This window comes from Apus apus, chromosome 4, assembly GCF_020740795.1.
Source record: "Apus apus isolate bApuApu2 chromosome 4, bApuApu2.pri.cur, whole genome shotgun sequence".
In the NCBI taxonomy this organism is placed as follows: domain Eukaryota; kingdom Metazoa; phylum Chordata; class Aves; order Apodiformes; family Apodidae; genus Apus; species Apus apus.
The window spans coordinates 24,255,814-24,367,710 of NC_067285.1; the positions used below are offsets into that span (position 1 = coordinate 24,255,814).

Genomic DNA, 111,897 nt, shown 5'->3' on the forward strand with positions numbered 1-111,897 from the left:
GGAAGCAGAAAAGTTAACATGCAATAATTACCTTCCCAAAGCTTTTAGATAATTCAATGAATGAGGCTGGTCTGTCTGAAGTGTAAACACTGAGGCACAGAATTTTACAATGTGCCTCTAAACTAATGATTCATGGTTTTGCCTATTAGATTTCCTCTGATTTCCAGTGACACTCTTGAAAATAAGTGTCAGACTGGTTAAAGTCTCCATCCAAACAACTGCATTTGCTTGAAATCCTTAATACCACTGGGTCAGAATGTTTGAAACACTTCAACACAAACCAACATCTCACTTCTTTGTCATACAGTTTTGTAACATCTTTGGCATTTATGTATGGGCAAAACCAAAACCAAAACCTACTCCTCTCAAGGTGAGCACTTGAACCTATATGCACCAATTTTAGTCAGAAAATAGAACTTTGTATGAGGACTCAACTACATGAAGTCAAGGAGCACGTTAGCTACATGTAGCTTTTACACACCAGCCAAGTTATAGAAATTGACCTTTATTTAGTAATCAGTTTCTTTAACTTTTTTTTTTCTTTTGATACAAAGTGACATTTTCATTTAGTACAGAAAATCCATGTCAGAACAGTACCTGTCTGTTTCAGTTGTACCACTGGAGTCTACTCTGACCTCAAGCTTTGAAAAACACAAACAAAAATGAGATAAAAAAACAACTGCTGTCCCTCACCATGAGAAGTACTTTGACTAGTAATTCATCCATAGCATTTCCTATTTTTAAATTTTTATATATATATACAGTATTATAATAGTATAGCATAATACTATGTAAAATACTATATATATATTTAAATGCATTATAGTTCAAAATACTCTCACTATATAGTATATAACTATATAAATACTACATAAAGAATTTTGAAGTGTAAAATAGCATCTGTAAAACAGAATTTAAATTTAGGACCAGATCTTTCTTTGAAGAACTGTGCAACAAGAATCCCTTTTTTTAATTAAAAAAGCTGCAAACAGAAGCAAAACTACAGCTGGTGGTGTAAAACTGGAAGCCCTACCTAATGAAATGTTAGGAACAGTGATTGTGAAGCAGTTCTACTCAAATGACATTTTAAAAACCAGTAAAATACAGTACCCAAGAAACATGGCACAAGGGACAGGAGAGACAGGTACAAAATCTTTGTTAGGAACACAGTCAGAAGTGCAAAAAAAACCAAAAAATGGAACTGATACAATGGATTTTGGTACAACAGGTAAATAAGTATTGCAACCAAAACTAAAAGATCACTTACGTGAAAACAGTAACAATATAGTACCTTTCTAAAGGCTTTTAATCAAAGCCCTAAATCTGTGGCTGCTCTTAAATAAAAACAACCTATGTGAATGCTACACACACAAAGTACAAAGCGTAAGAATTACTCTGCAAAATTGCACCAACATAAACTTTCCATATATACAGTATCTAAAAGTGACAGAACACAGCATGCTAGGCCTAGCTTATGACTCTTCCTCACTAGTACTTAACCCAAGCCCAACAACCAAAAATTATTATTTAAGCTTGGATTGTTCTGATATTTTATGATGTTTAAATATTAGATTCATGCATAAAACAAGAAACAATATCTTTGACAGACAAGCATTGACAGGATACAAACAGTGGTCTGCCCTGTAGAGGAGTGTACTTCCTTTTGAGCTTACTCCCAAGACGTACCGATGAAATTCCACGTTACCACCTGGTTGTCAAGTGAACAATGTGCTTAGAAATGGCTGAAACTGCAACTAAGAGTTCACATTGTGCATAAACCATTTTCTCATATTCAGAAATTTCACTCCATTTTGGAGAGTTACCTCTTAAGTGAAAGGACACAGAGTTAAAAAAGGAAAACAAAAAAGACATTCAAGTAAACAGCAACAACCAAATACTTTGAAAAGGTTTTTGTAAACTTGTCATTCTACAGGGTTTTGCAGCATTGTTAAATTCATTTCTCATGGACAAGTACACACAGGTTGCAACCCCTCGTGACAACCTGTCACATGTACACGTACGACATAAGAGACAAGCTCAGTGAAGTGATCTACCCCTTTCCACGTGCCTCACTGGCTCCTTGTGTGTTCAGTGTTATCCTTCCCCTTCATGAAACAGAAATCACTTATAAATATCTTTACAGACAGGGATGCACAGAGTCCATTGGACAGAAAGTTAGTTGGTTATTTACATCTGCAAAATAGTTTTACAGCGAAATAAATCTACAGGGGGCCAGCTGGGATCCACAGGACTTTGTTTTGCTCTTGATCGACAGTTGTCATAATCTGAGTGCAAATGCTTGAAAGGGCTCCTCCCTGGACAATGCCTGGAGAAGAAGAAAACCCCCCCACAAATGAGATTGGAACTAACAGTTATGACTAATTACAAAGAGCAATCTGGCATTTTTCTGCAAAGCATTTATCCACAGATCAGAATTAATCTACCCAATTCAGCATTTGCCAAGTGCATGACTCTATTAAAACAAGAAAAAGAATAAACAGAGCAAAGAGGTCAAGCATACAATATACAGTTTCTTCTGCTAGCTCTTAAAACAGCCCAGGGAAGTCACAGAACTGATGGCTATAATCAACTAAGACAACTGTTTTCTTAGAGGCTGTCATGTACTATTTTCAGAGGCATCAGGTGGCAAAGTTTAAGTCTAAAGATGGTCAGAACCTGCTATAATAAACCTTCTCTGTTCCGCATGTGGTCTTAAGAGTGTTATATTTATGTGGTAATATACATAGAGACTATAGCTGTAGCAACTAGACACTATTTACAAATATTAGCAGTACATTATGAGGCAGCTCACAGATCACTGAACTAAATAAAACAGCAGTGGTTGCTACTACAATTTTTATTGTCAACTACATTTCAGGATTCAGGGAACAAAAGGGCAACAGCAAGTAACTCCTTGAAAATCAATTCAAGAGATAAATGAGCTCCTTGCATTCTACTCTTGCTAAACATAACAGTCATAAAAAGTAAAATGTCAACATTGACACAGGAGAGGAGAATGTATTAGCTTTAAGACCTAAAAAGTGAGGAACTTTATGACTTGAGAAATATGTTAGCAAAGCCTCTGGCCTCAGCTGCTGCTAATGCTGGATAAATATGGAAAGTCTTACAAGACTTAAGATATAATTTCCATTTTTGAAACGAGAATTTCATCTCATGTAAAACATCACTTGACTGAGCAGCATATACTACAATTAACAATGTCAGGCAAGTCTGGGTACAGAACACAACAAGATCTATGAAAGGTAACAGCAGTGAGGAAGTGATTCAGATTACACACTGTGCTCACAGTTTGGTACAGGTAACAAAGCCAACTTGACAAAGTCATTAGTAAAAAAAAATGTACTACATTAAGTAGTCACGGATCTCAGGTCTGAGACAGTGTGTCATGTGGCTTCACAAGGAAGCTACCACATTCAAAATTTCTATTTACAGGCTTATTTCATGCACAACACTATAATTTCAACAAGCTTAACTGTCAATGCAGTTTGAACACCAGCCCTCACTGACTACTAGCCTCTGGAAACATCAAGGACAGCTGGAGTTTGGCATTGAGAGAGGGAGCCCCTTCTCACATAGCATGTGAGAAGATAGACACAGGACTCAGACTCTTCATTATCAAGGTGAAATTAAAATGCAACAAATGACTTAACAAGAATCAGAAGATAACGTGGCGATACGACTTGGCTGTGTGTGTGTCAAGTTGTGTCAAGGTTTAGTATGTACCACTTAAATGAACACATGTATGGCTGTTACATATCAGGTACCTGCTTTTCTTGAGAATGTCCAGCTTTTCTGAGGATGCACTGAGATAGCACTATACTAAATACATGCCCTCCCTTCCCTTGGACTTGGCAGGTATGCCTCAAGACTTTTCTGTAAGAATCCCATTATTTGGGGGAGGAAAAGCTGGGGTTTGGCTGGTTTAGTGATGCTGTTTTGGTTTATGTTTTTATTTTTACTTTTTGTTGCCATTCACACTAAGATGGTTAAAATTTTATCCCCTCTCTTCTGAATGTATGTGGAAATATACTCTGAAACAAGCAGAGACAGTCTTACAACAAAGTTTTCTTTTTCTGGTACACACAATCAAAGTTTCATGTGATATATTTTATTATGTCAAAAAGGTGTCTGAAGTTGTATTTCATTATTCAAAATTACAATTCATGTTCAAGACACCTCTGACAATTTTTTTCCTTTCTTGAAAGATTTGAAGTATGTCTCATAATTCATTCACTGATTTACACTACAGGGTTTTTTGCTGTTGTTGTTTTGTTTTATTTTTATAACTATAAAAAAATTACATTGCTTACATGGTATAAAACTGACAACAAGGTGTCAAACTGGCTTGACCACACTTCCAGTACTACTGGCTTGTAATAAACCATTTTCATAAAATTATTAGTTCATATGATTCATAACAAGCTAAACCAAAAATCAAGTAAAAGCCTAAGTATTCCAAAAGGGAAGGCAGAATGAAGCAAAGAAAACACAAAAATGAAGGGGGAGGAGGAAGGGCAGCTCTTGGCAGGAACATGGAATCTTGAATTACAGTGTAAATGGTTTACATTGCCCCTGTGTTCCTAGTGAAATGTTGATTAAATACTAACCTGTAAAGTACTTGCTATACTCTTGTTCTATTTTTTGAGCTGTCTCAAACTGTTCTTTGGAATGTTTTTGTGTAACTTTGTCCCTCAGGAAGATTGGGTCTTTTTGCTCTCTGCAAAAGAAAAAAAAGAAAGAAAAAAAGGAAAACCTTTTATAAGAGTATTTTTCAGTATTTTTTTTTAAATGGACTTGAAATTATTACCTTCAGTTGGGTGAAACAGTAATCAATTTGCAACCATAATCCTATGCATAGAGTGCCATCTACTGTGTTTCAGCAGTATCAGCATAGTCTTAGGGATCATTTCAGTGCTAAGAAATGTATTCGCTATCAGACCGAGACAGTATTCCTTTAGTCTCAGAGAATGGGAGGGGGTTGAGGGAGGAAGAAAGAATATAATCTTTCCCACTTATGTGAATTGGATCAACACTACTCCCTACACAAATCTGGGCTCAAGTACTGCTCTTTGAAAGGCTTGAAGTATCAAGCATTGAGCAAAGAGATAATTTTATTTCTATGTCATATATATGACACAGATTTTTTGAGATAACTGTCTTTCTATTATACAAGCAGTTGGAAATGAAATAATAAAAAATATAGAAAAATACAAATAATAATAATCATCATCATCATCATTCCAATCAAGACTTGTAACACTCTCCTCCAAATATGACTTGGGGTCCCCAGTAGAGGATTCTGTTTAAAAGGAAACAGATTTTATAAACAACTAGTGTGGTTATATAGTCAGGTACTGAAACAATTTGAATATAGTTTCTTATAGCAGCGAGAAGCACAATTTTATTTTATAAATAATCATTTAAAAATCACTACTAAACTAAGCTATCACTGTTGTGTAGCATTTCATAAAACGTCAATAGAACCTGTGTTATATCAAAAAGACAGTTCAGCAAAATCTTTGGTGCTTATAACAGGCAGACACCATGTGCCACTACTGCATGTGATTCTGGTGACTGCTAGAAATCCTTCCTTGTCTAGTTCAATTGCTGACACTTACCAAAAAAAGGAAATAGCTGTAATGGTCACCATTCCCTTTCCAAAGGGGCTCCATTGATCATTCAACAGCATGATATTACAATGGTAACATACCACATTGCTTTTATCACTACTTCAAAGTAGTGATACTTAATCTCCTTTATCAAATAGATTTACCAAATTTATTTACAGATCAAGAATGTAAGTGTTCAGCTTTCAAAATGAATAAAGCACAAGTGTAAGATCTCTCAAAAAAAGTTTCTTAATACTTAAGTTGGGAGGTTATATCACTTCTTGCTAAATCAATCTATCAAAATGCATGAAGGTCTGACTCAAAACATTAGGGCAAGGATTGGGGTAACTCTTCTTCCTGGCTATATTTAAACATGAAATTCCCAATTACTGAAAGAGTATGGCCCAAGAAAACCACAGTTTACTACTACACTTCATGGCAAAAGGGGACTGCCCTTGATGTTTTTGCTGGAAAACAAAGGCGGGAAAGCTGAGGTTAGGAATCAGTTGGCACTACATCCATATGCTTGGCCCTACTGAGAAGATGAAGAATAGCTCTTCGTCACAGTCACAACTTAATCCTCAATGGATCTCATCCACATCTGTTGGAACTTACAGTTTAATACAAAGGTGCACAGGAAAGACCCCAGTGCCTTCGAGAGTACATACAGTTTAGTCTACGTTATTTTATTTTTTGAAAGATTCACTTAATCGTCATGCAACTAAAATGAAGTTAAGACCATTTACCTCACAGCAGTTTTTATGAGGATTAATTTCCACATTTTCAAGAGATTTAAGATGACTAGGATGAAAGAAACAGTAAAGATAACAAGCTTATTTTAAGCTAAAACAAACGTCCCTGAACTAGACCCCTCACAGACTTACTTGATTTGTTTAGCATTTTTGTAGCGAATAAAAATTACAATAGGGTAGATATGAACACTGTGGAGCCGTTCGATGGCATGAGGAGCGATGTCAAGCAGACAATGACAATCCTAAGATCAAATGTAAATGCAAAACACTCATTCAGTTAAAGAGAACAAGCACGCATGCAAATCCCCCATTTGTTCCCCTACTTAAATCATAACAACCCAACAGCATTTTAATACACATTGAGCAGTTCGGGGCTACTGAGCAGTTTGCACCCAAAGGATTTATAACAAAAAACAGAAGATGAAAAACTGCAGGAAATTCCATTCATAGTACCAAAAGCATGTATCGATAGAAATAAAAGTATTTGAAGAACTAATGAAAACTCAGATTGAAATATATGAAATAATTTTTTTCCAAATTTACATTTTCATTTACTCTTTCAGAAGTCATAAGCAAACACAAGCATTAAAGTAGCAAGACTTCTGGTTTAACAGAAAACTATAAGCAATATACATATTTTAATTAACATCTGTCTCCAGAATTTTTATGATGTCTATGTTCTATATGACTGCATTAAATGGAATAGCTTAAAAAACCTAAATCCTGGTTTGGGGGAGTAGTGGGGTAGAATCTACAGAACCTAAGAAAATAATTTCTAACTTTATTTAATACTACTGTAAAAGAATACAAACATTCCTATTTGCTACAAAGGGGAACTTATATAAATATTCTTTAATCAGTTACATATCAAAGTGAGGTAGCTTTTATTTCACTCAGCAGCCTGGGGAACAATTCTCTGAATGCATTAAAGGAGCACAAGGCTAAGATAATTTCCATCTCTCCAACGTTGTACAAGTTGCAACACATGGTCATACTAAGATCTACAACATTAAGTGACTCACCTTCTCTGTTATCTCTTTTATTGAAGCTACAGTTGTCACATCAAAATGTCCACTCCTCCGTTTATAATCAATAAACAGACAATCCTTCACACCCCGTTCAATGGCTTGTTGAGAAGCTTTCATAACCTCTGTTTCATAGAATAAGAAGACATCCACTCCCATTAATACTCTTTAGGTACAGAACACAGCTATTGAAACAATACCTGCAAATTCAGATTCTTGGGTTTTTTCCATGTCTGTGCTACCATTTAGTTCACTTATACATACGTTACTATCATATATTCTAAGCAAGAAATAACTGGCTGCATTTCTATACTTACCAAGAGGACATCTGCAGAATTTTCCAGGGGATTCTTTGACCAACATGTCTTTCACAGCATCAAGCAAAGGACCTAGAACAAGGACAGGCCTAGGAGAGGTACAGTCCACTTTCTGTACACGCTGATATGCCAGACTTGCAGAATCTAGACACATAAAAGACTTACTTAGAAATCTATAAATTATTTTCCTGGCATTCCTCTGATAAGCAGAAGCACACTAACATTAATTCTTAAATTAATTCCTTTGCAAAGGCTAAGGGCCTTGATAAGTACAAAAAGCGCTCACTAGCCGTTACTGCGATTTTCTCTACTAAGAGCTTAAAATAGATGTTTTTCTAACTGAACCTGGTACGCATCTCCCACCCACCCTCACCTAAACTTTAAAACCAATCATTAATTTTCTCTCCTAAAAGTGTAAATAAGATATGACACTTGGTTTCTGTGGTTTGGTTTGTTGAGCTCTTTGAAGTAGGTAAGCATTGTAACTGATGTGATTTTTACAGAAAAAAAGAAATAATAAAAAGTGCAGATTTTTGAGTGGTGCCCAGGATATCTGTCTAGACTAAGCAACCTGGATAGATATTAAATAGTTAAAAGGAAGATCAAAACTATGCATCAAAATTAATCTCTCTGCAAGTGAAACATTAATAATGCTAATAGGTCTAGGAATAAACTACAAAAAAACCACCACATACTCAAAATGCATTAAAAAAACGTTATTAAAGAAATACGTGTGATGGGACAGATGATCACCATTTCTATTCAGATCAACCAGAAAGCAACATTATTACTTGTCTCATGCTGCAGCTGTTTAAAAATTAAAGAGAAGGAAAGGCAACTTCCTCCAAAGTATAACGAAGTTACTTGCCATCCAAGAAAGGAATTGAGTCTGTACTGATTGTATCAAGAGCCAGTAAATCCTTTCCATCTTTGGAACCACTGCGCTTATGTTTATGCTTTCTTCTAAAGAATGACCTCCGTGCTGCTGCTGACAATGTCTTAGATGAGCTGTTTTCATCTTTAGCCTCAGACATGCTGTGTCTCCTGTAGAATTCCTGATCCATCCTATAATGAAATAGACTAACTGGTTGGTATTTCAACTTAATTTTTAAATTTTTTTAAACACCACCGCTGCTTCTGGAACACATTGGAAATGGTTGTGACAAGCCTCAGCACAAATATCTTCATTACAGAAAATTAATCAGAAACATACTAACATAAATTAAATAATAAGCAACTGTTAACCTCACAGAATGACAGAGGGTGACCACTCTGACACACAGGGCAAAATTCTCCAAGGCAGAAGCAAGTGTGCACCTACCTTGAACAGAAGTGAAGATTGCATTCTTTCTACAAAACTGCATGTTACACTCATCCTTACAAACAACTTACTAGCAGTCCAAAACAAGGGGTTTATTTTATGCAGTTTTATTTTACATGAGCACAAATACTTTGGCTACATAATATATGTAAACTGCAGTTGGTTTTGCTATCCATCTTCCAGTAACTACTAGCAATGATGCGTATGGCTCTCTATATATGTACTGTACTTTCACACATTCAATGTAGTACTACTGTCCCACTGTCAGGATGAATTTTGATTTATGACATGGAGAGAAAACTATTAGACAAAAAGGAAACTAGAAAACCGATAATCTTAAAACAAAAAAAAAATATTTTAATCACTGAGTGACTACTAATCACTAACGTCATTTCAGTAACAATATTAAAAAATGAGTTTCTGCATATTCCTTTTAACTGCTTTACCAACGTTATGAGACTGTGATGGATACACAGTCTTATAATAATGTTGCTGTCCACAGGTAAATAAAAACACTGATGCTTCCTTAGAATGACTGTGATAACCTTGGATTAAAGGATAATTTTTGTTGTGGTTACTCTCACTTTTGGTATCAAATTTCTAGTCCACTATTTAGTATCATTAAAAACAACCTGATAGAGAAATATATGGATCCTATGTTATTAAATGCCACCCCTAAAATGACACATCTAAGAATTACTATCTTCTAGAAAGTATAGAAGGAAACTAACCTTTTATACCACATCACACTAGTCAGACTTTTAAAGACTAAGATTCTTTCACTGAGATCACTCACATGTATTTACTTGGAATCTGTCCTCTTTCCAGCTTCTGAGCATTCTCATCTAGCTGCCAAGCCATCCAGCAACCAAAGTTTCCCTGTGGTAGCGTGTCATCAACATACAAAATGTCATCCTTCTTAAAGCTTAAATCCTGTTCCACCTCTGCCACACGGTCATAAAGTGCTCTGGAAAGGCAGACAGAAACAGGCTTTGCAACTCTCTCCATCAACTCAAAGGGAAGAACATGCATATTTATTTTAAAAAAAGTTAACAGATTAATGGCATATACTACATTTCAAGAGCACACAAGTTTACAGTGAAATGTGAAGACTTAGTATGCTATAGATTATGCACTCACTGCCACAGACTATAAAATAGTGAACTTTTCATTTTAAAAACATGATAAAACTGATATCTCTCTCATGATGGTCAGCATGTTATCCTAACAGCCATATGCTGCCATTACTAGTCACACTCAAATACCTTATATAGAATCCATCTCCAGGAAGCTCTTTTATCTTATTAAACTCTTCTATTCTGTATTGAGTCTTTATTTTGATGTTTTCTCCAGGCTTCAACATTTCAAGGTAAGCTTCCTCAGCTGTTTTATTTTGCATATCAATGGACCCATACTGCAAAACACAGAAGCCTTTAGGTGTGAAGTTATATCTTTACAGGTAATAGAATGAGGTGAGTTTGAAAAACATGCAAAATTAGTTTGTTTTTCCCACTGGCAGGTTCTATACACAAGGCAATCTTGACACATAACTTTAGTACAGCATGCACCTTAGGGTGGCTAGCAGAAGACTTAGACATGACAGCAGAAAACTAAATACCCCAGTAAGCACAGCCAACATGCACCACGAGAGACAGTTTGCACTTCTTTAAATAGTTTTCAAAATGTAAGCTAAGAATAATACAATTCAAACTGGAAAGATTTTTCAAGAAAGGAAGTGGTATGATGGAAGTTAGAAACACAATTACAAAAGAAAATCTCCATCTGGATACTAGAGGTGTAATTGGAGAATCTCAGTGCTTAGACAGTCTCAATGCCCAGTTCTATCTGAAAAGCTCATAAACACATACGTGTTTATCAACTTAACAGTACTGCCAAGTAGGTAAATAGTCTCATTTCAGATATAGAAAGCAAAGTCAAAGATATAATGCACAGCTTTCCCTAAAAAACGAGAATTTCACAGTGATTAAGATCAATACTGTTCTCTGATTTACAAAATCTTTCATATTCTTGCCTCTCTCCTATGTACAGCAACTGGATTCAGGGCTTCCTATTTCAATAAAGAGAGCAGGTCTTTGTATTTCCAATAAGACACACAACTTCAAATTTGTGGGCACTTAGTGCTCTCAACAGTGGTAGTTCTCCAGGTCCACATCATCCAGCTCTTCTCATGTCACAGTCAAAATGAAGGTTATGCATTCTCACCATTCATACCCTCATTTTGTGGCAGGAACTCATGGTTCATAGAACACCTCCCCCATTGCAAGGTAACATGAATCATCATGCAACTCCTTCTTTATATCATCCTAGACATTTTGTCAGTATGCTGCACACTTAATAGCTTACCTCAAGTATCATGTCACCCAAGACAAGTCCATCAGGTCCTTTTGCTGGGCTATCATCATCTACATCTGAGACAAATATTCCATACAGGTTTCCACCACATATCTGTATCCCAAGATCCACTTGTGATTTTTTAACAACAACAGTTCTAGGTTCAGGCGTCCTTTTGTTTGTATCCACAGGGCCCCTTTTGACAGGGAGAAATAACACATGTACTTGCATTTAAAAACTTGCATTACGTACCATTAGCTACTCATCTGAATAATATATCTTTACAGAATTATTTTAGGTCACCTACAGATATGGTCTTATGAGACAAACATCATATTACTTGAAGACCTTCTTAACTAAATCAATCTTGTAGTAAATATTCTTCACTCCTTGCAGACCTCATCTTTCAGTAACAGTCTGAAAACATGTACTTATATCCTGGAATCCAAATAACCTGTTTGCTGACTTATTTCAAACAAATACAGCATTCACAGAAGAACACTTTTTTTAACATCATTCACATCCACACTGATCATCTTTTTTTCCTTAAGGAAAAAAATTTACTCTTTACCTTAAGGAATTCCGAGGACTTGTAGTTGGTGTGGTTTGTTTGGACGGTGGTGTCATAGTTCCTTCATCCTGTTCACTCACAGTATCAATTACGGAATGATTGTCAGGGGTTGCAGCTCCACTGCCTTGAGGGGTGGAATGATTACTCACAGGTTCTAGGCGAGAACTAAGTTGAGGGGGGGAAGAACAAAAGACTGGAGGTTAGTTTTTTGAAAATGCAAAATATTTTCCACACAGACAATGTTTCTAATTTGGCCATAAATCAAGTATAAAGAAAGGGGAAGAAAAAAATAATAATTCCAAACCAGCATGCCAAATAACACATGTTCATCATAAAGCTCAGTTTTGAAGTGTGATCACGCATGAAAAATGGGATGGGTAATTTCACTAAGTAATATGTCTTCTCAAATCTGTTTTTGGAAGCTTCAAGTACAAAGAAAATTAAAACCGATTTGAAGTACTAGAAAATCATAATCCTAAGAAGTCAACTTCAAGTTTAGTTTGATGTCTCAGAATTACGCCCAGAAGAGAAAGCAAATATTCTAGGGACATCAAGGATTTTTATTTTCTTTTTGACAAGCATGTATTCACACATTACTTTTCTAAGCAATCATACTTCGTAGCAGCACAAATGTGCTGGTGTCTGCAAGCACATTACCTGTACAGAAGTTATTTACTAGCTAGATAACTGCATGGACCAGAGAGTAGTTTTTTCAAAGTCTAGCCAGCCTTACCTTGACCGTGAATGATTGCCAAGCTGATACATATGTGGGTTATACTGAGCCAGAATAGTAATGGTGTCGCACTGCTGTCCAATGATTAGTCGAGCCTGTTGCTCTGTAGCATTTCTCAAATTTATTCCATTAAACTATGGAAAAAATGCACAAACATGGATGTCAAGTTTTCACATGAGAAGTAGCAAAATCATTCCTTCAGTCTCTTAATTAGTTTAATGTCTAAATGTTGACTTACTTCCATTGGGGCAAATAAGAGGGTGGCCATGCAGGGATTCCTACGATTTACTCTTTGGACAGAATCACTGTTAGTTCAAAATATTCAGTAACCTGACTGTGAGTTTAAAAACCTTTTAATTTTGGAAGATATAGGTATTCTGAGTTGTGTTATGATTTGATATCACTGATTAAATAAAAGTTGGTTCAGACCAAAAATTCAGATCTGTGATCCATTCAGGTCCATTGTACTATCATCCACACACTGTGAAACAGAATACGCTTTAACATGCACAGGCATGAACAGGTATAACATTTACAAAGCAGCTCTGCTCTTCACGAAATCCTCCTCCATGTTTATCTAATACTGCAGGCAAAACATGACTGTAGCTAATCTAAAGCCTACATATTTTTTTTAAAATGGGCTATCTGAGGTAAAGATATGGCACAGCAACAGCAGCATGAAGCTCAGTTTAAGTCAGCTGCTTGCATATTTACTCACCTTACCAGAGAGAGTATGGTGTTGGGACTATAGTGTTTTAAGTAACAAAACTAGCTAGCTTCAAATTTCATTGAAAATTCATATATGCAATGTGCATATGATGCAATAAGATGCAATGTAGGTGTACGATCAAAAGACATTACTTCTTCATAAAGCCTGACAAGTCTCAACAATCACAATTACTGGAATACTACAAATACAGTGTAAGTACCCTTTGCTACACAAGCTTTCACAAGATATTCATTTGGGGAAGGCAGTTATGGCTAGAGTCATACAAACTGATTCATTAAGCCATAGGAATAGCAAGCAAACAATTACCTCTAGTAACTGATCACCATATTCAAGGCCAGCTTGATGGGCAATGCTCCCACCTGTTACTTTAGAGACAAATATTCCACCATTTTCTCCGCTCACAATGGAAATCCCTAGTGGTTCAGAACCCTTCTGCACTTTAACATGTCGTGGCTCTTCCATGTAGGGCCTTTTAGAGGAGATAGTTAAAACCGATTTGGACAAAATTGCACTTGAACCATTACAATGTCAAAGCTACATGCAATACTTCGTCTGTCTGAATCGTAACAATAAATTAGATTTAAATAGTTACTTTAAACAAACTTACTGTCAACTGTATTAAATGCATTCCTTTAAAACCATGCAGTACAGTGACAGAAGTAAATGTATACAGGTACATGACTGCTATAAAACATTACGGTAAATATGAATGATAAATAGTATGGTGGCAAAGTTGGTAGGAAAGAAGTTTCCAGATGCATATTATATAAAAGTAATTGAACCACTGTATATAATATGTCATTTACAAACCATATTCCAGAAATATTACAAATACAATGCTGGGAGACTTTATCGCCAGTGAAAATAAACATCATAAATAATAAGGTGGTAAACCAAAGGACAACAATGCACAAATATCAAATTTCATATTTGTACGCAAACATAAATTAGTAATGGAAAGAAAGCATTTGCAAACTCAAGCCATTAAGACAGCAGTTTGCATGGTAGCATTACAATTACCATGCAAATTCTTCTCAGGGCAATTATCCAAACATGTACAATGGCACAAAGTGCATAAACTGCTTGAGAAGGACAACCTTATATCAGGCCAACCTCAAACTCCTTAGTGAGGAGAACCTAGGCCTAGGAGCCACAGGGATTCTCAGAAAAGACCTATTACGGAACAGATATCTGAAAGACGTAGAAAATTTGAGAAGAAAAGAACACTTAGAAAAAGACACACAGTAGTAAGACACTAGTAAGTACAACAAGAGAATGGTTTATATAAAAGAAAAACCTGAGACATTCCCCTTTCCTCCCCCCATAGTTTGGATGCATCCACCTGTGCAAACAGGGCTGATCCCTTCATGATACGTATGAACAGTAGCCTCCTAAAAAGTGCTGGTTCACATTATGATGAATTTAACAAGGTCTACACAACAAAAGGCATCACCAGATATTAACAGCTCAGCTGGTTCTGAATGAAACAGCTTGGGTAGCAAGTGTGGTGTATTTTTCATTTTAATAGAATTATGATACTTTTGACATGCATTAACTTGAAAGTGTTCCTTCCTGACACTGAATTATATCATCTAGACATTCTCTAAATTGTGCCAATGGCTTCACTATTTTAATTGTGCTGTTCACAGAACATATGAGTTAACTGCACTTCACTCACTGCTACTGACATGAGCCAGGCTGAGGAAAGGTATTTTTGGAAAGAGCAGGATTTGGGGCTAGGGGCAGAAGGAAGAAGACAATTTAATAAATCATACTTATTGCCAGAGTCTTTGAAGGCAACTATTTGGTAGCCTTCTGCAAAAGGAACATAGTTTGCCAGCTTATTAAATGCATAAAGGATAGAAAATGGCTGCTAATATGAATGCAGCCCTGAACCCAGCAATCTTAAAAAGTCAACATTGCTGTTAGACATAACACCTTCAGAACTTGTCTGCTGATGTAAAGAAGACAAGGTAAGTTTACTGCCAGCAAATTTAAATGAAGCCCACATTTTTTCTGTATAGCATATCTTAATTAAACTGCGCTAACCCCCAGAAAATTGAAAATCATGAACTTCTCTTTTATTTACTCATGATGAGCATGTAAACCCTGATTTTATATGAAGCTTCTTCATATCACAAAATTTATCAAGGAATATTATCTAATTATATACGAAAATTATATCTTTCTGATCTTTATTTCTTGTTATTTTCTGGCTTTCCATGTACCACATGCATTTTCAAAATTGGTTTTGTTTTGGATTGGAGTAATAAGAAAGAATACAAATTGCATCTTAGAATTCTAGCAAATACAGAATGAAAGATAACTAGTAATGCATGTAGTAGAGAATCAATAATGAAGTAAAACAAAATACTAATCAGCAGTGTTATTAAAATGAAGTGGAATGCACTCTTCTATAGCAGACTGACAGAATCAGTAAATACTTTTTATAAAAAGTCTTAATTGATTATATCTTTAAATTTTCCTTTAAATTAAAACAAACAGAACAAACAAATTATTATTTCCTCCCATCTGTATTATTACTATTTTTATCCGAGGAAAGGCCAAGCGAGTTACTTGTATTTTGTGGGTAACAAAAAGAATTAAGACCAAATAAACATTTCAAATGCTATCTAAGCATGTTCAAAAATTTTCCTGGGATGGACTTAAATTAGCTACTTTCCTAAATTAAGAACTAATTGTGATTGTTATATTTTTTGCTTGCTTTTAAAAACAAAACAAAATTTACAATTATATTGTTTTTAGAAAGACAATTCAGACTATAGTTTTCACATACACACAGCAAGAGCAAAGGGGCTGGAACCTGACTGTAGTTCATTTGTCTGATCAGCATTAACAGAAATTGTTATTTCCCAGAGATCAGAACATGTATCTTGTACTCAGAGATACTAAGTTATAGGAGTGTCAAAACCCTAGCTTTTATGGCTGAATATTATACATCATTTGTCAAATGAAACAGAACAGAAAATCTGACTTCGAATTTGCAAGTGACAATTAGAGGAACGTTTATATGAGAACACAAATTGAGTACACACATAGTACAAAAGTCACACTGAAGCAAGAAAGAATGAAAACTTACAAAGACCTCTTTACATTCCTTTTCAAAGTAACACTGTTCCTTTTATAAAACATACATTCTAGAGTTATTATAACTTACTGATCCTTTAAATGAAACAAAAGTTTCATGTAACATTTTATGAATGACTTTTTATTACTACCAGAAAACTCAGAATACAGAATATCCTTATTACTTTATCATTCACATTTTTTACAGTCAGTCCTTATACAGAAGTAAAGCAATACAAAGGGGTCTTGAAGTCCACAGAGATGTAATCTATTCCAACACATCACAGCTTCTTTACAGTGCCAGAATGGCATTCGGCTGCCTTACTGTAAATAAAAGCCTGATTCAGATTTGTATCTTACTGTTCAATGCTTTGAGTTCATGCGAACTTTTTCATATTCAGTCTAGCCAGATCACGATATGTCCAAGACTGATACCATAGGCAACTTATCCTGAGAATATCCATCATGCGATATAGAGAATTGTTAAAACACAAAACTCATGTTTTTAAAAAAGTTATCATATCAGGTTCAAATTCTGCAAGCAGCTACACATACACTTAATACTGCTAGTAGCAGTCTAGGCACAGCCAAAGGGATCAGTCACAGTAGTAAAATTGCATCTGTACTTATGGAAGTGTTCTTGCACAGTTATGCCCTCAACTTTTCATGTTATCTAGCTAAATTGAATCAAGGCACAGTGGTTACAGCACATATTTTACCATGTTAAGGCATTTGATATTTAGCTATTAGATATTACTAGTTCTTCATTTTATTTAGCTTTCCTGAGCACAAGGAAAGAACAAGAACAAGCCTATCATAAACAAGCATCTGAGGTTCAGCTGAAAAAGTGTATTTCAATTTAGACAGCTCTTACTTGGTGTGACGACTAAGCTAACATGGGAAAAAAAAACCTTTATGAAATTCCTTATTATTTTAGTTTGGTAGAAAAAAAATTAACACAAAGATCTCTTACATACTCTGTAAAGGAAATAAAAGCACCAGTTAACAGGACCTAAGGTGCACTTCTGCACCTACATATTTGTCATTTAAATTAGATGTTCACATTCCTTCCGCCCAATTAAAAAAAAGTACAAAATTTCCTCAGAGATTTTTGTATTCATGTGGGGACCTTACCTATCTTTTCTACGTTCTCCAATAGACACAGGGCTAATGGAAATCCTAGGTAACGTCGAAAGGGAGTTCTGAGACTGACTGCTGGCAAAGGAAGATGTTTCCAAGTTCAGTGGTGACTGTGGAGGAGTTATCAAGCTGGGACTGCTACATTCAGAGTGTGACAAGGAGCCTATGGAAAATCAACATTTGAGTTTTAATATCCTGCATCTGGCATACTTTGGAGATTTACACATAGTGAAAGACATCATGCACATCTGAGACAAGAAAGGTGACCAGCTCTTCACTAGCACTCAACTGTGTAAGGAGACTAGGGAGACAAGGTAACTAACTTCAGACTGTGCAAACTTACTGTCTTCAATGACTTAATGTCACATCTGTCGTACATAGGTGTGTATGCAACTACTGCTGTTCCCAACAAGGAGTGGAGGTTACAGACAAGCTACACCATATGCATGTCTGAAAACATTTTGCAATGCAAAGTTAAATAAAAAAAAAAAAAAACAGGAAAGAATAAGTAAAATAAAAATCTAATACATAAGCTTATTTTAAAATAAAAGTACAGCCCTTTCCTTTGGGTGACAGATACATCATGAAATACCTGAAAACATCAACAAAACCCACAAACACACGGACAGGAAAACTCTGCAGTTTCAAACAAGCTTGAGATGACTGTTTGCATCTCTTCCCTGGTTGTGTCCTCCCTGAGTAATTTACTGAAAAAGTGCTCTGACAGAAACAGTAAGTTTGTTGCCTCTGAAGAAGCTACAGAAAATAAATCTTGAATTACTAATCACAAATTAAAGCCATCTGTAAGAACTGTATCTGCCCCATTAAGAAAACCACTGCAGATGATGCATTAAGGCAACAGAACACTTGAACAATGATGGCAGCACAGTTGCCATTTACTGCCATCAAACTCTGAACTCTACAGCTCTCCAGCACTCCAAATAGTATTTGGATCATATCTCTAAATATTCCCATAACAAGCAATTGTAAGTAGTAAAATATTTTCACTGCATTTCAAAATAAATTTACTGTCAGTAATAGAGTAATATGCAAAATAATATATTTAAATAATAAAAACCAATAATGCTGGTCACCTTTTCAGACATCACTCTAGAAGAAAAATACAACTCTGAGATAGAGAGCAATGCTTACTCTTGCCTTTTGTGTGCACTTTTTCTTCGTGTGCCACATACTAGAGTCAACTAATAGAAAAATCCTTCATTAGAAACTTACATTAGAAAGTTTCTGTTTTTTTACCTTTCTGTGGCAAAAGGCAAATTTGGTAACCTTAACAAAACTGTCAGATTTTGGTGCAATGTGATTTAACAATAGCAAAGGCTTTGGACTGTTAATACTGAAAATAGTACAAGTATTATTACTTATTAAATAATTCACCTCTGTCAGAGCCCACCATGGACCTTGGATATCTTGGTGTTAAAGGGATCTTAATTCGTTCTGTTCTGTATTGCAAGTTACTTGAAGAACCTATTTTTACAACAAGAAAACATTACAATGACTAAAGTAAAAGCAACTACGCATTGAACAAAAAAGTAAATTTAGATTCTACTTCTTCCATGAAGAAAAATGGCCTCTGAATTTATGCACAAGCCTTAATGATTACCTTCATATATATTGTGTATATCATATTTCTAGCAAATTGTGTCAATTACACAGTCAGTATAAACAAAGCACAATGCAGCTATACAGCACATAGTGTTCAACCTTGTATGAAAAATATTCTGAATATTTTTCAACCAAATGGAACTTAACTTGAAGGCTGAGCAAGAATCTAAAATCTCTGTTTACTAAGAATCCATGGGACTGATGTGATGAGTACACTATTTTTTGACACTGGTTCCAAACTGTTATGCCATTTTTTTAATGTTGTTACAAAGCTGCCATGTTCTATTCAGATACAACTACCAATCATTGATGGAACACAGGAAAATAAACACACACAAAAAAGTTACTCAAAATGTAAATTTTTAAAAACTGTTAAATGCTAAAATGTCGTTGCTACAAAGCATGCATTTGCTTTGGTATTGACCAGGGCAGGCATCTTGTCAGTGAAGTAAACATAAGTGTAACTTATCTTTCAACAATACAATTTACATTAGGCCATTAGTCACCCTTGATTTTTTGTTCTGGAGACTCTCTCCTTTCCACCTCAATGAATCTCAAAAATATTTCCACTGGGCACTTTCAAACAGTAACAAGCATAGACAAGAGACTAACACATACACAGCAATTTAAAGAGACTAAAAAGAATTAATTAAACACAGCTACTTCCAGGGAATACCTTTAGTCATAAAAGCACAAAAATATGGAACAAAAAGAAACACAGGAAGCCTTAAGACTTTGCTAGCTATGACAATCCTATAATGCACATACTTAAGGAATTTTCCATTTGTTCTTTGTCACTAACACACTGGAGTCCCAAAGGAAGTAATTCAGAAAAGCTAGTTACCAAGTCTTGCACTGGATGGCAATGAATTGGAGCCGTGAGATGCTCTTGTACGTGAATTTTCAGAGTAGTCATTGGAGTGTTTATGACTTAGATCCAAACTCAGGCGACCTTGATGCTGGGAACTACATAAAAAGGAGAATAGGCCAACAGTTAGAACTGGGCAAGGCACCTCAGCTAATAGCAAATGGGCCAACAAAAAATTTCGGTTTACTGAATAAAATGTATGCTCCTCTCCTTCAGACTTCCCAATTAGCCCATCATTTTATCAATTGAGAGAAGTCAGAGGAAAATAGCCTAAAAAAAAAAAAGGGAAGGTTTCATTTTTTTTGTTAAGGACAAGAAGAAGCATTAGGTATTAGTTAATTAAAAAAATACATTTCTTTGTCCATATCAGCCAGTGGAGCAGAGGGAAACCTAGTCCATCAGTTACTGAAAGATATGAAAGCAACTGGCTCATCACTTCTACACAATAATGGTATTGAGAACCCTAGGTCAAAATAACACACTTAACAGCAGTACATTTCACTCTGCACTGTATAAAACAACTACCAGAAGCAAATTCACACTAATGAAAACAAAGATTTAAGGAGATACAAATTTCAAAACACCTGGGATGCAGATGCTGATGGCATATTTGGCTGGCAACTGATGGGCAATTGCTGGTGTGAACCCTATGGCTCCAGGCAGTGTAGATTGGATTTCTCATTACAGCAGTTACTGCAGGGCAAGGTGCTAAGCTTCTTGGAACAGTTCCTGCTTAAGATGATAAAAACACATTATTACCAACATTATTAGTACATATGCAACATCGTTTAAATATATTTACATGATTATATAATTGTATATTATTACATTTGCATATAGGAGCATGCATCTATAAACACAAAATTATCAGCATACAGACAAATACATTATGCAGCACCATGTGACACCTTTTAAGTAGCACATGCATATTTAAAAACTGGATTATAATTTTGTATGAGTCAGTAATAAAGTGGATTAGATTACCAAAAACTGACGTATATAATTTTAATATGTACCGATAACTAAAAGATTTTACCTGTTTTCAAGTTTTAAACTTTTTTATACAGCAACAGAGATTCTGCATTTCTCTCTGAACAGTCATCTGACAGGAACACAAGTTTTTGTTTGGTACTTGAACTGACTGCAGCTAAGATGACTCTTGTTCCTCTTCTGTTGCCTCAAAGACTTCCACTTCTAGTGTGTCCTATGACTTTAAATTATAGCATTTCAATATTTATTTATGAAACTTATTACTCAAGCTGTTCCTTTAGGTACATACATCCTTCAGTACTCAACCAACTGAGAGCAGCCCAGCAGAGAAGGACCTGGGGATACTTGTGGTTGAAAAACTAGACACAGGCCAGCAATGTGCACTCATAGCCCAGGAAGTATGTTGGGCCACATCAAAAGGAGCATAGCCAGCAGGTTGAGGGAGGCGATTCTCCTCCTCTACTCTGCTCCTGTGAGCTCCACCTGGAGTACAGTGTCCAGCGCTAGAGCCCTCAGCACAGGAAAGCCATGAATCTGTTGGAGTGGGTCCAGAGGAGAGCCACAAAAACAGAGGGCTGGTGCACCTCTCCTGAGACAGGCTGAGAGAGGTGGAATTGTTCGGCCTAGAGAAGAGAAGGCTCTGGGGACACCTTATATTGCAGCCTTATGGTACTTAAAGGGGACTCATAAGAAATATGGGGAGAAACTTTTCAGATGCACTTGTCACAAAAGGACAAAAGCTACTGGTTTTAAACTAAAAGAGGGTAGATTTAGACTAGATATAAGGAAGACATTTTTTACAATGAGGGTGGTCAAACACTGAAACAGGTTGCTCAGAGAGATGGTAGATGCCCCATGCCTGGAAACATTGAAGGTCAGGGCTCTAAACAACCTGATCTAGTTGAAAATGTCCCTCTTCATTTTGGGGGGGTTGGACTAGATGACCTTTAAACGCCCCTTCCAATCCAAACTATTCTAGGATTCTATGATTCAAAGTCTATTTGACTCATTTCCTCTTAAGTCAGTTAGCAGCATAGAAGACAACAGCAAAAACTTGTTCAAATTTTGTTGAATGCAAGTTTGACTTGACTGGGTTATTATGCAAAAGTATCATGATAAAGTAAAGCTTTCCCTCAGAAATTATACTTTTTAAAAATTTTTCTACTATAATTAAAAGAGAAAGAAAAGAGTAAAAGAAATAAAAAACCTCTGCTGGGCAGCTCTCCAGCCACTCCTCCCCAAGCCTGTAGCACTGCCGGGGGTTGCTGTGGCTCAAGTGCATTTGTACCCGACATTTGGCCTTATTGAAACTCACACACCTGGCCTTAGCCCATTGACCAAGCCTGTCTAGATCCCTCTGTAGAGCCTCCCTACCCTCAGGCAGATCGACACTTCCACCCAGCTTAGTGTCATCTGCAAATTCACTAAGGGTGCACTCTATCCCTTCATCTAGATCATTGAAAAAGATGTTAAACAGGACTGGTTCCAGTGTTGAGCCCTGGGAACACCACTTGTGATTGGCTATCAACTGGATTTGACTCCATTGACAACAATTTTTTGAGCCCGGCCATCCAACCAGTTTTTAAACCCAGCAAAGCATATGCCCATCCAAGCCATAAGCAGCCATTTTCTCTAGGAGAATGCTGTGGGAAATGGTGTCAAATGCTGTATTAATGTCAAGATAGACAACATTCACAGCCTTTCCCTCATCCGATATGTGGGTCATCCCATCATAAAAGGAGATCAGGTTTGTCAAACAGGACCTGCCTTTTATATATCCATGCTGACTGTGCCTCATCACCTGGTTATCCTGCATGTGCTGTATAATAGTACTCAGGATGATCTGCTCCATCAGCTTTCCTGGCACCAAAGTCAAACCGACAGGCCTGTAATTTCCCAGATAATCCTTCTGTCCCTTCTTATATATGGGTGTCACATTGGCTGACTTCCAATCTTTTTGTACCTCTCCAGCCAGCCAGAACTGCTGATAAATGATGGAAAGTGGCTCGGTGAGCACCCCCGCCAGCTCTCTCAGCGCCCATGGGTGTATCCCATCTAGCCCCACAGACTTGTGTATATCTGTGGGGTGTGGCAGATGACTGACCATCTCCTCCTGGATTGTGGGGGGGTTTATTCTGCTCCTGTCATTACCTCCTTCATGGTCTCCAGTAAGTATAAAGTCTTCCATTATTTCCGAAACATGCAGGACTTTGGGGGTTTCCAACAAATTGAAGTTAAACTTATAAAAATCAATATGGTCTTTATTTGAAAGCCAAGTTTTGTATCCAGCTACTGAAGGTAGCAACAATAAAGACTGAACAATCCACCTGGCAACAAGTTTACCAGGTTTCTTGACCAGTTCAAAGCAACTAGTGTATGATACCCTAATTGTCTCCTGAAGCACTCCATTTAGTCTGTACCAATTGAAAGCATGCTAACACGAACCTCGATACCAACAACTGTTTGATCAACTGAGACCACACGCTGTTTTCCATTCTATCTGATTATGCTGATTTCTGTGTGAGGTGCTTGTGAGTCTCATCTTCAGTATCTTACTATCTCAAACACACTGGCATTTAACTTGAATTTAGATAAGGATCACAACCAGTTTGGGCACTTAACTTGAGATACTCCAAGGATTTGATTTCCAATATGCAGAACTTAATACGCTGTACTTCCTGGACAGCAGATCTTTCTCCTTGGAACTACTTCAGAAGTACAGCATCTAAAGCTTGGGATGCCTCTATTTACTGTTCACCTTCAAAAATGCTGGAAATCTTACTTGTATCCCTGATGTATAGGCTACATCTTGACCACCACTAATTTATTCAAAATTCCTCTGAACAGAAACTGATTAAACACAAGTCCTGAAGCCAGGAGTTTCTCAGCTTTCTTAATGGTTCTTAAACAAGTTTTACTTCACTATAGTCAAAAAGCTGAGCAGACCACGTTCAGATTACTACAGACCATGGCAATACATTTTGCGAATCATATTTGTTCTGCACTTAACACAACTAATCTCCAATATTGGCTAATGTGGATAAATTATTTGAGGGATTCTTAGAAAGTACCTACAACTTCCAACACTCACCAGCTGACATGCCACCAGCATATAAGGTAGCAGACACAAAGCCATCACTGTGCCTAGCAGACCGTTTTGGTGAATATGGTGCCCATTCCTGCAGCTCTGGAGACAGATGCTCCTCACTAGCCGGGGGATACTTCTGCACCTAAAAAAACCCAGAAATTTAATTACAGGAAGTTGGGGATTCGTAAGAAAAAAAAAAAAAAGTCAAACTTTGTAGGCAGTAAGCAACTAGAAAATTTCTAGTATCTATTCCAGAACATGCTCATCATCACAGGGCTTGTTGCTCTTTTATCTTTCAATGATGATATTCACTTCTACTCTTTCACTTCCTTCATTATCTCTGTATTTTTAGATACATGTGGAGTAATCTCCCTTCAACAGATCAATTCAGGTTTCGGAACCTTCACAACTTCTGTTCTGTACATAGTGAGTAGGCACTGGTGAGTTAAAAAACATGAGAATAACTCCGATACTGACAGTGATGCTTGAGAGCTAAAAGTCCAGGGTTCAGCAGAGTTTACACACTTGAAACATAGAACACAAAACATGAGGCTGATGTAAGAAATAAAAAATAATTTCTGGAAAGGTACTTACAGTTTTTTTACTATACCAGTATTTTAATTAAATAAAGAGTTACTGAGAGCACAAAGACTACAAAATGCAAAGGTACATTCCTAGAACCAACACTTGATCATTATCATGGATGTATTAGGAATTGTACCACCTGCTACTCCAGGATAAAAGTTCTCTAAATTCATCAACTTTGTAAAGGACACAAACTTAACTATGCTTACACATACAACTAAGGAAATTGATACCACCCAGTATGGCTACAAATTCAACTACTCTGCATATTCTATATACATATTTTTTATATTATAACCACTACTGCAGCAATGAATACATACAGACTGGACATGGCTGTTACACAATCTGATGTAGTTGCAGTGCACAAAGATGAGAGAGAAATTTTCAGAGTGAAAGGTGTTCACTATTTGAGGCACAGTATCACTTCTGCTTTCTAGTCAACAACTTTAGAGATACAAAATTCTGCATAGTTTGTCTGAAATTACTGAAGGGAGAAAAATAAAAATCACAGAACCCAGTCCTAATTAACACCAGAAATGGAAATTAACCAATAACCTTAAAAAACAGGAATTATTACTATAATTCTATTACACATTTTTCTTCTTCACCTCAAACCAACATCTGGTATCTGCAATATCACTCGGGCACTATGTAGAAACCAACTGTAATACATCTTTGTCAATACTTTCTGGTCTTTTAAATAGTGAATATCAAAACCACCCCCTCTGTTCCAGCTAACAAATTTCTTACATGTAAGTCACCACCTACATGTGTCCTTGTCGCAGCTGAAAACTATTCACTTACTATAATAATACTACTACAGTTACGACCAGGACACATGCTTATGACCACGCACTACAATGAAACATGGGAGTATCACTGCTAATGGATCAACTTGATAATCTACGTAAAGCAAACACCTCATATTCAAATGTGTTCAGTTCAAAAGATGACATTAAAATAGGTCTTCCTTTTCTTCTGGTGCAATTCTTGGTGAAAAACTGTGACCTTTCTCTTAGCCATACTGCTCTCTTCAGATCTGTTCAGAATAAATCTGCTGATTTCAGCTACAAAATTAAACCCTTACATTTTTCTATCAGTGATAATGCAGAATTTTCTGGACACTTTTATTAAAAGACTTAAAGCTTTCCATAACTATTATTCCCCCAAAATGTTAGAGAATGTGGAAGAAATACAATGGATGAAGGCAAAATAAAGAAAAAAAGTTCCCAGTTTTCTATTACACCAGTATTTTTCCAGAATACAGTTCCAAAGCTTTCACTATTTGCAAGTCAGCTCTGCTGTCTCTATTGCTTCTAAAACTCTGTGGTAAGGCTGGGATTACCCATGCATCAACAAGTATGGGCAAAGAATATGATATTCTAAGCCATTATGGTGTGAAAGAAGAATAACACTTGTTGAAACTTCAGATTTCAGTCGGTGGCAGGGGGCAGAAATTCTATACCTGCCACCTGAGCAAATCTGAGTCAGGGGACCCAAAACCACATTATTGTTTATGCCACCTCTATATTATGTAGTCATCTAAATAGGTTCGTCTTCCTAGACCACATAAAATGTTTCTGCCACTTACTCTGGTAAGACATGACCCACAATCTTCACAGAAGGTTTGTTTATTCTAGCAAATTACATTCTCATTTTCAAATGTGTTAATGAACTATGTCCTCATAAAGATTCTGTCTTTGCAGTGTAGTGTACCTAACACTGGCTACGCCTCTCCAGTTCTTGTATGTAACTTGGTACCCCAAGTCACACTGAAAATATGCTTAAACATTTCTAGTTTTGTGCTTCAACATAGAAAGTTTCTACCTGAAGTGCAGGATTAGGAATGGGCATAGGGGTCATTTTATGTCTCAGTGCAGGAGCCGATTTTGGCCTTGGTCTTTTGATCTCTGGCTCTTCAACTCTTTGAAAGCCAATGTCATCTTCACAGGATTTCCTTGAAGAGAGATGAGTGCAGTCAATGCCCTCTTCCCGATAATAATGCCCGGCATTCCTGCTGCGTCCCTTGAGAGCAGCAGAGTCCTGTTTAAGTGCCAAGGAAACTGGAGCTTGGGCAGTGGCTGGGCTGGTGGGTGGTGATCCAGTTGTTACTGTGGACTCCGATGCAGAGCTTGCCTGCTGTTTATGCTTAAACTTGATAGAGTCACTTCTCTTAGGAGGAGTTGGAGGAGTTGAAGCCACTTCAGCTTTTGATGGCTGAGGTGAATGGCCCGTCACCTGATTAGAGGAAATGTACTCCAGGTTGGGAGGAGTTGGTGGTCTTTTGAAAGTATCAGGATCAAAGATAGATTTCCTTTGTTTCAGCTTTTTGTACACAGTGAACTTCTCTGTTTCTGTTGCTGAGATATTAACTACAACTTTTGGCCAGGTACCACCACTGTGTTTAGTTCCATGTCCTTTGTCAAATGCAGTCTCAACCATCATACAGTCAGCTCCTGTATGTTCATAAGGCAGCCTCCTGTTGTCCAAGTCAACAGCTCCAAAGCCTCTGTCCCCATATGTCTCTGGGTTGAATGAGCTGAGACTGTGTTCTGAGTTACTGTGGCAACCATGCACTGTGTTCCTATGAGAGTCTACACATAATGTGTTACTAGGGAAAGGTTTGTGTTCACAAAATGAACCACTGCCCTGATCACTTTGGTCCTTCTTGCTATCCATGATGTCTGGATTGAAAATGTCAGTCTGTGTTGAACAGTTGAGTTTCAGATTTCTTTTATTTTGGGCTTGTATCTCTGATGCATGAACCCTACAGTTGGATATTTTTTCTGAATCCTTCAGATTTTCAAATATATTTTGACCACTCCAAGACGAACTCTGAGGAAAAACCTAAAACAAAAAAAAAGCCAAGTAATCACCTTCTTATTATAGCTAATTTCTGTTTAGTATGAGGCATGTTCTAGCCTCCTTGAGTTACCTATACCTGAATACACACAAACAAATGTATAGACATGGTTGAGAAAGGCTTAATAAAATCTTGCAGATGCAAAGCACAGACCATATGATACAATGAAGCTAAAAATATTTGCAACATTCTCAGATAAATTCCAGAAGGGAATTCCGCATTATGGCAGAAGCACTGTACTGACTGCAAAGGAACTTTTATTCTACTACTACCTCTGTTAACTGATGCTATTAAGTAATCTTCCATTGCCCGTTTTCCCTCAAGCATTTCATCTAAAACCTCAAGCTCTCTGGAACTGGAATTATCACTCACAAAGCACACGTGACAGGCCCAGCCTAATGGCATTCTAACCTCAAGAAGCAAAACTGAGTAACCTTTTTATAGCAATATGCCTAAAAAATAAAGCCTTGTACTTAATCCTCCTGACAGTCAGAGCTCATTTCTATGAGCAGCTCCTTCCTAACTAAAAGCAAACCTTTCTGTAGTCAGGAGGAAGTTCATCTTTCATGCACAAAACTGCTGCAGCTCTGAAGCAGAAACCAAGACAAAAAATGTAATTGTGCTGGAAGCCATCTCATGTGACCAGCAGATAAATGGGAAAGAACCAAGAACAATAAATAAATCCAATTTACCACCAAATGCCACAAAAGCCTTACTTTGGAAATAACTGATCAATGTACCACCAGCGAAATGCATCCAGGTGGTCTTATTTTTAGCAGATTTTTTTTTTTTTTTTTAAATATATATTCCCTGAACAACTGAAATAATTCTGTATAAGTTCAAGAAAACTGCAATTTTAGCTTCTCCTACTCACCTTCATCAGTGACAGGGTAAGGGAATCCCTACAGTTTCGTAGCAAAGCTTCACATTCAGTAAGCGACTTATTATCTAGTGCAATACCATTGATCTAAACACAAAAAAAACCCAAAACAGATATCCATAAATCAAAGGTAGCAGATGGGGAGCATCTTAAGGTAGCGTCTCTGAGACAGGGAAAACACCAGTTTTATATGTATGCATGTCTGAAGCCTGGTTGAGCTTTTCCTGACAAGCCAAGTGTGAAGAGTAAGACAGTGAGTCTGTCCAAAGTCCTCGTATGAACTAGAAGTGGCAAATAACCTGCACAATATATTAATCACTCAGCCTACAAACACATTAATTTATAGTAAATATTTAGTAGATATACAAAACGGGTTTAATACTGTGAACATGAAAAGTTAATTAGAAAGTTTGGGATCTGAAGGAGTAACATCAATGATAACACTTGAAAATAAACAAAAAAATAAAAAAGAATGCCTTCCTAAGACTTACAGCAATTATTCTGTCTCCCACAGCAAGGGAACCCTCTTTGGCAGCTGGGCTTCCAGGCACAACAGCAGCAACAAATAGTCCATTTTCTAGACTGACCCCACTATCTGAAATACATAAAATAAAAATTAATGTACTCCTATAATTCAAATATAGGGGTTTACATGAAAGTCAGGGAGGGTCTTTTCAGCAGAGAGGGCAGTCATAAGACAATGGGTAATGGTTTTAAGCTGAAAGATGAGATATTTAGGTTAGACATGAGGAAAAAATTCACCATGAGTAAGGTGCTGGAACAGGCTGCCTAAGGAGGTTTTGGAAACCCCCTTCCTGGAGGTGTTTGAGGCTAGGTTGGATGAGGTTTTGTGCAGTCTGGTCTAGTGTGAGGTGTCCCTGCTCAGAGCAGGGAGGTTGGAGCCTTGATGATCTTTTAGGTCCCTTCCAACCTTAACGATTCTATGATTCTATACCTTGCTCAAACAGTATGTCTGTCCTGTCTGCACAAGGAAGAAGTTACAAGAATGTAACTACCAAACCAACTGAATTTCAATTTTTATAAAACCTTTTTAAAGAAATAGGAACACAGTGGAGGAAAACAGAGATATATCCCAAAAGTTAATATAACCATACAAAGCTGAGGTGACTGGTGCACTTAAGAGTCTTGTTTAGACACCCAATAACACTCCAGACAGGCAGCTAACTAGAACTAAGTCTAAAATCAACTTAAAAGAAAAAAAACCACTTAAGAACAAAAAAAAATTCCAACCTGTACTTAAAAAACAAAGTTATCAACATAAACATTCTCAGTTTGCTAAAACCAATTAATAAAAATGGCTAGCTAGTAACAGTTAAAGTGGGATTTAAGCAGAGGCTCAAAAAATGTACCTTTATGTCATGTCATTTTTGGCTGAACAAGCAAATACCACTGGCATACAGACTTTATAGCCATTACCTTTATGTCCGGAAATATTGATGTGAAGAGGTGTTATGACTCGCCCACCTAAGGACTTCCTTCTTCGAACCACCATATTAATGACACCTCCTCCATTTAGAACAGCTTTTATAACTTGCTTTTTATCCTTATTAGTAAGATCTACATCATTTATCTTCAGTAACCAATCATTCACTCTGGCAGATACACAGAAAAAAGTGGGTCAGTGTTGCAAACATTTTGCTGGATGCAGCACATGAATCACATTCATGAAAAGGGATGCAAAAGAGCTGATCTCAACATTCTATTTCTTAATTATCTGGAGTTCTCTGTTCCTGAAAAACATTAAATAGCAGCTAAATGACAAGCAGGACTTCCAGTCTGCACTTCAAAAGTATAGCCTCAAAGGTAAAAGGACATTTCAAATAATGGTGAGTTTTTGCAGGTGAGTCAAATAGCCTTTAATTTCTGCATACACATATGACCAATGATAAAAAAGAACTTTAAAGAAAAGGAAAACCTGAAGACAACTTATACTACACTCAGATTTAATTTATCATGATCAACAAAACACAAGTATCTTCCAAACTTTAATCCTACCTTAATCGACCATCAGCAATGCTTCCTTTGTCTACTTTGGTAACAAAGATTCCACAGTCTCCAGGGAGGTATGGTTCATTCACACCTTCTGCCACATCAAAGCCAAGTGCTTTCAAGTCCATATCGTCCTATTAAATATTATTAAGAAGTGACTCAACTGTCCAGGCAAGGATTGTGCCACTGCCTGTTACCAAGAGGTATTACTGCGTGTTTGTAGTATGCACTTAGATTTATAGGGCACCTGTTTCATGTAAGTTTTTATATTTTGTACCTCAATATATAAGCTTCCAATTCCATTAGTTATCAGGCATCCTTGGGCATTACACCAGATCCTCCTCTCTCATAGATTAAAATGGAAATAATGCAGAAGGCAAATTTCAGTAAGAGGAAGAGAAATGCAGAAGCACATGCAAGAAAGCATGCTCAGCCACATGTAACCTGTATGAAGGTATTATGCTGGATGTGTAATGAGAGAAAAGGACATGCTTCCCAAGAATGGGCATTACCTGGGAAAGAAACAATTGTAAAGATATGAAAACAGTGTTGTGTCTTAGTGATGAACTCAAAAAGATGTCCACTTTGATACGGTTAAAGACCAGAAGTGAACAAGAAGGAAAGCTCTAATACTATGGGATACCATTTCTAAATACAAATTAGAAGCAACGTACTACCAGCCCTGGACCAAAACAGATCATCCTTGATGTGAAAAGTGATAAAAATCTTCAAGAAATCAGTCACTGAACCAAACAGGGAAGTTTTCATTTAGTGTTCGCTTTGGTAAACAGCAAAGTCACTGCAAAAAAACTGGTTACAGTAAATAAACTGGGACCAACTGATCACAAACTGACAGTATTACTTTTTCAGTGTGAAATAGTACACTTAAAAAAATTAGATAACTATTTGAAATCTACTCAACCAACCATCTCAGCATTACTCATTGGAGATGTTACTTGAAATGTAAAATCTAACATGCAAAAATTAAATAGAGCTTATAGCAGGCATGTAAAGCATGGGTCTAGACATGGTCCAGTAACTAATCTCCTTAAAACCAGGACAGCAGAAAGTCTTCAGGGAAGCTAGACATAAAACATGCAAAAATATTAATATTTACCAGAAATTAAATTGAGCTAAACCTGCCAAAAATAGACTAGAATCCTTATGATTCTTCCAAATGTTCAACTTAAGAAAAAAAAATTACAGGGGAGAGCTTGGGGCTGCCATAAAATAAACATCAAGTACAGATCACAGTATCATCGCAGAGCCTCAGAGCTGAAAAGTGATTATTATTTTTCTAAGTTTTAAGCTGAGTGATTATGTAGAACATGAGCTTAAGCAGTCAAGTGAAGTCGAGGCAAAAATAAAAAAGATTTACATTTATTCAATTCTATAATCTCCATCCTGGAATTCGTATGTGGTTAAGTCAGCAAGGATTTCCCCAGTCAAGGTTGGCATAATATTATTACTACAATTTGATAGCATCAAGTATGATCCCTAGGTTTAGGAGAAGGAAACATATATTCAAATGACAGTCTGCACATTTTATCTCAGTGCAAAAATTTAGAACAATTTTGAAGAATAAATAACTGCAAATGAATGGAAAATTTGTCAGGCTACAATGTTGTTTACCACAGATAAAGCATATTCTAGATCTGCTCACTAATTTTCTAGGCAAGGGAAAAGCAAAATTATTAGCCATCAGTTGGAGAAGTGGAGAGGATGGCAATGCACAAAATCTGATGTTAAAAGAGCTCATCAAAAGAGATGAAAAAGCATGGTGAAACAAACTGTTATCCCAGAAAGAATTTACATGCAGTGGTACTAATGGATCAGCATTAGTTCTGAGTTTGTACAGTCTTTTGAATGCATACACTTCAACATATAATAATACTAAATAATATTTTTACTATCCAAAGTGGAATGTCTTAGTGATTCTGTTGGGATGCACTGTCAGAACAGAGACAGATTGCAAGAGCATAAAAAAAGATGACCCCAAATATTGCAGTAAGGTAAAAGGGATTTAATCTGACAGCATTGAATCACAAACTTTGTCATTCAAGAATGAGAAAAAAATCCGGTATGTTATAACTGAAACACAATCTGGAAGACCACCTGTGTGTTCAATGTGGTCAAAAAAAACTTCTATTAGCCAACAGTGTGATGTGCCAGCCAAAAATTTACATACAAAGCAGTGAAATAAAAATTCCAGACCACAAAGAGGAAAAATAAAATTAAATTGAGAAGGGACCACCAGAATAAAAAGAGGATGCAGAGGTTATCTGGAAAGCTAAACAAAAGAACTTTATTTAATATGCCAAAATGGAAAAGTGATTTGACTTCCTCTAAGGATAAGCAAGGGAGATTAGCATCTCCTTTCATCTCAGATTTTTAAGCTGAAGGGCAATGTTGCCCTAGATACCTTTAATACTTTCAAATTTCTAATCATCAAATCTGAGCAAAAGTAGGATAAATAACTTCATGCAAAAGCTAAATTATTTTATGCATAGATTATAAGCAATGTTGCCTGTAGGACTAGAGGATGAATGACTAACTTTAAGAACACTAAATTTTTAGCTTACAAGATTTTTGTATAGAACATGGACCTGTAGAATCAGACAGAGGAACCACTATTATTTGATTCATATGAAGAAGAATATAGAGCTTGTATGTAACAGATCAGTTTTGTCAACTACTTTAATCTAAGTGTTACCAAACTTACTGCATATGATTGTGGTTCCTAACACAACAATAAAAAAATAAAAATAAACAAAACCCAAAGACCAGATTTGAGTTATTTTTAATCATATCTAGTATCAATATGTTATAACTTACTTCAAAACTATACAATAGATCAGACAATACAGTTTATGTTTTTTACTTACTCTGTCTTTTTCAAATTCTACCACTTCTGTTTCCCATTCCAGAGAATCTGTGTCTATAGCTGAGTCATGGGAACTATGAGCCATCAATTGACGGAATCTGGCTTCCTTTTCCAACTGATTCTCCATCTTCTCCCTAGGCAAATAAAATAATTACTTATAGACACAGACTCCTTTTACGTAAACCGATACATAATTTTTTCATCATGAGATACCTTATATTTTGTTCTCTAAACCAACAATCCAGGCTGTGCCAGAAATTTGCCCCAGGCTTCCATCTTTCTAATATTCTGTGGCTGCTATTGAATTGACTTTCCTTTTCTATATATTGTCCTAACACAGTCTTTTTTTTTTTTTTTTCCATTATTTTTACATTATTGAAGAGCACAAGTAGGTTTCTAACAACTCTCAAAATGCACTTACTTTACCCTCAGAATCCAATATTGCTTAAGCACGTTCTCCACAGTCCAAAGCTTAGAATACGTTTTTCATTAATAAGACAAAAAGGTTAAGATAGTGAGACTTGAAATCTGGCCCATCAAAATATTTTCCATGATAAAAATATAGGTAGTGTTTCCACATACAATATCATGAATGCTTGCTGCCTCACAGCTATAGTGACATATGATTCACTTGAGAACACAGCTAACAACACCTAATGAAGCTAACAAAATTTCTATCACAAACTGCCATGCAGTTTTAGCATTTCTCTAACATACTTCAGTTCTTTCAGTTCACGCACAGCGTCGTTTTTCTGCTTTCTCATGTCATCCAGATTGCGAAGAGCTTCAGCCAAGTCACTCACAGCCCGGTCTCTCTCCCTCCTTAAGTTGTCACACAAAGTCCTTCAAAAGCAAATAAGTTTAGCTACTCAAAACTCTTAAGTAACAAAGTAGTCTTACTATATCGTATATTTAATGCCAAACTTAGAAAAGCAGTTTCAAAAGATCTCTCTTTTTTAAAAAAGGTCATAAAAGGAAGAGAAAAATTATATATGCTAGGTCTTATGGAAAAGCTTGTCAAGATAACCATCTCCTTTTATCTATTTTCTTTAAACCAGCAGAAAAAAACTCTGATTGAAGTGTTTTACCTTTGTTCCTTACACGTTTAGGAGAAAATACATTGGGTGTTTTTTGTGAAATGTGCCCACAGGTAAATAATTATTTGCAGGACGATAGCTATAGCAGAATTAGATGTCACGTTTAAAAGATTGCATACTTTTTTGTTCTTACGTAGCAGCACTGTTAGGCTCTGTGCTATCTACTAAAGACACATTATGGGTATGAAAGCACAGACAAAGCACAGGATCTTGTATGGTCCCCTCAATTTAAACAAAAAAATTCAAAACCGCCCTGTGATTTTTTTCATCTGCTAATGCAGAAAAAGTTCCAACAAAAGTTGAAGAAAGTGGTAGCAAAACCCAGCAACTCCCAGAATTGCATCAACTGCATATACGTGTTACAAAGATCACTCATGTACCATCCAGCATTTGTTTACCGTATACTTTCCCTTTCTGCAACAATCTTATCCCGCTCTTGAAAAGCCCAATCTCTCCTACACTTGGCCACTTCTGCTTCCTGGACAGCTTCCTTTAGTTCTTGTGACATTGCCTCATATTGTTTCCGAAGCATTTCAATTTCTTTGTTTGCTCTTTCTATGTCTAGGGTAGCAGAATCTTGTATCTAGGAATTAAGAAACATAGGTAAGTATTTTATGCACCGTTTTTAGGTAAGTATGCACAAAGTTTTCACTACATGTATGTATTAAATTCTTATGTTTCCATGAAACATGTTCATTTATCTTAATGGCAAAAAATGTAATCAATTCAGTGGCACACAGATTTGTTCAAAAACAATCTACATGACTTAAAGTCCAGACTTCAAAATAACATCAGTGAACATTTTGAATTACAGAAATTATATTCCTTGCTTCTATCTTGTCCTGCTCAGCAGACAGAAAAAAATCCTTCAAGGATATTCAGAAATCAGATACACTATTATAAGAAGTTACAACACAGATTTCTTACATTAGTATCTGAGACAACCAAATGTACACATTCACAACACAGATTCATGCACACAGGGCTCTAAACTTTTTCCCTAAAGCAGAGAAATGAAATTTCACAGTTGTTTATTTTTTTTTTTTACTTCTTCTTGGTTTAGACAAGAACTACTTTCTTCTTAAATTAACTTGTTCCTCTAAAATTCTCTATTTTGAACAAGAGAGATGGTGAAGTAGTAAGACAAATACACAGAGGATACAACAAGCCTGCAGCACAATAAACACAAAGAAACTACAATGATACAGCCCAGCACAAACTCTGAAGGCCATGGGCTTGCAAACAGATGTGTGGTTAATTTCAAGATTATAAATACATCTAATCAATCTGACTAGCCTTGTCATTTGATTAAACTTTGGTGGAATGTTTTTAAGACCTGAATGCATGTAGATAAAAGAGAGACTACTAAGTCATAATTAATACATTTTAAAGGCTCTTTTATTCTCTAAATGAGTTATAATCATATTAAAAAAAAAAAAAGCACTGAACCTTAAATGGTAGTTTTATCTTCTCATCCCAACATTAAAAAATAAAAATTGCCACAAATAAGACCAAAAAGAAGCTATGAAGAGCCATGTCTGGATTTTTGACACTCTGTTTCATTTCTAAGGATCACTTTCTTCTCTTCCAGTCCACTGGCAGGAAGAAGATAATTAAAAAACCTACTCAGATCAACAAGCTGATGTTTATATTTGAAATGTCAATTCCAATTTGTAATCTGACAAAGGTGAGCATCTGAACAGGTCCATTGCTAAGTCACAGCAAAGTTCACACAAGCTTACTCAGCTAACCTTGAGAAAAGCAAGTTTACAAAATCCCACTGGTTTGGCCATAAAGAACCAAACACAATGAAAAATTTATTTCCCATACTACTGAAAACATAGTATATTTGCTTCCCCACACACTCATCTGGGATTGGCACATCAGTATGACAGGCAAGACTAAACACTTTTTTCCTACTGGTAAAGAGTTGATACTCAATAAAAATTATCAGCTTAGTGAAAACTACCCAAAATATCTAGTTTCATAGTAAATTATTTTGTATGCCTTAGATATTTCAGGAGCATAACAGTTGTGATTGTATTAATTGTCTTACTACATTACATGTAAGCATGTACAGTTTTATGTGGATTGATGTTCATACAAGACGAGCATCAGTGTGCAGAACTGTAAGAACTTGACTAGGCAGAGAAACAAACTGTTCAACTAGCATACTTATCTAAGAACGTGTACCAATTAGAAAATTTACAATTATACTTCAATTAACTTCCATAAAGAAGTATAAGAAATAGCTAACATCCTGAGCAAGTCACAGGCACAAACAACACACGTTATAGCTTGCAACATGTCTACCAGCAGGTAGTAAATTTCTTAGCCACCTGCTGGATCACAGTATTTTATTTGCCATTTATGTTTACAAACAGAAATGTAACATGAAGCATGACTGCATTTCTTTCAAACAAGTATTTCTTGAAGAACATACATGCAGTTATATTTAGGATTTCATAGTGACTCAGAAGACGCCCAGTGTGCACAGACCTTAAACTAATCTCTTGAAACTTACTAACCCTTTGAAGCTAAAAAATAAAAGAAGTCATCTGTCAAGACTTGCAATACCTGACGAGCTTGATAATATTCTCTTAGTAAATGGTCTCTCTGGATGATAGCTTCTGTTCTCTCTTTCCTGGCAACATCTCTTTCTTCCTTCACTGTCTCTATATCTTTGCAAGCTTGGTCAAGTTCCTTCTGGGCCTCAGCTTTGTCCTTCACTTCATGACAGTATTTTTCCAGCAACTCATTCCTCTCACAAATTGCTCGATCTCTTTCCACGAGAGCTGAGTTTAGCTCCTGAAACAAGATCCATTGTTTGTTGTAGGTTAAGTACAGAAGGAAATAGTTCATCTTTCCAACTGGATACACATTTGACACCTTAAAAGCCTAGAGAATTTACCACTAATGTTCTGAAAAATGGGAGCAGAACAAACTGTGCTCAGATTACATACAAGTAAGAACTAGCAAAGAGTATTAAACATAGTATTACAGATATCACACCATCATATTAGCACAGTGCTATGTCAAAAGTAAGCAAGAATCTGGAAAACACTCAAAGTTTTGAGGTACCAAAAGGACTTAAGGTTATTAACAAGATGTCATGGGTTTTTAAAAAGGCTTCAAATATGGAAAAGGGTAAGAATACATTGCAAGTATTTTTAAGGAAATGCCTTGATTTTAAAGGACTGAAATAATTTAGACAGCCCTGCTACCTAAGTATCATATAGTTTCCTCATAAGATTTAAAGGAACATTAAAGTCATATGCCAGTAAGATACTAATGTGCAAAACTACAGAATGTTAAAAGACAAGACTACAGTATGCTGTAAAGCAGAATGAGTTACATTTTATTAAATGTGGCATTTAACTGCATCATAATAAAAAGATAGTAAAATGTAGCTCTAAAATAGTCTTTAATTTTAAAATTTTAGGTATTCAAGCAGTTGAAATTACATGCTCCAGCTCTCTAAAAGCATTCAGCCAGTGGCTACAAAGAAGGCCTTCTACATACAGGCACTCCTTGCTGAAAACCATTGATATTTTGATCTCAAAAAGATTACCAGACAGCTGACATCTGAAAAGCAAAAGAAGGAAAGCATTCAAGTACTTAAGGACAGAAAAACGCCGCATCATAAGCCAACTTCTATTCTGTTTTCCTCTACAGTTTGCAAGGAATAAGATCAAGTACATAAAGCATGTATGACAATTGCATTTTGCTGTACTAACAACTGTTTTTGAGACATGGTATCTAACTAAAGCTAGACAGGCTGTTAAAACAGTTCCACACTGGTATTAAAACAGGTATTTTTGCTGTACAGTAACAGATGAGCACTAGAATGACTCAATCTGTGCATTTTAAACATATCAGTGAATCACAATTACCAAAGCACTCAAGTTTCTTCAACATCTATAAGAGCTCAGTACCTTTGAAAAGAGAAATCCTAGACCAGTCTGGTGGTGCAAACCAGTTTTAGTACTGCAAGCAATGATTTGTACAGTTTAACTATAGTCTGTATAAAATATTCATCCAAATATATAAAACTTACACCAAAGTATTAAGCCTTTCGCAGCATAGAGCAGAGGTGAAATCCATTAAGTATCAAGGTTGAGGGAAAGGCCCCAGAAAGCCCTTCGTTAAAGAGGAATTTACAGTACTTTAAGGTGACTGGAAAAAATACACCCTGTCAGAGTTTATTCCAGCATGCTCGATATAAACTGTCCTAGTAAGAGCAGGCATTGCCTCCAGTGGTCAGTAGCAGAATTTCACCTCTGTCTTCTTCCTGTGACATTCTCACGAAATTACAACATGAGATCACTGGACAATGTGCCATTTGACACTGATTAGAACAGCTTCTGTTTGGAAACATTAGCATGATTTGGTTCAAGAATTATTCTGAATTTGTCAAGAACTCTTATGTTTGAAGGAAGTTCTTGCATCTGATAATGGCACAATAACTTCATACAGGAAATACAACAGTTCTATTTAACAGAGGGGAAAACTGACTACCACTGAGATGAAACAACACTGTAAGTATTTGCTGGAGCAGATAATTATGCCAAACAAAACCACCACTGGGCAAGTAGACAGGGAAATCTATAGCATCTAATCCCTGGCTTTGAGTAGCCAAATTTATGAGAACTTAATCCAAATCTGTGGTTGGTGCAAAAAACTGAGATTTCTTCCATCATCTAAAAATGCTAGACAATTATTACATTTTGGATGTAAATTAACTCATTATGTTTGGGCCTGTGCGACCAATAAAGCTTAAGCATTTAACTTAGGAAATTGACTGACTAACCTCATCAGTAACTGCTCATAATATAATGCCTGTTCAACCTCAAACTTAGCCATTTCAGTTGCTTTTGAATTTGAGACACAAAAGGTACACTAGCAAACATAAGGTTCATAGAAGAAACTACATATGAAACAACTTCAACGAATTCAGTCCTGGTTCAATCAGCCAATGATACTGTGTAGCAGGGCACATGAAGCTGCTATACATCACAAGGAGAGCAAAGAACATTAGGTTATATTTTCGCAAGCACCGGACCAACTATTGACTGACAGGATAATCCCACTTACCTAGGGGCATTTTTCAGGATACTATTTAAATGGAATGTATCCCTTGATCAGTAAATTTTCTCAACCTTTCAAACATTTGCTTACCAGAACTAGAAAATCCCTTACGCACTGAATGTGACAAGCCAATACTATGTGATGCAGAAACATACCTGCTCACACGCAGAAGAGACATGGCTAAAGGAAAGGAAAACAAGAACAAAAAGAAAATTCACAGTACTTCTATTTTAGACCTTTCAGTACATTATAGAAGCAGTTATTTCTGCTTTCTGTTGGGCCAGTTATAGGGATAAAGAAAAACGCATGACTGTGCCCTGCCAGCATCTCACTCACCAGTCCTAGGCTCCTTCCTGTTCTTATTCAAATGCTACTTCAAGTCACCTAGGTAGGAGGGAACAGCCATGTACTTAAAATTTTAATTTCCTGCCCATTAAAGCACTTTGGCAAATTACTCACAGTGCCACAATGACAGATAAAAGAAATTGGATCAGAATAACTAATTGTGGCTACTTCCATCAGTCTTCCTTACCAGCTACCCTGATTCCACCAAAACCAACAACAGACATTTCTATCGGCTTTAATGGCTTGACGGAAGTAGAACAGGTATGAAACGTACTAAAAACTCACTCACTGCAGAAGCTAAATTACTGAGATGGCAGTTATGCAGGGTTGAAAACCACAAGTTAGTTATTTTTAAAAGCTCTGAAACCAGATGTCACAATCCACATTTTGTCCCTCAGCAATGTTGTGGTTTAAAAAAAGCTCCACACCTTAACTTTTCATAAAAGGCATTTTGTTCAGATGTAATGTTGTGAAAAAAAATGAGATTTATAGGCAATGCAATATATTTGCTTGTATTTATGTCATGCTAAATTAAGTATTTGTAAACCAAATGGTCAAGTCAATGAGTGTCAGCTGAAATGAAACTGAGCACTAAATTGGAAATTTTAACAGGACCATTACAACATGGTTGTGATATAAGCATGTCAAGAACATATTGCTGAAAAATACAATACACTTTGAGGCATGCCTGAGTTCTAGTGAAAAATCTTCTAAATATCCTCTTTAACTTAAAGGCAGAAGGAGAGCAAATGAGTAAGAACATGCATGTCAGCACAGGCTTTGCATAAATTATTTGAGACTACTTTATCATGTACAGTCTTAAGTTATAGTAGATAGTATCCAATGAGTGGTTCCTGCAGAGGTTAGAAGTTAAAAACAATGAATATTTAGAACTATATTGTTACAGATGGCATTACTTGAAAAAAGATAAACACAGTAAAGGAAGGATATTTGAACAGCAGATCAGAATTAAGTCAAGGTAATAGCGAATTTCAATTGTCAGGTACCCTACATGCAATCTTAATAATTTGACAGTAAAAAGGACTGCTATGCAATTCTGTGTGATTCTATGAAAACACCAGCACAGAATTTCTTTTTCGCAATGCATTCCTATTTTCCATTAATCACTCACGCATTTCTGATTCTAGCATTGAACAATGAATATTCATTTCCTTTACCCATCAAAACAATAGGTTAGTACCTGTCTTAAAGCTTCCATCTCTTCACTAGCCACTCGCTTCTCAGAAGAAGTGTTCTTTAGTTTGGACTCTGCAAGCTCCAGCTCTGTTTGAAGCTTATCCACCTCTTTAATTACTTGATCTCTCTCGCTCATTATGAGGCGGTATTCATTGAAAACTGAATCCCTTTCTTCCTTGTATTTTTCTGCATCCTTTGCTGCTTTCAGCTGCATTGTTTTGAACCGTGTCACCTCCGACTGTAATCGCTCCATCTCTCTCTGCAACTCTTTGTTCTGTGCTGTGGCACTGCTTAGTTCCTGCTGTACTGATTCATATCTAAAACCAAGCAGAAATGTCAGTAAGATACCTATTCCTCATTTTCCATTTCCATACATTAAGGATTTGGCTGCGCAACCAAATGTATGCATTAGCAAAACAAAACTGCAAAGGATATCTTAGACAATGTACTTTCAGAGCTGCAAAATAAAAGTTAAACTAATTACTGCTTTAAGAATATTAGTGAACCTTTGGGAATATTAGAGAACCTCTTCAGGGATCTGAAATGAAACTTGTTAGAAGTAGTTCAGAATTAATTTAATTCTTACAAGTTAATTTCTATCAAATTATTCTAAAGGCATTACAAAACATTGCCATTATTTCATACTACAAGTTTAACTTTATTTGTTACACTGAGATCTGCTCATCTTAGGTGATAATTCATTCTCCCAATACACACTCCCAGGCATGTGGGAAGAAGAGAAACAAATGCAGAATTGGAAAAAACAAAAAAAACTTCCACATGCCCAGATATGCCACAAGGTTGTCAATGAGCAATCTAGAGGATAAAAAAGTGGGCTTACAGTAAAAATGCAGGCAATGGAGTTAAAATAAAGTAATTCAAACATTACTGTTTGTTTTCATCAGTAGAAGATCCAGTAAAACTGAAACACAAAGTATCTTAAATAGTCAAAAGTAGCTTTTTTTTTTTTAAATGTAAAACAGACAAAACTATATGCACTTCATCACTGCAACTTACACACGTATTGCACAATCAAAAACAGGACATGAATATTTTGAAGCAGTAACTTGTGCTTATATTGACAAAGCATTCTAAAAAGTGGAAATATAATTCCACAGAAAAGTTCACAACTAGGTTTGAAAAGGAGCTTCTCCTGAGAGCAGGGTTTTACCATTATTTCCTAGCATGTTTTTTCCAAAACTCTCAGGCCAATGCCATTGACGAAAACACCGCACCTAACATGACGAACTTTCAGGTTTATCCAAATTTTAGGTGCCCACAAACCTCTGGCAGACTTGGTTCTCTCTCACACACACATCTCACACCATTTAAAAATGCAATTTTTTGTCCAATCCAGCATATTGCCTGACCTTTCCCAAGAGAGCTGTAAACCCAATTTCAAGTATTTCCTTGAAAACCTCAGTGTATTCAAAGCATTGCCATAGTGTTACTGGGGCAACTGCCAGTAATTTCAAAACCATCACCCTGCTCCTTTTGGGAAATTCTTCAATTTTAGAGATCATCAGGCTAGCAGTACAGAAGACCTAACATTACAATCTGGATTTCTTTGGTCTTTTCAGAACTTTGAGCATTAATATAGTATAGGAGAAGTACCAGGATATATTAAAAATCTACAATGAAGACTATGAAAAACAACCTCACTGTCATGTGAGAACTTACAGTATATTTGAAAACTATTTGGAGGTCAAATCAAGGACAACAGAGGGAAGATATAGAAGCAAGGAAAAGATTTAAGGCAATATTTGCCAAACAAAACAAAACAAAGTCATGAGTAAGGCAGGAAAAAAAAACAAACAACAAACCCCCCCAAAAAACCACACATCAAAAAAACACCAAAGAAAAAACACCAAAACCCAACCAAACCATGATAAGCATACTAGCATGGGGAACTGATCACAAAGGAAAGTCTCTACTGTAGGGGAGCATTCATATTAAATAGCAATAAAAACCTACATAAAAACCTGAAAGAAAAGTTCCAGCTGAAACACTACAGTCCTGCTTGACCTTGTATTGCTTCCTAAGGAGAAAATACAGGCAGCTGGATACATTTTCACAGATGTCCTCTGTAGACAATGCTAATTTCCTTCACTTCCAGGAATCCCTGGCAGTCTAAGCTACATAACATATTCTCTTATTAATCATACTCTCCTATAACTATGTACATGCTATTCATATGTACGTTATTATCTGCACTCAATCTCATCTTTTGAAATATAAAAATCTATGAATGTGGAATCAACTTTTTTTGGCATTAGTCTGTGGGAGTTGTGTATTATCCCTAACTCATGTCAGTGAAAACATTCTCAACATGCCTATAGAAACTCTTTGGAGTCCTTATGTATATTAGCCTTATTCCTACCCCATAGGGGTATCTGTGCTGGCTTAGTATCAAGGAAGAGCAGAGAGACCTGAAGTGTGGTGTGACAGTGTCTGTGCCCTTCTGTTTTGGCACTTGCAGCAGCACATGCCCAGAGAACCAAGACTCCCAGACATCTGCATCCAGTGAACTGTGCTGCCAGCCCGAAGCTCTGTTAGAGAATCCCACAGGGACTGCAATACTAATGTAATTAAAAGGTAAGTTATGCTTATCTATATTTGCTAAACACTTCAGAAAGTATATCCTCCTATTAATTTTTTTTTTAAATTTAAATAAAACCACACATTGAGGAATTTGTTTGGAACACTAAGTCCAAGGTTTGACAAACCTTTGTTTGTATTTGACTCCCATGTCTACAACTAAGATTAAACATCGCTTGAAAGGCAGACTGACCCTTTTTCACATGAGCTAAATATGGCAAAAATTCCTCATACAATTCCAAAACACTAGATGGGAAATCCTTTTCTCAAGAAAAAGCATGATTTCTCCAAACAAACATCCCCATTACATCTTCCAGGACTTTCCAGAAAATTTTATCATGAAATGCATGTTTAGTCCTCACACCACCATACACTAGAGAGAAAAATTATAAAATAATTAGGGAAGTATTTGATTCCACCACAGAGAAAATAAGATGTTACATTAGTATTGTTACTGCTTTCACAGTGTATTTGAAGATATCAAAACCAGTTTATACCTTCTAAGAGAGGTTGAATATTGCTGCTGAAAATGTATTGCTGTGTCCCTTTGCTTCATTAACATGTCAACCTGTTTCTGAAGGCGTCTGTTCTCCTCCTCAGCCTGTTCCAGGCGGCTCAGATCTGTATTGTGGCTTGCAATCTTCTCATTGTACCGCTTCCTCAGGGCATCATAGTCCTTCTTCACACCCTCTAGCTTGTCCATTGCTGTATCATAAAGTTTATTTAATATCTCTGATGACCCATTTTGCTTCATAACCTAAAAAGCATTACAGAAATTTTATTATGAAACTCAGTTTTTAATTAGTCCAATATATTTGACTTCAGATATATATTAGAAACAACATGAGAAACATATTAAACATTTTTAATAATACTTCTTAAAGACTAAGGAAACACTGAGCCTCTTCTAAGCATTACTGTTATGCTTCTATGCACTACTGTATATGCTTTATAACTGGGAAAAAAAAAATATCTGCTTTATCACAACTTAGAGTGCACAAGCTTAGAAAAATCTCTCTAATGGTAACTACTACCAAAAGTTATTCAACTCAGGTTGTTTGCAAAGTACTTTGTAATTCTAGCAAGAGGCAATCGTTATTTGATGAGCAAGATTATAGTTGTAATAGCTATGTTAGCTGTAATAGTTAATAGCTGTAATTTAGGAAATGACCACGAGGTGGCATTCCTGACAGGTTGCCTGTATCCTCCAATGAACAAACTGAATCATTTAAAACTTGAGAATAAAATCTACTCTAAATGTTATACACATAGAAATATATTTAATATTCATACAATGTCATCTGAGAACTACCCACAGAGGTTTTTGTTCCAAAAGCTATCCAGAAAACATAAACAGGAAGAGAAAAATCTATTTAAACATTAATAAAGTCTGACCTGAATCATAGTTTTAAATTAATTTCCATTGACATAAGAATCTTGTAGTAAACAGCAACAGTGATAATAAATGATCAGCAAAAAAAGAAATTCCCTATGAGCTTCAGTAAATCTAGTCCTTCTTCCTTCTCAAAAGGCAAAAACAATACCTGAAATGAGGCCTTTTTTTTTTTAAATGCTATGCTCTTTTTTTTTTCTTTCAAATTTAAATTTGGCTCTGATGGAGCAGTAGGAAGAAACAGATGTGCTCTATAAAGAGAGGTTCCAGGAACACATATAATCTGAACATTAACCTAAAAAAGGTATGTCCCCAACTATTAGAAAATCAAAGTATTAAAAATTAAGACGGAAAACAAGACAGAAAACATGAGCTCATACAAAAAGTTGAAACAAAACACATAGCAACTATGCTGTAAGCACAAACTGGCTCCTCATCTTCTTTTGTTGAGAGCAAGCTCCTGAACACACAAGAACCTGGATGCCCACAGACCAGAATGAAAGGAGACAGACAGGAAGTGCCCACTCTTTGCCCAATACTCCCTGCCCACAGGAAGCAGGTAACAACCATCACCACTTATTTACAGCCGCAAGATAAGAGAAACAAGTTCCTCAGCTTGACACTGGTCTCTCTGGCAAAGCAGCAGGTGTTACTGCTCAAAGTGGTTCTGGAATAAGGCTGCACTTCGGTGAGAATCTCACTGACATGGCTATTTCCACATGTATCTCTCTTCTCAGTACATTCAGTAGCATAACCCACACAGACTTGGACCCATGATTAGCTAGCATGCTTCAGTAAACCATTTCAGATATACTAAACATGACAAACTGCAAGCATACGTAAAGTCTAATACATGTTGATCTAAACCTGCTCAAGAGCCATTTTCCGGAAGACTACTTCCCAAAGCATTCTGGGAATAGGTTTGAGTACCAAGTATTTGAGACTCCAAACAGAAACAAACCACTTCTCATTGTCTAAATCACATATGGAATGCCTTTTTGCTGAAAGCATAATAAAAAAAAAAAAGGACAAATATACTAGAAATTGCATGGAATTCAGCATAACAGAGATTTGATGGAGGAAGGCAGAAATGCTATAAACAGGAAGCAATGTAATAAGGAAGGTCTCCCATTCAAAATCCCAGTCCGAGAAAAAGTAAATAGGCCCAGCTGGACCAAGAAAGACAGAAATGGAAACAAGAAACTTCATATACAAGCAGTAGAAACCTAAGCTGATCAGCTGCTACACAGCAAATCCATGACAATCCCACACAAAGAGTAACCTGATCAAAAGTTAAGGCCACCAAGATATGTTTTGCTACGGCCTGACAACAAAATGACACGTCAGACGGATCAACGTAAATAGCATTAGACTAATTCAGGTGAGAAATGACACAGACAAGATAAGACTCTTGGCGCCCCTTCAAGCCACCATGATTCACTCTCACATGCTGAGAAATGGAATTACACAACTTTCTTACGGAGTTACATACTTGGATTTCTTTAAGGCTTTAATTATGATGTTGACACGAGACTGAATTTCTTTAAATAAGAACTGACAACAAAACTTCAGCCTCCTTCTGTGCTGCCAGGTAATTTCAAACTTCAGGACAGAACCTCAAAATACAACAGGGTTCTCGTGGAGGTTCTACATACATCCCTGCTTTGTAGACTGGGGAAGTGGGGCACAGAACTAGTAAGCAATTTGCCAGCAAACCATTTCTGCCATGCAGAACATCAGCCATCTTCTGAAACAAGCTGCTAAATCATTTCACAGAGCAGCTCTCAAGATAATGTTAGAGGAAGGGATGAGAAGGAAATACAAATCTTCATTCCTCTTTGCACAAGCCCTCAAGCACCTCCTAAAGTACCACTCAGCACATCTAGCTTGCTTTGACCTTTGACCCTCCTACCCTAGCAAATTATTATTTTTGTTTGCATAGGTTTTGCTTCTGAAGCCTAATGTTTGACTTGTAAGTTTGCCCCGTGAATCAGCCTTAAAATTGAGATAGCCTGTTTAACCATTCCACGTGTTACCGTAACTATTGTAACTAACTGACCCAACTTTTCCACAGGTGAGCCATGGACTGGACATGGCCAGTTGCTCCTTACTATTACTCTTACTTAACTTCCTTCAGAATGTGTGAACAACATTGTCCTAGAGGCAGCCTATTATATACAGTTCTGAAATGTCCATGTCTGCCTAAAAAGCTTGTATTTTTTTTTTTTTCAGTTCAAAACCGTTTATCAGCCTGCAGGTTGGTACTAACTGAACAACATCATCAAACCTAAGTAAAAAAAAAAACTTAGCTCAATAATTCCCCAAACCATTACAATATCACTAGAATAATTTTAAAAACAAAAACCGTATTTGTCATTCTTTTCTTATTGTGATACTTTAAAAAAATAAAACATAGCATGCAAGTTTAAAGCTAGCCCTGTCCCATAAAACACACTAGGAAAACAGTCATCTTTTTAATCACTTTGCAACTTCAAGCTAGAATTTTGATGCCTCTCCACCCACTTATAAAAATATCACCATATACAATCTTCCTCATGTACATTTTTTTCATCTCTGAAACAGAATTTCTTAATACCAACTAATTCTATAGCCTTCATTCTTTTTTCAGCTAAACACATGAAATTAATTAGTATCGAAGATCTTGTTTTCTCCCCTACTGCTGTAAAATGTAAGGTGGATGTTTCAGAATGAGTAAGAAAAGGCAGCAACGCTGCACATTTTATTGGCTTATTTATCAGAGAAGCATTAATTACCTCTTCTAGCACTTAGACTCCACATTGCAGCTTACCTGCTGCTGCTGGCTACGCAAGTCTGTTATCTCTTTTTGATCCTCATCATGAAGTCTCTTCATTTCCTCACATGACTGCTGGAGGTGATTATGTTCTCGCACCAACTGTGTGTTTTTCCTCTTCAAAGTATCCATGTCCTCCTTCAGCTGTGACTGGTCACTCAGCAGCCGACTGTGCAACGTGCTGTCATGGCACACAAAAAATGCTCTTAGAAGCCAACTTGTCAGGACGAAGTCCTGGACTAGTGCATTTCAAGTAAGAGTTTCCTACCAAAAAAGGAAGCCAAACTAATTCAGTTCTGCATATTTGAATCTTCCAAGCATCAGAAAAAAAAATAAAATCAGAAACATAAATGGGCATAAACACAAAAATACATGAAAGTTCACAGTGTTCTTAAATCAGAAGAGATTATGGATATAGGCCACCCATCAATGCAATTTCATAGTCATTTTAAAAGGAAGCAGATAACCAGAAATGGTGTAATGCAAGCATAAGATGATCCTGGAGATAACAGGAATTATTCCATTAAACACCTCCACTTTCTCTTGGACCCCTCAGCTGAGCAGCAACTAACAAAAAAACCAAATGAAAAGTATAAAAATATCCTTGTATGCTACTGGTTTAGATACACCCCAAAAAACCCAAACAAACCCACAACTAAAAAGAACACGTTATATATGTTTAGACCACATTCAAGGAGGTACAAAGCTATCCAAGTTACTCCAAACTCCATTATGCAAGCCATAATTACTGAAAGAAATACACTCTCACTTAAAAACTAAACAACTGAGAGCCACAGGATGAGGCTGTCATTCAGATGACAAGGTAACAGGCCAAAATTAGGTAAGACCAGTACTGAAAAAGAGCAAAAAATCTATTGAATGTATTCTACTATCACAGATTAAATAAAGAGTGATGTTTGGATACTGACAAGTATTTTTCTTGTTGAAACAGAATGATTCAAACTGAACTATCACACCTGCTGGCAAAGTGCTGAAAGTCGGTATTATTTAAAATAACCCACATACAACACAAAGTAGTATACAGATTCAATTTACATGTTAAGATACTTCGCATTTTTTCCTTATGAAATTAAACACCAGTATTTCCTGCACAGAATGACCCAAAGCATTTCTCAAAAAAGCTCCTTAAAATTAGGTCAATCTAAAAAAAAAATCTTAACAAATAATAATTATATTGCACAACTGAGTGCACCGTCTTCACATGTAGGTTTTTAATCTGTTATTCAGATTTTGTTGGAAATAAAATTCTTTGGCATGGCAACTTGTTTTTTTTAAAGCATAGGGTTCTAAGAATTACTGCAGGAGAAAATATAACTTGAATAGCATATTCTGCTCAGTTTCTTTCTTTATCCTGAGAATTACTCACAGGATGAACAGGAATTGCATGCATGGACTTTAACGTGTGTTGTCTTGTTCTGGGCACCTACAATCCAACAGTGAAGTTTCAGACTCTCTACATTTTTAAATAGGAAACTGAGTTATTCAAATCCAAGTAATTAAATTCTTTAAAACTAATAAAAATAATTACCTTTTAATCCATTAAAACATACTATGCTTCTTCTAACCAGATAATCTTAGTCTGTAGTAAGCATAAATGCATAAGCTTGTACTCGTATACATGCATAATTCTGTAGAAGCCTAAACTGCTGCTTCTGAGGAATATGGCTATATTCTTAGTATACTCAAGTATTTCAATCACTCTTCCTTTTAATACTCAAGAGTTTTTCTCCTATATGATAGAGTAAATCCTTTTAACCTATCATGAGAATATAGAAATAAACAGAATGTAACACAGTATGGTTTCAGGGAGTACAGAACTCCTAAGTAATGTAAACAAAACACTCACTGTTTAGGATAAAGAGTACAAGTGGTTTATGTCAGCATTGGATTGACATAGGTAATTCAGCACTGAAAAAAAAAAGTTATCTACAATGTACAGAAGACTCATGTTTTGCACAGAATTCACTAGCAAATGAAAGTACTTGAAAATCCTCAAATGAAACTAGGAATAAAAGAAGCCACACAGCTTGCCAGATCTGTACCTGCTAACAACCTTTAATACTATTTTCAGGTTTTGGAAGAAGAATGTAAGGAAAAGATGCCTATCTTTGTGGGTGAAAGTGCCAGTTAAGAACTAGCAGCTCCCAATGAAAACAAATGTTGTCATTAAATACTTGACATATTTCATAGTGTAGATTGAAATGAAAAACTTAAAGCCAAGAATTTATCTTCATTTCTATTTCTGAGCTGAATTTCTTTCAAGTGAAGAAAACATGTTCTAACTTGCATCAATGACTGTTCCTTAACAGAAATACATGCTGGAAATATTTTTCCCTATTTACTGCATTTTCATAAATGTTTAAAATGGGTCTAAGCTTGTGTTAAAATTTACACAAGTCAGAGTGAGAGTTATCACAACCTATTAAAAAAAACAGTAACAAATTACATCCTCTCAAATTATATCCTGCTCTCTTGCCAGACAGTAAGACTATTGGATTGGACTGCAAGACAGTAAGTAGGTTCTCCTTGACAGTGTCCCATCAAGACATCAGAAATTTCTAACTCAGCTTCTTCTAAATAAAACAAGAAATCCATACTTGATCATTTAAAATAGGCCAGAAATGTTCTGTCTGATGTATGTAAACATTAATCTTGTGATTAAAGTGGAAAAACAGAATTAAAAAAAACCTTATTACCAGGTTCTAATAATTTATGATGTAGCACACAAAGTCTTACCTCATATAGCTTTACTAATACTTACTGATAAAAGTCTGCCTCTTTTGCTGCTTCTTCACACCTTTTTAGTGTTTTGGTGTGTTGATTCTGCAAAGACTGTAGATCTGACATGGCCTTCATGCACTGTATCTTCAGTCTTTCATAATCATGATTTAGCTTTGGACTAGGCCTAATATGGAAAAAGGATACAAAGTCAGACATAAGCTACTAAAGAGAAGGAAAATTCTGGGAAATTACTATCCGATATATAAATAGTAACACCCAACTGTTGATATTTAGGTAATATTATGCTTTAATTTTAATACTGACCACTTCATATTAAGATGCAACCACAAATAAAAATTCACTCACTTGAGCCTGTCTAACATGAACACAGCCGAAAACAGTCCTGAGCACACATAGACCTCTCCTCTGAGCAGCTCTATTATCACAGAGCAGAACTGCTACTTGATACTAGAACAAGTCAGTCACAGTACACCCAACTTCCCTGTGCTACCATGTCAAAACTCTCAAAGAAACAGCACAGAGTTGCATTGATAGCAGGGGTGAAATGAAGCTGCCAAAGTCAAGTGGGGGATGCATGGAAACCTGGGCTAGGAAAAACTCATGTAAGCAGTGGCTGGAGGACCTTATCTACAGCTCCCCAGGAAAATCAGAGTTAAGAGTTGAATGAAATAATTTCAGTGGGACACCAAACATATGCATCTGTGCCAGCAGAATTTGACTAGTTTGACTAACAGAGTACTGAATTTAGCTGATTTCACCACATCATTATGCTGAATTATGTATCCCATTGAGTGTTATCATGTTCTTTTAAACTACTAGAAATTAATGAGAAAACAAGTCAAAATATTTCTCACATTTCTATAAAATAAGCTGAATTTTGTTCAAATAATTAGGAATCTTCAGTACAATATAACCTTCCATACACCACTTTAAGTAAGCTAAACAATGTGAAAGCCAAAGTCAGCCACGAAAAAATATCTGACTGATTTTTTTTTTTAATATATTGGGATGGTTGGGAGAGGAGAAATTTTCTAAAATAATCTACCTTGTCAAGCAATTGACCAACACAGATTATGTCTAGAATGTGTGGTTGTTGCATATGATACCTTTTTATTTATTAGAAAAATAATAAACCATACTAGAAACTAAATTAGCAGGATTATGCCTTCTTGTATTGAAGCACTAAGCTTCTAAAAGAGACTAAATTGAATGGTTCCTCTGCTACAGTTACAAAACTTTTGCCCCACTGAATTTTCTAGCTTCAAAATTAAGCTTCTGACAGCTGTCCCTGTGTAACCTCTTGGGTTTCTTATAACTCCACAGGCAATGATAACAAAACAAAAACAAAAAAGAAAACAATTGTTTTCTAATTTAATTCTGTTTATTCTCATATTGGATATGCTCTGTTGCTGCACAGATCACCCTTTCTCCCTCCCAGCTCTTTCTCTCCCAAATGGCTTTACTGTCAATTCAGCCTGAAAAGTAATCAGAATTCTCTTTGCCTCAAACAGAAACAGTAACATGGATTCTGGAACTGAAATGCAGCTCACGCTAATCAAAATGAAAATGGTTTTGCACTGCTGCAGCAGTGAGAGCTGTTAAAACAAAACCGCCAGCCACATCTGATTCAGAGACTTTTAGGGAGTGCGTGTATGACACAAAAGTGCTTTTTAGCAACGCATACATATTTGGGTTGCTGAGTAGTAAGGCCTTAATTTGTAATACCTCTTTTTCTCTTTTTTTTCCCAGAAAAATGCTCCTGGGGAAAAAAAAAAATACCAAAAAGTCACTTCCTTAACTGAAAAATGTTAGCAACAATTAAATGCCAAATTCAAGTAAAGCAACCACATAATCAAGTCATATCTACAGGGATGTCTTCATGCCTTTTATTTTTCAATTTGCTGTTTAGGGGTGCTGAAAGAAGTAGTAGTGTATTCATACAGCGTTACAGACATATTAACACAACTATGGCAGTGTTATGCTTTTAAAATATAACCTACTTAGTGTAGGTAAAATTCAATTTGAAATGTTCACATGCTTGAAAGAACCACTAAAAACCCAAGTATTGATTTAAATTATACTTTAGGATGAACTTATTGAAAGCTGGCACCATCTGTCCACCACAGTCATTAAAATGACAGGAATAAAAGAAGCACAGTTTAGCTCTCAGTTGAAGTGCTCAGCTTACTGAAAGCCATTAGCACATGTGCACAGTAAGCTTGTAATCATAAATTCATATTCACACAATATATTTCAGTGTATTAATTTTTACTAAAGTTTCAAAGCTATGGTCTGAACTTATTCTACAAGTTTAACACCAATCTTGTCTATTTCATACATTGCTGAAGTAACACTTTGTTTTTTTTAAAAAATAACATTTAAATCCTATAAACATTTGAATACCATGTAGATAACTACAGATGTTAGCCTATTCACACAATGAGGAAAGAACAACACCACCATCAGTAACATCCTGCATTGCAGCTCATCTACATGAAATTAAAAAAATTTGGAAGACCAAGGCCATATATTCCACAATGCTTCTCCAAGGCTTTATGTTTCAGCAATAAAAACAGGGATAAGCACAGGAGAAGCATTAGTCAGAAGTTTAAAAAAAAACAAACAAAAAACCAAAAAACAAACATTGCAATAAAGCAGTCCATTCAAATACAAGTAGTATTTGACTCTTGTTTAAGTAAGACCACCACAGTTTTATGCTAAAATGCCTGACAAAAGACATTGCTATGAGTTCAGTAAAGAGGAGGTACCAGTTACTATTTTGGAAATGTTGGTTCAAAGGATAAAAGAATTTAAAATGCTATTATCAAAGGTCCACCTGTTTTTCTAATACTCATAAAACAACGCTAAAAACACTTTGCGGTCCAGTGGAATTATCCTGAGCATAAATCAAGGCCACTGTGAGACTTATTTTTAAACGTATCTGATGATGAAATAAAAGCTAGTGCCAATAAAAGATCCAACTTTGTGGGCAATGCCTACCCAACAACTTGTACTACTGCAATTCCATGATGAGCAAAACCAATTACAGATAAAACAGTCACTCCTCAAAGGCAGTCTTGAGGGGTTTCACTTGTATTGCAGGTTTCTTTTCTACTGCATAAGCACTATGAATAGCAAATTTAAGTCTATAAAGTGGACCCTGAGCACATCAAATTACTTGTCAAATCTTTGCTTAACCACCACATGTGCACACATACAGTCACTGTCAAGTGACACCAGCACAGCATGAGTATTCCTACCTCTGCCCAGCACAGATGACATGTTCACCTGAGTCAGAACACACAACCCACTTCTGTGACTCCTCTTCCACTGCTCTAGGCTTAATCAACACTTGCTTTAGAAACCAGCTCTCTGTTTTGCAACTGCCAGCCTTCACAGCCAGTGCAGCCCAGCTTACAAATGTGTTGTGAGCTGCAACTGTTTTGAAGCACATCACTGTGGCGTGTTAAGATTTGCCTCTACACCACCTGTGCTTGGTGCAGCCATGGTTAAAGCAGCACACAGCCAACAAACCAAAAGCCCTCTTCAGGTTGTAAAAGTCACCATCTAAATAATGATCTTTCAGCTTTCATACTTCAGCGTAACATTTTACAAATTAAAAATTTACAAGTCTAGGCTTGGACTCAAGGAAGGGTGAAGATTAGTTTTGTATGAGGAAAGAATGCAAAACAAACAAAAAAATACCACCAAGCTTTCAAAAATCATAGATGTGTATGTGGATAGGAGAGGTAGTTACTTCTATACTTAAGGAAAATATGCCAACTAATATTCTTCATTAGCTTCCCACTCTTCAGGATTTGCCTGGAAGGTAGCATCCTCCATCTAACACACTGCCCAAGTACTGCCCAAATACAATGTTTATTTTGATGAGTTTTTCTGTAAGCTGTAAACATTTATGTTTTCCACAGCATACAAATCTTACACTAGCAGCAGCAGATTAAATTGACAAATAAAGAGATAAAAGTAGGGCAGTCGAGAGGACAATTCATCAAAACCTTATTAATAGCATCCTGGATTACAGAGAACATTATTGTAAGCTATAAAATCCTCAATGCCTAAGCTCTAGTGACTTCAAAGGAGTCCCTCTGTATAAATAACTGGAAGATATACAGAAAAGTCAACATTTGACAACCTTTCCTTCTCCCATCCCCATAACGCTTAGAGATCCTCAGATTGAACACAACACTGTTAAAGTAGCCCTAAGAACTCAGAGGTAGAGGATGCAAGCATTCAGAAGGGTAGCCAAGGAGTAAATAAAACAGACAGATTCTCTCAATGCCAGTTCACTGGTTCAAATCTTGACCTTATTTCATACACATAGAAAGTTCAGTTAATGACCTCACAACATATACAGGACAGAAACTATTTCCTTACTATATAATAGTATATACTATAAATAGTATAATTTTAGAGCTATTTCCCTTTCTTCTCTCTTGTTTTAAAAACAGCAGTCTTCCTTCTCCTCCCATAACATAACCCAGGAAGCCTAAACAATTTGTTTGCTTTTTTCTCCCTATTCCCCTCATTCCACAGCAGAATTGGCAAAGGAAGTGGCACTAGGCATTCAATGGGCAGCTCAGAAACCTGGATGTGGTCACTTACACAAGCACACATCAAGAGGATGCACGTACATTACAGCAACGTGTACATTGCAATATCCTTGCTTTCTACAAGCAAGCAGGAATCAAGACACTTGAAAACACTGAGAAATAAATTAAAATGTTACATTTCCCTAATTTTTACCTGCAGTCATCAAAAGTTGATCCAGGAGATGAAAGTGCAAGTCGCTTGCGCAGCTCATCCCTCTCTCGGGTTACCTGACGGAGCTGATAAAGTATCGTCTCCAGCTTCTCACTCATCTGTCTCGTGTCTATTACAGGTGGTGGAGATGATGGTTTACCAGTAGTACCTGATCAAGAGATAAATAATTGGCAGTCAGAGAACTCCTAAGAACAACAATACAACTTCACTATAATTTAGAAGATCCTATATTTTGTTTGCAGAATCCTGGTCAAAAATGAAACAAGTCATGGAAGTTTTCAGCAAAGAAACTACTACAGCACAGGAGCTCTTTCCTCTCCATTATCTAGCAGCATAGACATACTATTCTGCTATATGCTACCACCAACATTTATTTTTAATGCAATTCTATGCTTTCACGTGTCACAATTTATCAGTCTAGTACATGGAGTTAAAGATATGACATGCTAACAAACCATAAGAAACAGGTTTAATTTTAAACAACATTGGCTAAAATGAGCTCATTGTTACCACTGCAACTGGGCTAGATATCAAATTTCCTCTAAGGGGCAGTCATAAATTCAAGAGTTCTGTGGGAGCTTTTAATTCTCCACTTGGTTAACATCAGAGATGAACGATGATGCCAATGTCTTTTCAGAGAGCTCTAACAATACAGAGACTTTTCTTCCACCTGAAAGATAAGAGTCTGGTATGTAATGTTTCACAACATCCTGACAATTAATTCAACTGTAATTTATTTTTGCTCATTTTAGTCCCAGACATATGAGAGCAAACTCAAAAGATACATGACACATATATGAAAGTCAAAGGCCTAAATGTATGCAGATTACTATTTTTCTAACCAAAAGAGAAATTCTAGAAATAGTTTGCATAATTATACAATTGAAACAAGTTGCTGATATATGTATTAACTTGTAAGGATGTATGTTATTATGCCTTTTTTTTTTTTTTTTAATGAAGAAACAAAAGATACATGAGCTCTCCTGTCCCTGCCTTTTCACAGAATTCTTTCATCTGATCAAATGCTAATGATGCAAGGATTGGCTTTTTATCTTACCCAGTTCAGGAAGGTATTACAAAATGCAAAAACTCCCTCCAGCTTTTTAGTAGAACTACCTGTGCCATATAGTTCCCACAGCAAACTAACTGCAAGGTCAGTGCTATCATACATACAGCATCTAGAATAATAGGATGCCTGTTCTTATTCCTTTCAGCTGTTACTGTAATTCGATAATAAGAATTGATGAGCATAGACTTCTTTTAATCTAGCTATTGCACAATAATGTATGTAAAAGCTGTAAAAGCAAACTGAAGAAATTAAAAAAACGGCAACAGCCTGCATTCTGTAAAAAGTTTGTTCAAACTCTGTACAAAGTTGCATCACTCAAAATAATTCTGTGGAGGCTGCATTTGGGCTTTCTCCTACTACTTTGTTTCACTCCTCCATTCAGATGGAGCCCCTTCATCCATAAGGATTAAGAATCTCACAATTTTAAAATGCAGTGATCCTTTCCTTTTCTAAAATAAGAACCACTCTACATAATTTCTAAGGTGAAATTAAATGGAAACCACTACTAATATAAATGTGATATTCTAGGCTCATGATACATGGAATAGATAGAGATTTAAAAAAGTCATTACATATACCCATTTGGAATAGTTTGGACACATCAATGAGCAGAGAATTTCATAAAACAAGGGAAAAGGTAAAGGCAGACAAACCTAATTCAGGTACTGACAGGCTGCACATTCTTCAGTAAATTCAGTGGCAACCTACATGCCCTCTCGCTTGAGCTGATACATCAGACTATCTGTAACACTGAAAAAGTGCCCTTCTCATCCTTACAGAAAAGCTCAAAAGCTGATCTGTCATCCTGTGGCTGCTTGCGAGTAAAACAGATGAACAGGACATGACGGTCACAAGAGAATGGAGGACATGATTCAGGAAGGCTGGTGTACTTTACAAGGAGGAAAGTGTATTAGATTAACAAGCCCATCACTATAGCAGTGTTAACCCCAGCAGCAGCCCCATGGACAGTAACCGCTACACAAGTCCTACACAAACACTCAACACCTGCTCTGGGAACCTAAAATATAGTAAAAGAAGGCAAGAGTTATACCTCTGCTCCTCCAACTCTTTTCCCATCCAGTTTTGACAGCATCCCCATGACAATCTTCTTTAGGTAAGGAGAACATTTGTGAGCACAGTCCCAAAACAGTGCCAAGCAAGACTGCTATATATAAATACAGCCTAATTAGCCCCAGGAAAGAAGCTTTCTCAACTGATGTGTAACCATTCTTCTTAGTACCAGAAAATGTTCTTTTTCATTTTGCCACTTTTTACATGGTCCTCAACAAATAATTTAATCTCAAATGTTGGTGATAGCGATGCCAAGACATAGTACCAGAGAAGAGATGTATGCTCAAGTGTTAAGTCTGATTTGTGGATACTCAAAAGAAACCCCCAAAAAAGCAAAACAAAACTCAACCTAACAAAAAAACTTAAGTAAACTCCTCTTTCATGAGAAAAATTCAATATTTGTCATTTCCTTTAAAGGGGCTTTTATGGCTGAACACTAAAAGCCTTTTATTACATCTGACATCCCAATGCAGAAGGAAAGTGACCTGTGCTTCCAAGCTTTGTACTCTTTTTCCATCTGACTACGTATTTTATGCAACAGGACTTCCTTTCTGCACTTTAGCCAAACTGGTCTTAAAACGTGCAAGCCAAAAGACTAAATCTCGATTATCTAAATTACGCCACCTTTCAGTAACTCCCCTGCTTTCTCAAACAACCCACATCTGTGAAAATGCATTTACTGCATATCCTGCCAAAAGCAACTCATTTATCTGCTTCAGTAAGCCTCACAGCTCACTTTTCATGTGAGCTGCACTTGGGCTCTGAGAACCCAACTGCATGAAAGTCACTTCCCTGGCCAGCCTCCAGGTAAGCAGTGCTCCACCAACTCCTGAAACAGCAGGCAGCAGGGATGCATCGCGTGGGCAAAACTGAGTTTGCCCAGAATGCAGTAATGCATTAAATCCTGAGTACACAAGAAAATAATCTAAAGCAAGATTTTGTCAGATTTGCATCAGATTTGCATGTACAAAAGAAAACAATTAAAAACAGAAGCTGGGGCAACCAGATTTTCTATAATTATAGTTCAAATGTTGGCCTTTGTGGAAACCACGAGATTCATTATTGTAGTACACACCAAATACAATTTTGGATGATTACTCTAATCATCACTGATTTAAGACATACTACAGACTCAAAGAAACCACTGCTCAGTTAGCTTCATATTATTTGGGGGTGGGGTAGCACACTTTTTGAAGAAAAAAACATGGTAAGAGAAACAGGGCTAGAAACTTGTTAAATTGACCAAGATGTGCCATGATGCTGAATCAATAGCAGGTTGAGATGGGAATATAGGTACCAATGCATAAACAACTACTTTTAAGAAATATCATTAACATACTCTGAATTATAATAAACTCAGTGCTCTTTGAGGAATACACTTAAATGGCAGACTCCACTAATTCAAATGGCAATCTGCTACCAATTAACAGAATGACTGACTTGTACAATTATTTTTTAAGCCCATCTTATAAATTTGTGTCAATTCTTGCTTGCAAACAATCAGAAGACTATTCATTGTACAGTTAAGCTTTTTTTAATGCTTTCTTTCAAAAAAATAAAATCAACAGTGATGTTCAGAATATTATTTCTTTATGGCCTAGTAAATCATGACAGAAAACATGAAAGATTCCTTGCTAGATGTATTGCAACACATGTTCAACAAGGTTTCTTCCTAGACTCAGGAAGGCACAGGGACTAAACTTTTGCCTGCTGTAGGCAAATGCATGCTAAAATATTTACTTTCTTTCAATTATTTATGAGGACTAGAACAAGCCTGCACACTAGAAGTTACCATTTAGAAACGTCTCTTCAGATAGATCTTTTGAAGTCATCTTGAAATAGCAGTGAGAACAGAATAGAATTGCATGTGAGTGAAATGAGTAAAAATAAGCAGCACCACATTGTGGAAAAAGAACTGAAAGTTAAAATAATGAACTGTGGAAACAGTTTCATCAGACAGACAGAAAACCTAATAGGTTACGATAGCAGTGAGGATCATGTAACATGCAAGGACAAAAGATTGGGTAGCACATCAGTATTTGTTTTCATGCAGAATATAACAAGCTAAACAAACCCACTGGCACGTAAAACAAACTTTCAACTTCAGTAAATCTAAGACTTTAGAAAGAACTGAACAGTGATTCTAGAAAGACCATATGAAATAAAATCTGCAATCTAATATTAAAGAATGGCAAAGAGGGGGGCAAAGAGGCCAGATATGTCAATTCAAAAATTATTTGCAGAACTTTGATGAGCTTATATAACAGAGAGTAAAATCTGTTAATATGACCAAGGAAAACAATGCTGAAGCTTCTGGATTTGAATATTAAGGAGCTCCCTGGTGGCAAAGCTCAGATCCTACATTTGTCAGACCTACCACCTCACATTGAAAGCATAACCTAAACAGAAGTGTTCCATCAAAACCCAAAAGGAACGATGACCAGGGTCAGCCACTGCACACAAACCAAGGAGATAAGATTCCACCAGCACTCATTCATTCCTTCATACCTTCTCCTGAAGGAGTTGTGAGCATCATCTCAACAGACTGTTTTATAGTGCCAAAAGAAAACTGCTGACACCAGAAGGACTTCTTGAATGCAGAGACTGATAAGGAGCCTCAGGAAGTAGTGAAAGACACTGTGTTCCACACATACTGTCTGGAGTGCAGGAGGATGGGTATTCACATACACCGTATTTCCATTCAAATTATTGTAGACCAACCAAACCTTCAGAAATTCCTCCAGGGAGCTGCCAAATGTTAAGATGATATTATGGAAAACAAAATACCATCAATTTGTCAGCATACAAAATTAACTTTTTTGTTGTTATTGTTGTGGTTTGTTGTTTTTGTTTGTGTTGTTTTTTTTTTTAAACAGGGCACCACATCCACTGAGTAATTCTTGGATACCTCTGAAGTGACAGAACTTGAGGAAACATTATGCATCACTAGATGTACACCTATAGTTGCCAGAAAAACAGATGCCACAGAAGTCAGTGATAATACAATAAAGCTATTCAAAGTCATTATTACTTAAGATCATTAACAAACACACTGAAAATTAGGTAAAGATTAAGGACAAACCCTAAATTACTCTAAGTCTGCAGAAGAGGGTGTTTATTTCCTAAGTTAAACGTCTTGTTTCCAGTAAATGAAACAGGTATTCTTCAGATAAAAGGACAAGAAAATGAAATAGTAAATAAATCTACAAAAAGAGATTTAATTCAATCATTGAGGCCAAATTGTACTTGAAAATTGCTTCTGAGTAGAGAAACCGATCAGTGAGGATGTGGAATGTTGAAGGCAATCACCACAACACAGAAAACGATTCTGAGGTGGTGTACTGGTAGTGTTCCTAGGACGTTTTCTTAATCATTCGTGACCTTTCAGCAGGTGTAATGTCGTCATTTTTTCCCTTGCCAGTATGTGTTAACTGTTGAGGTTATCTGCACTAAATATCTAAATAATGTGCCTGTGCTGGTAAAACAAAAAGGTAAGAACTACAATTAGAGATTGCTATGGGTTGTTGGGGGCTGGGAAGGAAAGAAATCATTTTTTCAGACAAGGAACAAGGATGTTTATCTTTCACTGAAAGAGTATCATAAAACATACCTACAACTGAACATCTCCTATGAATAGTGAAAACAATTACTTTGTTATATATACCTGTAAAAAGTGTGAAGAAATAAACTGACAGTTGGTCAAAATGGTCAACATAAAAATATAAGGGAATGAAAGACTGCACATTGTCGGGAATGAATTATTACCTCACAGGAGGGAGATAACGCTTGCATTGGACTAAGATTAAGTAACTTGAATTACCGTTAGTGAAAAACTATCTGTAAATAACCTGTCAGGCTGATAAGCTAACAAAGCAAGGAAATACTGTCAGTTGAAGTCGGACATGCTTGGTGGGGTCAGATATATGACCAGATACATGGCTGCAATAGACAGTCATAAAAATGTAGTGCCAGTGCTGGTGTTTGTTACAGGCTTATATGTAAATTCCTATAGGAAAAGGTAATACTGTGATATGAACAGCAAGACAAAACACTTAAAACTAAAAAAGTGATATATAGAACTAAACAGCTGTAACAATAATAGTCTGTTAAAAGATGAAGGTGTTAATATGCAGTGTGCAATGAAGAGGAAATAAGACTGATAGCTATAATCACAAGAATGCAAAGAGATCTGGCTGTAGAAAGAAGAAAATTATACATGTGGAAAGATGGAGGGTTTTTTCCCTTCTGAAAATTCTCTCATGAGTATCTCAGTGTATTTTCAAAGAATGGAAGAGTAAGCAAGGCCTTTCTGCTAAAATCTGACCCTGAAAAAGCATAATGCAGGCTATCTGCAGAGCACTGATTCCTGCGAGTGAGCTGCTGGCTTCTACTAAAGAACAGTTCTTTAAAAAAAAAAAAGACACTGTCCACTGAAGAGAAGAACAACATTTTTAAAGCTCTAAAGGAAAACTCTGAAGTTTCACTATGGTACTAGGGTAGATAAAAAAGGGCTTGATTCCAGTAACTATAATCCTGACATGGCATCATATTGCTCAGGTCATTACTGTGTTACTAGAGACTGTAGAAGTAGTCTCTAGTAACAATTGGGTATCAAAAGTCTTGAAATATAGCCTTTAAGTAAATTCACAGAGGCTTTTTTATGAAATGTGGGCCAGAACAAGAGCTTACCAGGCTACTGTGAATAGAAAAAAAGGAGTCTGGTTTTGGAAGAGCAAGGAAATTAAAATACTAAAAAAGGAAAGTGGGAGTAGATGATTGAGTTGCACAGAAACTTCCTGTAGCAAACAAACTTCATTATTTCAGGCTGAAGCATCATGTAAGTATTTAAGATTGTATTATATAATCAACAGATAATCTTCCATCTCTCCTTACAGGTCCAGAAAATTATCTGCTGGGATACAGAAAGAACATCTGGTCCAACCATCCTGTTCAAGGAGAACCATCTAGAGTCAGCTGTCCAGTACTATGTAATTTAAGTTCAGTTTAGTGATTGGTAGCATTTCTCTTCAAAATTATAAATGTCAGATGACTGAGTGCACTATAAAAACTGGTGTGCTTTTTTTTTTTTTTAAGGAGGGTCTTCATTTTACATGCTTTTCTTCTCCATTACCGTAACCAGCCAAGTGGGAGTCTAGCCAGCAACTGTCACATACAGCTCTCTTACTGGTGTCTATCCAATTCCTAAGTGAAACTGCTGCTCTGTGCCTGGCACGCCAGGCACTGAATCTCCATAAGTTATTATTCTGATGTCAGAAATGCAGGATTGTAGCTTCATTCTGAGAGCCTGTTGGGCATGGGGAGTGAGCAGATGAAGAATGCTTCTATTTACACAAAAATATTTGTCATTAGCTAAGAGCAAAGAGAAAGAAAATACAGAGAGCATGACAATTTAACATGGATTTATTCCTCTTAGGGGGTAAAAAGGTGAGGCTGAAGCACAATGGTGGGATGAATGTATATCAGCAATTATTATCATACCTCTTTGGGAAATTAACAATATTTGCCCTCAGTAGCATCAAAACTAGCTATTTTACATGCACACCATGAACTTTATTAATACATGAGAAAAAAAAGGAAGGAAGCACAAGAATATTGTCATGTAGACCAATTTTGAGTTGTGAGGAAAAAACACAAGAAAAAAACTGTAAGGAGCAATGACCTGTCCCTCTGTATTTTTATTTACATACAGATACAAAAGAAAGAAAGCAAATACACCTACAGTCAAGACAGATAAAACTACAAAGAGGACTTTCTTCTTCAAGGCTTCTACTCTGCTGCTACACAAGTGGCAAAACTAACTTCCACTCAACTGTTTTTTCTACCACATGCACATGAGGCTGGAATCACAGAATCACAGAATCCTAGGGGTTGGAAGGGACTTCAAAAGATCATCTAGTCCAACCCCCCTGCCAGAGGAGGATCACCCAGATCACATCACACAGAAATGTGTCCAGGCGGGTTTTGAATGTCTCCAACGAAAGAGACTCCACAACCTCTCTGGGCAGCCTGTTCCAGTGCTCTGTCGCTCTCACAGGAAAGAAGTTCTTCCTGATATTCACATGGAACCTCCTATGCTCCAGTTTGCATCCATTGCCCCTTGTCCTGTCACTGGACATCACTGAAATAAGCCTGGCTCCATCATCCGGACACTCACCTTCATATATTTGTAAACATTGATGAGGTCGCCCCTCAGTCTCCTCTTCTCCAAGCTAAAGAGACCCAGCTCCCTCAGCCTTTCCTCATAAGGGAGATGTCCCACTCCCTTAATCATCTTTGTGGCTCTACTTTGTGGAAGTTCAGTCTTGCTGCATCCCTCATGCCCTACAAGCCCAACAAAGCAGGGAAAAAGAAAAGTGCTTGGATGGCAACACACTACTGGTGATAGACTAGCCTTAAACTTTTTCTGAGTAACATTATTTTCTGAGTAACAAACTTTTCTGATGTTTATGTGGAACCTCCTATGTTCCTGTTTGTACCCACTGCCCCTTGTCCTATCACTGGACATCACTGAAAAAAGCCTGGCTCTGTCCTCCTGACACTCGCCCTTAACGTATTTGTAAACATTGGTGAGCTCACCCCGCAGTCTCCTCCTATGGAGATGTTCATCTTTATGACTCTGCACTGAACTCTCTCAAGCAGTTCCCTGCCCTTCTTGAATTGAGGGGCCCAGAACTGGACACAATATTCCAGATGTGGCCTCACCAATGCAGAATAGAGGGGGAGGAGAACCTCCCTTAACCTACTAACCACACCCTTTCTAATACACCCCAGGATGCCATTGGCCTTCTTGGCTACAAGGGCACACTGCTGGCTCATGGTCATCCTCCTGACCACCAGGACCCCCAGGTCCCTTTCTCCTACACTGCTCTCCAGCAGGTCAGCCTCCAACCTGTACTGGTCCATGGGGTTGTTCTTCCCCAGATGCAAGACTCTACACTTGCCCTTGTTGAATTTCAACAAGTTTCTCCCACCCAACTCTCCAGCCTGTCCAGGTCTCACTGAATGGCAGCACAGCCTTCTGGTGTGTCAGCCACTCCTCCCAGTTTATTGTCATCAGCAAACTTGCTAAGGGCACACTCTGTTCCCTCATCCAGGTCGTTGATGAAAAGACTGAATAGTACTGGTCCCAGTATCGACCCCTGAGGGACTCCACTAGTCACAGACCTCCAAATAGATTCTGTTCCATTGACCACAACTCTCTAACTTCTTCCTTTCAACCAGTTCATGATCCACCTCACTACCTGATCATCGAGACCACACTTCCCCACTTGACGAGGATGCTGTGGCAGAGTGTAAAATGCTTTACTAAAATCAAGATAAACCACATCTACCATCCTGCCATCATCTATCCACTTAGTTTCTTCCTCATAGAAGGCTATAGGGTTGGTCAAACATGACTTCCCCTTGGTAAAACCATGACTGCTCTTAATGACCCCCCCATCCTTGTTATGCCTAGAGATAGTGCCAAGAATAAGTTGTTCCATCACCTTTCCAGGGAGGGAGGTGAGGCTGACCTGTCTCTAGTTACCCAGGTCCTTCTCCTTGCAGACTGGAGGGACATTTGCTGTCCTCCAGTCCTCAGGCACCTCTTCTGTTGCCCACGACTTACCAAAGATGATGGAGCGTGGCCTAGCAATGACCACCACCAGTTCCCTCAGCACCTGTGGGTGTATTCTGTCCAGACCCATCGATTTATGGATGTCCAGATTGCTTAACTGATCCCTAACCCAATCCTCATCTACCAAAGCAAACTCATCCTTCATCCTGACTTCTTCTGGGGCTTTAGGGATCTGGGGCTCCTGAGGAGAGTCTGCAGCAGTAAAGACAGAGGCAAAGAAGGCATTCAGTACCTTCCCCAATCCATATATTCTCCTTTTCCACTTGAGCTTGCATAGCAGTTCCTTGTGTAACCATGTGGGTCTCCTGGTTCCTTTACTTGATTTCCTATCCATTGGGATGCTCTGATCCTGAGCTTGCAAGAAGTGGTCCTTGAATGCTGACCAACTATCTTGAGCCCCTTTACCATCTAGTACCCTGTCCCATGGGACTTCAACAATTGCTTGAAGAGGCCAAAGTTGGCCCTGCGCAAGTCCAAGGCTCTGGTCCTGCTAAGTATTCTGTTCCTCCCACACAGGATCCTGCATTCCACCACCTCATGATCACTGCAGGCAAAGCTGCCATTGATCGTCACCGCTTCACCCAGACCCTCCTTGTTGGTGAGCACAAGAACCATGTGTGAGCTGCTCGACAAAATGAAGCAAGGTAGACTAAAAATTAAAAACTGTTAAATATTAATGAAAACTAGTGTTTTGAACTGCAGAATAATAAAATAGATAGTTTTTCTGCCCCGTGAGGAAGGTATATGTGAGTGCAGAAGTGAATATATTCCTTTGCATATGTGTGTCTGTGCATGTAACTACCAATATCAAACTGAACATATTCCAAAGCTTATAATGTTTTTGTACCATGAGATAATTAAATTTTTTCACTGATGCATTAATTTCACAGGCAAAACTTACCACTTCCACTGCCCAGAATTACCCTTGTGAAAATATATCCCAATGAGATGGGGACAGAGCAGGGAGAATAAGTATGTAAAAATCCTGAAATGCTATAGCAACTCCATATCTGTTGAGATTCCATTCAAAGAAGTCATATGAAGCCTCTGCTGGCATGCAGTTTCAGTTACGATGGTTTGTCGTTCAGCAAATCAGTAGTATTAATCTGACTGCAGCTTTGAAGTGACTTGCAAACATGTCTACTAGGATATGTAGGTTATTAAATTAATACTTCTATTTATATTATATCACATTAAAAATATTATCTCTTGCAGAATATGATGTGAGGGAGAGAAAATGATTGGGGGAAAAAAATGCACTCATGAATACGAAGGCTATAAGCAGACTATAAAAAAAATGCCAGCTTCAAACAAAGAATTCCCCTGGCTGTTCATGTACTAAATATTAAATACCTAACTCACTTTAATCATTTTAATAAAACCAAACTATGGGGAACGCCAGATCACAAGTTTTGTTTAATAGCAGGTCACTTAATTTTTAGATTATAGGTAACTTTGATCACAGCACACACAAAAGGCATAAAATGCTTCCAAAGACAGTGCTTTAGCTAAGATACACAGATCAGAACTCAGTATGAACTTCAGTTATCTTAAAACATGAACAAAACAGTGCAGAATGAATTCACTTCTGACTTTAATACAGAAATAATGGATGTCTCAAAAGTAACATGCCAAATTCTAAATATGTGTTCAGAAACAGGAATCCCACGCTCACACAAGGTACTATGCCACAGAAAACTGATAAAAGAGAAAATAGAAGTCATGTATCTATGCAAATGGTCACATGTTAAAGCAAAAATTCTATTTGTGATGGCAAACGCAAGCTGCTCATCTACCTACCTTTACTTCCAAAATGATAAGGGGTCAGGTACCAAACACTGAGCACGTGCATTCACAAAGTTTAAAATATTGAAGGAAAAAAAGTTTATATGCACTTTTCCATTTTGTATCAGGAACATGGGACTAGAACAGACCACCTGCATCCTCTCCTATCTCAGGCATCCAATTTCTTCAAACTTATTGGATTTCATCTTAGAACTTCCTTCTTTGGAAAGTTCCTTTTTCAGTTCTGGTTCTCCTAAAAATTCAGTAATATTTTTCTTCCTATTTCCAGCCTCCATGTATTGAAAACAAATTAAACTGTATCCTTCCTTCACATAATAGCATACAAGTGTGATCTTAATAAAAAACAAACTAACCTGTATCTTCCCATATCTTCAGCAAATAGTTCAGCCAACTCTAAAATCTTGTTCCTGCATGCTGGAGCTAAAACTTGAACCCAATAACTGCAACAGATGTCTACTCACATCCTTAAGCAGACAACTGACATGCCTAGTGCTGTCAGGGAACTCTACAGATGCCTGACACAAAACTGGAACTTTAAATATGCATGAGCCTACATTCCCTACCCAAGGCAAGTGACTTTTACATACAACAGAAGTTATCTATACAAGTAAAGAGGAAGAAAATTGACAGTTATTACAGGTATTCCAAGATCATATTGTTGTTACAGGTGTTTTGTCCACATTTCTTTTACCTCTTTTTTTTTTTTATATTTTGTATTTCCCAATGCCTTTAAAAACAGACAACCAAGCAACTCATTGCATACAGGAAAAAAATGGGTTAAAACTGGCTAACTTCCAAAAGTTAAAGGGCTGTGACATTGGCTAATAATATTCTTAATTTCTATGATGGCTTTGACTCTCGACTACAATTTCCACATCTACATAAATACATTCATACACATAAATGCATACCTATATATATTTTTATACACACAGACTTCCATAAACCTAATGTTGCCATTTTTACAACATTTTACTAAGTAAATCAAAGCACCGTTACATCATTTGACATATCCAAATGTAAGAGATATTTTTGGCAACAATTGCATGCAGCCATGAAAAGATTTAACTTGCCTACACAAAAGGGGTATGCTTTTTCCTGGTGAAGATGAACGGTTACATCTTACAGTTCAACTTCCTCGATGTTATGACCAGAATCCGTCTACCCTTTCACAAAGGCAACCTTACAACTTTGTTCTCCCAGTTCCCAAAAGTCAAGCTCATCAAGTTGTTAAATTAATACTTTACTCACCAATGCTACTCAGAGAACTGCTGCTTTCAGAATCAGAAGGCATTATGGACAGCACACTGTAAGTAGACCCTAAAATTAGAAAAACAGAAACAGTATTACCTTCTTTTCCTCTCCCCAAACCAAGCTAACCATTCATTTTCTTGATACTGTAGATGCCAAACAGAATTAGAGAGAACGCACACTAATGCATAAAAATCTAACAGGAGAAGTATGATCTGTAAATGAAGATTGCACTGCATGATGAGTAAGAAATCATTTTGGATGAAATGGTAAAAAGAAGTTCAGCAAAATACTGATTTAATACAATGGTTACTTCAGACACATTGTTTCATCTCTACATTATGCAGATTATAAGTGACACCTGTGACAGCAGTAAGAAGCTATTTTAGTTTCTTATTTTCACACATACCAGCTCCTATTTAATTATGAAACTGATTTGTGTTCTTATCAAACTTCCTTCAGATTCAGAAATTTCATTTAATTGGTAAATAAGTTTTGCTTGCATCCATTTGCAGCTGTTATTATCTGACCTTAAAAGAAAGGTCCTAGAAAGTGATCTGCTGTTACTGACAATACCCAGTTTTTCCACATATTCATAGATCAATAGAGAGAGGTACCTTTCACTTCAGTTATTTTAGAAGTATGTTAGATTTCACTTACCAGGAGAACTAGAAAAACAGGTCCTATTTCAAAAACCTTACAAACTAAACAGCTCCACCATTTCTCACAAACAACATAAACACACTTCAGTAAAGACAGGGAGGGATTATGTGCAAAAGCAATTTGAAATCTGGTCTGTTTTCAGTTCTAGCCAGGATGTGAGACCTGTCTTCACAACTCTTCACAAGCTCAAACAGTATCAATACTTAGAGGAGCTGCTTTTCCTATGGTTCTCCTTATGTTTCAATATATATTTTTTCCTGTTTCTTTGAAACTAAGCAATAAAAGCTGAGAAACAGCGTTAGATTAAATGCATGAATCTACTTTTGAAACAGATTAAAGAAAGGACAGACTAGAAAGTCAGAAAGAAATGCTTTGTTTTCCTAATCTTCTCTGCTTCTTAGTGGAAAAGGAATTACATCTGTAACTAACATCTACTGATGTTAGATGAGGGAAAGACAAGATGTGATAAAGCTTACTAACAACACAAGCAATAACAACAAAGTCAATTTAAAAAGTAAATATATTTAGGGCCCAATCTTTAGCTAGTAAAAGTGACATGGACCCCAGTTTTAATGGGGCACATTTATCTTGAAAAACAATGAGGCTCCTACATTTCATAAAAGAAGTGATGTTTAGGCAAAAACCAAACAACTATTTGAATATAAGGCAAACTCCCTTCAAGCAAATCCTTCCATTTTATTAGCAGACATTGCAGAAAAGAAGTACCAGAAGAGGAACTGAATAATGAATGAGACCATTTAATCTGACAAATCACTGTGAAAAATGCTTCAAAATATATTGGTTCCAAATACTTCTAATAGATTGTGCAGTTTTTCGTTTGTTCTAATTTTTAAAGAAAATGTATGACAAGTGTGTCACTGATGCAGTGGCCTCAGAAAAAAAATCTGCTGCACATTTTTACTTCCAGCTCAAATATTTTGACATAATTTAAGCTGTGTTCCTATTTCATTAAAGCTTATTAAAAGCAAAATAATTTCTGCATTAATTAAAATGAACCTTCATACCTTCATGCATATTTCTAAACTCAAATGACTTGCAGTATTTCATGTAGTCTGGACTAAAAGAATTGGAATGATAAGGCATGCTAAAAAAAGCTGATCAATACATTAAACAAATAAGGACATTTTGATGACAGACAACACATATGGAGATTGTATCAAAACTGCACAAGAAGTAATACTTCATTTTATTTGGCAATTGAAGGCAAAATTGCTCAGTTCCTCTAAAAGATTACGTAGGAGTCCCATACCTAAACAAATTTTTACTGATAGCTACTTTAGCTTCTTTTTAAGAGTGAAGAAAGAATCAATATCTCATCATATTAGCTCATCTAGCTTTTATTTATTGTGAAGAAGCACTGATCCTCCCTGTCTTCTTTTCCTGCATTAAAAACTAGAGCCAGGAGTTAAAAAGAGTTAAACCCTGTTCTCTGGAATAGAGAGAGAAGTTTTGTGAAACTGACCTCATCAGTCAGAGACACATGACTCTCCCTAGCTATGTTAAAACACAAGCTCAGATTTGTAAATGTGAGATTCCATATGCATGGCATGTTACCACAAGAAAAAAATACAATTGTGAAGAGGGAAGGAATCATCTGACCCATTCCTAATGCCTCACTTCTAACAAAATAAACGCAAAAAAAGTCTAGTAGCATTTCTTTGGCTTCCAAGGCTGTTTGTGTGTTTGGTTTTGGTTTGTTTTTAAACTACAGAGGATATGAGCCCACTATCTGTAATACCTGACACTTTTCTCATCAGAAGCAGTATTAGTACATGAGTCACCAATGTGTAGTTGCAGCCCAGAAGGGCAGCCCCATCCTGGGCTGTATCAAAAGAAGTGTGGCCAGCAGATCTGGAGAGGTGATTCTGCCCCTCTACTCTGCCCTGGCGAGACCTCACCTAGAATACTGCGTCCAGCTCTGGTGCCCCCAGCACAAGAAAGATGTGGACCTGTTGGAAAGTGTCCAGAGAAGGGCCAGGAAAATGATCCGAGGGCTGGAGCACCTCTCTTATGAGGACAGGCTGTGAGTTGGGGTTGTTCATTCTGAAAAAAAAAAAAAAAAAAAAAAAGGCTCCGGGGGGACCTCATAGTGGCCTTCCAGTACCTGAAAGGGGCCTACAGGAAAGCTGGGGAGCGTCTTTTTACAGGGGCTTGCAGTGAGAGGATGAGGGGTAATGGTTTTAAGATGAAAAAAGAGAGATTTAGGTTAGAAATCAGGTGTAAATTTTTCAGTGTAAGGGTGGTGAGACACTAGAACAGGCTGCCCAGAGATGTTGTGGGGGCTCCATCCCTGGAGGTGTTCAAGGGCAGGTTGGATGGGGCTCTGAGCAGCCTGTTCTAGCGGAATGTGTCCCTGCCCATGCAGGGGAGTTGGAACTCAATGATCTTTAAGGTCCCTTCCAACTCAAAACATTATGTGATTATTAAGAGTCAAAAACAACAGAGGACTCTGTAGAACTTTCTCAATAGGAAAATTCATCTTTAGGTATGGAACTGATGCACATCCACGTATTTAATTTAGGCTAAAGTATCATCGTCCCTAACGTATCCTGCTGGATCAAACAATACCTCAGTAGTACCTGAAAATGCTCCAAGGCAGTATTTCCCCACTTTATAGGATGTGTCCTCACATAAATGAAGCTACTTAAAATTACCTCAAAAGGAATTTAGGCACAGGCAATACAGCACAAGCTAGTTTCTATAACACAAAGCACTAGAACATCCTCTTTATTAATGAACTACACAATCATGGTATTTTAAAAAATCTGTTGCAAAACCATCCCCTCCCCCTCCTTGCTAAGCATTTTTCCAATTTATTCCAAAGTCTTAAAACTTTCTGGCTGTCCACCTTGTCAAATTGCACAAGAAATACGGTCAGAACACAAAACCCAACAAGTAGTCACAACTGCCTTCTCAGGTTAATGTTGAAAGTGCTTCATACCCAGGGGTTCACAAGCCTTTCACCACACTTTTCCAAATATTTGTCTTTCATATTTTTCCACTAGTATTCACCTCACATGCCAAAGTCCCCCAGTACAAAAGCTTGCTACATTTATTTTCAATTCACTGACACATAACAACTGCTGACATATTCAAGTTCAAAATTACAACTTGAAATTACTGAAATATTCTGATAAATACAATAGCTACTACGCAAACTTAATTAAAAAAAAAATACCAATCTTCTACAGATACACATACATACAGAGAGAAAAGAGTATAAAGCATCCTATCTTTGCATTGCAAACTTCTTTTTGGGGCATTTCTTTTTTGCTCATTCAGATTTAAGCTTCAGATCAGTTCCTGGGTATATTAAACAGCTTTGGCAGAGGAATTTAGAAACCGTTACAGTATATACTTAAGAATCTTACAAATCCCATTTCCTTCTATTTTCAATAAATAGAGCAAGTCAAATTTTCTTAAGTTATTACTGTCTGTATTAGTCAGATGACAGGTAGGTCACTTAAAAATTCACACATTCAGGAAAGGAAATAATTGCTTAACTGCAAAGCCACCTCCAGGGACAAAAGAGGAACAAGATTCTTGTTCGCCTCCATCTTTCACACAATGTCTACACAAAAACAGGAATATACCTTTTCCTTGCTAAGACAGACAATGATGGAGATGGGGAGAGAAAAAAAAAAGTTACATGTCCTAGGAAGACAACAACTGTCTAACTAAGCAATTTTCTCATTAGTAATGTCAAATCTAGACTGAGATAATTAAATTATTAGCACAAAATTAAAACAGAACATTTATCTCTTCTTTCTAGCCTTTTAATTGTGAAACACAACTGGGCATAACCTGTACTTCAAGAAGAGTCTAAAATAAACAAACCAGCTTATCTCAAAGACAACAAAACAAGCTTGCACTTGGCACCTTCTGCAAGAAAGCAGCACAAAGGATCAAGTAGAATTTCTTCTACGACTATATGGTAAATTATTGAATGATTTCTGAGAAAAACATACTGTGTTCAAATTTCATTATGTGGAGATAAGCTGAATTAATAGGTCAGGCTGATTCTGATTTAATATGACAATTTCTGTGTAGGTTTAGATTCAGAAAACTTAAGTAACCTGCTGGACGCCAGACACATCAGTAAAGAAGCCCTGAGTTCATATGCTTATGTTCCCAGTTGTCAGTCATACACTTAACTAGAACACTATCTTCAGCTGTTAAAAACAAGTATCTCTAAAATTCCTATTTTCTTAGTAACACCTGTTCAAAACACCTTCTAGGATAAACCCGGAGACAGATACTTCTAAATATGCATTTCTAAGTGTATTCTCTCTAGCAACACCTACATTCATTGCTACAGGTATTTTTTTTCTTTAGCCAGGAAGCAATACATGATCACTTGATCATTAGGATACCCTTATGGCTGCTTGCTTACTTTACAGCATTATTTGTTCTTGTTAACTGCACCCTGAACACTGGATCAAATCATCCTCTTTCACACAAAGAAGCACAGGACAGATTAAAAATCTTTACAGATCTGAACTTGAATAGCTTGATTCACAAAACACACATGATGACAGTGCTTCAGTTAATAGCATTCAAGCTATTTTGCCATTGGCATGATGCTCTAATAACGCATTATGAGCCAAATTACCATGAAGTTTTATTAGTAGGATAGCAATTATTACCAACCAGTTATTGGAAACTAGACGTACGAAAACTTATGACTGCTTAAAAAATAAATAAAATCACACCCAGTATATTAGGTCAGCTAAAAATTTCACCCCTTAATACATTCCAATCTTTCATTTCTTTCTTCACAATTTATAAAATTAAAAATTTAATCTCTTGCACCACATCAGAAGTGATGAAGTATACCTGCTGGAGCAGTAGGATCAAAGATGCAATCATAATTGCTATTGCTATTACTTATTCAAAAAGTCCTGCAGCAATTCAGGTTCTGAACCAGAAACAACTGTTTTAACCTTTGTCTTCCTGCTTTTTGACAAGGATGGCTTTTAACTCTGTGTTAGTGAGTGCATTTTATCTTCACAAGTCATTTTTCTCCAACACTCCATTTCAGCTGAAGCAAACTGCAACAGCAAATGACCATGCCCTCCTCTTACAGCCATGAATTTCCATTAGGATGTGCAGAAAGATGGGTGATGATTTTTCAACAGTTACTTTAAGGCTAACAGCAACACACCTAGCTACTCTGAAAATACCAGCATGCAAACTTATATTACTCAGATTGTAGCAAAATAACTTTTGGTTTGTAGAGCTGCAAGTACTGCCCTCACTGCTAACTCTCTTACAAGAGGAATGCCTATTTTTGTAGGCTGACACCCAAAAGCCAGATAAAAAGAATAACTGACTCCAGATTCTTTAAACTCAGCATCTAGTACAGGTGGTAAAAAGCTGCATTTAAAGTCAAGTCTTAGTATAACTGCAATGCAGGCAGATGAAAGTCACGTATTTCAACTCATGTGGATTATACAGATGGTCCTTGCATTATTATCAATGTAGCAGTGTGGCCTTCTGCTCTACAAACACAGAGTGATATTACAGCTGACTACCTTAACAACACACATAGAAATGTTTTTTAATTAATTATTTTTAATATAGCTGCTTTAACAATGGCAGTTAATCTATTCTGGGGAAACCCATCTCCATTTCAGCGGTAAAAAGCCCCCTGTATCACAAAATTGTAGAAACATTAAGGTTGGAAATGACCTTCCATTAACTTTGTTATGCTTCTAGCCATCAGGAGAATTAAATTTGTTTGCTGGATTATGTGTGATAAGCCAGAGGCAAATAAAGAAAACAAAAAAAAAGAGAAAACCTAACAACATTTTATTTTTTTAACAAGGTTTTTGCAATCTCAAACTGTTTATCTTAAGGTTATCTTCTTCATCTATGTTCCTCACTAAATTATACAGAAGAGGAAATAATTAACTTTGTTTATTAAGGTTGAGAGATATAAATGTTCACTCAGCTTCCCAGATGACTAAGATGCTGTAGAGGACCCTCACCAATCCTTTTCTCTCTTGGAAAGAAAATCAGATAACCTAGGGTCTAAATCCACTTGGTAATCATGGGCTCCTTCAGTACTCCATCTGCAGTGTCCAGCAAAATAGCAATCTGACTATTCGGTGGGTATTCCAGGTATTGCTGAAGGGCCCAAGGCTTCAGCTGGCAGTGCACTGATGGTAGCTACCTGAAAGCAGCAGGCTCTCATGGACCCACATAATCTTGAGCACAGTGCTCTTTGTCCCTACAGCTATTGATGAGATGCCATCTCCAACAGGGAGCAGCTACAGATTGCTTTCCTGTACACATCAGGCAGGGAGAGGGCACCAGCCCAACAGCACACAGCCCATCTCTCCCATCCAGGAATTATCTGCAAACTTCACTTTTTTGTTCTCCGTATCAGTGCTAAAAGCACATGCCAATTCTGCCTACCCTTACACATAGCCTGGTCCCATTTGGTCCCAGCTGCCTCTTCCTTCAAAACACTAGGAATCTACTAGTTAACAAGGAAAATAAGCATTAATTCCTCAAGATTAGTCTCTTAACACATCCAGTCCATTCATTAAGTCACTGTATCTTGCAACTGAGTGTTTCTTCTGCAGAAGCAGCTGGGGGTACACCTGGAACTGCAGGTGACAAGACCTTCCATCATGTGCCTAACCTGAGCTTTTTTCTAGCAATTCAGACTTCACCCTTAACAAACAAGCATTATGGAACAAAGTATTTTTTTAGGACATGTCATCAAGGATGCACATGTACCTACACCCATCCATAAACGTAGTCTAAACATAAGAATTTATCTGCTTCAATTATAATGGCATAGCTAAAGCCAGCTTTCCTACTCTGTAGACACTTTCAAACAAGGACAAAGTAGTTTAACATAGTTCTATCTTACTCCTGTACAACACGAGAATTAGACACACAAGGAAGAAAGCACCTCAACACAAACATAACCACAGTCACACCAAGCGGTTGTGCTGTTTACAGCTAAGAAAAAAAAAAAAAAAAGCCAGTCCTTTGTAATTCCAAGCAGAGGAGTAACATATCAAAGTCCAAAGGGTTATTTTCCCTCTCTTCATACTATCAATCTTATCTAAACTTACCTATGTACACTTTCATCTTGTAAAGTTATTTTGGCTGAATATCCTTCTGATTTTTACAGCCCTAGCATACTGGCAGCAATGAAAATTCTATTTTAAACAAGAATTAGAACCAAGTAGTTGGAAAGCTCTTCTCAAAAGGCAGTGCCTGTTAGTATTCAAGAACTAAACCAGGAACCATGTACGAAGTTATGGTTACACAGTATCACCTCATGCTGCTCTTAATGTTAAATGCTATAAATAATAGCTAATTACGAAAACTTTTAGCCTGATGTTTTTAAGCTGAATTCCCCACTTTCCTACAACTTACAAAGCAGCTCACATCTACAGCTCATGCGGATTGCAAGAGATGTATCAATACAATAATCCAAACTTAGACCATGTGAGAGTCAATACTTAACACACCTTATTTGAAATTCAAGTGGCATTAAGAGATTTGACTTTCTCAAAGCATTCATTCTCTAGAAAAAATGACTCATGTTACTTAGTATGAAATTCAGCATGATGCCAGCAATCTCAAGTAACCTCCCTTCAACCCTGAAAAGAGATGCATACTCCCTAGCAAAGACCTAAAAAATGAATTCTTATATTGCTCCTTGTAGTATGCTTCAATATTCAGCCTCTAACTGTAACAATTCAAGAATATACTTGAACCATGGGCTGTACTTTTTTGGAAGACAAACACAAAAAAACCCACACCTACACCCTCATTTAAACAACACAAGTATGTCCTTAAATGCTCTACTGTACAGAACGATTATTACAGAAGTCTATCACCTATGAACTATTTACAAAAATAATTTGTTGCAGAAATCCCCAGGGGTAAACTTCATGCCTCTTCTGGTTACAGCTGCACCACCCACAAGAACTCTTCATCCCTCACCAGACCTAACCTTCGGCTGTGACGACAACAGCAACAGGCTGATAACCTGGCACAGGCACCACCACAGCATATGCGAGCAGACCGCTCCCTGACACACAGAGGGAAGAACACAGGAAAACACTGCTTAAGCTTCCTAATGGCAAAAGTAACACATATAACCGAATGAAACAAAAAGCCATCCTCCTTCATTTACCAAGCTGCTCATGTGTACAAATGCTCACTCTACCTGGGAGTCAAGAGCAGAGAAAGCTGGAAAAAAAAAAACACAAAAGGAGGTCATCTGGAAGCAATTACACTATGCATTCCTCTCTCTCCCCCTTTCTGCCTCTTCTCTGCAGGACACAACTGCTGCTACTTTTCCCTCTCTCACAGTCAAAGCTGGGCAAGGAGGAGATAGAGTCCTCCGCCTCTGCTGTAGCTTGCCAGAGCCGCGAGGCAGCCCTGCATGGCCACAAGGCATTTTGCCATGCTGGGAGTCTGCTTGCTTATACATATATTCCTAGGGGCTCCTTCTTCTGGATTCACCTTTTATGTAACTCCTTGATAACAGGAGACTAAACCAATTTTGGGGTCTGGAGAGGATTTTTTCTACATAGCAAGGGATCAACATGCCAGATGGGCCTTTCAACTTTTTGAAATTATTATTTGGAGAGAAGGCAACTCCAACTCTAGCAATTCAGAGTGGCTAATGACTTTAAAGTGGCTTAACTATGACCTTGTAAGCCATTAGGTATGAGTTACCAAGCCAGCGACTGCAGTGAGCACACAAAGAACAACTGGGAACTCAAGGTACTAGTGACAGCCAGCCAGATTTTAATAATGTGATTATTTTTCTAAACCAAGTATTCACCATAAGATTGACTATGAGATGGAAAAAAGCCTGCAATACAGGCAGCCAAATGCTAATAGCCCCATGAGTTCTGGAAAGTTTCAAAGATTACTGCACTGACAATGCATTGACAAATCACACTCGTAACAAAAAGCAGAAGTATTAGTGTTACATGACAGCACACACTGAGCTTAATGGAGTGCAGCAGACCTCCCTGGAGGGGACAGAGGCTCAAAATTTAGCATATACCCGTGATGTTCAGCATGCTGCTTCAACCGCAAATACAATGCCCTAGTCCACTAAGGCAGTGACAGGAGAAAAGACAAAAAAACACAAGACTACAACAGTGAAGAAGTAGGACAGCACAAGTCAGAGCTGTTGAGTGAAGAGAGAGTGGCTTCCCACCTGGGAAGGGTGATTGAGCCAATAAATGAGCACAAAGTTGTCCCGTTTGAAAAGTCACTGGTTTGTCAAGGACGTGTCGTTTTCCCTCAACCTTCTCTCACCTACATGTCTTGGAGTAAAGGAGTGTAGGACCGTGCTGCCTCCTCATCAGCACCATTTGTCAGGGATGAGGGTTGAGTGAAGACAGCTTTAACATCCAGGTTTAGCTACTGGTGCCAGCACAGATGTACCTTAAGTAAGCATACCAGGTGGTTTGGAGTAGCAGATAGACTATGTAACACTTTGCAATGTTTTATTTAACCATACAAACATGCCCATGTTACTGTTCCTGTAGAAGAAGAGACAGAAAAAATTGTGGCTCCATAGATAGCCTTGAAACAGCTTGTTTGGGTAGGCTTAAGAGCCCATTTCAGCAGTAACTGTGAAAGCAACAGCGAGGTCAAGGGTATTCAGAGAGACCAAAACAGCTTGAGGAAAATACTAGTGAGTTTGAGGGGAAAAAAAAAAAAATATGCTTCCCCCCTAAACTAAAATTGAGATGAATTAACATGCTGCTGCACCTGTAACAGTCAAAATATTTTGAACACATTGCAACAAGGACCAAATTAAACTGATCTGTAATATGAAAAAAGACCTTAGGATATTACTATATATATATGTATATATATATAAACACAGGTTGAGATGCATCACTGTTTAGAAGTGCAGGATTAAAATCTACCTAATCTACCTTGTCATGTTTTACAGCAAACTTTGATACTGCAACTCTTTTCCTATAAGACAATGAAACAAATCTCAAAAGGGTTTTAATTCATATGAAAGCACATAACCAACTCTTTTCTATAAATACCATCACTGGAAAACTTCAGAGAAAACCTACATTATTTGACTGAAAAGAAGGTTGATAGCATGTAGTTCTTTAAATAATTGCTTTCTCTTCCTGAGCTATATTTTATATTGCTGGGGAAAAAAAATCCTGCAAATTTGCACTTGAAGGGCTAAATTTTCTTTATAATTAGTGATACTTATGCTGATTCTATTTAAAATGCAGAGAACCTTCCAAAAATACTTGATAAATTTGTACTTAAAAAAAAAAATAAAGGTACTGAATGCAGATATTTGGGGGGAAAAAAAAAGTTAAAAGAAAACCAAGATACTGTAGAGATACCTGATAGCAAAAAACAAAAACTTGTTTAAGAGGAAATATTTAAGTCTTTGTAGAATTTCAGACAGATCCAGACTGTTTTGATCAAGGGCAAAGTCAGACAATCTACCTGCTGTTGTCCTCAGTATGAGGACAACACGATAAACCAGTGGGATTTGATCTGGAGAGCACTCCTTTTAGCATGTTCTCTGTATTCAGTGTATACCCTGACAGGTGTGAGTCTGCAAGTTGGTCATATTAATTTATTTTTCAGTTTCATAAAGTATGCTATTCACCATTCCCCAAATTATCAGACTCCGTGCATGTAAATTAACACTTGGGTAAACAAGCAAGCAAACAAAAACCCCCACAAGCCTCTCTACCCACTTAATCAAAGTTGTCTACCTCAGTCCCCTGCACAAACAAGTACAAGCATTAGAGTCCTATAATATATGATACATTGCATAATAAATACGATAAAGTTGCTAGCTTCAGGAAGACTATTAGGAAAAAGAGTAGTGTAAATTGAGGGGGTGTTGTTAATGTCTCTGTTTTGCCTCAACGAACTCCCTGCACTACCAATCCACCTCACCAGTAAATGAAGCTGCCGATTTAACACCAGCTCCACATGTATAAAATGCAAGAGCTGGTTGTTCAGTCTTTGCAGCTATGCAAGATAAGATGAGCAGAAGCACTTTCTAAGTTGAAGTTGCATCCAAGAAGATCTGCAACGTGTTTCATTTTAAAAACAGCCTAAGTTTCCCCATCAAAAATCACAGCCTCAAGTGCTTTTTGGTGATGCCACCCAGAAGCAATTACCATATGGAAAGGGGCCATCACGACAATTTTGAAAAATGAAACTGACTATCTGCACTACTGTGGCCCTTTGGATAGTCAAGCAACATCCCTGTACTGGAAATCTCTTATTAGGCAAGCATGGTTTATTAAACAATACAAATAAAATGTCCTGCCTGGTTACAGTGCTTTCCTCCCCCTTGCTATTTTTAGGCTGAACTCCTGCGAGTATTCCTTAAAGTGCAAATACTAACCGCTACTGTTTATCACTTCACTTTTGGACACAGGAGATCACCATAATCTTTCTCTTCAAAATTAGAGGATTCTAGTCACAACTTTTATGCTTTTAAAATGTAATATCCCTGGCTCCTCAGCTTGCAATAAGAAGGAAAAAATTATTTGTATAAAGGAAATGATCACCCACTGGTTTGTGCCTGCATGACCAGTATGTGTGTGCCCTCTGGCCAGCAAGGTTCAGAATTTGTCAGAAACAACATACTGGCAGATTTAGACTTGGGATAATTTCTCCTACCCACACACATAATTGCACATTTATCACCTACACAAATTCATAGCAGATACAAATAAAAGCAACATCCAGCAAATAAGTAGCAATTATAATAATGACTAAAGAGAACAAAAGGCTCAATATTTCTAAGAAATGCTGAAGATGAATATTAAACCAGAAAGTCTATAGGTTAAATAACCAGGCCATCATGCTTTACTGGCACATGTAGACAGGCAGTGGAATTTGCTTTGTGTTTTCAAAAAAACAGTGGATGTTATGAACCATTCCCTTCCCACCAGGAAAGAAAAACAACTAGAAGAACTAAGTAGAAACAGGATAAGGAAATCCAAGCCAGCATCACCAAAGTTCTTCTTGGTCCATTAGGACATCGGAATACCATGGAAAGAGGCAATCACACTTTTACCTATCACCCACCACCCCCAAGTATGAATCTAATTAAAATCCTAACAAACCTGCTGACTCTCTACTATTTTTATGCCTCCTAAGTGGAGGTGTCTCCTATGTCCTTACATCTCACTGTAGTAACACATGTAGTTCTACCTCTTAATCATCATCTTTCATTTGCTTTCTGAGACATTGCTTATCTTCTTACTGAATGCAACCTCTTGAATTTTCCTACTTTTCAATTTCTGTCCATCTTAGCAAGAAAAAGCTACAAGTTTTCATCACTGTGGGGAGTACCTCTGAAGAAAAAGAAAAGCTGTGTTCTGTTTTACAGGACCAGAAAGTCTCTGGCATGGCCCTTGTCTCCAAACACACATGATAATCTTTCAAAACATCCATCATCTCACCAGTACTCCTGTTTCCTACCCAGAAATCTAGTATTCTGTTTTCAAAACTAGAGACCATGCCTATGCCTTCTACTTTCCAAGAAATGAGATAAGGAAAACAACTGCAAACCTTTCCTTATTTTTTTTTTTTTAATGTAACATTGTATCTGAAGAATGTGTATTCATAAACTGAAGTCTTAAATGATAACAAGTGGTAACATATGATTAATAAGACAAGTGGATTGTCTATTTGATTCTACTTACCAAGGTGTGTTTGCATTATGAGTTAAACTTTACTTTTCTATTGCAAGTCTTAGGACAGGACAATAATCTAAAAATATTTTTAAAAAAATAGTGTCACTGCTGATTCACAGAGACAAGATTACATTTATCTTCCCAAAACTACAAATTATCAAAAACTATAATTTCCCTATTCCAAGCCTCTCTAGTTACAAGATCAAGAGTACCTTAAGCCAAGTAAAATAGCCTACATTTAGAAGAACATGATTTTGTACCTAGAGATGACTCAAAGCATTATTACTACTTTTAAAATTTCAGATGAAAATTTATGTTAGAACACAGTATGCCCATTTATTGTACACTATACATCTATTGTTCTTCAAATAAAGAATTAAAATAAAGAAAAAAAAGATAACTGATAGTTTTAGCCAGCAATATTCAGCATGAAGAAAATATAAATCAGCCTTAAGAACTGTTAAATTACTGGCCATTTCCCCAAAATCAATGGGAACTATAAAGCTTTCTCAGAAACTGCTAGCACAGTAATATCAGTCACAGTGGATCAGAGCCCTTCTCCCACGGTAAAGCCTTGAAAGACCAGAAATAGCCATAAAGCACTGTTATTGTGAGCAATGCAGGTGTGGAAGAAGAGGACAAAAAAAGAATAGGGAATAGACTATCTACAACACAGTATGCTAATTAACAGCCAGAATAGGCCCAGAGAAAACTGTGGTGTGACAGGAAATCCTCATCTATCCGGTAGCAATATCAATGATTACACATGCTTCCATTATGTGCTCCTAAGCCAAACTGGGCATGCCCTTGAAGGAACCTCCTGTGACCCTGTGACTATAAGGTAAAGGTACAGATAGCCTAAAGTGTCCTGAAACTAGTGCAAAGAATGAAGGTAGGAGGGATTAATGTGCAAGTTCATCTAGTTCCAACCCCCCTGCATAGGCAAGGACACCACCCACTAGACCAGGTTGCTCAAAGCCACTGTGCACTCTGAATCACGTTATGGCACAAGAGCTCTCCTGCAAGTGTGACCACTGATTTCACTGTGACAGCTCAGCATGAAACACAGCTCTCAACTTCACACACCCACAACACAAAGCAGGTACAGAAAATAAATCACAGCCATGTAAGGCACCTCTAAAAAGGTGACATCTTTTCCATGCATTTTTTTATTATGCCAACACATACTAAGTTAAAAACTAGAAAGTAAAACACCAATACGAAAACCAAAAAATAGTGTTACTACATGGGGGGTTTTTCCCCACTAAAAAGCTTTCAGCATCCTCAACGCAGAAATAATTAAAAATTTTTTTAAATCCTGGATAGGCCAGCCTGCAATTGCAATTTAGCATGCATGCATTTTCCATAGGTATAGTCAAGCAACATTAAAGTTGTAAAATGAAAGTTAAAATATTGTTCTTCAGGCCTTTTGCTTCATGAATCTTCCTTCTCTGATGGTGTTACAAAGTCCTGCTGCCTCTGTGTTTAGCTGTGAATGGTAGAAAAGCTGTCAGCACAGCTTATATACACACACAGAAAAGAAACCTGGAATGATAAAACCCACTCTGCTTCTACCAAGACAGAAACCCCAATATGGCACTACTGGAGTTACTCAAAAGGCCTAGAAGATTATGCTTACTTGTATGAATGAAAATACTGCAGAGGCATGAATGAAAAAAAAAGATAAAAAATTTAAGAGTAAGCCTTGAAAGTGCTTTTAACCTGCTCCAGAAAGGGATGACATTGAGAACCTGGTGGAACCATTGCTACAGCTAGTTCTTTAGTACTGGTATTCCTGTGTCTGCTCAGACAGCAAAAAGTGCCACCAGAGGAGGTGCCAACTGCTATTTACTAGACAAAAAGGTAAACATATATTCTAAGACTTTATATTTTACCAAATCCATGACCATAGTAGTCTAAAACATAGTAAAAGCAAAGTTTACTTTCCCCATAAGATGCCTGTCTCACATAATTAAAGCACCCCATCAGTGAAGTGAACAGTAAAGCCAAGCGTTCATCATGCTGCCTCAGGACTCCGTCCCTACATTTGCCTGTGGACTGAAAAAGCAGCTGCTGACTGTTCAGATCTTAAGCCTCTACACAAAGGCAGCTGTGGTTCACATTCTGCTTATTTTTCCTCAAACAGCTAGAAGATCTCTTTACGACCTGCAGGAGGCATACCAACATCTCAGCATAGCCCTGACAGAAGACAACTGCTGTGCACCACCTAACCCTTATTTTCATCCATAGCCACTTCTTTTTCTGTGTGGAATAAGGAACTTATGTGTACAATGAAATGCAATTTGTCGTTTCAATACTTAGAACCATCTTAATTTATTGCAATCTGCTCATTCTGAAATCTGTTCTCACTGCTGAAATTTTACACCAATGATTGCACAAGTAAAAGGACTGAAAATGAGTATTACTTAAATTTCACATCTTCAGTAAATAATGCTTAAAAATAATCTCCTTCATCTGAATGTCTTGCAGTGGTATAGACTACACATGTGCCTAGCATGTATGTAGGTTCAGAAAAAGCTTTAGAAAACATTTCAACATTAGCTACACATCTCGCTTTTCTCATTAGAAGTGTATTTTAAAATAAGCTCTGTTATGAACAAGAGTTTCATAAAAACCAATAGCTCCAAACTGCAGCCACACTTATGCCTTCAATCAACCAGGTCTTCCAGAACAGCCTGCCCCACCTGACACACTGTGGAAAACCAACACTGTGATAATAAACTGACTTCTAGAGAGAAAGCTACACATTCACGTCCCTCCCTCTATCCAAAATATAGGCTGTGGCATGTCCAAGACACATCAATTTCCATTTGATTGCACAGCTGCAAATTGAAGACTTCATTACAAACATCATCAATACAAACTCTCCTGTCAGAGTTTGAGAAGTTCTGCAAGACTTTCAAAACAAAGAATGAAAAAAAAATCAACAGGGGGATACAGAAATGGAAACACCACATATGAGGATGGTGACTAGCAACATCACCCTTTACATAACTCATGGAAAGCCCTAGTTGTCAAAAGCCAGGTTTGTAAGGCCTTTGTTTTTCACTCCCAGTTCCTAGTAAGACTATATCCTTCGTACATTATTATAAAATGGAGGAAGGTATTAATTGATAGACCACACTTGCTCATCCAGAACTTCAACATCATATTTACAAGGACCTTTCTTTTGTATCAAACTATGATTCTGGTATGAGACAAATACAGACCAATGACATTCTTGAAAATTGGCAGAAATCATTTAACAGCTCATCTCTAGACAAGGTGACTTGTGTAGAAACCAACACAAGATCTGAAAAGATATGTAACAGGATTGCCCACTACAGATTCTGTACAAGTCTGAAAAAGACAATATGACTCAAGAAGAAATTACTCTGTGGCACATATGGCTATAACACATATATCCTGTGAAGGAGAAACAAAAAATTAAATACTTTTCTTTGAAGGAAAAGAGAACTCCCTTTCCCTACGTGTCTTTTAATCAGTCCCAAACCCCTGCAGGAAGCCTGGATGGTTGGGACTTCAGCTGAAGAGCTGAACCATGCTACTGACACTGACAGAGTGAAGAGGGTTATGATGCTGCCACAATCAAACCATCAGAAAAGCCCAATTTTGGTCTCAATGTTTCACTTCTTCAAGCTGCACAATTCTTAGCAAGAACCATATACGGTAATGGTTGGCTTAGACATCAGAGGAATTGCCACTAAAAACATTCTTCCTTCTTTAAAGGAATTTTGACAATTTATTTCAATTAGTTCTTGCCTGTAAGCAGCAACTTTCTGTATCTTACAGCCAAACTACTGAAAAGAATGGCTGAAATACATCAATCCACTGTTTAAGATGCAGATCAATGCTGTAATCAAATCCTTTGTAGAGAGGTAGCGTAAAGAAATTCTAAAAGTAAAGAAGAAGCATTACCCCAACATTTTAATGTCCTTCTTCCATTTCCTTTCCAAAACAAAGCAGAAAGCCAAAAGAACAGCCAACAAAGAGCCCACATGAAGCTACTCGGCACCAATGCAACCATTCGACTTTGCAATACCTTTCATTGCAGCTTTACAGTAGTACATTTCTGCCACTGTTCTCTTCCAACTCATCTTCCATCTCAGATCCAAAGATCACAGGTTGATGGTACAGACAGCACCTCATATATGCTGTTCCCAAATCCTCCCAACCCAGCAATGCTTTGTTATTATCACGTTGCGATTGTCTTCCTCATCAAGTCTATGTTCTGCAAACAAGTCTCTGATTAAAGCCAGACAAGTCTGCTTAATAACCAGTCATTAGCACCTGATTTCAGGTACTGCCTGCATAACGCTTGATTTTCATTACTTTTACTATATTATAGCAATAATATGCATTGCACTCTGCAGCACTGCTTTTCGGATGAGTGAGATCAGCAAACAAGTGCTCATAAGATGAAATAAGCCTTAAGCTTGCGTTAGTACAACCGTGAAAAAAATTAGAATACCAAACTATCAAAACAGTAGAGAGCAAGCGTTATTAGAAGCAGCAATGCTACTTTTCAAAGCACTGTACGTGGATCAACGTATATTTCATGCATACCCAAAACATACAACTGTTTAGCTTACTCCCTGTGATTTAAAAATATAAGTTAATGCTGCCAGAAGGAAGCTAAAGAAATTATAGCTATGTACACAAAACAACCAAGTATTACTCGTACTCTATTAGTCAAGCTACAGAACGTGTTTTATTCAAGTGACAAGAAGATACAAAATCCGCACTAACAATCCTAGAAGCAATGACTGAACAAATGCAACACAAATTAATGTCTTGCATGCAAATCAGTTTAGATACAGTTTCAAAATACTTCATATGCTTTCTGGCATGACAATATTCTTATACAGCAGCATCTCAAAAACAACTCAATTCGTTGTGTTTCCAAATCCTTGGAAACCTAAGACAGTGTGCATGTATAAACATTTTTCTGTTTAAAATTTCATTATCAATACCAGACCTGGAAAAGGCAACCAAAAACTAGTTTTAACTATAAATGAATAAGTTTTTGTCCAAGAGCTGCTAGAGAGAAGAGGTTAAAAAAAAAATAAAAACCTCCTAGTAAACTTTTACAAGAAACGTCACTGGTATAAGTTAAAACATCAACAGACTACTTGTGAGAACACACACTGGAAAGTCTAAGTCTGCCAATCCACCCAGGAAACACTTGTCATACTTCAGGCACTACGAGCCATGCATACACACAGAGTGGACACCTTCACAGCCAAAACCAAAAACCACACCACAGATATCCCCTGGACTTTGTGCTACTAGGGGAAAAATAACCTGAACCACATGCTTTACTGAAGTGCAAGTCAAGAGGAGGCTGTCCCTGTCTGGCAGGTTCCCCAGCTCTTCACCAACCCAACCAGCCCAGGGCACAACAAAAGGTCTGTTGTTCTAAGCCAGCACCAGGGCAGCAGCTGAACCAGTTGGCCCAGTACCCTACCATGGTCTGTGGGACTTCAAAGGCTGGCTGTTACCTGAGCAGACAATTAGGATGTGTTGGTGTAGAGTTACAAAGTTCTAAGAGGTCACTCACAGATGAATTTTATTACTGCAGTACAACCCCATTATAAAGCAGTATTATTGGCTCCTTTGTGAAACTAGCTTTCAGATTCTCTCTGAATCTAGAGAAATAACTACACCACTCTCATCTTTTGTATCAAGCTTACTGTAAAATTAAAGTGCAGTTCCTGAGAGGAGAAAAGTAGCTTAAACACACATAAAACCTAATTTCAGTTTGTAAAGGTTAGATGCGATGGTTCTTTCACTTAAAAATCCAGGTTACCATATTAACTGAGAAGCTGATGAAGAGGGTGAGCTAAAGAGTAATTAGTAAAGACAAAATCACACCCTACTGTCATCAAAGGCACTCAAGCCACACCAGTAAAGTACAATATTCCCTTCAGAAAGTATAATCAGTACAATCTTTTGCACAGAGACAAAAAAAGGAGGTAACAAATTAAATAAAGCTTATCAGCTTTGTCCATAAGCCACAAAAAACAACTCAAAGCATACCTTCTTACAAAGAAACCCAGTTGTGCCTTCTTCTCTGTTAAAGACACTGCCAGTGTCAAAACTACATGACACTGACCTTCTCATCAACTCAAACCCTGCAGTGCTATCCCAGGAGGACCATCTCCTCTCTTGGTAATACTGTTCCTGAGATGAAATTTCTCCCTTTAACAACCAATTCCTAATGTGACAGGCAAAACTACTCAAGATAGACATGCAGCAAACAAAAATAAGGCCAAGATGTCAAGACACCCCTATACCATATCAGTCTTACTCAAACAAAGATTAAAAAGTTCTTGGATGACCAGACTAGATTTCTGTATTTCTACACTAACTCTTTGCAAGGCTCCAGTAAGGCTAAAGAGCACTCTCTAATCAGAGATTAGCTCGAGTCAGCTACTCTGAAGAGTCACATACTCAAGTCACACAGTCTTATGTCAGGCCTTCACCCAGTACTAGGTGAGTTCACAGATACTACCTCTGGCCAGCTGTAAAACACAAAATAGTTAACTGGCTTTTTTTTCCTCTCTGTGGCAAAATGCAGACCTTGTGTAGATTCCTATTTCTACCAAATGGGAAAAATGCAAGTAAACTTGGTGTTATGAATGACATTGGAAAAAAAAAAAAAAAAATCAGGAAAACAAAGTTGGTAACACCATCAGTATACAAACCTGCATATTTTCATCTTTTCAAGATTCACATTTTATCTTAGGTGAAAAACAACTTCATTTTCCTAACTTTTAAGGGAACTTGAAAAACTATGATTCTATGACTCAGGTGCTTAATACAAAGTTTCAAATAAAAATATAGAAACTCAGAGGTTTGGAAAATATTTTTTGTGCTTTTCCTTTATTCCAGCACACGCTTTCACATGTAGGATCATTCCCCTGTATGATCTTCAACAGGACCAAGAAGCACCGAGCTAGGGCATTTAACTTCCAAATGCTGCCAAACAAACTGGAATGCAACCATGAGAAAGCAAATTTTGTTTGCAAACTACCCTATCAGGAACTCAGGCACTAGTTTAACAACATTAAGGTCATACTTAATCATCTTCACTCATGTAAGCATTAATATCATTATAAAACTCAAGAGAGGAAACATTCTCTTGCTTAAGAGGAGCATTTGCTTGTCCATCTTGTTAAACCGAACTGAAGCTTTTCAGTGATGTTTAAGGAAGGTTGTCTTTAGGACTTCTGCCCCCCTTTTTTTTTTTTTAAGACATGAGAGATTATCTTATTGAAATTCACTTGGGCCCAAAACACTCTTTTTATGGAGCGCTTTTCTTTTTTTTTTTTTTTAAATTCTAAAACTACATTGTGGCACTTGAGATTAAATTAACGTAAATAAAAGATAAGTGTATGCTTTCTTTCTTTTTCCCCTCTTAGACAAATCATTAGGATAGACAGAATGTCTCTATCTGTCTTTATAAGACTGCATCCTAAGAGTTCCCAGAATCATTACCATCATAGTTCAACCTTAGCCTTGTAGTTCAAAAATGTAACTACTTATTCCTGGAAAATGTGCTATTTAAAAAAAAAAATCATTAAAAAAAAAATCATAAATTACACTAAGTAAAATATCTTACACCCAACTCAAAAGGATTTAATATACTCATACCAACATCAGAGCTATGTTCAGCTGCAGTAAATCAACACATAGGAAAGCACTATTTTTCACAGCATTCAATAATCTTTGAAATGTTACTGTGATCACAGGAAAGCAAGTTCAACTTGCTTTTTCCTACTAATTAAAAAGGCAAAGAGCAATAAGCAAAATGACAGAAGCTGTGAGTAAGATTAAGAGAGAAATAAACCAGATGACATGGGAATATATTTATATATTCGTAAGTTATTCCCAAATTATGAAGAAAGAAGATGAAATTGTTTTCATTTGCCCTATAATCACTGTTCTTTTAGAAAAGAGTTTTCAGATATTTTATGCAAAGTGGATTGTGAATTCTAATTAATATAGAGCTGTAAGCTGGGATCCTCTGTCATACAATTAATCTTAAATCCAACCTCTAGCCAAGCAGGGTACACATGGAGCTAGACAGATGTAATTACAAAGTCCATCAGCAGTAAGCCATTGGGAGCGGCTGCAGGCTTTCCTGTATTTTGACTTCATACTGGGTAGTATTTTTGTCAAAATACAGCAGGAAGACACAGCTACTGTGATACAGTCACAGCACTTAATCTTAGCTCTAGTTTGCATCACATATTTTGAGGCACTGATTTTGAGAATAACAACAATTGCACTCCTATCTCTGCAGGCTGCACCACCTAACAGAGCGCTGGGGTATTTATTGCATTCCCGGCTTCATTTCTGTCCCTTGGGATGAACTCCATCCTTCTCTCCTCTAAACTTCAACTGTGAAGCTGCATTTTGCCACCATTCTGAACCTATAAAGTAAGATTAATTGTTGCAAAAACACCGTTTTGAACATAAATTCCAAGAAAAATAAGATGTAACTTGACAAATCATTTATGTTTTCGGAATGCATTATCTGCTCTGCCAGTGTTTATATTCACGTATTAGTTTCCTCTGAATGACTGAAAACCTCTCCAAGTCTTCAATGCTGTCTATATATTCCATGCATTCATGGAAACAAGCAATTTTTACCTATTTTGAGAAGACACAAACCTAAGAATCAACTTTTCACATGAAAATGAACTGACATCTTTACTCAGACTAAGAGGACAAATTTTGCAATCCTATGTCTAAGCATGGTATAGCAACTATAACTTCTCTTATTTCCTATTTTCTTACAGCATCAGCATAGAAGAGGAATATGCCATAGCAAGGCACATGACAGCTAGTTTGACAATTTCCACCAACTGCAAACCCACGAGCGTGCTTTCTGCTTAGTGTCTGAAAACAGTATTAAGATTGCACATTTTTAATGTGAATGCATTTCTATTTTGTATCTGCAAGCAGTATTTGAGCACAGCAAAAAGAGTATTAGACCTTTCTATAATGCAGTTAATTCACATTCCATTATCATATGTGAGCCATTAGCATATCTGAAAGTAGCAGCAAAGATTATCAGTACATTTGCATTAACCATTTTACTGCAGTTAGCCCACCCAAGCTGGGGAAAGCAAATACATGTCTCATGCTCTGGAAAGGGCTTTTTGTAGGACTTTTACACAACAGCTGAAAAACTAATCACAAAATGGACTTAGGTAAGGGAAGACAAATCTGGTAAAACATTCAGTGGCAAATTCTTAACTTTAGGGTCCTAATCTGACAAATTTAAGCACACAACAGTTGACAGTATTCATACACATTTTCAATTACAGCTCACTGCATATGTGGCCATGACCAAGCCCTGGACTTTGGCTCAACAAACATACTTACTTTTAATTTTTGTGTACAAACCAATATGCCAAAACCAGGTGTATTTTACTAGAGTGGTAACAACTAGATTACTGGTAAAAGAAGCTTTTTATAACACTTCTTATATGTGGCAGAGAATTCTTCGTGCAAGCTAACTACTAGTGAGGATAATTTCAGCTAACTTGATTGATTTTGTACCAAAGCAAACAGGGAATGCTCACAATCACCATAGCACAGTAAGTTCAAATAGCTTGCTCTTGCTTCTCTCAGCCACCCACTCCACTTCTCAGCCCAAAATCACTATGAAGCTCATCATTACTCCACCCATGCTACAAAGCTGAGACCCTCAAGCCCAGCCTTGTTGGCTTGCTCTCCTCTGGCCCAGAGCTCCCAGACCACCTGAGTTGCAAGGCAGGTTGAAAACAGTATTAAATCCTACCACCAACCCAAGCTCTGCAAACAAGCTCAGGACTTAAGCAAGCATATGTAATTGCCTGTAATCTATTTTTCTTCCCCTCGGAGAACACCATCTGATTTTCATGATGGAGTCCTTGTGATGAGTTGCCTCATACTTTATTAACAATAGATTATTCACATCCTGCTCTGAACACGCATCATTTTCCCTCTTCTCCATGGCACAAGTCCTCAAATCCTCCAGAGGTGGTCATTCCAATAACAGCATTCTCACTATTACTACAGCAAGGCTTATTCCAAATTTTTGCAGCAGGAAAACTAAAGCAGAGTAATTTTAAACACCAGTAATGGTGGATGCACAGAAATTTGCTGAAATGAAATTATAGAGAAGGCTGTATGGAAAGGTTCCCTCTAAAAGGCCATTTTTTAGGAGAACTATTTGAAGCTGAAATTGTTGGGGGGTTTTTATACTAGCATGAAGTATTAGCAGATTCGCTTTTAATGAACACAGAACTGTTTAGAAGACTCAACAGCTTTTCCCTGTGATGGTAAAAAATGCAGATATGAACTATATCTGATAGAGACAACAGAATGAAACTTTCGAGGTCTCAGAGTTACTTTATTTAAATCCTGATCTTGATTTGCGAAAGCTTATGGGGGAAATTATATATATATATTTAATTATTCTAAGAAATCCATTAAAAACCTGCAAAGTACTTGCTTTGAAGTAAGTTTAAAAAAAACCCCACATAATTTCAGTATGGTCTGTGATATGAATAAGCATTTTGACAAACCCTAATTTTATGTTCAGAAGGCTGCAGATGTACTTATTTATAATGCACTAATTTACAAAGAAAAAAAAACACAACAACAAAACACAACAAAAACCCCAAAATCATCACCTGTTGGAACAGAAAGACTGACTTCCTTGAATCACTTTTGTCCTGCATGATAAAACTAAAGAACAAGTTTCTTTCTTCAAGTTTCTTTTTAGAAGTCCAGCCATTGGTGTACTTTGGAATTCAATAGCCAAACACACTGCTTTGCTAAAAGTTCTACAAGTGCCACATCTACTTCCTTTCTTTACAAATGCTCAGAACAACTTTGCTATCCAGCATAACTTCAGAACATCAGACATCTGTGCTTTGTGTAATTTTGTCAAACCAGAGTTAATTTAATTTTGAGAAAAAAAGTTAAACCTATCTTTATACTGACTCTCACTGAAAAAATAGCTAACATAAAGGAATTTCTTATGGGACTACAGAGTTATTTGTCCTACTAGCACTTTCTTACATGTTTATCTTCTACAAAGTGAAAGTAGGAATCACAGAAGTGGGTTCTTTAGTGTACAATGTTATACAATATCTCACCATAATTATAAGCTCCATTTAGATTATGCTGCTGGGAGGTGGGGGGTAGAACAACACACAAAAATAAATTTAGACTGAAATTCTGTAGTATTAAACAAGATTGAAGAATTAAGTTAAATCAGTATACTCCATTTCATCACCTCTTAAGACGTGCAAGACTCTGTGTGTGCATTAGTGCATATACGTAACAGGTCCCCTAACAATACCCTCATGAAAGGACCCGAGTGCTTGGTTGGGAAAGCTGAGAAGCCTGTCTTCACTATACACCCATGCAAACTGAAAAACACGAGGACAGCAGAAAATAGAGAACAGAGATTAACTAGCCAAATTAGATTCTCCTCCATAAACTAACAAAGTTCTGATTAAATAATTAAGAAAATTAAGAATACTCTTAGTAATTCTCTGAAACAGATATAGAAAAGAAAGTATTTTTAATACTAAGAATTACACAGAGAACATGATATTAAGTAATGCCTGATACTAGATGGAATTAAATCAAAGGCCAAGATCTTATGATCTAACCTAAAAGGTCAGAAATCCTAAAGCCCTAATGATCCAAAGTCACCTTCTCCCACTCTCATAAAGACCAGGGAAGTTACGGCCGTGGCAAATTTATTATCTTTCCCAGGCTATTATTTCACTGCAATGTGCTATAAAATGGTTTTAGTGATTACTGTGGGTTCATGCCTTACACAATAACAATAATGTGTGCAATCACACTTCAGCAAACAGTGACATCTTACATACATTGTAGGAATAAGCAAAATCATTTTGATATGAGAGAAAGAATAGGTCTTATCTACTTTCAACTTAAAGATTCCCATGCCCCTAAAGTGTTTTTTCACTACTAAAGCAGCATGTATTAAAAATTTTTATGCATGAACGTACATATATAACTGCATTTGATGAGACTAATTCATACAACATTTTATGCGGGCTCCCTACATCAACTACTACAACCATCAGATAGGATCTGGCTTGTGTCCATGAGAAAGCTCAACGGACTCAGAGCAAAACCAATAAACTTGACACTGTATTGTTCCAATGCAGAGATGCAGAAGAACTAAAAAAGAACTTAACTTCCCAGAGATGCTGAACAACATGCAGTTCAGCACCCTGAAATTCCTTACACAGGAGCAGACTGGACAGCAAAGTACATGCAGCAAACTGCTTATCACTGTAGCCAGGGAATAGCTACACTTCAACCCTTGGTTTCACCAATCTGCCTATACCTTCTGGTTATCACTAGAAAGGGGGAAATCAGGGACCCCAAAAGAGTAAAAGTTCTGGAAAAAATTCATACCGACCACCTAGACTTTTGCAGCACTTAATGAATTTGCTATAGCTGGCTCCAAAATTAAATAAAACTTTCACATTCTAGACAGTATAATGGGATACTCCCTGACAAATGAAATTTTATCCAAGTCATGTATGCACACATATCACTGAAGATCAACTCAGCCAGCGTTAGAAAAACAGCTTAATATTTACAGATTTTGCTTTCTTCCAGTCCAGCACATTACATGCCGGTTTCGGCCAAATTGCACTGTAAAAAACAGGACTGCCACCAGCCTTGCCAGATGAAGTTTTCCTTCATTATTTACTGATTTTCATATTAATATCAAGACTCTTGACATCCTACCAAGTCCTAAAAACCCAACGCAGAAAGTATCTCAGACCTCAGTATCCAAAACTGCTTCTCAGCATTATCGAGGAATGTTCTCCTGCTCAGTCAAAACACTGCTCTGCCACTTGCAGCAATGCAGTCCACAAAATACTCCTGACTACTGCCAAGATGTCAGAAACATACGAAAGGATCATGAACAGATGTATCAGCTGGTGTAGTGTATCTTCAATGGACACATCTTCAAGACTAGTGATTTAGTAAAACAGCTCACTAAATACCTCACAGTTCCTGTCTGCAATCTATATGTCAGTTTCATGTTACTCAATGAGGAGGCGTGGGTTTTAACCCATTAAGACAGACTAATCTGATCCTTAACCTAAAGTAGTTGTCAATAAATCTTACAAAAACTGTCCTTTCCTAATATGCCCTATTGGCAACTAAAAGCCTTAGAAATTTGAATTTATCGAGAAAAAAAAAGGAAAAGCTTCCTGCACTCTGCCAAAGCAGCAAAGGAAAACTGTTTAAGCATATAAAAATAGGAAACAAACCAGGCAGTCTAACTATCCCAAGGATCATTGACACAGAAAGTGGAAATGGGGCTGAACAAGAAAATTATATTTTTAATATTCCTTTCTGTTAAAAGGAAAAAAAAAAATACCAACACTTTAAGGTAAAAACAATATTACTGAAAGTGAATTCCCTCTTGAGAAAAATGCTTTTGTGTTTTTGAGGGGCTTTACTACTGCTTTTTGTGATTATTTCTAAAATTTGGGTTTCATCTACATAGCTCATTCTATATCTAGCTGACTAATGAATTACACGATGGAGCAGCTGACAACAATAAGCCAATTCAGCAATTACAAGGGAAAGCCTACTGTTGTTTAAGTCTTGTTTAGGTTTTTTGTTGTATTTTTTTTTGTTTACAACTTAAGCTTCTTCTATTATTTTTAACCACACCTACTTAAGTCAAATGGCAAAAAGGCAAATCTTTCAGAAATACAACATGCCCTACCTTCAATTAAAGGTTAAGTGAGCTCTGCAAAAAAACCATCACTCTCTCTTAGAGAAGCATTCAGAAAGGAAAACACCAGCTAGACATTCATTATTATTTTAGACATTAAGAAGTTAATAACTGAATATTTTCAATGTGGTGATGCATATAGCCTTAAAAAAAAACCTTTAAATAACCTGATTTCGCCACCATTACACACACACTCACTTGTACACCACCTGGAAAACACAACATTGCCATGATCTAAATGCAAAGTAGGCCTTGAAAATAACTGCAAAAGTCACAAGATCATATATGAATTAAGAGAACTTCAAAGCTGCATAACAAGACGCTTTCCTGAAAGAAAGAAGTCACTAAAACCACATTTGTCAATCTCCTGTCAACTTCTAGTGGAAGAACTCCCAAAAGCTCAATCAACCCCTCTTTCTGCAAGAGGATCAAGTGGAAGACAACCCAAAATTGTAGTGCTCCAAAAGAGCAAGAATCACATGGCTGCCCGAGTCTCAAAATTATCCCTTCTTAGAGGGATACAAAGGCATACAACAGGAGAAAACTATCCACAAGAAAAACAAATACACAAGAAACAGAAAAAATAAAGGAGATAAATATAATTTTATGCTTATTAAAATAATACATAACATCTATGTAGCAGTTTAAAAGCTGTATTTGATAATTTTGAATTTGGCTATTTACTACATCAACTTTATTTCCCCAATCAAAAAGTTCTAATGCTTTCAAGGAAAATCATACATAAACACACCTGACTGTCTCAGAAAGAAAGAATATACTTGAAAACCATGGATTTTCATGCACTAACATCAACAAGGACATAGGTCATCTGTATCAACTGAGTCTAGAATTCCAACTACATTTTACATTAGTCCTGAAGGAAAATACCTCTTCCTACACTACAGCTGTGTTTTCCCACACAAACTCCATTTTGAGCACTACTGAGAAGCAAACAGCCATCAGCCTCACATACTGAGGGCCAAGCTCACAACCAGTACTTTAATGAAGACACTGTCTAATCCAAAGAGTTGAGCATACAATGCCTGGATCCTGCCAACACATGCCTAACCTGATGCATATAAACGGGGATTACTCACATGCTGGAAGGTAAGTACATGAATAATAAGTATGCTCATTAATCAGCAATTACGTGCAGGTAGAACAAAAAGCCAAGGTGAAAGGAAAGGGGGAACAAGAGGCAAGAAAGCTGTCACAAGGCATATTAATAATAGTAACAGTGAATATACCCAACTGTATTTTTAGGAAAGTTAACTTGGAAGCTAGTTAGCTTATATCATCTGGATGCACAATAAATTATCAATTATGTAAAAAGTCTGCAAAAAAAAAAAACAACCCCGTGGACTGACCCCCTTTACCCAATCTGCCAACTCTTCAGCTGAAACACTTAATGGTTTTACATTTTTGTTTGCTTGCTTTCTGCAGCTACAGGCCAGTTGCGTGCCTGGAAAGCTTCTGAATCGGGGCGATATGGCCTACTTAAAATTCAATTACTTTATCAGCCAACTGGAAAAAAAAAATAAAATAGGATTTTTCTGAAACACAAACAACAGATCTCCAGAACAAACTAATTAATGCTGCGACCAAGCAAACTGCTGAGCAACTCAACACAGGAATTGTCAAATTAGAGGCTTTATAAGCTATGAGAAAGAAGGTGGGGGTGATACACATAAAATGGCCTGCTCTCAACTTCCTCTCACATAAGCTTTGGTAACAAAGGCCTTCAGTCGTAGTAAGTTACGTAGTGATGTTGCCCAGTAATCATATCTTGTCAAGAAAAACATCCTTAAGTGTTCACCCCAGGTGGCCAAGTGCTTCCATAAGCTTCAAGATCCATCATTCCTATGTAATCTGTCTGCTATCACCAGCTTCGCAAGTCTGCAAAGGGTGCCCTGTAGAGATAGACTCCCCTTGCACAGCAGCTTACATCAGAAGTTCCCAAATTTAACTTTATTTGTTAGCTACGCAGCAAGAGATGCTGGTATTAACGCTTACCACCATGAACACACCTGCCAGCCCACAACCTATGGCATGCAAGCATACAAATAGACCAATTATACAGCAAATACTGTATGATGGGTATTTTGAACTCATTTCTAAATGACAGTACTATAGCGACATCTTGAACTAATACATGAGACTAACACTGAGAACTCCAAAGTGTGGACCTTCTGGAAGAGCCAGGCTCCAACAATCAAGATGTACTAACAACACTTATGTCTTCAGGGCACAGCACCCTTCTTCTATGCTTTCATTAGAAAAGCATTGGTCAGCCTTCAGCCAAAGGTCAGTTGGTGTGACATTTCCATCTCCTACATCAGGATGATTCAGTCCTAAATTATCAAAGCTCACAGTAAAGCAGCCGGTGACTTGCATCTTGAAGGTCACAAATAACGTTTCAGCATTGACTAGTGAATATAATATGGAAGTCTAGATGCCTCCACTTCTTCAGTGCAGCTCTCTTCAAATAATGTTACATGCACTAACAAGTTTTGCCATCTCAATAAAAACAGAAAGAGAACAAAAAAAAAAAAAACCCAACCAACCAGGAACTAATTCCCTCACACTGTAACACCCAAAAAGTGCTGGGGACTGAATGGCTCTGAAAGATGAAACCACTGTCCTTGAGATTTTACAGCATAAGAAACTGTCAGGGAAAAAAGTGAAAAGTAGGAATTTATCAAGACTTACTGGTATCTTTCTAATGACCAAGGTTTTGACTAACGAATCGTAATGCTGCAAAACAGTAATCAAAATAACAATTGTGACTAAAGGGAGAAAGATAAAGACTTAACAGGAGCAAGGGAAACTAAGAAGCAAACTGAAAGAAACAAAGAGGGGGGGTGGGGGGAAGCACACAGTGGTAAAAGCAAGCAGCAAAGTAAAAAAACCAAACAAAACACAAAACAAACAGCCAAAAAAACCCCAAAACAACCCACCAACAAAAAAACCCAAACAACAACAACAAAAACTTAGCTCAAATTACAAGCAGCTAACAGAACTGGAAAGCCCAAAGTCACTACTCAACTGTGGTGGTTATGACCTTCACTAGCTAGACCAGAGGTCCAAAAACCTCAGAGTAACCAACCCTGGTTAAAGCTACAAGACAACACGGAGACTGAGAACAGTAGTTAAATCAAGCTAAAGGTCTACAACCTCTTAGACAGGCCATCTTTAGCTTTAACAAATTAATAAGGAGCAAACTACAGAAAGTTATTGGCTTTTCTTACTGATGATATCTGAAAGTGAAATATCTGCTTCTATTTCAGGATGCTTACAGAAGTTACAAGCTAAAAGAACCACTTAAAAATGTCCGTCTCTCCTTATTTCTGTAATTTTGTAAGACAACAATTGCTGTATATGTCCAAAGCAGCTCAACAGCTGTACACACTGATACCACAAAAATTGTTACTGTTCATTTTACACTGATGAAAACCATGTCCCCATGAGTTTACTGTGGCCAGCTTTCTTCCCATTCTCTCCCTAAGCACTGCAAAAATTTAATTGAGAACCACCACCCTTGGGATTTGTGAACTACTGAAACACATTTCCTTCTTTGGGATTGAGAGCCTGCCTCCACTCACTTACTATTAGACATTTAATTGGAAATACCCCTCCAGACACTTGCAGGAAACTTGCTGCATTTTTCTAGCCTGGCAATTCTAAGAGATACCATAAATCTGAGATCATCAGAAGATACAGGTACTACAAAACCAGCACTGGATATTTTATCATGTTTAATTACTGCTCAGCACTGCTGAAGACCTGCACTTCTCCTAATGCAGCTTCTGAACACTGCCTGCTTTTTGATCTGCAGAATTTAAGAAATTCTGTAACAAGGCTTACAAAGCTACTCTGGGAACTAATAACAGGGCTGGAAAAACCCAGACATACTGCTCTACTTCTCCCACTCTTCAATTTTCAGTGACGGAAGGGAGTGTAAATTGTACTTAATTGCAAAATTGTCAGTTCAGTCCCTGACTCAGTAAATTACACTTTTACAATTTCTCCTAATTCTCCCCTCTCTCCTTTGGCAGGGAAGGCACGCTTCCAGCATTATTTCTCATCTTCTCAGAGCCCTTGTACTCTCCTAGAGTCACCCCCTTTCTTCTCACATGCTCCTACAGGACACCACATCCCACCAAATCTCCCAGCCTTTCTCCATAGAGGCCCTTGGCTCCTCACTCATTCAAGTTTTCACTCCTGCTCCAGAATCTGAGTACCTAAAAGTTTAATAGTTGTGAAACCAGCAGCAAAGCTTTTTAAGCTCAACAGTCTACTCAGCTTGAGGATAAAGCACTACGAGCATCCCTTGTCAAAAACAAATTCTAAGCTTGACACCCAAACCTGTCTTGTTCCCACTTTTTTAATATCACAAAAATGTAAGTATAAAGCTCTATGTTATATGAAGTAGACAAAAGCCTACATAGTCTCATTAGATTTCTGTTTTAGCTCTTTAATCACAGTTAAAAGAAAATATACCTTTAATAGTACTTGTCACAATGAAGTATCTTCCAAAGTTTTCTTGACTTGGACACATTTTATGTCACAAACTCACATAGTATCAAATATAAGAATTATATATTTGCTTAGCAAGATATCTAAGAGAGAACTGAACGCTCAGAGTCATTTATTTCTGTACTAGACGGGATATGTTATTCTATCAGGATACAGGATTTAGCACATGCATGCTGTAGGTAATTTGGCAAATTAAGGATTTAATAATAATCTATCCATTCACCCCAAAATAAATCAAATCACTTGGCACACTACTTATAAGTACCAGTCCCTGTGCAAAATGCTGGGAGATTTTACATCAGCCAGTCACTTTCACGTGGACAGAGCCAATTTCTGAGAGAATCATTAACACAAAAGTGAAATGTAGTAATCTGCAGTTTTGCTCAAGGGAGAACTAAAGTCTGTGAATGTGACTAAGTGAAACAGAGTAAATCATGCTTTGTTTAGCTTCTGCTTTGAAAGAAGTTAAGTTTCCTGTTATCTTTTGCTCTGTTTACTAACACGATCAGGCGTACCACTCTCAAATTATAAACAAGCTTCAAAAGATACATTTTATCAGAGAAACTCTCATCCACAAAACACCACACAGTTTTAGGTTTAAAATAAGTAATCAGAACCTACATTAGGAAACAAATACATTTAAAGAGGCACTGAATTGGGGAAAAAATTTACAAAGAAAAGCAAGCTTCTTGTAAAGGAAAGAAAGAGTTATCCATGCAGGAAGTCTTTCAGCAGTTACTAGGACTCCAGCTCTTTCCCCTTAGCAATGAGACCAGCTGTTTACTTCCCTCCATGTTGTGCAGATAAATCCTTATAAAAGTGTCAGCTCTACATTGTCCAGCCAGCCACAAGAACTGTTGGTACAAATAACAGTCTGAGTTTACGTATCACCTTTAAAGTCCAATAGGAGGTGATATTTAAAATGAGAAGGAATAAAACACGAATTAAAACACAAAGGAATGGTACATGTTGCACACACTGTAATGGAAGGGGAATCACTCATGTGCCAGTGCAATGAGCAGACTGTGCGCTGAATTCTGCAACTTGGAACAAAGTAACATTGCCAACTGCCTTCCCATTTGCCTTACAACAACGGCACACTGGAAGAAGAAATTAGCAAACACTACTACAATAAGTTATTGGTTATAAATTCTTTTCATCTCCAACAAGCATTCAGGAGATGTACTTTATATTAGCCTGCCTCTTCCAGACAATACTAAAATTAAGCTTTTCACTGTAAACTGTCATTTTCCATATACTAATGGTAATTCTAAAAATGTATTCAGCTGGACAGGTTAAATTAAAAGGGTATTTAAGATACATTTGTTTTTTGCCTTTACAGAATATAAACATCTTATGCAATAAACCCTAAGAATTGTTTCACTTAAGTATTTTAAATACAGAATACAATAGTTCTCCCTACTACCATATTTACATTTTGCTACTACACCCAAATAACAAAATGCAGCTTGACTCATCCGCCTTCAACATCCCCAGTGAAAACGAGTAAAACTCCTACATGGCACAAGAGCAGCAGATATGTGGTCAGATTTTCTACAGGGACCTACTAGAGTAAAACCCAGTTACATTTGAATACTGATAGAAACAAGAACATTTCTACGGCAAACATTTACTCTTTGCATAACACATTCAGGACAAACTTGCACGTAGACTGGGACTTTTCAGAGGTGTTCAGCAGCCTCATTACTAGTTACCACGAGACCTCCTCAAGGGAGTAAAGCTGGAGTACATACAACACTGTTTGAAGGCACAGGTCCTTCCAATGTGCATAAAGGTTTATTATTAGTCTTACTGTTAGTAATTGCCTGTGAACAAATCTGTAAACACATTTATCACACAGGAAACAAACCCGTAACTCTCAAAGTTAGCTCATTATTACTACTGATAAATGAAAGTAATAAAATTGTAATACCTATCACATCAGCAGAACATCCTTCCCCACAGAGATGTTAATTTAACTCTTACTGGCCCCATGAACACATTCAGTCAAGGAGGATATAGTTCATTTTGCCAATCAAACTACTTTGCCCATGAGAGCTCAGTGTTGTGAGACATTCTGCAATTCCAACTTTTATTTTAAAAATAGAAACTATTACTATATCCAATGTCTACTTCATTTTTTCCTGCCATTCATGTTTTACATCTTTGTTTTTTAAGACTGGAGAACGTTAATAGCCCAGTATCCTTAATGCATCTTCTCAGTAAGACTGAGCATTAATCTAATAACACAAAAACATCATGTCCCATTCTGAAAGGCAGCGAGTGCCCTCATCTCCCATTGATGTCAGACCACATAACATTACAAGTGTTGAGGTTTATTGTTCAGTCCATTCTTCCCTATCCTGTGAGGTCCTGCCATATATTCATTACAAAGGACCATACACTATAATGCACTGATATAAAACAAAACATAAGACACTCATGTATTTTTTTGTGTTTACCAAACTCATAGAATCAGCCACATGATTCAAATAAGGGCAGAGCAGACAGTGCAACTGCACATGCTAGCAGTTTTCCAGATAGACACAACTCTTAAAGGGTTTTCTTTTCTTAAATGAATAGTATAGTTCATAAAAGCCAGGAAGCCTCCCCAGTGCAGTTCCTTACATACACAGGGAACCCTCCTGCAACTGCCAAATCTGGAAACAAAACCAAAGAAAGACCTCACATTTCTCAATCAGTCAACCTGGACCCACACTAGAAAAGAACGCCTACACTTCAATGTTTAACCTTGACAATATCACTTAGCCAACTACATATCCCATTTAATTCCACTGAAGTATTTCTCCCAACTACATATCCCATTTAATTCTACTGAAGTATTTCTCATCTAGAAACAGCTACACGTACGAGGATCTGTATATTATCACCAAATTTTTGAAAAACTATTTTAACGCCTGGTTTTGTCCACATAAAAGTAGACTATGGCTTGCTTTGGAGTGAGAACAGGGGAAGACCTGGGTCAAAGCCCGACTTTGTTATGAAGGGTTTGCACACAAATTATTCTCGCCTTTGCAGTTAAATCAACTGTTTTCCTGTTCTAACCACCAAGAACAGTTAAAATAATACGACCTCAAACATATGCGTGTCCAAAGAAAAATAGTTACATATTTATCCCAACGCACATCTGCTGGAGCCCAGCCAGCCAGCCTCTTCCTGCAGACCGGCAACAGAGGCGATCTTCGCAAATATGCCGGGTCAAGAAGCGACTGTTGAACACCCCCGGGGTCCCCGAGGGCCTCGGGGGAAGGAAAACCCCCGAGGGCCCGGCTTTCCCTAGCGCCCAGCGGCAGCCGGCTTCAGCGGGTGGAAGCAACAGCAAGAACCAGGCTGGGGTGGCTTCTCCCAAAGGCACCGTATGGCATCCCGGGCGCTCCCCTGGGACCAGCAGCAGCGCGCCCGCCAGAAGAAAGAGGAAAAGGGTCGGGAGCACAAAACACGAATTGAGAGCCCAAGTACAAACAGAGGAGAGTTCCCCCTCCTAACCCCCGGAAAAGAAGGACCACCGGACGCGGCCGCCCCACTCTCTTCCCACGTTCAGGCGGGGGGCCCCGAGGGGCCAGCGCTGCCCAGCCGCTCCCCCTCCCTGCCCCAGAGGAGATGGGCGGGGGCAGCCGTACCCTCCTCCTCCGCCGCCGGGCCCCGCTGGGCCCCGGGCCCCCCGCCCCACTCACCGGCCGTCTCGGTGGCCGCCGGCGCCCCCGCCACGCCGTTCAGGTAGAGGATGGAGAGCAGGTGGGGCTGCGTCTTCTCCAGGGCCACCCGCAAGTCCTGGAAGTGATCCCGCTCCTTGGCCAGCAGCAGGGCGATGAGCAGCTCGGCCTTCCCGCCGCCCGCCGCTTCCAGGTCGCGCAGGTCGCGGGGGCCGAGGGCGCCCGCGGCCTCCAGCAGCTCCACCACCTTGTCCACCTCGGTCATGGCCTGCGCCAGGCTCTGGCGGCACTGGGCGAGCAGCTCCTTGTGCTTCGGCTCCATGGCCGCGGCAGGCCGCCGCCGGCCAAACTTCGCCCGCCGGGGCCGCGCAACACCGCCGCCCCCCGGCCCCGCCGCTCCGCCACCGCCGCCCCCGGGGAGGCGCGGGCCGAGGCGGAGCACCGCCGGCCGCCCTCCTCCGGCAGCCGGCGCCCAGGCAGCGGCCCCCGGCGAAACTTCGTCCTAGCGAAGGGGCGCGGAACTCGGGCAGGACTTGGGCCCAGAACAGCTTTGCCTCTTCCTCCGGGCCGGGAGCCGCCGCGCTCCCCCTCTGGCAAGCGGAGGGCGAGCCGCCGTCAGGGGCTGCTGCTCCTCTTCCTCCTCCAGCTGGCGCCCCTCTCGCCTCCTTTCCGGCCCCCCGGGCGGCGAAACAACTCCTCCGCTCCCCTGCCTCCGGGAGGGCCGCCGTCGCCTCCCGGGCACCCCCCACCCCTTCGCCAGGCAGTCCAGACAACTTCTCTCCGCTGCTCCCTACAGCCCACACGGCCGCGGGGCGAGGAGGGGGTGGGGGGAGACGGCTTCAGCTCCAAGCGCCTCCTTTCATTCGCGGCTGCACGCAGCCATGTTGGTTGCACAAGGCTGCCGCCTGCGCCGAGACGGAGCTGCGGCAGCGCAGAGCCAGCCCGCCCGCCCGCCGGCACCGCCGCCGCAGCCTCTGCCCAGGCCCGGCCGCCGCCCGCCTCCCCGCCCGCAGTCACGGACTCCTCGCCGGCCTCCGTGGGGTGCGGAGGCGGGGCGCCGACAGCCGGCCGGGCCGGGCCGGGCCGGGCCGGTGAGGAAGGGTCCGTTCTCCCTCCCGCCACCCGGTGCGGGGCCGCCTATGGCAACTTCCCCCCGCTCCACCCTCCGGGGAAGCGGGGCTTCGGCGAGGCGGGAGGGGACGCGCGGCCCCGGGTGTCTGGGCGGTGAGACAAAGGCGGCGCTGCCTGCCCGGCGGCGGGGACGGGGCTGCTGGGCTCCCGCGCCGACAGCGAGGTGACAAATTGCAGCGGGAACACCAGCAATTATAATCCTAGATTCACATTTTATAAGAAGGACTTTTGTCCTGTAGGTATGTTCCTGATATGCTGCACAAATGTTGGCAGTAACGACAGGCAAAGGGCATCAGCAGTATTCAAGTCAACCCCTTTACATCTAGTAGCAAGGGAAATTATCTGAAAGCACTTCTGTGCTTTATTTTGTGTCCAGAGAGCTGGACTCAGTAAGGTACAAGGGGAAACAATTGTTGCCTAAAGTTTTCTTTTAGTGTACCAATTAGGAGAATTCAGGTGCTGAACTGAGTTTCACATGATGTTATGATGATATTGTCTCTCATATGTGAAGACAGCCTTTAGTTACATGCATAATCATAGTATGAATTCTGCTATTAGTGGAGGCAGATACAGAATAAAGGGATTTAGGTATTTTTTCTCGATCTTGTAAATCATTATTTAAAATAATACTTAAAAGTATGGCATGAGTTTGAAGCAAGGATTTCCATGTTTTGTCTATTGTTGCTTACACTCTTGTAGATTAGTTTTCTAATTCTGCATCCATGGTTTTCTTAGCAACTTGCTTTAATAGACAAAATAGAGATTAGTTTTGTTGGCTGATGACTGACGTAAATTCCTGCAAGCCTGTTCTTTCTAGACTATTTAAATTTACCAGAAAATCCCCCTATTTTCCTAAAATAAGTTGGGCAACATTTAGCCAGAAAAGTGATTGTATATACCAAAAATAGTAGTTAACACCAGTATGTATGAAGTGTTGTCTTCAGCCAGGCTCAGAAGTCCTTTAACAATAGTTTTGTTGTATGTGTACTTACACAGTTTCCTGTTGAGAAAAGGAAACAAACCACCAAATTCTATCATGTGTCATTAAAGTAAGAGCCATGCTTCAGCTTCATGCAGCAGCAATCTTGATTTTCATCCTCTGCCTGTCTCAGCACTTGGGTTAGGTATGTGCTCTTCTCCAGAGCTTGCAGTACCACAGAAATGGCATCATTTGGGCAGGGCATGACTCAGGTATCTTGAGTTTCTCTCTTTAATGTGTCCATCAGGCAGGCAATTGCCTGTCTAAGAGAGGCACCTTGGTGTTACCTCAGTTGCTTGACTCAGTATAGACCTTCCCCAGCAAGTGCAGGAAAAGTCTTCGTAAGACTTAAGCATACATGTAATCTTGAAAGTCTCAAACCATGAAATGTGCAAATTTATTATGCCACAAGTGACCAAAATTCAGATACTTACAGTACCCCAGAATGTACAACCCCATAGCCAAAATAAGAAGTAAAAGCATTTTTAATTAATTCCTTCCTCCTCCCCTCCAAAATAGTAATTTTTTTAATATTTATATGTATTAAAAAATAGGCAAACCTCTTTGATTCCCCTGCCAAGTTTTCAGAAAAAAAAATATATATCTGTGGAATAAATTCTCAAAACTAAAATCTAAGTTAATCAAAGACAGATCCCTAAAAGAATCAAAGTCTACAACTTGCAAAAAGAATACGCAAGAATCAACCAGGTAGTTATCAGAGTACCAAAAGGAGGGCAGGATTTTTGTTTGCTTGTTTAAACCAAATAAAAGGAAGGCATTTTTTTAAAAGTAATTACATTTAGACCTCTGACACAGGATGTCATGGGTACTTGGGTAACATTTTATTCAAACCACAGGTTGACAAATCAACAGAAAATAAAAGATCAGTAGCTTTGGAAAAATTTTTCTTGTTAAAGATTTGGAAACTAGGGTACTGGGGATGTATGCTTTGGGCATTAGAGAAGAATATTGAGAGCATGTTATGCTAGCAATACCTATGCCTATGAAACTTGAGAAATTTCTGGCAAACAGGACAGTGATATGGATGCAAAAATTAGGGGCTATTTATATTCAATTTTGTATCTTCTTTTGAGAAAGATCAGGAGAAACACTAGGGTTGCCATGCAAAAATGAAGTCTTTCAAATACAGATAGAACACACAAGCCTTAGGAGGCTATCAGTCCTTGGGAATGATATTCAAAAGCAGAAATTGGAATTGGGGAAGTCCAGTTGGGTTTCTGCTTGGTATATCTGCCTCTGAAAAACCTCCCTCTGTAGATTCAAAATGCAAGCCTTCAAAAACATTAAGATCAGAGTAAAGAGCAGAAGAAGCAGAATTCAACCTTTAGTACAAAATTTCATTCCCTTAATTGCCAATATACCTTTTTATTATGCTTGTGTATGCAAACTCAGCACATTTCCTGAAATATGCTGTGTCAAACATTCACGCTATGAACAGAGATTCAAATTCACATAATCTAGTACACAGTTCTCACTGTAAACACACTATGTTCCATACAGATCAGAGAACTTCAGGCTGAAGTTGAGAAGACTCTGAACATCACAAGAATCAAGCAGGAAAGGGAAAATGAAAGACAGGAGAGAAAAAGAGGAAGAAAAGAAAGTAGAGGAAGAAAGTAGAGAAATAAAAGCATCCCTGCTTTCAAGATAGATTTCAGTAAAAGAGAATGAAATGTTGCAACTGCAATGGCAGGGACTGTACACAGTGACCTTCTATCTCGCAAAATCTTTGCTTCCAAAAGCTGTTAGATGAGATTTAAATTCTACTTTAGTCATCCACACATAGTGATGCTATAGTATTACTTTGCTTGGTATTTTCTGGTAAGGCACCCATTAAGAAACATCTGACTTTTCAAACAGATTTCCTATACTCACTTTAAGAGTACTTTTAATAGGACAATAGTCTTTTGTGCAAAAAATACTTGTCACTCCTTCTCAAATATTTCCTGCTTCTCTGCACTTACCTGCTTACTGCTGCCTGAGTTACAGAAGCAGCTTTGAGAAGGTTTGCGAAGCAGCTTTGCTGCTGCAGTTTTACTGCTAAATCCCCTCCTCAATATCATCACTCTGAACCAGAGATTCTAATGCCAAAAGCAGAGGATTTTCTTTAGGATTAGGAGTTTTTTTCCTAGTATTTTTAAATACATGGGAGACTTTTTTTTTTTTTCTTTTTGGTTTTGGAACCCTCAGGATACAGGTCTTCAAGCTTTATTTGGCAGCCATGTATGCTAGAAACAGTTCTGTAATGGAAGCTAAGCTTCTCACGTAATCATATGATTCAAGCAACTAAGGGTTTAGAGAAAAACATTGAGAGATTCACAGTAAGTTAATGGAAGCTGACAACACTGTGTGGATCCCTGAAAGATTATACAATCTCCAAGACAGATATATGAAAAATACAAGAGCTCATCAAGTTAAGATTAGAGCTGTCTAGATAAAAAGTACACACAACAGAGACTTTATAGTAGGTGTTACATGAAACACAAACAACTAAGCAGTTCTTAACAGAAGTTTATTTTTTCAGATTGATGTAGTTTACAGACAATTTTCAGGATAGGAAGGTGCTGGTCTAATGGGCCAGCAGATCAGAAGATCTCATTTACCCATGAAAGGGAAAAAAACCCAACATAAAGTAAGCAGTATTGGCACTTCCCAGACAAAATATTTCGCCTGGCAGTGTTGCCTCCAGGAAGGGGCTATGCCCATAAATCCTGAGGTCCTCAGTGCTCTTCTAAAGCTGCAGAGCGAGGGAACTGCTGTCAGACTCTCACAGAAACACAAGAATCATTTGGCTTCCTAAGAACATGTAACTGAACTCCAGGAAATGGTTTAGCTCCTTCTTAAGTGAGCTCCTGTGACGTACAGTATGAAAAAAAGCAGATCAGAGAATTATACTGGGTTCTAGTTTTTTGATAGCCTTAAACCTATCAGTCATTTCATCTTGCACTGCACAATGCAATTTTTACATGGTAATTATTTTGGATCATTCCCACTCTAGGTGGGAGCTGAACTGGTGATTCAAATTAGAAGATCAGACAGCTTCAACAGAAAAAATCACCCTCTCTGCTGGAGGTTTTACATTTTCCAGGGCTGTTGAAAAAGCAAATAAAAAAATAACATTAAAAAAAAAGTTTTACCTATGAAAAGAGAAATAAAAGGCTTTCCTCTAGGGCACAGTACCTAGCAGAAAGAGTGAGTTGGTTGGTTTGTTTGTGGGAGGAGAAGAAAAGGGTAGGTAAACTAGCTCCTGTAAGATGTGAATACAATCACTTGTTGTTCAGACAAGAGCATCCAAAAACAGACAGCAAAAGAAAACCAGCAACACTACAGAAGCATGTTAGTGGTGATCCTACAGGGCTGTAAGAATCCAGCATGCACATCCTAAGTGCCCATCTGTTTAGAACAGAACTGGGGGCGATTTGATTTTCTTCGGGAGACTGGGCTGACTTGTCATGTGGTTAACTTCTGTAAGCCAGCAGATGTTAAACAGCCCCTTTTAAAAGCTGTTGCTTGCAGTTTGTTATTGGTTTAGTTTCTAGGTCAGTTTTCAAGTCAAGCCAAGAGAGGCTTTTTATACCAATCATTTGCTTTTACTTCTTTTAGCGCTAATGGGGAGATAAAAGCAAATGGATGCCCCGAGCATCCCTGGGTAACTTCTATAACCAAGCCATGCACAAGCTAAGAATTCATAAGAAGAAAACACGAAGTGCAGCTGAAGGAGGTAGACAAATGTAATAGTAAGGGCTTTAGATAAAGTCTTGGCACAGTTTCACTGTATTGTTTGCTGTCAGCAATGAGTGTTTTCAAACTGGATTTGAAACTAAAGGCTTTTGAATCAGGAAGGATATTTTCTTGTGTTCCATTTCATATTTGAAGCCTCAGATTTGCTCAAAATTACATATGTAGTTTTAATAGCAAATAGTTCCCCTGCTTACAGGCATGAAAAGCTTTAAGAGTTGAATGCATCTCAGTTACAAGCTAAGTTTTTGAGGGTCTTCAAGAAAATGAAAGGACCTAGGGCTTGATCCAAGACTCTTTACAGATCTTTAATTTTAAAGGAGTTTGATTCAGATGCAGTGCTCATTGTCTACTGAAACAAATATATTTTATCCCACCATTAGAAAATGTGTACACAAAAAAGAAACAGGCAGCCAGAGACAAAGGGAAGGTTTTTTGATAGAATATAATTCCTTTCAGACATTAGCCCAAAGGGTATAGAAAGAGCAAAATACATCTCATTATGCCTAGCAGGCAGAAATGACAGAGCTTTATAAAGACCTAGGGGCAGCATACTTGCAGAGCCACAAGAAACCCTGAGAAACACAGAAATGCACACTTCTACAGATGGTGAGCAGAGAGCAGTGCTTTAATTGTGGTTTAGCTGGACTTGAAGAAAAAGGGTCCTGATGCTATACAAAATCCAGCAATCCTTGAAAGCTCAAGGGCAGTCTAGATATCTCTAGTTCAAGTCCAAAGAGCACCCTAAGGAAATGGAGACAGGTATGCTAGGAACTGTGTTTCTCTGTGTTTCTCTCCATGGCATGCAGCCCCAGTCTTTTCACACACACCTGAAGAGCTATTCCCACAACTCAACCATTTTGCAATGCTTAAACTAAGGGGAGAACAGAAGTGGCAGCTCAGCTCCTGAAAAAAACCCAGTACCCAACATTTCTGCATACAAAATTAGACCAATACTCCGATTTAGTTGGACTCCACAAGCCATACTTCATGCATGGAAGCAGATAAGCAGGACTTTGAGGAGCATCCAGCTGGGGGAAAGCTCCACTCAAGGCCAACAAAAGGTATTTTGCTGAATAATGAAATGCTCTAGCATTTTAAATTAATCTGTTTCATTATATGTGAGAAGCATTTCTAGTGCATTTTCATTAATTGTGTAGTTTTACAAGTCTTTGTGAAAACCAGACAAATGTAAATGGTCAGAAGGTTGAAAAATACCGTGGACTTTTAAGCAGATCACGTGTGCCATACCCACAGCTAAGATTTTAACTGCCATTTGACAAGAATACATTTATTTCTGTTTACATAAATACTATATACATTCCATATGCTTCTGATTTGAGAATAAATTTTTACTTCTAAGATTGCAGGATGTTCCTTGGGGGAAGGAAGGGAAAACCATTTTTTGTAGGAGACAAACACAAGACTAGGATTAGTGAGAAAGAAGTTGAAGAGAAACCCTTGTACAACTTGCTTGCCAATTTGCTCAGGCAAAGCAGACTATTGGCCAAGATGCAACTCAAGACTGAGGGATGTTTAACATTACAAAGATACTGGACTTAAATAAAATCAGTTCTGAAAACAGTAACTAAGAAGAAAACTAACTAGTAAATTACAGTCTAATTTAGAAGGCAAAAGGAATACAGTCTCTGAGACAGTCTACATGCCTTGGCAGGGATGGGAAAGCCATCAGAGACTTCCAGAATGAAATAATGTCTCAGCTTGGCACAGTGGCAGCTGTTTTACCAGCTTTCACAAGGTTTGGTGATCTAGTTTAAAGTGAGCTACAAACCTTCAACACATCTGTATTTTTCTCCCTGACAACACAAATGTAAAAATAAAACATTCAACAGTTCAAGTTGACTACAATTTTTTAAAGAAAAAATACATGAAAGTAATTTAGGACTCAAATTTTTCTTAATGGTAAGATCTGTGAGAATTGAACAACAAAAGAACAAATCCTAAAACAACCAAAAAATCCCCACCTTTATACTAAATGGAAAAGAACAATTATAACATGGCCCAAAGTAAGCAGAAACATCTGAGAAAAAGACCTGAGCAACATTGAAGCCTTAAAAAGGATTTCGGCTGAAACTATTCTTCTTGGATCAAGTCTGCAGCAAGGATGTTTAGAGAAGTGTTGTGCAACTGTTTAAAACTTAAAAAGATGCATTAGCTGGGGGGAGTTTGATGCATAGAAATATTTAATGTGATGCATATATCAAAGCTCATCCCGTTCTGCCGA

The 111,897-nt window shown here is 37.7% G+C and overlaps 1 protein-coding gene across 8 annotated transcripts; it reads right to left on the bottom strand.

Annotated features, from left to right (window-relative positions):
- Positions 1-484: 484 nt before the first annotated feature.
- DLG5 (discs large MAGUK scaffold protein 5) lies at positions 485-104,693 on the bottom strand. 8 transcript variants are annotated; one of them, XM_051619745.1, is made up of 34 exons: positions 103,805-104,689; positions 68,364-68,432; positions 55,510-55,675; positions 50,765-50,908; positions 47,980-48,163; positions 44,275-44,534; positions 41,184-41,496; positions 37,127-37,357; positions 34,948-35,132; positions 34,170-34,295; positions 33,454-33,586; positions 30,575-30,702; positions 29,996-30,171; positions 29,050-29,153; positions 28,553-28,645; positions 26,643-27,662; positions 24,231-24,369; positions 20,734-20,878; positions 20,126-20,247; positions 19,054-19,143; positions 17,653-17,821; positions 14,545-14,622; positions 13,738-13,900; positions 12,702-12,835; positions 11,969-12,133; positions 11,410-11,593; positions 10,311-10,459; positions 9,842-10,012; positions 8,593-8,789; positions 7,725-7,868; positions 7,405-7,532; positions 6,515-6,624; positions 4,629-4,738; positions 485-2,326 (listed from the first exon to the last, which is right to left on the bottom strand). In XM_051619745.1, the coding sequence occupies exons 1-34, from the start codon at positions 104,103-104,105 to the stop codon at positions 2,223-2,225; spliced, it is 6,135 nt and encodes a 2,044-aa protein (XP_051475705.1). In that variant the 5' UTR covers positions 104,106-104,689; the 3' UTR covers positions 485-2,222. The 8 variants fall into 8 exon arrangements, with proteins under 8 accessions (XP_051475705.1, XP_051475704.1, XP_051475710.1 ...); XM_051619744.1 differs by having other exon boundaries at positions 20,734-20,881; XM_051619750.1 differs by lacking the exon at positions 28,553-28,645 and having other exon boundaries at positions 20,734-20,881.
- Between the last annotated feature and the right edge of the window lie 7,204 nt (positions 104,694-111,897).

What these genes read in the sequence shown, in the direction of transcription:
- DLG5 (XM_051619744.1), bottom strand. Translation starts at nt 104,105, where the DNA reads ATGGAGCCGAAGCACAAGGAGCTGCTCGCCCAGTGCCGCCAGAGCCTG. An exon ending in CATGGTGGGCTCTGACAGAG is followed by an intron (nt 17,822 to 19,053) that starts GTGAATTATTTA and finishes GATTTTCCATAG; the next exon opens with GCTCCTTGTCACACTCTGAA. An exon ending in TCCTCACTAAGGAGTTTGAG is followed by an intron (nt 13,901 to 14,544) that starts GTTGGCCTGATA and finishes CTCCTCTAAAAG; the next exon opens with GCCCTACATGGAAGAGCCAC.